This window comes from Pollachius pollachius, assembly GCF_949987615.1.
Source record: "Pollachius pollachius genome assembly, chromosome: 18".
Classification (NCBI taxonomy): domain Eukaryota; kingdom Metazoa; phylum Chordata; class Actinopteri; order Gadiformes; family Gadidae; genus Pollachius; species Pollachius pollachius.
Genome location: NC_136951.1, coordinates 8,074,455 through 8,218,298, shown reverse-complemented (window position 1 = coordinate 8,218,298; position 143,844 = coordinate 8,074,455). Strand labels below are relative to the sequence as shown.

General features: G+C 44.4%; 7 protein-coding genes across 16 annotated transcripts in view; 2 read left to right on the top strand and 5 right to left on the bottom strand.

Annotated features, from left to right (window-relative positions):
• dnajc21 (DnaJ heat shock protein family (Hsp40) member C21) overlaps positions 1-5,849 on the top strand; it is a 7,265-nt gene extending 1,416 nt beyond the window's left edge. The window contains exons 4-12 of one of the 3 annotated variants that reach the window (XM_079756266.1): positions 338-469; positions 957-1,261; positions 1,746-1,909; positions 2,673-2,763; positions 2,903-3,070; positions 3,213-3,261; positions 3,617-3,819; positions 3,980-4,067; positions 4,843-5,849. In XM_079756266.1, the coding sequence (XP_079612392.1) occupies positions 338-469; positions 957-1,261; positions 1,746-1,909; positions 2,673-2,763; positions 2,903-3,070; positions 3,213-3,261; positions 3,617-3,819; positions 3,980-4,067; positions 4,843-4,995 (1,353 nt within the window). In that variant the 3' untranslated portion in view covers positions 4,996-5,849. Of the gene's footprint in view, positions 1-337; positions 470-956; positions 1,262-1,745; positions 1,910-2,672; positions 2,764-2,902; positions 3,071-3,212; positions 3,262-3,613; positions 3,820-3,979; positions 4,068-4,842 lie in introns of all 3 variants that reach the window. The other 2 variants (XM_079756265.1, XM_079756267.1) reach the window with 2 other exon arrangements.
• A 46-nt stretch (positions 5,850-5,895) lies between these two features.
• LOC307089832 (alanine--glyoxylate aminotransferase 2, mitochondrial-like) lies at positions 5,896-14,204 on the bottom strand. Its single transcript, XM_079756268.1, has 14 exons — positions 14,050-14,204; positions 13,708-13,790; positions 13,157-13,347; positions 12,519-12,642; positions 12,204-12,298; positions 11,491-11,581; positions 11,033-11,126; positions 9,941-10,041; positions 9,709-9,801; positions 8,784-8,916; positions 8,138-8,226; positions 7,899-8,048; positions 6,447-6,545; positions 5,896-6,010 (listed from the first exon to the last, which is right to left on the bottom strand). Exons 1-14 carry the CDS (start codon positions 14,150-14,152, stop codon positions 5,909-5,911), a joined length of 1,548 nt encoding a protein of 515 aa, XP_079612394.1. The 5' UTR covers positions 14,153-14,204; the 3' UTR covers positions 5,896-5,908.
• A 789-nt stretch (positions 14,205-14,993) lies between these two features.
• Positions 14,994-22,384, bottom strand: LOC307089801 (alanine--glyoxylate aminotransferase 2, mitochondrial-like). The gene is made up of 12 exons (XM_079756231.1): positions 22,251-22,384; positions 22,020-22,143; positions 21,624-21,718; positions 21,261-21,351; positions 20,904-20,997; positions 20,367-20,467; positions 20,140-20,232; positions 19,156-19,288; positions 18,058-18,146; positions 16,711-16,860; positions 16,179-16,277; positions 14,994-15,769 (listed from the first exon to the last, which is right to left on the bottom strand). The coding sequence occupies exons 2-12, from the start codon at positions 22,113-22,115 to the stop codon at positions 15,668-15,670; spliced, it is 1,143 nt and encodes a 380-aa protein (XP_079612357.1). The 5' UTR covers positions 22,116-22,143; positions 22,251-22,384; the 3' UTR covers positions 14,994-15,667.
• A 6,255-nt stretch (positions 22,385-28,639) lies between these two features.
• On the bottom strand, positions 28,640-44,522 carry prlra (prolactin receptor a). The gene is made up of 9 exons (XM_079756162.1): positions 44,217-44,522; positions 37,078-37,161; positions 36,400-36,535; positions 34,363-34,532; positions 32,209-32,372; positions 31,119-31,260; positions 30,584-30,680; positions 30,367-30,436; positions 28,640-30,174 (listed from the first exon to the last, which is right to left on the bottom strand). Exons 2-9 carry the CDS (start codon positions 37,142-37,144, stop codon positions 29,026-29,028), a joined length of 1,995 nt encoding a protein of 664 aa, XP_079612288.1. The 5' UTR covers positions 37,145-37,161; positions 44,217-44,522; the 3' UTR covers positions 28,640-29,025.
• A 4,003-nt stretch (positions 44,523-48,525) lies between these two features.
• On the top strand, positions 48,526-94,652 carry nedd4l (NEDD4 like E3 ubiquitin protein ligase). 7 transcript variants are annotated; one of them, XM_079755428.1, is made up of 32 exons: positions 48,526-48,879; positions 50,634-50,707; positions 55,157-55,238; positions 58,130-58,168; positions 58,495-58,548; positions 65,684-65,719; positions 66,753-66,803; positions 69,031-69,092; positions 69,459-69,561; positions 70,779-70,933; positions 71,647-71,785; positions 72,102-72,287; positions 72,415-72,492; positions 76,019-76,081; positions 77,068-77,208; positions 78,551-78,736; positions 80,928-81,125; positions 81,956-82,033; positions 84,896-84,950; positions 85,537-85,595; positions 86,345-86,410; positions 86,882-87,111; positions 87,651-87,772; positions 88,658-88,728; positions 89,114-89,209; positions 89,343-89,416; positions 89,780-89,840; positions 89,932-89,991; positions 90,116-90,223; positions 91,182-91,278; positions 91,907-91,979; positions 92,169-94,652. In XM_079755428.1, exons 1-32 carry the CDS (start codon positions 48,835-48,837, stop codon positions 92,269-92,271), a joined length of 3,045 nt encoding a protein of 1,014 aa, XP_079611554.1. In that variant the 5' UTR covers positions 48,526-48,834; the 3' UTR covers positions 92,272-94,652. The 7 variants fall into 7 exon arrangements, with proteins under 7 accessions (XP_079611554.1, XP_079611553.1, XP_079611556.1 ...); XM_079755427.1 differs by having other exon boundaries at positions 69,031-69,094; positions 69,452-69,561; XM_079755430.1 differs by lacking the exon at positions 65,684-65,719.
• Positions 94,653-115,279: 20,627 nt separating this feature from the next.
• Positions 115,280-123,639, bottom strand: oacyl (O-acyltransferase like; the record flags this gene model as incomplete). The annotated part of the gene is made up of 15 exons (XM_079756168.1): positions 115,280-115,384; positions 116,280-116,422; positions 117,047-117,233; positions 117,505-117,628; positions 117,902-118,012; positions 118,591-118,670; positions 119,307-119,472; positions 119,644-119,745; positions 119,833-119,935; positions 120,401-120,592; positions 121,035-121,288; positions 121,595-121,730; positions 122,249-122,327; positions 122,590-122,723; positions 123,477-123,639. The coding sequence occupies 15 exons, from the start codon at positions 123,637-123,639 to the stop codon at positions 115,280-115,282; spliced, it is 2,079 nt and encodes a 692-aa protein (XP_079612294.1).
• Positions 123,640-124,768: 1,129 nt separating this feature from the next.
• On the bottom strand, positions 124,769-135,271 carry znf532 (zinc finger protein 532). Of its 2 annotated transcripts, XM_079755524.1 has the most exons (9): positions 135,234-135,271; positions 131,369-133,828; positions 130,825-131,006; positions 129,930-130,106; positions 128,144-128,306; positions 127,608-127,904; positions 127,273-127,385; positions 127,057-127,189; positions 124,769-126,641 (listed from the first exon to the last, which is right to left on the bottom strand). In XM_079755524.1, exons 1-9 carry the CDS (start codon positions 135,234-135,236, stop codon positions 126,081-126,083), a joined length of 4,089 nt encoding a protein of 1,362 aa, XP_079611650.1. In that variant the 5' UTR covers positions 135,237-135,271; the 3' UTR covers positions 124,769-126,080. The 2 variants fall into 2 exon arrangements, with proteins under 2 accessions (XP_079611650.1, XP_079611651.1); XM_079755525.1 differs by lacking the exon at positions 135,234-135,271 and having other exon boundaries at positions 127,596-127,904; positions 131,369-133,310.
• Between the last annotated feature and the right edge of the window lie 8,573 nt (positions 135,272-143,844).

Genomic DNA, 143,844 nt, shown 5'->3' with positions numbered 1-143,844 from the left:
CTTCCAGTTTATTACCAACAGGGTGCAGTATAAGTCTATTGTTTTCCAGGTATGGGGCTGTTTTGGGATATTGAATGTATCTATATTTAAAGATCTATATTGTTAAGCCCTTTGAGAGAGACTAAAGAAAAACACTTATTTCCAAATAAGTTTTTCTTTAGTAGCAGCATTACTAAAATTATTGTGCAAAGTTATTGCACACAACAAGATTATGTGCAATAAGTAACTTTTGAAAATATTTCTGAAATCAAGTTCAATATACTGTCAAATGATGCAGATCACCTCGCTGTTGTTCGTTGTCCCTCTCCCATTTCTTTATCTTCTTCATTTTCCCCAGGGTTTCTACGCTGTGTACCGCGGTGTTTTCGAGTCCATTGTCAATGAGGAGATGGAGCATAGCAAGGAGGAAGACGAGGATGACGAGGAAAGCTTCCCCTTCTTCGGAGACTCCCTGAGTGACTACGATACGGTGAGTCATCGGCGCAGAGCCCGCCCTCAGGCGTCCAAATGCTCCGAGATGTAACTAAATCTGAGCCTTTAAATAGCATACATTTGTGAAATAATAAAAATAGGCAACTCTTAAAACAACCAAGAATTATAAAGTTTATGCGCACAAAGACCAAATTCATTACAGCTGAGATATTCGATGTTCTCATATTCAATCGTTTGGTAACATTTCTGTACGTGGATCTCATAGCATGAACGTAAGCATATCAAAACTAACACCATCATGAGTAGTTTGCAAGGAAAGACCGTATTCACAGTTCAACCTCTTCTTACTCCACATCTAGCATTTCATTAGCCAACAATTTGATACCGTAATCCTTAAACAATAAACAAGCCTACTACAACGATCAATACGCAACGTCGAAACCAGAATCGTGTGTGTATTTAACACAACCAAAGACCTGAGCGTTAACATATTTCCCAAAATCGTTCCCCCCTCCGTCCACCAGGTGGTGCACCTGTTCTACGGCTACTGGCAGAGCTTCTGCACGCGCAAGAACTTTGCCTGGAAGGAGGACTACGACACGCGGCAGGCGTCCAACCGCTGGGAGAAGCGCGCCATGGAGAAGGAGAACAAGAAGGTGCGCGAGAAGAACCGCAAGGAGCGCAACGAGCTGGTGCGCCAGCTGGTGGCCTACGTGCGCAAGCGGGACCGCCGCGTGCAGGCCCACAAGGTGCTGGTGGAGGAGCAGAACGCTGAGAAGGCCAAGAAGGCGGAGGAGCTGCGGCGGCAGCAGAAGCTGAACCATGCCAAGTGGGTGTTGCATAGTGGGGTTGGGTGGAGGGGTGGATGGGTGGGTGGTTGGGTGGTTGGGTGGCTGGAGGGACTGAAAGGCCAGACAAGATGAATAAATGGACTGGGTGAATGGATGCAAGGATTGGGTAGATGTACAGGATGTACTGGAGGGATGGATCAATGTAATTTTAATGGAAGGATGGATGGAAGATGAATTGGAACGGATGGACTGGACGTATGGATTGTCTGTCGACCCTGTATGGAGGGTCGACGGATGAACGAAAGCCTGAAGGAATGGACCGATGGATGGATGAGATGGACTGATTGGTCGAAGCAGTTGTATAGCAGAGCATACTTGAAACATGCATGTACCATAAACGGTTCTTTCCTTGGTGGGAGGAGCACGACGAGGCCTTCTCCGCCTGGTCGATTTGCTCCCAGGTTGTGTGTCGGGTGTTCCTGTGTGTGCGTGACCTTGTGGCCTCGCGCCGTGTTCCCCCAGGCTCGCGGGGGAGTACAAGGAGCAGAGCTGGGCGGCCATGTCGGAGCTGGAGAAGGAGCTGCAGCAGATGGAGGCGCAGTACGGGAAGGAGTTCGGGGACGCGTCGGAGAGCGAGGAGGAGGAGAGCGTGGACGGGCAGGAGAAAACCAACGGAGGAGGACAAGGTCGGGCCACCTGGCATTTTGTTTGGGCCTCCTTGGTTCTTATTTGGTGCACATTTATTAATGCGTAACTGCAGAAAACAAACATTTCAGTATAATTCTATTCGTTTCGGAATTAGTCAGTTAGGGAGTAGATTTTCATTATGAATGTAAAGGGCCATGGAAGTTAGCATTCACGATGAAAACTATTATTTCCTGTAGGGATTAATCCATGTCTTGTCTTATGCTGTAATCCATTTGGATGGTACGTTGGTACGTGCAAGTCGTAAGTTGCAAATCTCCCAGCTTTCTTGCGGAATTTGCAGAGGCATGTCCCCTTTTGGTCGTGGTATATTTCCCGTTTCTCATTGGCAAGTCATTGTTATTGTTAGCTGCATTAGTCTCTTTAGCAAACCAGCTCGAAAACAAACAACACAACTTTGCATTGTATTGCACGCACAGCAAGACCGTGCAATGCATAAATTGACGACCGGCATAAAGTAGCAAGGTAATTAAATCTGTTAAAGCACAAAGTAAATAAATCTCTTAACGGGCACAGCCATTTTTGTTGACGAGTAGTACGTTCGGCCGAACTGAACTCGCTCTACTTTCAAAGCGACGGGATACTACGACCAAAAGTGGGCGTGCCTCAGTGAAATGCCGCAAGAAAGCTGGGAGATTTGCAACTTACAACTTGCACGTACCGGCGCACCATCCAAATGGATTACTGTGCATTATTGTGAGTGTGTCTTTCTTTCTCTCTTGTGGTGGTATTTTACGACTGCAGGCGGACCTGATGATGATGATGAGTTGGCGGTTGAATACTACGATGACCTTTACTGTCCTGCGTGCGATAAATCCTTCAAGTCGGACAAAGCGTGAGTAGCTCACGTCATCATTCACTGCACTAGACCTTGAGAAGCTCTTGCCTTTTATTACTCATTTGTGATTATTATTAAAACCTTGATCTGAGAGCTATTTATTTCTCTTCTGCCGTGCGCCATGCATCATCAACAGAATGCTGAACCACGAGAAATCCAAAAAGCACAAGGAGTTGGCGGCATTACTACGGCAACAGCTCGAGGAGGAAGATGACATGCTTGGCCTGAACTCTGAACGGAAAAGCAAGGGAGAGGAGGAGGAGGAAGAGGAGGAAGAGGCTGAAGAGCAGGGGCCAAGGACGAAGTATGTCTCTCGTCCATCCATACTGTGTTTTTAACATTACAACATTCTTGCAGTTTGGTATTCAGGGTTAAGGACGACGATTCCTCGACCGCACGGAGGCGATGATATGATAATGAGTTGTTGTGTGTCTCCCCCAACTCAGGCTGTCCAAAAAGCAGAAGAAGAAGAAGAAACAGAAGAAGGCGGAGCAAGTGAGTACACAGGCCGGGGCTCATTGGCTGGATGTGTGTAGTGACCTCGCTCGATTGGTTAAAATACTGACTGCACGATACTTATACTGACTGAGTAACTAATACTTTCATCACCACAATAAATATAGGTATTTTACAGATACCGATATTCTTAAGCTGCCAAATGTGGAGGCGGATATTGCTAAATTGGTAATCTTTGCATAGAAACACAGCCGCATGGCTTTTAAAAAAATAAAAACGAATTAAACGCTGTAGTTGTTATTTTCCATTGTCACTCCATTTTCGGGGGGGGGGGTAATGACAGCTGAACAACGTTTAGAACGCTGTGTATGACGACACCATTCTGCCTCAGCAGAAAACTGCAGAAGGGGGAGAGGTGGTGGAGGAGAAGAGGGAAGAGAAGGAGGAGGAGAAGGAAGAGGGGGAGAAGAAGGCAGAAGAGTCGGCTGAATCGTCTGAATCGGCCCAGTCCCAGTGTAAAGATGAGTCCGAACCAACGAACGCGCCCACACCGGGGTCCCATGGCCAGGCTAGCCCTCCCCCCACAGAGGCCAAAAGGTGAGCAACGCAATTATTAATCAAATAATGTACAAGCACAATGTCCTGGGCCCAGAATGGAATTCCCTGCCTGAGCGGTAATAACGTCCACTAATCCTGCCTTCCATTTAAATGAACACCCCCCCCCCCCCTCTCTCTGGCTGTCCACACGATGACCCAGCAGCTCTCCAGCTGTGACCAAGGGAAAGAAGGCAGGAGGGAAGGAGAAGAAGATTGTCCCGATGAGCTCCACGGAGAATAACCATGAGGTAGGTATTGTAGTCTGCAATGATTTATTACTTTATTATAATTACAGTGTATTGTCAACTGTCTGAGATCCATCTGGCTGGGTTGGTTAATCAGAGAGTAACCATGAGGAAGGCATTGTATTCTGTATGATTGGATTATAATTTAAGTGTATTGTTAACTCATGGCCTGACGTCTATCTCTCTGCATTATTCACTAAAATTTTAAAATTTATTAAAAAAAATGGGATGGTAATTTAAAGTAGATCACTTATTATTTGATTTTGATTGACTCAAATGGTCAATCTAAATCTCAAAGCAGTTAAGTGGGCTAGCATACTTCCAGAGAAGTAGATTCTATTGCGGAGACCAAAGAAATCCTTCACAGACTAACTTGTTTTATCCTCAATGCGGTTCCGGTTTTGTCACCAGATGTCCATTTAGGTAGGACCAGTGAGGTCTCCATGGAGACGGGAGTTAAGAACCAAATGAAATCACCTCGCCCCCACTCTATGTGACATTGCGGTTACCTGTGGAGATTTCAGCAAGTTACAAAATCTTGGCGCTGTAAGAAGTGCTGAATTTTTGTAATATATATATATTTATTTTTTTTCCACATGGAATTTAAAACATCAGTTGACATCTTCAAAACCCCATATCATTCATTATGGTCATTATCTTCTAAACACATATTTCAAAATATACTGCTCATTGCTATATTGGTGTGTTTTCACCTCACACACTGGATAAGGAGAAATGTATTTCCCACATCGTACCCCTTCTGCAATGTCCTCCACAGAAGGACGGCATCATGCACTGCGTCACCTGCCACTACGAGTTCTCCACCAGGAACAAGCTGTTTGACCACCTCAAGACCACCGGCCATGCCACGCCCCTCTCCTCCTCTGGCTCCGCCCCCAAGAGCAAGAAGGAAAAGAAGAAAGCCAGATAACAGATCGTGTGCAGGACCCCATAAGGGGTTTGACTTTTGCATGGATCCGAAGATGGAAATTTCCCTTACCTCAGAGGGGAAGGGAAAATGGACACACAAAGACATCTAAACAAGTGCTTTGAGATGCTTTTAGTTTTCCGTGTGGCGGTGTGTGTTGTGCAATGTATATTTAAGAGATTGGTTTTTCTGTACATCGACGTGTCCTTTATTAGAAATAATGCATTTCATGCTACGTCAGAAAGTAAGAGTCCTTAATTAAGGTTAACCTTCAAGAAAGGTAACGTATCCGGCTGTTGGAGGCCCATTTCAGGGAGGGATTTACATATATTGGGAGTCTATTGCGTTGATACTGGTGGCATTCAGAAATTCGGAGAAAAATATTTTGTTCCAATAGATTCCGCTTCATATTTTCCTTTTCCGGTCGACAATAGCAGGCTTTTTTCTTTTTCATCATTCACAAGCATGTGAAATGCCATAATCATATTGGACTGAAATTTGCCCAAATCAAACCTCATTGTAATAAAATCTGGGCTGTACATGATTAAAAATGGGTGGTCAGTCCAAAGAACAATTTGTTATATCAAATCCAAACATATACATGCCAGACACCTATATTAAAATCCAAAGATGTACAATGAAAGTATAGAAGTATAATTTGTGAATCATAAAATGTGTCTGTAGTTGTAGGTGACAGGTTGCAGCTCTGGTGTTAAAGTCCAATGCCTCTCACATGACCAGGTGGCAGGTGGACAACAGCCTTCATCCGAGCAGCCACGACAGAGGCTAGACCCTGAAAACATGTATTTGACCTTTGACCGCCAACAGTGTGGGCTAAATGAGCCGATTGGTCGGTGTTGAGTTGGGTTTCATTCTTGCAGGCGTATGTTTGGAGACGGGCCATAGGTGGTTGTTGCTATCGTCTGTCCATGTAGTTCTGGATGGATCTGTCGAAGACCGCCAGGAAGTAATCCGCGTCGTCCTTAGTGACGCACATCGGAGGCTGGACCCTGAAGTTCTTTAGTCATAACCAAAACAACGATGATGAGGAGCAGCATTAAAAAGGTTAAAATGTACTGTCCCCCAATGCATGCAGCCTACCAGTAGGCCTACTTTAAGATGCCCCTACCCCTCAGCTGCTTATTAACACATCTAAAATGCTATTTTAATCAACAAGTGCTAAATGACATGATTTTAAATATGATATTAATAGAGCAAGGGTCTGCTGAATTACTTAGTTGTTTTAGAGTAAGGGCTAAATTTCTATATAGCGATAGCGTAGCCGTCTCCTATTCAGCAGGTCTCCTGCTGAATGGCTAAAAAGTAATACAGTGAGCAGATTTATGACTTGATAATAATGTTCTGCTAAATGACTACATAATAATAATAAGTAGGGTAGGGTCTGCTAAAGGACAAAACATTAACAGATAGTGGTGGTTCAAGATGTCTCTCACCTGTCCATACACGCCTCCCTTCCCTATGAGCACCCCCATATCCTTGGTGTCCTCAAAGATGTCGCTCATGGCCGCGGGAGACAGAGGAGTTCTGCTCACCTAATGGGTCATCAAGTGTTCCCATTAACCGTTCAGAAGAACACTCAATAAAACAAAAAGAAAACCACCACCACTGTTTTTTTTACTAACCATAATGCCAAAAATATAAGCACAAGGACGCACACACTCAAACACTCATGCACACTCCAACAAGGCTCCCCAAAGCTAATCTTAATGTTAGTAGTGGAAGTGGAAGAACCAGAGACGTCGGAGAACCCGACGCAGTCGTTTGAGATTCATAATATTATATTCATAATATCGTGTGGGGGCGCACACAGCTTTTGGCCGTGATAATATCTATTATATGATATAGATAATATATCATGATCTAATATATAATATGATCTTATTTAGATATAGAGTTCCAGGACTCCCGCCGGAGCACCCGGAGGGCTGTTAATATTAACAGAACACGGCCAAAAGCTGTGTGCGCCTCGCCATTGCGATACACCCACTGTAAACACGAGTGCATGGTACAGTGGCAAGCTGCTCAGGGCCAGACCCTCACCCTCTACCTTGACCCGCCACGTTTGTGGAAAGCTCATTGTGGGACTGGCTCGTAGTGGCTGTAATTCTTAAACTTCTTCAAGTAGGCCTATTGTAGAAGGGGCCCACTAACAGCTATATAAAAGCATTTATAAAGTAGCATGCCATGGGACCTTTAACAACGAAGAATTAGGTTGAGTGCAAAACAACATATTATATGACTTTTCTTGTTTAAAATAAGCTTATTTGAGGATAACCATTTTTGAACCAGGTTGAAGTCAGATTGTAAAGAGTGTTGAATTTGTGATATTTCATATCTGGAGGAGTATATTACGGTGTCAACTGCATATAAATTAATTTGGCACTCTCCTGAACCATGCAACCGGGTGACCCCAGGGGGCGCTGTTGCACATTTTCTGCAAAATGTGCATTATAACAAAAACATAAATATAACATAAGATCTCCCCCCACCGGTGGGTCTTTCTTTTCTTGATACTAACATTAATTCTAAACAGCATTTTACACAGTAGCCTGTAATAGGAAATGCTCAAAGGTAAATCAGCGTAATTTAACACTGACTGTAGCTTTTTATAGGTAAAGAAGCAACGGTGAAGGACCATACTAAACGCCCTATCCATTGTATGGGTCTGTAAAATGCTAATCAAATAAAAAAAAATGTATTTATTAAGCACCTTTAATAAAAAAGGTAAGGGGTTGGGGGAGATCTTACGTTTTATTTCTGTTTTTGTCATGCCTGTCTACGCTTCAAACTCGTGCATATTGCAGAAAATATGCAACAGCGCCCCCTGCGGTCACACTTTTCGGCGGGTCGCAGCATTCGGTGTAACACCGGCCCCCGGCCCTCACCTTGTCCTCCACCATCTCAACCCCGATCTGCAGGCCCTTGCCGCGGACGTCGCCGATGATCTCGTGCTTGTCGCGGAGCTTGGCTAGCTCTGTCAGGAGATAGGTGCCCACGACGAGGCTGTTCTGCTGCGTGCCGTCCTCTTTCATAACCTGTCGAGGGGAATGGGAAAACAACCTAGATTTCAATGTCCAACTTTTGCAGTTAATGTACTAAATGAAACCACACAATGAATACCCACGTCCAAGACGGAGGAGGCGATGGAGCAGGCCATGGGGTTTCCTCCGTACGTGTTGAAATGAGCTCCCTTGCTGAAGGCAGCAGCGATTTCTTAGAAGAAAATGAGCAAAGACAATCAGTACTCGAGAGTCAGGATCTCTCACACCGTACATTTAACTCAACAGTGCTCATGGTAGTCAAGGTCGGGGTCAACACTCTATTGCATTAACCCGGTATAAGATTCAGATACAACCAGCCCATTCCTGCCACAACTGAAGTGCATTTCACAAGTCAAGAGTAGCAGTTTTACTTATTATAATTATTTACCTGTGTGTACTAATTGCTGCTACAAACCATAGGGACCCAAATCACCATGGACACAGGATTGTATTTTGTAATAGTTATAATATAATATTATTATTATAATATTATAATATATTTACCCTTATTTGAGACTCAGGAAAATAGGAAAACATCCAAACACAGAATTTAGACTGGGAACTAAACTTGCTCTGCATTGCAGCACATGCCTCCTTGGCTCTTTCACAAGAACCATTTATTTAATCCATTAAGGATTACGTTTATTATCTAGCCAATAATTACCAACAAAGGGCTTGTTTCATCTCAATTTTTCTGAAGGCTTGGTAGTTGTTGTGGTGCGGTCTCACCCGGTGTCGTTACAAGCGCCCCCATAGGGAAGCCGTCAGCGATGCCCTTTGCCATGGTCACTATATCAGGCATCACCTCGTGGCCCTGGAAACCCCAGAAGTGGCTCCCAGTTCGTCCAAATCCAGTCTGGACCTGGTGGATATAAAAACATGTCAAGTGCGCTTTAGTTGCTTTATGATTGCTTAATTTGTGTGGTGAAAGGTGCCGTAGGTTGTAGTGTCAATGGCTTTTATTTGAGTGTTATCTGTTAGAAATGGCTTTTGAGTTGACTGTGCAGGCTTCTGAATGAGACAATCTGAATTATAAACTGCTCCCGGCTCATTTCTGACCAATCAGGGTATCGCTTCCCTGGTTCTGGGAGTCCATCTTGCATGGTAATCACAGGTGGATGATTGCACGCTCGGTTAAAACATCTTGCTCTTTTCTGCGCTTTTTTGCCCTCTCTCTTCACATCCCTCAAATCTGGCCTACACCACCTTCTACAACACATCTAATGTGTTTTAACAACTAACCCTAACATCTATTCAGCGGGCGTAAGATTGATAATGGGATCACAAAGTAAATGACAAAATTAGTGGACGCTATAAAATTGTGCTAAAATATTCAGCGATCTGAAAAGGGGCGATATTACATTGACCGTTTTTAAGATTCAGCTACAACCAGCACACTCCTTCCACACATGAAGTGCATTGTACAGTCTCCACATTCCCCAGCCCGGATGATAAAAAGTGAAGAGCAGTAGTTTTACTTATTTACTTGTGTGTACTAATTGCTGCGGCAAAAGAAAACACCATAGCTTCCACCTTAGACACAGGATAAAACATGAAATAGATGCAATTGAAATAATGCTCAAATATTCAGCAATCGGAAAAAGTGGTGAGATGAAATAAAGCATAGAGTCAAAGTAAGGGGTGTTTATTTCACCTCATCAGCGATGCAGACGCCTCCTCTCTCCCGCACCCGTTTGTAGGCCTGCTTCAGGTAGTCTTTGGGGTATTGCACCGCTCCACCTACGCCCTGCACAGCCAAGTCCAAAACAACACAAATATGTAAAGATTATGCAGAGAGAACATTATTTAAAAGGAAGTTTAACGATATGAATCATGGATTTGTACTGCAACATTGAGACATATTCACAAACACGCATGGCGGGTACCTGAATAGGCTCTGCAAAGAACGCAGCCACACGAGAAGGAAGGCTGGTGGCAAACGTCTCGTCAAGTTGCCCGATATACTTATCGTTGGCCATGCATTGACCTAGACCACACAAAGAGATAATGGAGAGATGTGATTCATTTTAAAACAAAATGTAGTTAATTCAAAGAAAGAAGAAAGACAAATTGAGTGGGAGTTGGTTCAGCCATACATTCCACCCCTGTCCACTACTCTCTGTGACTGCCTAATGATATCTCTTCTCTGATTGGTTCTGATGGCTTGCTACTACGTCACTACGAGACGCCCATACTCCCGCTCAACCAAACACCAAACCTTTCTGTCTACCATGAGGCATTTGAAGCAGTTTGCTTATTTGATTAGTTCTTTCAATTTCTGGGTTGTCTTTATGGGTGAATGCCATTACTGCAAGTTACTTTGGATAAAAGCGTCAGCTAAATAAATGCAATGTAAAAGAACCAATAGGTCAATCTGGGATATCCTCTTGTTGTTTCTTAACAATGCAGGTTCCTTCCATTGTTTTCAAATGAATGCATTGAACTCTTTTTGGATGCATTAGTTGTTAGCAGTGTACACAGCACTTCCAAGAACCGTCCGTCAGTGACTGAGGGACCATTCCAAACATGACACTCCATTTGAAGTCAATCATCTACACCGGGAGACTTTGACTTCCAACCAAACCGCCATGACCCAACGCCTCGGCCAAAAGCTCTGCCTTTAGAGCTTCTGTTCAGGCCACAGTCCCTTACAATTATACCCAAGATAAGGGGAATGGATTTCCACACAGTGCCACGTGACCCTGTTCAACCAACCCACAAACCAGTGTAACACTCAAACCAGCACAGGTGGACCGCAGACCTCACCGTACTACAGTACAGTTCTGTTAAATATAGACGGAGGGTCAAAGATCACCCGGCTCTAGCCCTAGATGTGGGTTCACTCTCCGCTGGGGCACAGGGATGTAGGTTGGAGGAAACGAGAGGTTGGATGATGTTGATGTACATTCAGTCTGGTCAATATCTTACAACATGAAATAGACATGAAATAGATAGGTTTTTTGTCGGCTGTGTGCTACCTTGAGGGCAATCGCAGGTCCGGATGGTCTGTACTGGGGAGTCCCGGCAGTGACTCCCTCCCCAGGGCCCTCTGAACACATCAGGACACATGGTCTATTCAGTGGACAAAGGCCGTGTCAGCTGGAACCGCATACACATCACACCCGGGCAGCAATGTGTAGGCCTGGGATATGAATATCCCAGGGATTTATTAAAAACTCTGTCCATTGTTTAGTATTTGGCTGATGTTTTTCCCCCTAAAGAGACAGTTGATGTGCAAGGGGGGGGGGGGGGGGACTGGGTATCCTGCTCATTGATGGCGACAGTTAGAATGTGGATGTTGGGGTTTGAACCCAAAACCTTTTAGCTGGGAGTCAAAACCACCCTATCCACTTGTTCTATTTCCCCTCAGGATGAAATAGTGACACTGTGTTGATGATCATGGGGTTTGCTCATAGCTGTGCGAGCGCATACGTACTGTGGTGCAGCCTCCGTTGGCGACGGGGTACTTGTATGCCGAGTTGGAGGTCAGCGCCATGGTTTGTGGGCTACCACCGTGGTATGACCCTCTGGAAGAGACAGGTGTGTCATTGGTTAATTCCTTTTTTGATTGCTATTTATTCTCAAAATGTAACCAGCTGGCAGGATGAAATACAAGCGTTGCCAGGTGATGTCACTTCTTACCATACTAGTGGTATGAAGTGACCGCCCCTTGAACTACTTCAGCCAATCACAAACACTTATTGCAGTAACCAGTGGAGCTACCCATAGACGTAGGACAAACACAGGTTTCGCTCATAATTATGGGTCTGCTATCTTTGTATACCAGGGCACTGGTTGTAGGCTTATCTCCACTAGTCTGGTCTGCTACACGTGCCCTGGTACACAAAGTAGCAGACCCATCATGAATGTAATGAAAGACCCCCGTGTGTATCTGAAAAGGGTCTACTGTGTTTAACTTATTGAAAATAATTGTTTACTTCTATGTCAACATTGTCTTTATGTTCTGCCTAATCATAAATACATTTAACATGCATTTATTTTTCTCCTTTTAATTATCTAGCATCTATGACGATGTGAAGCACTTTGAGTCTGCCTCGTGTATGAAAAGTGCTATATAAAGTTGCCTTGCCTATATGATCTCATATTATGAAAAAGTGCATGGCCATGAAAGTAGTTAAATGAAACCACCTGAGGGAGATGATGTCATGGTTGCCCGTGTGAAGCCTGGCCATTAGCATAGCTAGGTCGTTAGCCTCGGAGCCGCTGTTGGTCAGGTAGACCACCTAAAGGAGGAAGAAGACCAATTATTATTTATCGCATGCTGTAGATCGTTAAGTTTGGCGAAGAGATTGAGGGTGAAAATAATGCATTTTCAATGTGTAAATAAAATATGTTCAAATTATTATTATTATTAAATATTTTCTTCCATAAACTGAGATCTAGTAATTGGAAGAAATGGACTTTGATTCCCAAAACTTTAAAAGGGCAGCAGGCGCCTCTGACCTTGAGGGGGTCTGGGAGGAGGGAGGCCAGTTTCTCAGAGTACTCCTGCAGAGGGGGGGTGACGTAGATGCAGGTCGTGTGCCATAACCTCTTCATCTGGGCCACCGCGACAGCCGTCACCTTCCTGTTAGAAAAGAAATACATGGAAGAATTTATTAGCGGCGCATTTACATTAAGGGTATTTAGCTTTTTTTGACGCTTTTATCCAAAGCGACCTATAACCACCATACACACGTTCCCACACCGACGGCGGAGTCGACCATGCCAGGCGACAGCCAGCTTGTTGGGAGCGGTTAGGGTCAGGTGTCCTGCTCAGGGACACATGACACTCTAGCTAGGAGGAGCCTGGGATTGAACTAGCAACCTTCTGTTTACAAGTCACTCCGCTCTACCTCCTAAGCTCACACTGCTTGTTCTGCTATTCATGCCATCTTTCTTCAACCTGCTTTCCTGTCTCTTCAGTGTCCATGACGCAATATATATATATATATATATACACACACTAATGTACACGATAAATATAATCATGGAAGAGAACAAAACTAGCCACGGATCAAAAAGTCTACTCGTCCTAAACGGGTCAACAGCGTAACGTTGAGACGAGTGAGGAGAACAGTGTGGTGCCGGTGGGGTCTCACGGATGGCAGTGTCCTACGCTGACGGTGGCCACTCCCGCAAAGAAGTCCAGGTAGCGCCTGCCGTCCACGTCCCACAGCCACTGCATGTGGCCCTGGTGGATGAACACCGGGCTCTTGTAGGACGTCACCTTCATGGTCATGGGGTGGCAGTTGAGCTTTCGGATCTCCATCATGCGCTGCTTGGACATGCCCTGCAGAGAGAACAAGAGAGAGAGAGAGAGAGAGAGAGAGAGAGAGAGAGCAGAGAGAGAGAGAGCAGAGAGAGAGAGAGCAGAGAGAGAGCAGAGAGACAGAGAGCAGAGAGAGTAGAGAGAGAGAGACAGAGACAGAGAGAGAGAGAGAGAGAGCAGAGAGAGAGTAGCGAGAGAGAGACAGAGACAGAGAGAGGCAGAGACAGAGAGACAGAGAGAGAGAGAGAGAGAGAGAGAGAGAGACCCCGTGAATCATTTTTGTTATTTTTTTGTTGTTTGCCTTTCCACACATTTAATTGTACTCTCAACACTTCACAAGTCCACACAAATCATTGGTTCACTAGTTAACCAGGTTCTCACTTGATGTTCCAGAGGTTTGAAGTCACAGGGAGGCATTGGAGGAAGGTCATGTGACTTGTGTGCTGCTTTCTGACAGGCTGCCCCTGCGGAAAGTAATTGCGGAAAGAGATTTTCTATTTGTTGCTTTTAATGCATTAATTTAACATCCCTTTCCTCGCACAGTTCACCTTTTGTTACATGTCATTCACTGTGTTTGCCATAGTATATTATCAGATGTGCAGTATAACGTGATCATTATGCACAGTGACTTCTATGCAAGGGTCATATATGTAGTACAAAAAAACACAGTAGTTATATTGTTGTTTTAGCAAGTCTGAGACCACAAACATGGCGTAAACTTACCACTGGCACGGTGGAATTTGGCCAAAGCGACCAAACTACAAGTTTTCGACATTCTGCTACCAACATGTGGTACGCTTGTCAAGCGAGGGACAGCCTTGAGCATGCTGGCGGTAGGTTCTTCTGCTTCTGTCCAGACACTGCAGGTTCGTCCTCAACAGATATGGTGATGATGGGCGTGAGGAATCCAGCCAATCACACCGCGACAACCATTATTTACGTTCACCTAAGTGTAAATCATAAACCCACTTTTTTCGAGACATTGATATAGTTCCTTTACCCATTTTCAAAATCACAATAAAGCAAAGCTTTCCCCTAATTACAAAAATACATTAAGCTATAAGCGAGTTTTGTTTTACGGGTAGGCACATTGCATTCCAATTAGGTCAGGGAGCGACATGGGGCCCCTTGTTTCTATCCACCGAATTCCGTCGCCCTGGGATCTTTTTGTAACGGGGCTCTCCTCCTCTGGCTCCGCCCCCAAGAGCAAGAAGGAAACGAAGAAACCCAGATAACAGATCGTGTGCAGGACCCCATAAGGGGTTTGACTTTTGCATGGATCCGAAGATGGAAATTACCCTTACCTCAGAGGGTTCTTTAATAGGTCCATGAGAGGGAAGGGGAAATGGACACACAGACATCTCAACAAGGGCTCTGAGATGCTTTTAGTTTTCCGTGTGGCGGTGAGTGTTGTGCATTGTAGCCTATATTTAAGAGATTGTTTTTTCTGTACATCTACGTGTTCTTCATTAGAAATAATGAACTTTGTTCTACGTCCGAAAGTAAGAGTCTTTAACGCAGGTGAACCTTTCAGAAGGAACAAACGATTCGGTCCGATAGATTCCGCTTCCTATTTTCCTTTTCCCATCAACAATAGCAGCCTTTTTTAAAATTATTTAATCATTCACAGCATGTGACATGCGAGCCATATACATATTGGACTGAAATTTGCCCAAATCAAACCTCATTCTAATACAATCTGGGCTGTACATGATTAAAAATGGGTGGTCGGTCCAAAGACTAATTTGTTATATCAAATCTAAACATAACCGTGCCAGATGACTATATTAAAATCCAAAGATATACAATGAAAGTATTGAAGTACAATTTGTGAATCATAAAATGTGTTCCTACAGCCAGATTCCAATATTCATTTTAAAAACCAGCTAATTTACATGATTCTTTCTTCATACAGCGTAATAATTGCTATCAAGATAAGTGATCACTTTTCCACACACTTCATCTGTCTGTCTCTCATCTCTATCTCGCGTAGTCTATAAATCTATCCATCTTTCTTCCTCTAAATGTCTCATTCTCCATCTCTCTCTTTCTATCTCTCAATAGCGTTATTTGTTGGCGCTAAGCTGATTGACAGGTGGCTTCTCTCTGGTGTTAAAATCCAATGCTTCTCACATGACCTGGTGGCAGGTTGACCACAGCCTTCATCCGAGCAGCCACGACAGAGGCTGGACTAAAAAATAAAAAAAAACATTCAGACACTGACAACATGTATTTGACCTTTGACCCACAACGCTGGGGCTATAAAAAACGATTGGTCGGTGTTGAGTTGGGTTTCCTTCTTGCAGTCGTATGTTTGGAGACGGGCCACAGGTGGTTGTTGCTATCGTCTGTCCATGTAGTTCTGGATGGATCTGTCGAAGACCGCCAGGAAGTAATCCGCGTCGTCCTTAGTGACGCACATCGGAGGCTGGACCCTGAAGCTCTTTAGTCATAACCAAAGCAACGGTGATGATGAGGTGCAGCATTAAAAAGGTTAAAAGTAAATTCCCCAATGCATGCAGCCTACCAGTAGGCCTCCTTTAGGATGCCCCTACCCCTCAGCTGCTTATTAACATGCATCTAAGATTCATTTTTAATCAAAGAGACTTAAAGCAGTGCTAAATTAAATATAATATTACAAATATAATATTGATAGAGCAAGGGTCTGCTGAATGACTTCGTTGTTGTAGAGTAAGGGTCGGCTAAATGACTATATAGTAACAGTAAGGGTCTCCTAAATGGCTAAATAGTAATAAAGTAAGCAGATTTATGAGTAGATAGTAACAGTAAGGGTCTGATGAATGACTAAACAGTAACAGAAAGAGGTATTATACAGTAAAGGTGTCTCTCACCTGTCCATACACGCCTCCCTTCCCTATGAGCACCCCCATATCCTTGGTGTCCTCAAAGATGTCGCTCATGGCCGCGGGAGACAGAGGAGTTCTGCTCACCTAATGGGTCATCAAGTGATCCTATTAACCGTTCAGAAGAACACCCAATACAACAAAGAGAAAACCACCACGACTATTATCGCCCCCCCCCCCCCCCACACACACACACACGCTGTTACCAGGGTTACAGCATAACTCGTTTGCGGTTCAGAAGAAGAGTAGCAAAACATTTCGGTTCCCTCAATCACTAATGGCAGCAAACTACACGACTGCCACTCCAGGATAATGGTTCACCTCGCCGCGGCTCTCTCCAGAACCATGCACCCAGGGGACACCGGGCTGAGAGGCTCTTTGAAGGGATTTGTCAAAGACCGACATTTTCTCCTCCTCTGCACGTTGAACAAGCCCGTGTGCGAGCAAGAGAGAGAGAAAGGTGCGTCTTACGTCAACCCTTCCCAGGTACAAAGTCCAGCTCTGGGCCCTTGGCCCTCACCTTGTCCTCCACCATCTCAACCCCGATCTGCAGGCCCTTGCCGCGGACGTCGCCGATGATCTCGTGCTTGTCGCGGAGCTTGGCTAGCTCTGTCAGGAGATAGGTGCCCACGACGAGGCTGTTCTGCTGCGTGCCGTCCTCTTTTATAGCCTGTCGAGAGGAATGGAGGGGGGGGAGTATTTTAGAAAATAATTGTTTTACAACAGTTGGTGGTGGTTCACTGTTACCTAGATCAGGGGTCTTCAACGTTTTCCAGGCCAAGGACCCCCAAACTGATGGAGAGATGGAGCGGAGACCCCCTACTTATATATTAAATTGTGTTTTATATTAAACTGGTCCTATAGTGCCATGTATAAATGTACCTTGTTATTTTGCATTCAATACTAAGATATTCAAAGTAGTACACAGGTTCATATATTTATGTCTTCATTTTAAACATGTGCAAGGTACAGTGAGTAGGATGGCCATGCCACTGCCATTCATAAACATAACATAACATGAACTGATACCTGCCAAGATCAACAAAGTCTGTCAATTGCATGTAATCATGCATAAAAGCAATTCAAATGGACATTTTTAAAACGTGATGTGGAAACGAAAATTAGTGATGTTTGTTAGTGTCTTTCTTAGCACTCCGCGAGTAGTCCGGTAACTTATCAACCCCAGCGTGTCCGGTTGCTAAGCAACGTCAATGACGTCTTTGACGTCTTTGGCGGACTATTTCTCTGCTGATCGCTTAATGACCGCGATCTGTACATTATCCCTTACATAACAGCACTCCCTCTCTCCCAATAGTCTTCGCTGCGCACTTTCCTCCAAATACGTATTGTTTGTGGCGGAGGAGGGGGTAGATATAAAGACCGGACGAGAAACTGAGGTCGCTGTGCTGTCCTTCTTAATTGAAGGAGCAGGCAGAGAAAAGCTCTCCTGCTGGGCTTTCACTAAAATCAAATAAATAACAATGTCGCAGCCAATCCAGGTGTGTCAGGTGTGTGCGAGAGACCGTACGTACGAACGTACGCTTACCACTTTTGTAAATGCCATATATATAGTACATTCGGATCGCATGATAGGAATAGATCTATTCTGATTAGAAGTGTCCATGTAAACGCGGCTAGTGTGTTGGATTCATGTTAATGTCTATTTAAAGACATTTCAATTTGTGGAAAAAATTGCGGGGGGAATATAAAAAAAATGTCTAATCAACCAAAACCTTCGCGCCCCCCCTGCAGTACCTCCCAGACCCCCTAGGGGTCGCGGACCCCCTGTTGAAGACCTCTGACCTAGATTTCAATGTCCAACTTTTGTAGTTAATGTACTAAATGAAACAACACAATGAATACCCACGTCCAAGACGGATGAGGCGATGGAGCAGGCCATGGGGTTTCCTCCGTACGTGTTGAAATGAGCTCCCTTGCTGAAGGCAGCAGCGATTTCTTAGAAGAAAATGAGCAAAGACAATCAGTACTCGAGAGTCAGGATCTCTCACACCGTACAATTAACTCAACAGTGCTCATGGTAGTCAAGGTCGGGGTCAACACTCTATTGCATTAACCCGGTATAAGATTCAGATACAACCAGCCCATTCCTGCCACAACTGAAGTGGATTGCACAGTCGCCATCGTTACACATTCACCTGCCCAGAAGATCAAAAGTCAAGAGTAGCAGTTTTACTTATTATAATTATTTACCTGTGTGTACTAATTGCTGCTACAAACCATAGGGACCCGAATCACCATGGACACTGGATTGTATTTTGTAATAGTTATTTAACAATTATTCGCCGAAGGCGAAGTAAATAGTGTTCATACGCTATTCACGGAGTCTGAGGTGAATAATTGTTTTAGTATCGCGAACGCTCCAAAAATAAACAAGATAACACTTTTTGCTGGGATTTATTTGTTTTCATTAGTGGTTTATTGTTTTTTATTAGCGTGATCACACGACCTTCACGCGATGAAATCAATATCCCGAGTTCGAGATCTCAATCATAGGATATTGCCCAATATCCCGAGATAGCGAACCAATCAAATTGCGCCATCTTAGGAGGTTCACGTGTAGCATATACTAAAATATAATATTATTATTATAATATAATTATATATTTACAGTTACCTGACATCCAGGGCCATGTCTTTATCGAAGAATCAGTAAGAAAACAGGAAAACATCCAAACACAGACTTTTGTAACTGGGAACTAAACCTGCTCTTATTTTGAAACTCAAAAGAGCACATGGAGTTCAAGCCAACGAACTCCATGTGCACCAACAATCAGAAGGAGGACATTGAGTTCATTGCAGTACATGCCTCATTGGCTCTTTCACAAGAAACACTTATGTAATTCATTAAGGATTACGTTTATTAACTATTCAATAATTACCAACAAAGGGCTTGTTTCATCTCAATTTTTCTGAAGGCTTGGTAGTTGTTGTGGTGCGGTCTCACCCGGTGTCGTTACAAGCGCCCCCATAGGGAAGCCACCAGCGATGCCCTTTGCCATGGTCACTATATCAGGCATCAACTCGTGGCCTTGGAAACCCCAGAAATGGCTCCCGGTTCGTCCAAATCCAGTCTGGACCTGGTGGATTTAAAAATATGTCAAGTGCGCTTTAGCTGCTTTATGATTGTTCAATTTGTTTGGTTAAAGGTGCTGTAGGTTGTAGTGTCAAGGACTTTTATTTGAGTGTAATCTGTTTTAAATGGCAAAACCATGAAATGGCTTGTGAGTTGAACGTGCAGGCTTCTGTATGAGACAATCTGAATTATAAACTGCTCCCGGCTCATTTCTGACCAATCAGGGTATCGCTACCCTGGCTCTGGGAGTCCATCTTGCATGGTAATCACAGGTGGATGATTGCACGCTCGGTTAAAACATCTTGCTCTCTTCTGCTCTTATTTGCCTTCTCTCTTCACATCCCTCAAATCTGGCCTACACCACCTTCTACAATCTATTGTGTTGTAACAACTAACCCTAACATCTATTCGTCGGGAGTATGAATGATAATGGGATCACAAAGTAAATGACAAAGTAAACGAAATAAAAGTAAAATGGATGCAATAAAATTGTGCTAAAATATTCAGCGATCTGAACAGGGGCGATATTACATTGACCGTTTTTAAGATTCAGATACAACCAGCACACTCCTTCCACACATGAAGTGCATTGTACAGTCTCCACATTCACCAGGCCGGATGATCACAAGTCAAGAGTAGCAGTTTTACTTATTTACTTTTGTGCACTAATTGCTGGGGCAAATAAACAACCATTGAGACACCGATTTACCATTGACTTGCGCTAAAACATGAAATAGATTAAATTAAATTATGCAATTAAAATTATGCTCAAATATTCTGCAATCTGAAAAAGGAGTGATATGAAATCCCACACAAAGTGACGTAAACGGGGGGGGGGGGGGGTGTTTATTTCACCTCATCAGCGATGCAGACGCCTCCTCTCTCCCGCACCCGTTTGTAGGCCTGCTTCAGGTAGTCTTTGGGGTATTGCACCGCCGCACCCATGCCCTGCACAGCCAAGTCCAAAACAACACAAATATAGATTACATATTTCAGAGAATATTATTTAAAAGTTCAACGGTATGAATTCTGTATTTGCACTGCAGCATTGAGACATATTCACAAACACGTGTGGCGGGTACCTGAATAGGCTCCGCAAAGAACCCAGCCACACGAGAAGGAAGGCTGGTGGCAAACGTCTCGTCAAGTTGCCCGATATACTTATCGTTGGCCATGCATTGACCTAGATGACGCAGAGAGAGGAGAGATGTGATTCAGTTTAAAACGAAATGTATTTTTTTTGTGTGTAGGTCTTAGTACACCCCAGCCCTTCCGCTATGCTCTGTAACTGCCTAATGGCATCTCTTCTCTGATTGGTTCTGATGGCTTGCTACTACCTCACTACGAGACGCCCCTGCTCACAATCAACCAATCACTGAGTGTTTCTTGTCCTGGCTGCACAATGGTTGAACGAGCTAACCGGACCATACTACACTGCAGTCCCATGTTAAATATAGACGGAGGGTCAAAGATCACCCGGCTCTACCCCTAGGTGTGGGTTCACTCTCAGCTGGGGCACAGGGATGTAGTTTGGAGGTTGGATGTTGTTGATGTACATTCAGTCTGGTCAATATCTTACAACATGAAATAGACAGTTTTTTTTGTCGGCTGTGCGCTACCTTGAGGGCAATCGCAGGTCCGGATGGTCTGTACCGGGGAGTCCCGGCAATGACTCCCTCCCCAGGGCCCTCTGAACACATCAGGACACATGGTCTATTCGGTGGACAAAGGCCGTGTCAGCTGGAATCGCATACTCTATTATGTATATCATTATTTTGTATTTGGCAGATGTTTCCCCCCCTAAAGAGAGTTAGTTAATGCACGGGTTGGGTATCTTCTTCATGGATGCCGACGCAACCTTTTAGCTGGCAATCAAAACCACCCTAACCACTTATTCTATTTCCCCTTAGGATGAAATAGTGACACTGTGTTGATGATTATGGGGTTTGCTCATAGCTGTGCGAGCGCATACGTACTGTGGTGCAGCCTCCGTTGGCGACGGGGTACTTGTATGCCGAGTTGGAGGTCAGTGCCATGGTTTGTTGGCTACCACCGTGGTATGACCCTCTGGAAGAGACAGGTGTGTCATTCGTTTATTTATTTTTTATTTTTAGATTGCTATTTATTCTCAAAATGTAACCAGCTGGCTGGATGAAATACAAGCGTTGCCAGGTGATGTCACTTCTTACCATACTAGTGGTATGAAGTGACCGCCCCTTGAACTACTTCAGCCAATCAAAAACACTTATTGCGGTAAGTGTTTCTGCCTTGACTTGCCTTTACAAATATATTCTCATATTATGAAATGTATATCCATGAAAGTAGTTAAATTAATCTACCTGAGGGAGATGATGTCATGGTTGCCCGTGTAAAGTCTAGCCATTAGCATAGCTAGGTCGTTAGCCTCGGAGCCGCTGTTGGTCAGGTAGACCACCTAAAGGAGGAAGAAGACCATCCCTTCACCGCTCGTACTAACCGATATTTGGTTAGTAAGTTTGTTAAAGCTGGTCTCATTTAAAACTATCCACTATTCATTGCATATTCTTAGTTTGGTTGTTAGCATTTTATGTTCCATTTCTTTATGTTGATAGTTATGGTTGGCGAAGAGATTGAGGGTGTCAATAATGCATTTTCAATGTCTAATAATGACAATAAAGTAGTATTTACAGTCAAATTATTATTACAATATATTTTCTGATTACAAAAACGACAAAGGGGCTGCAGGCGCCTCTGACCTTGAGGGGGTCTGGGAGGAGGGAGGCCAGTTTCTCAGAGTACTCCTGCAGAGGGGGGGTGACGTAGATGCAGGTCGTGTGCCATAACCTCTTCATCTGGGCCACCGCGACAGCCGTCACCTTCCTGTTACAAAAGAAATACATGGAAGAATTGCTTAGCGGCGCATTTACATTAAGGGTATTGTCGTGTTCTTGAAGAAAGTAGTTCAATCCGGGTCGCTTTTAACTCACTTTATTTGTTAAAGTATTTCGGTATGGTAACTATGAAGCAAAAGGGGAATTGTATTTAACACCCGTGGAGAGAGATACCACAGAGCTATCTTACAGCCCCGGGGGACTTTCCCGGGGCTGTCAACGGGTCTGCCTTATGTCTCTGACCGCATCTGACTCCCGCTCTCCGTTTGTATCAAGTAGGCGTGGCCTATGTGAAGTAGGCGTGGCCTATATAACGTATTGGCTCCGGCTTCCTCACCTGTCTAAAGGTGCTGGCATCTGTGGCTGGAGTAGTTATTGCAGCTTATATGTTGTTCCTGCTTCCTTGTGGCTATGTGAAGGTAATTACAGCTTATATGTTTGATCCTGTTTCCTTGTGGCTATGTGGAGGTAATGCAGCTTGTGTGTTCGATTCTGCTTCCTTGTGGCTATGTGGTGGCAGCTTATGTGCTTAAAATACGTAACAGTATTTAGCTTTTTCGGACACTTTTATCCAAAGTGACCTATAATCATGCATACACATGTTCACACACCGACGGCGGAGTCGACCATGCCAGGCGACAGCCAGCTTGTTGGGAGCAGTTAGGGTCAGGTGTCCTGCTCAGGGACACATGACACTCAGCTAGGAGGAGCCCGGGATTGAACTAGCAACCTTCTGTTTACAAGTCAACCCGCTCTACCTCCTTGGGCTAAGCTCACTCTGCCCGGCTCGATGGCTCAACTTGCTAGTGCTGTTACCATGAAGGCAGTATGCCCCTGTAATGACCCAGGTTTAATTCCAACCTGTGACGCTATGCTGCTAGTCATTCCATCTTTTTTCCAACCTGCTTTCCTGTCTCTTCACTTTCCTGAACGCAATATTTATATATGTATAAATGTTATATTTTATTTATACACAGTAATGTACAGATTTAATCTAAACATGGGGCGGTGTGGGTCTCACGGATGGCAGTGTCCTACGCTGACGGTGGCCACTCCCGCAAAGAAGTCCAGGTAGCGCTTGCCGTCCACGTCCCACAGCCACTGCATGTGGCCCTGGTGGATGAACACCGGGCTCTTGTAGTAGGTCACCTTCATGGTGATGGGCTGGCAGTTGAGCTTTCGGATCTCCATCATGCGCTGCTTGGACATTCCCTGCAGAGAGAACGAGAGAGAGAGAGAGAGAGAGAGAGGGACAGAGAGAGAGGGACAGAGGGAGAGAGGGAGAGAGAGAGAGAGAGAGAGAGGGAGAGAGGAGCGAGAGAGAGAGAGCGATAGATCATGTAAATCATTTTTGTTGTTTGCCTATCCACACATTTAATTGTACTCTCCACACTTCACAAGTCCACACAAATCATTGGTTCACTAGTTAACCAGGTTCTCACTTGATGTTCCAGAGGTTTGAAGTCACAGGGAGGCATTGGAGGAAGGTCATGCGACTTGTGTGCTGCTTTCTGACAGGCTGCCCCTGGAAAGGTATTGCGGAAAGAGATGATCTATTTTAAATCATTCATTTAAAATCCCTTTTCACGCACAGCTCACATTTTGGAACATATCACTCAATGTGTTTGCTATAGTATATCATCAGATGTGCAGTATAACGTGGTCATTATGCACAGTGATTTCTTTATGACAAGGCAAGGGTCATCTATGTAGTACAAAAAGACACAGTAGTTATAATAAGTAAATACAATTAAAAAGCAAGTGTAAAACACCTACATGATGCATTTGTATTTTACATTTAAAGAAGTTTGCAGACTAGTAGCAGCTGGCACTTTTCCAATAGTTTTAAGTTGTTGTTTTAGCAAGCCTGAAACAACAAACATGGCGTAAACTTACCACTGGCACGGTGGAATTTGGCCAAAGCGACCAAATTACAAGTTTTCGACATTCTGCTACCAACATGTGGTACGCTTGTCAAGCGAGGGACAGCCTTGAGCATGCTGGCGGTAGGTTCTTCTGCTTCTGTCCAGACACTGCAGGTTCGTCCTCAACAGATATGGTGATGATGGGCGTGAGGAATCCAGCCAATCACACCGCGACAACCATTAATAACGTTCATTTAAGTGTCAATCATAAACCCACATTTTGGAGACATTCATATAGTTCCTTTACCCATTTTCAAAATCAGTAACTGGCTTCATCAGTAGCTGAAGCTAGCAGAATAAAATAAGTTATCAGTACGTGATGAGCCACAAAGTATGCCAGCCACAACGTTTGTGACCCAAATTGTGTTTTCATATTCCCAACAGAAAGATAAATGTGTTGCAAGAGGAGGGGAGCCATATCTTACCTGTCTGTGTAACACACGCTACAGGCCTAATGTGGCCAACCAAACCAAATGTTACGCTGACGAAAATGGGATTCATTTCACTATTAGTAAGGTTAACAACAAATTCTGCAAGACAGGTTCACTTTCCTCAGTCAGACATCCCTATGGATCAGAAATACACTTTAATATATTCATGTTATCAGAAGCCTATTACCGAGGGGGCAGGATAGTTTGACTCCTAAACGAAAGGTACTGGGTTCGTTATCAGAGGTCTACAGTCTCGTAAACTGCTCTGGATTAAAGTGTCTACATCACTAAATAGCAAATAGTCGAAGTGAGCATCCTGATTAGAGCAGGGTTTAGAGGTTTCATCGAAACACAACTAGCATAAAGGCTCCTTTCATGAAGCAACTACTTGAGTGAAGCATGTGTGTATTTTTGCCCCCAAGAAAAAAATGTTCTTTATTATCAAGGAAGAAATCTGGAGAAGGGACACAGATTTGGGAGGTCCTTCCTTCAAGGGACGGTTAGGCATACAATGGGTGCCATAAATACACAAGGTTCCTACAGGTGGTACCTGAGATTTTATTCAAGAACCTTCTTTGTTCAGCCACTGCATGTGTATGGTGGTCCAGGAAAAGACTGGATCACAAGCAAAACAGTTTTATCAAGTAACATGAGGTTGTTAGAAAACAGAAAAAATAAAAACGATGGCATTGTGGAGAAGAGAAGCCTCTGTTATAGGTCTGGACGGATTTCTGTTGGGTGAGGTTAAAGACTCCTACCAGTTTAACAAGTTCACAGAGATATTAGTAATTACAATTGTCCAACAATAATTACCCGGTATAGTTACAGGAGGGCACGATTAAAAATTTGTGTCTGCAAAACATCTGGAATATCAGAGGAATCCAGTTAGCGGTTTGTCGATAACACAAACTCAAGGATTCCACCCATATACCTCATTGGACAACGATAAAACTTTTATATAAATATGTTATTGGTATAGTTATACATATGTTATAACTGCAGAAGGGATGCCTGCCCCTATCTGCCCATGTGGTAGACCTACCTACGCACTGTTTTTCTGTAATAAGTATAGAAAAACTGAATAAATCATTCAGTGAGCACCTGTCCTCTCTTGACTCTCGCTTCCTACGCTGCGGGTAGGTTGTGATGACCCTTTGGTCATATTAGTGAGTTGTTTGTGTTATGTTAGTTCATCTTGCTTTTGTGCCATTGTTTTTTTAGTTTAAAATCGCAATGTGTAACATTTGAACCATCTTATTTTTATTGGTTGCAACAGCTTTCTATGTGTGACACTAGGTGTTTGAAAAGACAAAGAAATATTAGCCCCCTCCTATTCTTTATTCAGTTAATCCAAAGGTCTCAAAAACAACATGCAATTTAATAGGGCATCAGTAGCTGACAGCAGAGTACAATAAGTTGTCAGTACGTGATTAGTAAATTATTCAAGCAAAAGACAACGTTTGTGACCCAAATTGTGTTTTGTATAATAATAATAATATGATAGATCATTTACCTGGTACAAACTGCTAGGTTAGTTCATCATTTCCCAATGGTTGTTTCCTTTTTAAGTGTGAAAATCGGCTTTAATCTGCTGGGTCATCATCAAATGGGACTGATGAACTATCTACTTGTGTCAGCAATCTCCTGTGACCCCATATGCCTCAGGGGGACCCGACCCCCAGATTGGGAACCACTGGGGTAAGGGTAACAACAATTTCTGCAAGACAGGTTCACTGTCGTCAGTCAGACATCCCTACGGATCAGAAATACACTTTAATATATTCATGTTATCAGAAGCCTATTACCAAGGTGGCAGGAAAGTTTGACTCCTAAACGAAATGTACTGGGTTCGTTACCAGAGGTCTACAGTCTCGTAAACTGCTCTGGATTAAAGTGTCTACATCACTAAATAGAAAATAGTCGAAGTGAGCATCCTGATTAGAGCAGGGTGTAAAGGTTTCATTGAAACACAACTAGCATAAAGGCTCCTTTCATGAAGCTACTACTTGAGTGAAGCATGTGTGTATTTTTGCCCCCAAGAAAAAACTTTCTTTATTATCAAGGAAGAAATCTGGAGAAGGGACACAGATTTGGGAGGTCCTTCCTTCAAGGGACGGTTAGGCATACAATGGGTGCCAAATACACAAGGTTACTGCAGGTGGTACCTGAGATTTTATTCAAGAACCTTCTTTGCTCAGCCACTCTATGTGTATGATGGTCCAGGAAAAGACTGGATCACAAGCTAAATTGTTTTATCAAGAAACATGAGGTAAAGTAAACAGAGAGAAGAGGAGCATCTGTTATATGTATGGACAGATTTCTGTTGGGTGAGGCTAAAAGACTCCTACCAGTTTGACAAGTTTGCAGAGGGAAGCGAGATATTATTTATTACAATTGTCCAACAATAATTAACCTGTATAGTTACAGGAGGGCATGGTTAAAAATTGATGTTGGAAAAACATCTGGAAATTGAGATTAGTTCAGTTAGCGTTTTGTCGATAACACAATATCAAGGATTCCACACATATACCTCATTGGACGACATTAAAACTTTAATATAACTATTGGTATAGTTATACATATGTTATAACTGCAGAAGGGATGCCTGCCCCTATCTGCCCATGTGGTAGACCTACCTACGCACTGTTTTTCTGTAATAAGTATAGAAAAACTGAATAAATCATTCAGTGAGCACCTGTCCTCTCTTGACTCTCGCTTCCTACGCTGCGGGTACGTTGTGATGACCCTTTGGTCATATTTGTGAGTTGTTTGTGTTATGTTAGTTTATCTTGCTTTGTGTGCCACTGTTTTCTTTGAGTTTAAAGTCGCAAAGATTTAAATAATCGTATAAATAAAATAACATTCTATAACTGATATTCCACAAATATAAACTTCTGCCCAGCCTGGACCTCTCTCTTTGTTTACAAGAATCTTACCATCAAGACTCCCACTCCTTGCACCAAGCCAGCCGTCAGTTTAAGTGGAAGGTCAGTTATTGAGTTTTTTGCTTTACTTAATTGGTATGTTTGATTAATTGGATGTGTAGGTGTGTTCCCTGCTGATTGGTTTAAAGATCGGACCACTTCTTTCAAGGTGAATGCATTGCTATAGTAGTGAGTAACTCGGGATAGCCGCTTCAGCATTAAGAGCAAGATCCTACACTTTCTTTATTTTAGTCAATAATTCAACTGTGCAACACTCTGAAGCTAATACCACATTTATTTATAATGTACATTCTAACTGATATTACTATATGCCTATATATGTATACATAAAATATTTAATTTATAAATATTTATATTCAAGTATGCATGGTAGAACTGATTCTTGTTATCATACTATGGTGTTTGTAGGCTACATGCCATAGCAGTAGCGATAAGTATTTTTACATGGAAGGGCTAACTGACACGTAACGAGTTAAAAAGGCCTTTCACACCCATAAATTCACGTTGCTAGTATACATGATTATTGAACAAGGTATGGAAAGGGAAGTAACAAAAAAAATTGATTCATGATTTGATAGTCAGTACCTGAAACGCCTACTGCAAACACAGGTCTACTTGGTTCAGTTCAAGTTGAAAAGCAGAGAGCAAAGGGCGTTTCTTTATTACAGCATAATAATTCTGTTGGGGTGAGATGTTCCTATATAACCAGTGTATCTTCCCCTTGTGTCTCGTAACTCTTCTCGTGATCATACTTATTACACATTAACTAAACTCCTCTAACATAGTTAGCAGCTTTAAGATGAACAGGATAAAAATCATTCAAAAGTTCAATACCATGCATCTCTATTTTATATTTTGGCAGCTTGATTGACACACCTTATTGAATTAGAGTTACCCATAGTACACCAACTGTATGAAAAGATTCAGTCGGAGCCTCTGGATAGGCAGTTAGCTGATGCTTACCAAAGCATGATCATTCAAAGAGTGAAAAGATGTTTATAATAAGATGTACCCCATAAGTCCTCAAAGCACAAAAAGAAGATACAGGGCTGCATAGCATCAGGGGGAAGGTAAACTTGGTCTTCTCTAGATAATTTGGACCCTGGTATGATGGATGATCTAGGGAAATGCAGGAGGAACCACACCTTTGAGTCACATCTTTGGACTTTTTATTAGTGATTACAAATGCCAATGAATTCTATAATTTCTTCCTTACTGAAGTATAGAAAAACTTGAAAGCAAGCTTGTCTTCAGCAGAATAATTATATTATATACAGTGTACAATCAGTAGTCACATTACATTCAAAACCACATTTTGATGAACTTCTGTCTTTTTTAAAATTAAAGTTCATTGGTCCAGAATAAATTAAATAAATGAATACAAAGGGGAGATAAAATAAATGAAAACCGATAAAAATATAAGAAAGAATATACACAATGACGGTACCGCGATCACGTTGTGTGTCGACCTACTGGGAGCAGATACATTCGTAGTCCTTATGTGGGAATCCCACTGTGGCTTTTGCCAGCGAGGGGGTGCTCAGGCCAGCTAGTGGGGCTCCACACGTACCTAGCGTGTGGGCATCATGGCCACTGCTGTGTCAACATACCCGTTCGCTGCGAGGATCGCGTCCCCCTGCAGGGACACAGCAGCGGGCAGACCCATAGATAGCTTCCCGGCACCCGTCGTCTGGCCTGAAACAGCAGAAGGCGCTGTGTAGCACTCATCCCCCAACAACGACTTCTTCTCTTGTACGTCGCATGGGTACTCCTCCTCCTGGCCTTCCTCCACCTCCTCCTCTGTCTCTGCGTCCACGGCTCTCTGCAGCAGGAGCCCGTCGCCAGAGTTCAGCCCTTTCACCCTGCTGTAGTCCTCCTCCCCCTGGGGTGCCGCCTCCCACTGGCCCTGGGCTGAAGACAGGGGCCGGAGCACCATCATGTTCTCCTGATTCACCCTCTGCACCTCCACGTACTCCGTGGCCCGGAAGGGCGAGCGGGGCTGGGCCGGCCAGGCGATGTCCGTCGTCGTCGTCGTCGTCATCATGGTCATCGTCGTTGTCTTCCCCCCCCCCTGCTGACGCCGTTGCTTGGGCTCCAGGCTCTCGCTGTGGGAGTACGGCTGCCAGTGAAGCCGCTCCTGGGCATGGAGGCCCGAGAGCGAGGTCACGGACGTCGGTAAAAGCAGAGCGATGGAGTGGACGGAGGAGCAGAGCAGCCTGGCCACCCCCAGCGTGCTGCCGTGGTCCAGCGCCTTGGAGCCGGCGTATTCTTCCAGCGGAGCAAAGACGGATGGCCACGTCTTCACCCGTCCCTCCATCATTTCCTGGTCGTCGTCGTCGTCCTTCTTATTCCTCTCCCAGCTCCCCCTCCTCTCCCACCGTTGCTTCCCCCCGCAACTCCTCCCCGCCGCCACCCCGTCTCCCTGCTCCTCCTCCTCCTGCTCCTCTTTTACCTCCTCCCCTTCCCCACACTTCTCCATCAGGAGCGTGTGGCTATCGCAGCTGCCGTGGCCAGAGTCGCTGTCGGACGGGGAGTTGGGGGACTTCCCGCCCTTGGTGGTCGCGGCGATGGTGGGGTCGTTGGTGTCGGCCAGCAGCAGCTCCGGCTCGTTGTGCCCGCCGACCTCCAGGTACACCAGAAGGTCTTCGTAGTTCGGGTGGGTCATGGGGGGGAGGCCCGGGACCCCCAGGGCATTGAACCACTCCTCCGATCTGCCATTCTGGAGGGGGTGTGGGGGTGAAGGAATGGCCGGAAGACAGAAAGAAAGACAGAGGGGGAGTCAGTGCCATTAGCAAAAACGACAAAATTAAGTTAAAAAAACCCTTCGGATTTAATTCTCATGCTTAGTTTTTTCGTGAGTCATAAAAAACAGATCTTCATGTTAGATAATTACAATTATCCACCAATTTACCTTTAAGAGCTGTTTATCAAAGCCTCTTATCTTTGGGCCTGGAACCGGAGGGAAAAGGCAATGCTTCACACTTGAAGTTGGGAGAAAAGACAAAAACACATACGCATGAGTGAATACAATTTCCTCCTTATAATCCATTCGCTGAGCAGCATGACTGTTTGTGAACTGCAAGATGCGTAGGATTTTTTACTGATAAATAAAAATGAAACATGGTTACCTGCTGCTTTTTACGTTCAGGATCCAGGTAAGGAGGAGGAAGATGAGTGCCGAGAAGAATGCAATGATGATCCCCATGGAGCTCCCTTGAGGAAGGGCTGAAACACACCCGCACATGCACACACACACGGCACACGCACAGTTGATGGTACAGGATTTCCCATCGTCTTTCGCAATTTCTTCTTAGGTTTCCGGGCATTGTTTCATTATATTTACTATACTATTCAGCATATGCTTTAATGCAAAGCTTCTCACAGTGAATCTTTTTTGTAGATATGTTTAGATGGCGGTCAGGATCAGGTCTCCTGCTCAAAGATGCCGACATTGGGATTTGAACCCAGAACCATTTCTGCTGGGAGTGAAACACTCAAGACTAAAGCTAGACTGTCGACTGCTATCCCCATTACTTGCAGCCTACCTGCAGGTAACCCCCAGCACGGTGCCTGACCGCCGATCTGCCTCTCAACAATGTGTATCTGAACTCACTGTCAGTCGCTTTGGATAAAAGCGCCTGCTAGCGGGCTGCTGTTTCTCACCATGCGGGGCGGTGACGTTAACAGTGGGGCTCCACTCGCTCCAGAAGCCGTGGATAGGCTTACAGCGCACCTGGATCAGGTAGGTCCCACCTGAACGCAGGCTGAAGATGTTGAACATCTTCTGCTGCCCGGCAAAGTGCTCCTATGGGAGTAAAGTGACCGCAGAATACATCCAGTTAAATAGCAAATACTGCATCTATGTTTTATTGCATGATAAAAATATATATTATAGAGCATATATACTAAATATATATTGTTATATATAGTTTAAAGCAGGGGTTCCCAAACTTTTTATAATGCATACCACCTCGGAAAATATTTGCCTCTCCAAGTACCACCATTATGAGCGATTTTATAAAATATAACAATAAAGTAGCGGAGGCAGGCACTATTCAGCTATGCATAGTTCACGCAGGAGGCACATCTATTCCTTTAAATAATATTATGTATTGTTAACTGTTGCTTTTCCTGCTTTACAAACTCTTTTTTACAAACACAACTCTGATACAGGGCAAGGGGGCGCCAAACACACGCACACCGCACGTGACAACTTTTTATTTCATTCAAACACACACAGAAAGTAGAAAGCGCACAGCCTTCTCCGATATTGCAGGGAAATCGCTTCGAACACACAAATACACTTGTTATGTCCAAAAGACCAACAACGGTCTTCTGGAAGCAGGCTTCAACGTTTAGTCGCATTATAATTCTGTTAAAGTCTCCTGTTCACCAACGATGAAGTCAGTCCTTGGGCATCGAGATTCAGAGGTTTTGATGCTCAACAGGTTTCTCATCCAGTTGTTCGCTTCAGCCGTCACTGGGAAACATTCGTGGAACTGTTGTCCGAGCGAGACCAGGCGCGCAATGATGTTATTATGGACTTGAACCTCAGCTTCCTCTTAAACACCCAGACCACTAGATTATCAATAATGATCCGTAGTATAACGTGAGTTTAACGGAAAGCATTTATGGTTGGGTGTTAGGGTACTAGGGCCGTGCTGAACCGGGGTTTGGGGAAAAGGTTGGGAGACCTGCGGTAGCCAAAGCTTTAGGACAACAGACATATCAAACACCACGGATCATAGATCACCTCCCAATCCGCCCCGTCCAGCTTGGCCCTCAGCTCGTAGATGAGCGTGATCCAGCCGGAGCGGGTGTCAGCTTTGCGGGGGGGCTCCCATGACACCCGGAAGAAGGTGCCGTCCTTGTCCTCCAGCACAACCACCATCAGGTTCTCAGGGGTGTGGGGCTGGACTGGGGGGGGGGGGACAGAGTAGGGGACACAGTGGGAGAAAGAGAAGGAGATGGGGCAGAGCGTCATGCATAAACACAAAAGCAAAAGCAACGTCAACACCTGAGTTGGTTCGCAAAGAACTCCCGTTCGGGAATCAGGATCAGGATCTGGATCTGGATCAGGCCTCATGTTTCCAAAATGTATGGATCCTTCCTACATGCACTGACCAATCACAAACAGCATATGCGTCGGGGCCTAGAAATGAGGTACCTCCCCTGTGTTACCTACCCCAGTTCCCAATTAACTGAACACACTCTCCTTCTCAGTCAATTGACATCTTAAACATTAGAGTTATATCAGATGAAGAGCATTGAGACACTGGGATTGAAATCTACTCGTCGCCTTATTAATTCAACTAATATAAAACAGACATAAAAAAACAACATGTGCTTATGAGATGTATTTGTCTGTCAACCATCACTGTATCGAAGTAGTTCACCTGTGTGTAAAACACAATCTTGAGTAAAGTAGCCACGTATAATCAAAGAAAAGTCCCTATACAACATATATGGGTTAACATCAAGATGCATGAGCACAATGACCCTACGCAGATAATAAGGATACATTAAGACAATGGACAACAATACCACTGTATGTGATTGTGGAATACCTTCATACACAGGCAGTGTTTAACTTTGAATGTAGAATTACTTAGATACAAGTCATTCTAAGTAAAGTGAGAGGAAGATTGCAAGGGGGTCTCTCAGGATGCGTTGAGCCAGGTATAAAGGGGTTTACAGCTTTAAGGAGTCAACCTGGAGTCAGCTAAGTAACCAAGGTTCCTCTATGGGGCTGGCAGGAGGTTTAATGAGTAACACACGGAATGTAGGGCTTCGTTGACTCTGCTTTTTCCACACTAATATAGTGTGGGCCGATTTCTCCCATAAGATCAGGGGACAGAATAGGGAGAAACAGTAGAGGGACAGAGTGTAAGCCAGTGTGAGATTGAGTAGGGGGACAGAGTGTGAGACAGGGAGACAGAAAAGGCGGACAGTGTGTGAGATAAAGGCAATGTGTTGCATGGGGGATTTCTTACAAAAGGGGAATCACGAAAGAAAGAATTTGTGAATATTGTGTCAATATTTGTCACAGTGTGATGTTTTGTATACTTCACAATATTAACATAACAATGTGAATATTGTTATGAATGTTACTGTAACCAACAACAGAAAATGTAATCAAATGTCATTCCAAGCAGGGTCACGGCAGCAGTTTAACTCACAAGAGCAAATTTGAAGAGCGAACCAATCGGCAGAGCAGGTTTTACTGCGCTCCATTAAGCGATAAAGCTACCGAACCCTGGCTCACACGGGAGCAGGCTTAATGCATTTCTACTTAGACATGGCATACAAAGAGAGAGGTGTTTTGGCTGTTTTGTTTCAAGTTAGAAACAATACAAGGCTACAGAGAATTATTTTTATGCGTCCAGCTCTTCAAACAACACCATTTCGTTGGTTATGGCAACAAGCGCATGGCAATTCAAACCAAAGCAAGTCTCAACGTTTAAGTTGACATCTACTGATCCTTGAGACTATTTGCACACTGAGCCGGATATAAAGAAGAGGATGCCGGCCTACCGTCGCTGCCTGGAGGAGGCAAAACGTAAACGTGGAGCGTGTTGTTGACGGCTGCTTTAAGCAGCTTCATCCAAGCCTAGTCAAGCTTATTTGACCCTGAGTGGGGCTCCTTGAATCAGCCATCAACCACACACATGCCACAGTAAATATAATATTTCTATATAAGAAGCATTGCGTATAATTGTGGGGCAGACATCTACGGCCAGCTAAAGTGGACCGGTCATGGGATGTGTGTCCCATGAACTCGTGGCTGGACATGATTGGCTGGACAGAGTGTCGCCAAACTGTGTGACATGAAAACCACATCCGGAAGGAACCCCTGATCTAGGAAACAAGAGATGTGTGTGTGTGTGTGTGTTATGAGATCGCTCACCGATATAGGCCACATCTACGACTACAGGCTCCGAGAAGTTGCTGCCGTGGGCGTTGGTGGCTGCCACGGTGATGTTGTAGTTCACCCAGATAGACGTGTTGTTCTTGTTGAAGTAACATGAGTTGGCCCCCGCGGTGCGGTAGTCAGGGCACGTGTACACCACGTCTGAACTGTGGGGAGAAAAAACGGAAATGGAATGATGTGAATTTCAATTTCCGGTTTAAGTCAATAATAATAATGCATTTAATTATTTCTCTGGAATCAAGGACACCGTACAAAGGTACAAAAAAGTAATTAAAAGAAACAACAATAAGATAAAGAGAAAAAATAAATAATAATAACAATAGTAGGAGACATAGTATTTGGCATCAGCTGGAATATGCAGTTTTGAACAGAATTTCTTGAGTTATGATTTGATATGTGGGAACAGTGGCGTCACTAGGCTGTTTCATTCGTGGCTAAAGCACCAGATATAATTTAATTAGCCCCGAATCTTATTTTAAAAAAATAATAATAATCAACTTGCTTTTTTTTTCTTTGCTTTTTTTGCTTGCTTTACACTAGAAACAAACATCAACAGATTCCAGGGGCATCTCAAAATAAACACTTTAAAAACATAACCAGACTGTTTACCACCTCAAGTGAATTAAGCCATCCTATCTCCAGTCATATATATATATATATATATATATATATATATATATATATATATATATATATATATGTACGTCTGTCTCACTTGTATTCATTTTACTCTGAAATAACTTGAATGGAACTTTAGATGTCTGGGGATAAGCAGCACAGCAGTCAGGAAGCTATTTAAAGCTATAATAAACTGCGTATTTTGTATATTTATGTAAAGCATTATGAAAAAATTTGCATGCGCAATAAAGCATACAAAAAGATTTGCTTGCACATTTTCCCTTTCCCTCTGGGCTAAGCCCCGGATATTTCACAGACCTAGAAACGCCCCTGTGTGGGAATGAATCGATGTTTCTGAGTTGGGGTGGTCGCTGTTGAGTTGTTTGTTTGTGGTAAGAGAACAATTTCTCCACGTGGATTAATTTTTGGGAGAATTAGTAAGGAACTAGGTTTTATCGGATAATGGCACGCCAAGGATAAATAATGAGGGGCATTTAATTACGACCGCTTGTTGGTGAGGGAATTTCACGTGATGAAGTCGAGCTGTCGCCTGAATCTCACAAGAATCTCACATTTGTAAATTGGGAATATAGTTAATTATTTACTTTAATTATCTTTATTTCTCTATGTTTACATTTAGGAGGACACCCTCACAAATTCTCCAGAACTATTCTTCACAACAATATGGGTTCAGAACAGTCTCATTAATAATGAATGCAAAGAGAAGGATTCACAAATGTATTTTGTGATTTATATATAAATTACTCTCTTCTCACAAATACATTTCGATGCACACACAAATGAATATCGGTATGTCAAAATTTAAAATAAATCCATAAACAAAAATAAGTTTCACAAACACATTTCTGATCTATATATATATGCAGTAAAAGAGAAAAAAAAAGAGTTCCTTGTTGAAATAAATGCGTTTGTGAATCCAGCCACGTCAGGAGAGTCTCAAAAATCCACATAAAAATACAGAACAGTTCACACACAAATGCAACCAAGTTCACAAATGAAATGCGGCTTGTGAATTCAAGATCAACAGTTTGTATATAAATGTAACAACATCCAAATACATTTTTGATGAAGATTGCAACAAAACATTTATTTAAAACAAGACACATTTGTGTGTTGATCGGAAATGTGTTTCGAAAACGTATTTTTGTTTATCGATTTATTTTACATTTATACATACCGATATCCATTTTTGAGTGCATTGAAATGTTTTTTGAGAAGAGAGTCATTTATATACCATCAAAAAAATACATTTTTGATTCCTTTTCTGGGCATTCATTATTAATGAGACTGTTCTGACCCCATACGACAACAACAAAAACCTAAATCTACGACAACATAGAGAGGACCTGTGTGACCAGTGTGTGAGTCACTGACCTCTCCTTGAGGTAGTAGAGAGCATAGGTGGTCCGCAGAGCATCATCCCTGTCGCTGGGGGCCCACCAGCAGGTGAAGGTCTCCTTGTCCCGGGACAGGCAGCTGGTCAGCTTGGGTCTCCCCGGTGGGCTGTAGTCTTTGATATTGACCACAAGGTGGAAGGCAAGAGAGGAGAATTAAAATTGATACGCCGCTGAAGTATTTCACAAGTCATGGGGAGGGGGGGGGGGGACTGTCAATAAATTAAAAGTTAAAAATTAGTCAGGACCATTTAAGATTGAAAGAATGTAAGTTTCCATGATGTCATGTTATCTACTTAGGTTTTAGAATACCGTAATATGGTGGTATATATATATATATATATATACATTATTTTAGGTCAAATACAACAATATATATATATATATATATATATTGTTGTATTTGACCTAAAATAATATCCCATCTTTAAAACATGGTTAAATATAAATTGCACTATAGAAACGCTGGGATGACAGCTGTAACTAACATTACGTTTAACCTACAATGTATTTTTAGATTGTATATTAGAGCGTATTTTATGCTTTCTGATAGCCCTATACAATCAACAAAAGGGCCAAGTATGGCTTTTTGTACATGATCATAGGTTCCTGACCTTGGGTCTATGGTTAGGGTATTAGACCCCCAGTGTTCTGTTACCGGTTTCGCTGGTGGCCGTATTTAACAGCGTCAGGAAAAACAGCGCAGCCCCCACCGCTCTCCCCATCGTGGTGTTATTTCACACTTTGAAAAAAGAGAAGAAAGGTGTTGGGTTTAGGAACAGGAGAGTTCCTGAAATGGTAACAGATCTTGCTGATGGCAAAACAATGATGGTGGTGGTTGTTACTCAACCCATGGTTGTTCAACAGTTATACGTGTGGTCACATAAGTAAGGGAACAAACTCAAATAAAGAGGAAATTGGGACATTAACACAATCGATTTGTTACAGCTGATGATAACGTTTATATTTTGTTTATATATATGTTTATATTTATATATGTTTTGTATAACAGTGTCAGTGCTCTGTCCTGCTATAGCTATCAATATATTTAAGTTACTTATACATGCCCTACTTTTCTACTTTTCACGTAATCATCGTAATAGACAGGCAAAAATAAATTGTAATGCGATACTGGTCCAACTGTGTGAAATTGGCCTTAGGAATTTGAATACAGCAAGATCACTTCCCCTTGTATACACTACTAAGGATTAATCAAAACCTCAATCTCTCTATCCCCATTCTTTCACGCCCCCACCCTCCCTCTCTCTCTCCCTCTCTCTCTCTCTCTCTCTCTCTCTCCCTCTCTCTCTCTCTCCCTCTATCTATCCCTCTCTCACGCTCTCTCTCTCTCTCTCACGCTCTCTCTCTGTCCCTCTCTCTGTCCCTCTCCTTCCCTCACTTCCTCTCTCGCCCCACCAGCTGGACTGCCCACTAAGCCCTGGATCAGGGCTTAGTGGGCGACAGAAGGCCCTACAGTAGGAGGAGGAGGATCCTGGCTGGCCTAACCCCCTGCTAGCTGTGTCGCGTGGCTGTAAGTTCTGACCTCAGATCTGTGGTCTGTTCACGTGGTGATGCACCACGTGAACAGACCACAGACTGCTATATTTTCCAGAGCCCATGCCACGCATGTTCAGACGTCTGGGTAAGGAAAGGACATCTGATCCCCAGAGTGAGTGAGAGTTAATTGGGGAGAATGAGGAAGTGGTGAGGAAGATAGGTAGATAGCCTTGTTGAGTAAGGGAAGGTGAAAGGAAGGGGGAGCGGAAGACGGGGATAGAGACGTCACAAGTTGACTGGCCGGCCCCTCTGCTTGTCTCACTTGTCTTACTTAATGGGGATTTCAGATCATTGTTATGAGTGTCCGTTGTAACGGATTTAACCCCGGGGACTCCATGACCCGCTCTAATCCCAATCAAGCTTGCCTTCAGTGCTCAGGGGTGCAGAATACCTTATAAACATGATGATGAACACCCTCAGCCCACACACAATCACAAGGTCATTAGAGTTATTATGAAATGTGTGATTTCTGGGCATATGCTTTGATAACATTTGAGAACTGTTACATTTCCCTCCATGACTTTCTGCATTCATTCCATTATTTTGTAATAATCTCAAAACAAATACTTATGCAAAATAAAATGAGCAAAGCAACATGTTTGTTGCAATATAGTAACAAGAGATGAAGGCATTTTATTCAACCAATAAAATAAGATGCAGTAATGTGCAAAATAATGTGCAATAACACATGCAGGCAGACCAGCCAGAAGGGAGTCTAGAGCAAAGACGACAAGGGCTTGGACAAAACCCTGCAAGGCCTTCTGGGTAAGGAACGGACGCATCCTCCTGATGTCCCAGTGTCACACCCAGGTTCCTTGCCGTCTGAGGCCTACGCACCGCAGAGTTGTCACTATTGAGTGTGATAGGGTGAAGGATGGACTGGTGACGGTATGCAGAGAGTTTGGAAAGGACTTCACACCCAAATGTTTTGAATGAAAATCTCAACAACATTTGAGATTTTGACTGATTTTGACTCTGTGTTGATGTTGAAATCACAGAAGTACCAGCTGCTTTACAGATGTTCAAAATGAGGACACCTTATTCCTCCAAGAATTCCCTGAGAGCTCAGCACTGTTTAATTTCACTGGGTAAGTTACAGAAATGTAGGGGAAGAAGGAGTGAAGTGATGCAGGGGGAAGAGAGAACATTTCCATTTTGGGGGGATTAGCAAATCCAAGCCAAGAGATTGGCAAAACCACCAAAACTGGATCCTAAACTGTATAAATAATAAGTATGCTTAAACTTACCCTAGTTTTTTTCAAGATTAATTCGACCCATGTGCAGATAACCTTAGCTTGCACAACCCTAGGCCACAACCGATTATGATGGAACACAACAACTGACTGTACCTGACACTGGGCAATTTACTGGATTTAAAAATGTTTTAATCCAGGAAACCAAAGTAGAGCAAGACACAATACTATATTGTAGTCTAGTAACAACACAAGAACAAACTTGAATTATATGAAGTCTACTAAAGTCAACCACTAAAGCAGCACGCAGATAATGTTTAAAAGAACTGTGACCCATCTGAAGGATGTTGAAAAAGACCTGATGATAATCTTTGAATTTAAACAGAAACCATATGAAGCTATGGGCTATGTGTTTCATTTGTGCTCATACACGACTCAACGGTTGATGGGTTATCAACTTATCTTATCAGCACTAAATTTCAAATAGATCCCCCTATAATTTCACTATTCATATAAGATCAACAGGTCAAATCACAGATACAATAGCCTATAATACAACTTTGTCAACGCAGCACAACACATGGACATTGTTCCTCAATCTTGGCAGATTTACAGAACACAATTCACAAGTTCACATACTCTGGGTTATATTGCTTAGTTTAAACAAATATGACTATAAACATTTATTGGAGTGCAGAGCATAGCGTTAGCGTAGAATTAGCAATAGGATATGATCCACTGACAATTCTACTTATTGGGTAATTAAAGCAGATGCCCCTAAGGATAGATAATTGAACTTGCATCCCAATGCTGGCCGTACAGCAAGAGAACCTCGGATTTCATTTGGGGTTGATTTATTTGTTGTGTCATGATATCTCATTACTTGTCTTTGTTTTTGTCTAAATCCCCATGCTGACTAAATCAGTGGTTCCCAACCTTTGACTTTAGGGTTACTACCACATTCAGGACAAACTTGTCAAAAAATGTATGCAGAGGATGGGCAAAGAGTGACATAATTATTACTGGAAAAAGGCCATGGCCAGTGGGAAACAGTGGAGGGAAAATATGCTTATGCAACGCTGCTTATGCTCTCAGTGTGCTTATTTAGTAAACACAAATCAATGGAATTCATTGCAATGGAAAACCCATGATGGAGTGCACAAACCGCCGCCATTTTATCAATAAGCCATATTGTTTTTTATACAAAATTATATCTTGATTTTCTTGATTTTATCTTTTATTCTTGAGTCTCTTTCAAGAATAAAATTGGATGTCCCCCCCTGCAGTACCCTGGTGTACCACCAGTGATACACGTACCACAGGTTGAAAGAGGAAGCACAACTCTAGAGAAGGCAGCAGTCTAGAGGGAGCACCATTCTAGAAGGGGCACCATTCTAGAGGAAGACACTAGCCTTCATTTCAACATCAGGATGATCTGATAATTGGCCTTAGGGTTGAAGCGCAGGATTAGCTCTCTCTGAATATAGCCATCTTACATAACCAATGGCCCCTGGGAATAAGCTGCTAAGCTGAGAAAGTGCGGGCACAGAGAGAGGCAAACGTTTATTAAAAAAGGCTTGTAAACAACAGTATATGCGTGGTAAAAAAAAACATTGCTTTTTTATAGGACAAGAAAAAAACAGAACATAAGTAGATGAAAGACAATGTTTGCATTCTTGAATATATTGTATAATATGTAAAATATATATACAATATGTCTAATATAAATTTCCCGCAAAAGTTGTATTAAAGTTCTTCGACATTTCCAATTTTTTTCAATCCCTGCACCTTTGCCAACCCTACATGGTATCTTGAAAGATTGTCTGATTATACACAAATCATATATCTATGTATTAACCTTAGAAGCTAACCATAACGATTTCCTGCCTAAAATGCAGTAGACAGAAATCAGAGATCTGTCAAGGAAGCAAGCAATGTTGAAGTGGCAGAGGGTGAGGACCAACACCGGGAAGGGCAAAGAGCACAGGCTGCACCTGTGCTCTGGTTAATGACCAGCTAGGTAAGGCCCTCCAATGTTTAAGAAAAAACAACCTTGAATCTTACAGTATTACAAATTAATCGGAAATCAAAATGTATGACTGATTGTTGCTTGAGAATAGCAGGAGAAATACCCCCCAAAAATGAAAAGGTCAACATTTTTAATTTTCCATTCACTACAGTGATGTCAATTGGACTTAAATGAGCAGTGTAAAAATCAATATAATTAGATTGAACATAAACTGCTCAGGCTCTTCAAGCTTTATGTCATTGACACTGCGGTTGGCATGAACATATCTATTTTTTTCAGAATTTTAAATCAAATCAAACTCACACTAATCAACTTGTTTCCACATTTCCTATACATTTCCATAAATTGTTCTATGCAAAATCAGGGCCTTGACAATAACAATCAAGTAGGATTACAAACATGAGACTGAATAAGAAGGCTTATCTGTGCTCTGATCTAACTACTTTCAAACAATTCTCTGTATCCAGCAAACTGGTTTGATCGCCAGCATAGCAGTCCCCTGTTGCCACAACTGCAATTCCCAAGGTCAGCGTGATAATAAAACTACACAAAACAACTGTAAAGTTGTTTTGTGAAGAAAATGAAGATATATGGCTTGTACATTGCAACATCACAACGCAATGACGTGTGATGTTTTTGTCATATTTTGGTAATCAAATCAAGAAACATTTGTAACTATGGGAAGAAATTGTGTTATAAACTGCCACAGTGTTTCTCATGCAAGCGCGGCAAAACAAGGTTTTTATTAGTCTAGATTATGGTATATTTATGCTTATTTAGGATTTGACAGTAATGTACTACAACTCTTTTTATCTGCAATAAAAAAACATGATTAATTGATATGTTCAAGCCCATAGCTATCTTGATTGGCCAACAGGATAACAAGCACCTATAGATCAGTTACAAATATTTTTGTCTTAGGATTCCTAGAAGGTTCTTTCAGGAATTGTTTCTCTTTGTTCTCCTGTGTATACCACGTACCAAGGGACGACCATCCAGACAAATGGCACAACAGCACAACACCAATAGACCCAGTCAGCTAACTGCTGTTCCTCTGGCTTTAGTGGGTTGAATATTACCTACTAAGACTAGGTGGTGGTTAAAAAATGTGTATGATAAAGAACCCAAAAGGAGCAAGCACTCCTTGAGCTCTCAATGACTCAATGCACTTGTCTGTCAACACAAACTCTATACTCAATCACCATGTTATGTGCTTCGTAAAATGTTCACTTTAAACCTTACTGTATTCAATTAATAATTCAATTTTATGATAGATGAATCTAAAAGAACACCATATGCATTACTTTGACATGTTTCTTTGCAACTATATTCAGTCACTTGATACATCTTTACAGTGCTTTGTACTGGCTGTGGATGGTTCATTCAATCGGAAAATACAATAAACTTGGAACAAACGTATAAATGTACCACCTTGGAACATTTCAGAGCAGCACATTAGGCACGGACACATGAAAAAATGCAAAAACTAAACAATAAAGCAGAGATAAGCAACAGCGGCCGTCATATCCATGTCCTTTGGTCTTTGTGTAGATTAATAATTATATACTTGAATATACTTGTATACTTTTATGTGTGGATTGTATTTATCTTGGTCCTGAGCATGTTGTTGTCAAAATCCAAGAAAATACTTGTCAAGATGGCTGTATTCATGTTTACTCTGGGACATAGCTCTGATGTGTTTATATAATGAATTAAAATTAATTTCATGATCATCCTATTGTTAAGAAAGGGCAGTGAAATCTATTGGTATGTTTGAGAAATAAAGAATTTAGCTCCAACTACAACAATTAGCTAGTGTTTTTTGTTGTTCACCTGGGCACTATAAAAATAATGTATGGCATTGAACTTTTTCTGAAACATAAACAATTTATGAAAAAATGATTGGAGTCCAATGAGAAAGGACATATTTAGCCTAGTTTAGATAGAAGGGAACATGTGTTTTTCCAAAATGTTATTAATTTGACCACAATTTATCTTCCTTTACTTTTTCAAAGGCGCAAATGGTCTCAAAGTAACATAGTACACTGCCAAAACATGGATATGATGAGTTTATTATTATATAGTACTGTACAGTCAACCACTGGCATATATAAGGCCTCAGGTAGCAAAGTGAGATAGGCAGTATAGAGTACATCCAGGAGCCCTATTGAACTAACAAGCTTAACCACAGGCCTAAGACAACGACCTCTCTTATAAGACTCACTGCCATCAGGGAGGCAGAGATACGTTTAAACCCATGCAGTGACCCCATCACCCACGTAATGCAATCTAATGGACAAATATACATGGCACCACCTGTTTCAACCGGGTTCATGTATAAATGTGCTCCACTTTGGGTGCAAATGTAAACGTGGTGACAAAGTAGCCCTCTATTATAATCCTTAAAAACGAGGGCCAAGTGAATGAGACACTTTCTCAGGTGGGAAGACACAAGTGAAAACCATAACATTAATATGGTTCCATTCAATAGGTCTGGCAATGTGAAAACAACTTCGTGAAGTAAATATACATGGACCAAGCTTGTGCGGGGAAAGACATAAATACAAACCTAATCTAATGCTAAAATAACAAACAGGAGGTGACACTACCATACATTTGATGGTAGTGATACATACATTACCATACTCTATGAAAGCAGTCCATTATCCCTAAAGCATCCTAATGCAGGACACCCGAGATTTGAGCTATTGACAGGTGCAATGAAGTGAGGACATTTGGCAACAACACTAAACGGATTGGCCGTCTCCCTCACCATTCATTTACTGTACATTTAGGGCATTTAGCAGTCGCTTTTATCCAAAGCGACCTTCAATAAGTAAATGTGTCAGAAGAAAGGAAAGCAACAATATGTCGGTACAGTCAGGATGTTCAAAGGATCAAGTGCCAAGCTATTACAATTTCCAGGTTAATCCATTCCCCGTATACAACAACATGTTGAATACGTACATATCTGTATCAAGTTGTGTCCATATCCATAGAATCAATTTTTCTACTCACCTTTGTTCATTAGCTGAGCAGACCTTGTTTGGTGTATGGGAATGTCAGGCTTGCGAAACGCACTGCTGCAAAGTTACTTTTCCGACCTGAAGGAGCGGTTCGTTGGGCGCGAGGGGACCGGAGGGACGGCGGCTGCGTCTCGCGTGCTCATTCTTCGAAAGATCACAGCCGCTTCTGCTCGCTGTCGTTAGTTGCCTGGACCGGGTGTCGGGAAGGACCTGGACTTCCAGGTTCACCGTCAGAGTTCAGGGAACGATAGAATTTTCAATTTCGGATGCCGAGCTTTTCCTGCTCTCAGTTAGGTCAGTTACCATGGCGACTCATTCTGTGTGAACCTGGCTGGAGCAAAACTGCTGGTACTTAGCAGGTTGGGCTCCGATAACCCCGCCCACGATGTCTTTCAATCCTCTCATTGGTTTGAATATTAGCAACAAACAACTTCATATGGTCATGTCAGATGCTAACCCAAGGCATTACATTTGTATTCCTTGTTAGTTTTTTACATTTTAGTCATCTGGAGATTTCGGTAACCTACTTAATCACTCTGTCAAATTATGTTGAAATACGCCCGCAGTAGGTTTATTAAGCAGTTGTATATGCGACACATCTGACCTATAACGTGTGTCTCGTGTCCTGGGGACATCAAAGCACGGGTAGGCAGTTGCGTGTGCGTTTGGTGCTTCTACGGAGATTAAACAAAAAGTTGAATAAACGTGAACCATATTTTGTGCTGGCAATTTATGCATGTTAAAAGTATAGGCCTATAGCTACAGTAAGCTGTATAGTAAAGTAGCTTCCCCTTTCTTCAAACATTAACAGATTAACAGACCTACTATAAATACTTACTCCTATATTTGTCACAAAGTAGTCCTAAAATAACTTCTGGGGAACGCTAGGGCAGCTTTTCCATGGCGACCTAGTGTGCAAACGCGCGGTTTCAACCAATAGAAGCACTGAAAAAGTCATGACGGCATGGGGATTCCCTGATCGATCACTATAAGGGTGCGATATATTAAGGGTTTTGGCGCATTTTCAAGGTTCCAGAACTCGCAAATCGTATGTTCTGAAACCGAAAGTCATTTCCATAGCATATCGTAACCTGCTAGTTGAAACAAGGCCCTGGTCCTGATGAGGGCGTATTTTAGCTTAGGTTGTGCTAAAGGTGGAGAGACCTTCTATCTAGGTCCATGGGAGAGACACGCGTAACCCCATGCTCCGGCCATTTATTTTATATTCTCATCTGCTTCATGTGGATATGCATGTACAAATTGTTGTTGCAATGTGGCAATAACATATAGAAATTAACTGGGATAACTACAGTTGATATGAATACGGATCTTCATTAAAACAAAGAAAATAAAGGACCAAACTAATGTAACATGAAGAGGATGTTTCCAATTGCATGGACAAGAAAGCGCCTCACGTCAAAGGCAAATCCTGAATTGGTTGATTATTCATTGATAGTTATATTGACATTGGTTAATTTAACCAAGTACAAGGTTTGCTTAGGTCCTACCTATACAAAAACAGGAAGTCTCTTTCCACAATGCAACCTTGGTGTACATGTTCGCTCATACCTGAGGGACTTTTACTCAATGTCATTGCGAACAAATATCGATGAAAGCATTCTGTTTATTCTGTCTCAAGGGCCTCTTATTGGGAGCCTAAACATACTGTGGTTTCCACGTATCTGCCGTACCTCCCCCCCCCCCCTCATTACATTTAAAACCAAATATTGGCCTATTATGTCTTTGGCTGGAGTAAATAATCATAATGATCTTTTGGTTCTTTAATGTTGGACATTTTTGACACTTTAAATGTCATGCAGAACACTAGAAGTAGCAAAATTCATGTATGGAACTTTGTAGAATGAAAGTGAGAATTCTGTTCACTTCTTTATTTTCTGATTTAGCTTCAGAAAATTTCACCTTGTTCGGGCCAAGCTTCAGAACTACACCACAAACAATGGGTTGTTCAGTTGCAGATTTGCAGGTTGAGATGTTGTATCCTTGTAGAACCTTTAAATCCCTGTGGAGGGAAACAACTTATGTAGAGAGAGAGAGAGAGAGAGGGAGAGAGAGAGAGAGAGAGAGAGAAAGACAGATAGAGAGACGGCTGCTGGAGTAAATAATCATAATAATCTTTTAGTTCTTTAATGTTGGATATTTTTGACAGTGTAAATGTCATGCAGAACACTATAGAAGTAACAAACCTTAGGTATGGAACTTTACAGAATGAAAGGGAGAATTCTGTTCACTTCATTATTTTCTTATTTAGCTTCAGACAATTTCCCCTAGTTCGGGCCAAGCTTCAGAAGTTCACCACAAACAATGGGTCGTTCAGTTGCAGATTTGCAGGAGGGAGGGAAACAACTTATCTAGAGGGGGGGGGGGGGGGGGAGAGAGATGGAGAGATGGGTACAGAGAAAGTGAAAGAAGGAGAGAGGGGGAGAGAGAGAGGGACAGAAAAACAGATGGAGAAATGGCTACAGAGAAAGTGAAACAGGGAGATAGAGAAAGAGGGTGGTAAGAGAGAAAGAGGGACAGAGAGAGAGACAGAGAGAGGGAAGAGAGAGGGAGAGATAAGAGAGCGATAGAAAGAGAGAGTGAGAGAGAGGGGGGCGAGAGAGAGCGGGAAGTGGCAGCGTTCAACAGCAGAATCAGTCAGGCGAACTGGAACAGCTGGAACTAGAACAGCTGGAGGACATCATTCTCTGGATTAGTAGATGAGGAGAGGCACGGTGCATCCATTCATCCACATGCATAAACATCCACGTACATCAAGTGTGTACGTATTGATTCAGTAAATTATAGGGAAGAAGCAGGCTTGTCGTCACAATGGCAATCAAACTCTAAGGATATCATGGCCATATAATATAATTACTTTTAAAAATCTGGACTGGGGCTTGCTACAGTATTTAGGTTGCCACCATTCAACCACAACCCTTAGTTCAGCAAATAATGTAAAATGATGTCATAACTTGACTGAAGAAACAATAGTGATCAAAACCAAACAATTTAGGTCAAATTTGTCTTATGGGCAATGTTCATTCACAATTGGTCGTAAAGTGTGGCAGCTGCATTTATTACATATTAAATCCCACCATTTTTTTTTTTTATAAATAGTTGTCAAGCCTATAAAATACACTGTACAAAACTACTTTTTGAAAGTGCTCTCGAGATTAATGTAATTTTCTAAATTATCAACGTGAAACAATTAATCTGATGAGGTTTTTCCATGTAAATAGCTGTACCTTCAGTTGAATAAATATAACCACATGTATCATGTATACGAATCGTCATAGACATGCATATGACGCAACACAAAAAGTTGTGCGCTACATTTTAAGTATAACACTATAGCGCCCTTTAAGATAGTAACTGTATACCATATAACTTTGTATTGTTATTTATTTACATTGAGTCAAATTTGACTAGAAGGCTTATCATGCATAATCCATAGAGAAGCTATGCCTCTATTTGTATTTATTTAAATATGTCAATGATTAAGCCTAAAACTCACGATGACAAGCTGCACCCGTGCCAAAATATTCCCTTCGATTGCACCTCTGCATGTTTAAATGTAGGCCTACGCCTCATGTGATTAATATTTCGAGATAATATTTCCCTTATTGTATGCTGCATGACCTCCATCATGTCCACAGTTAAGTAACACAGGCGTTTACGATAAGTATGCCAAGATGGTACCAAAGGGTCATATTACATGTTTTTATTCTAAAAGAGCGCTCTGTAAACGAATCAATGGTCGGAAAAAAATAAACAACGCTTATGACAGGTTCTTGAGCCAACAACAGTGATCTAGTGACACCTAGTGTTAAGTACTGGACGGAATGTGTACGTAACTAATGTGGATCCTTGCCAATTACTATTTTTTGGGCTATTCTATTTTAATTGATGCATATTGCATGCACACTTTTATAGGTGTATGCAATTAAATTAAATACAATTATTGAATTTGAAACTTTATAATGTTATTGTCAGAACGCATTAAAAGAGATATAATGCAAAATAAAGACAGAAAGAAAAAAGGAAGATAGAAAATATAAGATAATATAGATTAACAATACGTGTCATATGCATGAAATTATGTTTTTAAAATACATCTGTAGGCGGCGTTACTAGTCCAGCAAAGCGCTTGTTGATCAATGTGTTCATATCAACCCGCACACCCAAAATCAGAGCTCGTCTCGGCGTATTTGATTGGTCCGTTGGAATGCCGAAGAACGTAACGAGCCACGTGGTTGGCTAGTGATGTCATCAATCATACCGCACTGTAAACGCTTGGCTGGGCGAGCGAAAGGAAGTGAACTGTCACAGCGTTTCGGGACAAGCTTGGAGTTGACCAAATCCAACAGTCAGAATATACGTAAAGAGTGTGTGTATTGTATAGTTTTACACCTTACCGATCTGGCACTGGCGAGGATTACAGCGCTCAGCTTGCTGCAACAAACCACCGTGTGTCGTTGGCAGGATTCGCTGTGTCTGGATCCACCATCACCACACGGCAGCAGAGAAACACACACTTTATTGTTCAGGGCTAGCTAGCTAGCTTTGAAAAGCCGCTTGTTTTCGTGTCTTCGGAGCGGACCTGAGGCTCAATGGCTACGAATTCAGATCAGATACATGGCGTTTCCGAAGACGAGGTAAGGCGACGTCAAAGCACGGGGTTTGTTAAGCCGGGATGTGGAGATGATACTAGGTTCCACTTGCACTTCATGGGTTTAACACAGCCAGTCAGCCACCTACAGCTAGCTTTACTAGCCGGATAGTCCCCCAGATCACCTTAAGACAATCCAGTAAGACATGGAGAGTTGTCATTACCTGATCAATGTTACGATTATATTCCCATCGATCATTCAATATGTGGTCTCCTCCCCGTGCCTTCAAATAACGTGATTAAAGGAGCGGTGCTCGATCGACCGTGCTTAATTTGTAGTGTTGCAACCACAGACGTGTTAAAACATTGTCCTACTTGGGCACAAGTTGGTCCAACACTTAATATGTACAGAAGTGGGTTTCAGTATTACCAGCTGGTGAATGTTTCACTGAAGTTATGGTGCACCCCGCCCCTTGTTCATGTTCAGGGTATGTCATCGTACGGGGTCCATGAAATTGAGGAGTAGGAGGTGGTCCAAGTTTGATCAGATGATCTTGCCATTACCTCGTACGACTTGGCACGGAACGCTTAACTACATCATTATGATGACCTTGTTTATTTCTTGTTATTGCGTAAGGAGGATTAAGTGCCATTAAATCTATATGGTCAAATGTTGGCCAATGTAGTTATATCCTTGTAATTCTGATGCATCATAGTAACATGTTTGCTAAACGGTGGTGCTTTCAATAGAAGCAGAATAAATCCACTTCTTTGAGAATAACCCAATAGATCAACATCCCCTCAAAAGGCAGCCCATAATGCAGGTAAAGTTAAATGCAGTTAATGGTGGAATTAAATGTATCATACTCATCAAATAGGAATGGATGGATATCTTCTTTACCGACAGCGTTATACGATTATATACAAGTGGTTTTATGAATACTGTTTTATGCAGTGATATGCCGCATCCACATTGCTAATACTGATGCAGATACATCTACCATATTGATGAAAAATAAATACTTTTACTGACCAACACAAGGGCTTTAAAACAGACAGCAGCTGTTTTCTTTTGTGAGCCCAAAGCTTTGACAATCACACTTACCCAGTCGAAGACCCACGTCCATGTTTTTATTCAAGGCAAGACAACTGGCTCACTGGTATAACATAGTACAGATTAGGATTAAATGTGAAAACTGACATTTGGTGTGTGGCTCATCGGACAAAAACACATCTCTCCAGGTGAGATTGTTGTTACAGAATAAAACTGATGTTTCCGTTACGTGGGTAACTGTAGTCCATAACAAAACCTAACCCTACATCATTGCTCATCGGGCATCAATTCTGAAACCTACCTTCTAGAAATGAAAAAGCGTGTTTAGAAACCGACATGGATAGACTAATGAATGGGTATAAAGTCATTCATGAAGTTAAAACGTATCCAAACCAGTTATACAGCCAAAGCAAAAAAGAGTAATGCTTACTTATTAATGAAGAACTTGTCTATCAGAATGCATCATGGTCCTCCATATTGAGATGACTCAAGATAATTCTATTACTGTAATATTCTGATCAACGTAAGTAAAAAAATAGCAATTCATCCCCATAATGCAAAATTATTTATTGATTAATTACCAAAAAATTACCAAAAAACATTATAACCAACATATTAACTAATTACATTCTAATGCTTCTATGCTTTGGGATCAAGACCAACAATGGTAGCAAACCCGGTATAGATTATCCTAAGAATAAGTGCTGGTCCAGAGTGATTCATATTGCCTTTCTTCTGCTTCCCAGTATGAAAGCAGGGTGCTGCGCGTTAAAGTCATTGCAGGAATCGACTTGGCTAAGAAGGACATCATCGGAGCAAGGTGAGCCTCAGTCGATTTGTTATCATTATTTGTTCTACAAACCAACATAACATACTACAGCAGATCAAGACGAGAATACACAATGCAGGGCTTTGCTGTATTTGTCCCCTTGATCGGAATAAACAAACAGGTTTGGTTTTTTTTTGAAAATATTCGCGCTGGTACTCCTTTGACTTTCACTGTAGCTAGCTACGCCCAATTTGTATCATATGATATGATTGTTCTCAACCTCACTTGTTTTTTGCTTTCGATTATCTCATAGTCTGCTAAATGTAATGTTACAAAAGATTCCCACAGGTTAACAACTTCCTGCTAATATGTGAACAATGAGGGTGACCATTCTATGTTGGCTAATTGGACGTCTGTGATTTACACATGGTATTAACACAGCAGTAGTCTAATTTCTATCCCAGCCTATGTTCCTTTCTGAAACAATGGGTTTATGGCACAGAGAGCGAGCGATATATCCCTATTCGCTAGAAAAACAATACTTTTGGCGATAATAAACCTTGTCACTTTTTAGTATGTCACCTTTTTAAAGGGCTAGCAGTTGAAGTCTTTGTAGTCCTATCTTGGATTTGAAAGATTGAAACAGGGTAATTAAGTAATGCTGTCCTTACTTCACCAGGGGCTTGTTGTTAAATGCTGTTCAGACACAATGTAAACATTTCATAATAATATATTTTTTAGTAGAGATGCAACGATACCGATACCAGTACTCTGTATCAGTCCGATACTATGCTCTTGTCCATATACTAGTAAAACTACTCTGATACAACCACACCTGATTCCATTTACGGCCACAGGACGTAAAAGCTTGTTGGGAGGTCGTACCAGTTTCTTTAACAATCCAGACACGCAACAAAATCAGTTAAAACATTAATTCTATATGCTGACATGCAATACAATTAATGCCCATGGAACTGTTACTCATTATTTGTTCTCGAAAGCTTGGTTACCACAGCGGCAGCTTCCCACTTGAGGACCCTGAGAACAGCCTAGCTGTCCTATTCTCTGCCTGCGCATATGTTAAGAGTGTATCACAGGCAGTATTACTACATGTGATTATATGATGGGGTAAATCGGGGATGGGTATGTATTATCCATATGGTCTATGTTATTATATGTTACTCCTTTCCTTAGTGCGCAACTGAATGTTGGCCTGACCCATTCCGGTAAACAGAAATCCCACTGATTCCTTCTCCTTTGTTGAAGTGATGTTTCATTTGTTTCACTTTCCTTAACGTCTAAACGTATTGACACAGTCAGGAAATCGTGTGGCTCCACTCTGAAGTAATCCACGCTATGCTCCATAGTGCCCTGTGTTTAGAGGGCTTTGTGCCTTTTTTTAATGGCAAACAATGGCTCAACAAAATAACAATAACTTGCATAACTTAGGGCTATATATCTTGCAAACCATTATACAATCGGCACACATTGCTTATCAAAATAAACTCAACATTTATATAGGGAACAAACAACTCATACCAGCAACAGCATCATGTTGTGTATCACATTTTTTACTGCCCGAAAGAGGGGCACATTTGCTTATCAAGATACGTCGCATTTGTATAGGGAATAAACAACTCATGCCAGCAACAGCATCATGTTGTATACCACATTTTCTACTGTCAGAAAGAGAGGCACAATGCGTGGATAAAAATATATTTATGTTAAGTCAAAGTCATGGATAGCTCTGTAATGGTATAAGTAATCATATCAGAACTTGGGACCAGTAAGTTCCCAAATGTAAATACTTGCTCTTGGTCTGAAAAAAAAGATATTGCTGCATCCCTATTTTTTAGTGTAGCGTTGTTTCTTTGGAGCTATTTACTTTGTGTGCCTGACTTATGTCTTTCCATTCACGATAACCTACCTTTGTGACCTTGTGTGGCTAGAATAACAAGGCCAATCATGAGTAACGTAGTTCATGGGACCGCTGCATTAATTTGAGTTTTAGTAAACATACCACATTTGTTATCAAAGGGACCACTAGGTTACGTTTTATGCCAAAATATTATTTTGGATGATAATACAGAGCTTGTAAACGCTGATTTTCATTCTATCTTCATGTGGAAGTGCAACTCTAAGTTTATGATTACCTAACATTTGAAAAATACAGAAAGGGTTGGACTACGTAGGGAGAACTTCAAAAGTAGGAAATAATATTCCAACTTCCTAATAAAAAAATCTTTGTCTTTTACATGGTTATCGGGTTTTCAATAACACAGTTGTAGCCATTTCTATATATAGAAATATATTCACAGGGATCGTAATTGGCTTCACTTAAATTGGTACGCTTGACAAAAATGATCACTTCACATCCACTAGGCTGAATATTAAAGGTAGGGCATTAACATGATTCTGAATATGGTTTTAAACTGCTTCTCTGCTTTCATCATTCCTAATCCCTTTCCTAAATGTCGTTTTAATTTCCCAGTGTCCTTCCTGCCTAAATGGGTTGCTCCGGAACTGCCGAGGCGAGGCTATCACTAAGATTGTGCTCTACCAACATCATTCTCTAATTGCTTCCTTCCCCACACCCCAATATATTCTGTTTGCTAAATAAGCTCTTTGATGGGCTCTTGTGTACTGAAGGAAACCAGAGTTATTTAACTCCAGGGGAGGTGGGAAACAAGATATGTATTATTTATTAAGGTTGGATTTGGTGCACCCACGTCATTAAAACTACCTATTGGTGCTTTCCTTTAGGCCACTATGGGATATTTGCTGCGATCCTTTGGGTGTCTTGCACCGAGGGTGGCGGTCAATCTTACGGGAATCAGCCTACGTGACAGATTGAGTCACTGTGTGAATGCAACCCACTGCCGATGTAAATGTGCTGGCATACTGAAGTCCTAGCTCCATCGTGCCAGCTCTTCTTCAGCAGGAAGCAAATGTAATGCAGCTTATTGGAGAAACATCAAATTTGCCCTCAGTGTGTAGCCAGCTACAATGGCGTGTGCTGATTCTGCAGGCTGTCACTTTGTAAGATACAATAACTTTTACCGTCGCTAATTCTATGGGTACTAATCCAGTCTGAGCCCCAAGGTCTTCTTTAGTGATTTTTGTATTTATTACATTTCTTTCCAAGTTGTCGTGGAAATGTTCTTCTATTATCTCTCAAAACAATTATCATTTATTGTTACAGCAGATCATTGTAGTTTATTTCAGTTGAATAATAGAGCACACAACATTCTTTTTAAAGACTACATTTACCTTCAAGCTGACTGAGTTAACATTCTGTGTCTAGCACAATGACAACTCTAAAAACACAGCTTCCAAATACTACAAAGTCAGAAAGTGTTTGGCTTGATTAGAATTGCAACAAACTGATCATTTACCCTGAAGCTATTATTAAAATCGATTGCATGCTTTTTTTGATTCCGATTGGAATTGGGTAATGGAGCCAGGCTTTGATTCCTTGGCATCACTTCGGGGGGAAATACAATAACAGTTTTTTCCTTGTTCAATGGGCATTCACTTTGTGCTCTTTAAAGGCGGCTGTGTTCTTGTCAGAAATCTCTGATGCAATTGAACAAAGCAGCTGAAAGATGAGTGCTGCTGACATTGATTTATTTTTAATCCTTCACCTATATCAAATGCTCTTCTCATGAAATCGTGGACAGATGTCTTCTAAGAGCAGCAGGATGTTGAAAGTTGATTGAAAAAATGCAGCAGCTGAAATTGATTGTCAACTGGACTACATTTGTTATGAAACAACCCATATTATCCTGTTGGTTCATCTTTATTTTTCCCGATGTTCTTAATCACTTGTTGAAAGCCTGGATTTGGAGGCTGTAATCGCGTGTCAGTTACCTCCTATTTGACCTTCTGAGATTGGAGTCGCAGTGGATACCGTTCCCGCTCATAAAGGACCTACCAGGATCGCTCAGATCATCCAAAAACAAGAGCAGGGTTAATTTCTACCTACTCAGCACTCTTCTGAACGGCAGCTTCCCAGCCTCTTCAATAACACTGCTTACTACCACCCGTGTGCCTCGCCTCACCTCAAAAAAGTTAGCGGTGGCTATTTTTAGCCAAGGAGCTCTGACAGTTATAGCCTTATCTCACGATAACCTAATATAAGCAGTTTCTGATTGTGGGGGTCCGTTAGAGACTCAGATTTCACACCTGGGAATCGTCAGGATGATGAGCAGGGCCTGGATCTTCCGGAGGTTCCGGGCCTGATTCCCTCTGCTTAATGTCAATGCAGTACACATCCTGTCACTCAGGATTTTAATTAAAATACTGTCAATTATGTTTGTATTGGGCAGAATTGGCCCTCTGTGTGTTCTTAGAACTTTGTGATAAAATCGGAATAACCTAATATCAACTCTCATGATATAGAATATGGTTTGAAGTAGTCACATATATGTCTGTTACACTGAATACATATAGGCTCATTTTAAATATTTAAATAATCAGTTTTTTTCTCTGTTCCCTCAGCGATCCATATGTCAAACTCTCCCTCTACTCTGCGGATCAGGACCAGGAGATCGCCTTAGTTCAGACAAAAACAATTAAAAAGGTGAGTACAAAGGCAAAAAAACAGCTCTTCTGCTAGCCATTTGTGTTTCTTCTCCCAAACACTGCTACCAGCCCTTCCGTTGTAAGGTACCCTTACTGTGAAAATTGTTTTCCTTTCCCTTCCTGCACGAGGATCAGTCTGGACCTGTAAAGTTTTCTTTTTGATGGCTCATCAGAGGTAGAACTAGGTCAGTTATTCTGCCCAGACCAAATTCCTTCCTGCATCAGATATCAAGCCAGCGCTCATTGCTGTGATAGTCCAGGCTGGGGAGGAAACCTTTCTGTGTTTCTATTGTGCGTGTGCATGTGCATGTGCCATGGGCGATGAAGCAGACTGGATGTGTCCTGTACCGCTTCGTCCTCACAGGGTTCGGGTCACTATCTTTCACTCTAGAGGAGGGAAAAACAGAAAAAGAGGCGTGTCTCTTTTTTGACCCAGTGGAAGAAAACATGGAAACAGGCTCACAGCAGGGGGAGCTGTTAACATGCTAATTCACATCCACAAATAACACTTTGCACCGGCTGTACGTGATGGAATTTCCTTGGACATAATATGCGCACAATGAAACATCATACCACATTACAAACATCAACTCCACCATTGTGTGTATGAGAACGGGGTAAACACATTTGAGCATACTTACTGTCCTAAGCGGGTGTTATGAAGGCTAATACCTGTTTGTCCTTCCCAAGTTTACATCGCTGCGGCCATGCGCGGGCCCAGGCCTCTTATCTCATTGTTATTGTCCTCCTTGTTTTCTCCCGCCCTCTCTTCTATTATTTTTTTATTATTTTTATTGGCGGCTCCGGCCAATCGGCGGCGGGCGGTTTATCTTGCCGCTGTGTGGCAACCCTAGCGTCCACGGAGACGGACATATGCTGGCGTTGGCCGCGCCGTAGTTTGTACGATGTGTATATAAATAGCTGACCATGCAGTGTTATGTAGAGCAGAAGATAAAGCACCCAGGCTCAACTGTATGGGCTTTGTATGTGTGTCTTTTTTTAAAAGTGGGCCATCACCAGCAGCTTTTCTTGGCAGTTGAAACTAAGATTCTGCTGGCCAGTGGGCGAAACACTAAGAGAGATGTTCACCGCTATATCTGGAGCAGGTCACATGTCAGCATCCTATCACTGGATAAAACCTACAATCCATTCGGTACCTTATCAGCCGTATTAGGTAATACTGTACCTATCACATTTCTTGCTTCATAAAACACACGTTTGCCTAGTTTTCTGATACATTTATCTTTTGGCAAGGCATTGGGTTCAATGGGAATATTGATCCCCCTTGAAATCTATTTTAACTGAGATGTGAGTCTTAGGTAGCCTGGAGCAGCGTCTGGACCCAATCAATTGACTAACGTTAACTCACTTGAAGGCGGGTGTCTGTTGAAGTTTAAAACTATTGGATCCGCCCAGTGCCACTCTGGATCTGCCATAACCAATCGCTAACGTTTGGTCGTGAAGTATGTTATGCGCCGGGACCGGCCGGGAATCACGTTGCGCGCAGGCTGTAAACAAACCAAACACCGTGCGTGAAGATGTCCGTCAATGGGAGCTGACTTTAACGTCATTGTTCTCAGCCACTCCCTCTGTTCGCTGATTGACGCACAAAATTTGGACGGAGAAAACCCGAAAATATACTGCAAACCCAGACGTTGTACTGAAGAAAAATTTAAATTGAGTGGAAGTACTTAGGCGGGCGGAGCCAGGCTAAGTCTAAGGTGTAAAATCAGCCACACTTGTGAAATTAGGGTTTCGTTGGCAATGTGGTGTTCGTCTTATTTCAATATCCATAGGAATTCTAATGGGGATTGTCACCTAGGTTCTAGACTTATAAAATGTAAAAATGGGCGCAGTGAGTGAGGTGCAGAGGTAGTGACCTGGTGGATTTACGAGAGACATCCCTGTCTCAATCCAGCTATCTGATCTGTCTGTTGTGAAGCCTGTAATGCCAGCAGTATAGCTGACATAGGAAATTTGAACCTAGCCAGAAATGTAAACAAAGCAAGAAACCAACCCAACATTTTACCCAAACAGCATGATCGACAAGTATACTCAAAATCTACTCATTTGCACCAACCCATGAAAAAAACCCATCACACAACGTGATGTCATTTATGCTGAGGCAGAGCAAAGCAGATACCGAATAATGAGTGACAAGGGTGCAATTTTTTCCTAGTTCAGCAAATGAGTCTTAAAGACACCAGTGACCCATGCAAGTAATGGGGCTTGTTAGCCCTGCCAAGCACAACCGGGGTATTCATCACCAGGGCACAAAACAACCCATTTAGAATTGTGTGCAAGCGAAAATGCGATTTTGCACAGGGACACACAGCCAACTGCCATTTTGTTAGCCTCGTTGTGGCAGACAAGCGGGTACGTGCGAACACTAACCAGAGATACTACAGCAAGAGTCAGCGGCCAATGAGGTAGACCAGCCAAGCTGTTGCAAAGATGTACCCTAGACATCTCAAATAAATTTGCTTAGTCTTTTTGTTGATCTTCTCAACATCATTGGAGAAAGTTTTTTTTGCGTGTGTGAATTAGTGTTTAGGTAACATGATTTAATTTATAAGCAAACGATTTGTGTGTCTAGTCTGTTTGACTCGCTTGACTAACGCCTGCTATAACACATTCATTTCACACTGTGTAGAAAGTTAGAAACTCGCAAGGTTCAACTAATTGTTCAAGTGGTTCTCGCTCTCGCTTTGCCCTCTTTTTTTTCTCTCTCTCTCTCTCTCTCTCTCTCTCTCTTTCACTCTCTCTCTTCCTCCAAACAAGGACAAAGGTTATTGGGTAATTATTCTGTATGTACCAGCGATGACCCGCTCAGTGTGTGGTTGTTAACTATAAATCCAACCTTCCACTGTGTCTGCTCTTCCCTTCCAGACCCTGAATCCCAAATGGAACGAAGAGTTCTACTTTCGAGTGAGTTCTGTTCAGTTTATCTGAAACAATTCAGATGCACTAGTTGTTAGTCTTTCTTTTTAATCAATAATATACTCATTCACAGACTTATTTAGTTTTAAACTTTAACCAAACACACAGAAATTATTACCCTGGAAAAATGATTGATTATTGTATTGTCTAGTCAAAGTATTTTGCATCATCATTCAGATCTTAACCTACAGACAGAAGCAAAATCAGTTTGCTTTTGTCTGTAGGTTTTTGTAAGGAAAATATTCAAGGCATTCCAATTAACACCGGATGACTGTTCTAACATCACGACTCTTGTCATTTCCTCGCAAACGCAGGTGTGTCCCCTGAATCACAGACTGCTCTTTGAGGTGTTTGATGAAAATAGACTGGTAAGATCACACTTTGTTTCTCCTCACTTATTTTTTCTTCCTCGTTGAGATGCATCTCGAAGGCATCTTCTACCCTGCATATACAATTTTTCTTGTTTGAGCTGGATTACGAACACGTACGCACAACCGTAACATAATTGTGATAACCAACGTTCGATCATCATGGCGTGATAAACTCTATAGGGTATACCAGCCCAACTACAGGTGTGGCCATCGCGGCCTTCTGCTGCATGGGAATCAAAGTTCACTCCGTTTAAGGTCAAAGCAAGATGCTGAGGTTGTAACAAAACAATGGTACCTCCCTTCCTTGACTAATCGTTTGTAGTTTCAACAGAAAGGGGCAGTAATGTGGTTACCCACTTCGCCAGACGAACTCTGTTCCCCCCAGGCAAAGTAACATTTTTCCTGGAGTCGGTTATGGATAATGGCTAAGAGCTGTGACAACACAAAATTGTATTTGATTTTTTTTTTTTTTCACCTAATGTCTTTTTAATACCAACTGGGGTCTGAATATCCAGTTTAATGCCACAGCGAATGACTGTACAGGACAGGCCAGTCTGAGACAGGGTGTTCCTGGCCCAATCTGGTACACATTCTGTTTTGGGTACTCGATGCACGCACACACACACACACACACGCACACACACACACACACACACACACACACACGCGCAGGTTCCCGCTGTGTTGTTGCTGTGGGTTAGACAGATCAGTACACACATAGAGAGAGAGACAGAACACAGGGATTGTATTGCCTCCCTCCTCCGGTGTAAAGCGATACGACCAGATTTTCTCGCACATTTGCACCTCCCGCTTCTCGTAAGGGATTTGGTGACGGGTGATTTATGCGCCATCGAGATGCCAGCGTGCGGAGAGGGCTGATTAGTGTTCAGGCGCTGTCGCAAAATGTTTTGCTTTGGTTTTTTTTCCAAATGTGGTGGGAGGCGTCTTGGCAACGGGCCTCGGCTGCCTCGCAGTACAGACGTCGACGACAAAGCACAGCCCGGTCGTCTCCTTATATGTCTGAGGAGGAGGAGGAGGAGGAGGAGGTTGTGATGTGTGTTTTGTTGCATGCCAAGGCACCTCCTCCCCCTTACCTCCAACGCTTTCCACTGTTTCCTTTTGGTGGTCCTCTGGTGCTGTAGCAATATGTTGTGGTCTATTTGACAGGAGAGATGTTTGAGGAGTAAGGTGGTCCGTCTTTGTTCTGTGTGGCTGGCTCAGCGATGTAGGCTGATCGTTATGTGTTTAAATGAAGCGGCCCTACCTAACTATTATTCTATTATAACTACAATAATAACGGTGTTAAAGACTAGTTTGGGCTTTGTACCAGTGGCAGTGGTACTTACTTTGACCTTTCATTCCTACACAGAACATTTCTCCTTAAAAATGACCCAATGCATTACACTTGGATATTCAGGGAATTCTCCACAAGTAGACCTATCGTCTGGCTTTGGTAGCAATGGATAATCGTAGTGTCTGTCCGCTCACTTGTGCACAGAGACGTTGACTCGATGCACTCTCAGGACTCCAATTGAGCACCAAGCTGCATCAGCAGTAAAGTCAGAACAAGACGTCAACTATTTCAACTGCATGCCTCTCAAAGGCCACATTATCATCTGCACTCTGTTCCATCTCTGCATGAAGACAAATCACATCAGCCCCCCCTCCACAGAATTGAGCCTGGGGCCAGCCCTGTTGTATGCCGGATAGTTCACTCCTCTCTGGCCTCCATTCACTCACTCTGTGGGTTTTGATTTGATTGACTGAATGGTACTGTGTTGACTGAATTGTGAGACACACTTAGAAGTTTGTCTCATGGAAGCTACACCCATTCTCTGCTTTTTAAATTTTCTTCAATGTCATATATTTGTTTCTGTGTAAATTCTGGCAGCAGCTGGTCACAACAGTATCACACAGCTGCATTCTTCCTAACCTGGTCCTGCATTTCAATGACTTCAGTTATATCCCACAAAGCGTGTCTTTAAGGGGTAATGACCAGGTATGGTGGTCTACCCAGAACATCTGCTGCTCATCCCCCCTGGCTCCTAGTCTACTGTTTACAGACGGAGGTGTTGGCATGGGCGGAGATGTCTTTCATGTTCCAAGGTTCAAATGCACATAACCTTAAGTGGAACGCTTTTCTTAGTATCGATTTTTTAAGATGCGTAGAGAGCGTTCGGCGGTAATGAAAAAGTCTCCGGCTCCGAGTTGGTCTCCTGAAAGAAGGGGTGGGGGGAACAGTTGGCAACATACGTTTGTAACTGGATGCAGGGCAGCCATTGGTGATCACGTGACTGACAAGCAGCCTACTGTCACCTCGGAAACCAGGAGTGCCAGCCACTCTTAACCAATCATCCCTGGAATGCTGGCTGTCACTGGGCTGAGGCTATTTCTGCTGCCGGTCACTATTGCTCGCTAGTGCATGGAGCTTGGCTTACAGGGATCCTTCTATTTAGTTTCTCCCTCTCTCTCTCCCCCCCCCCCCCCCCCATTCCCCCACTTCCCCCAAAACTAAAGTGTGTACCAATAAGTGGTCGGTTTTTGTCTCAGTGCGCCTTTTCCGCTTAAACTTTTTATGTGTGTGGGGTGAGTGTGCTGCTGGTCCACATTTCATACAGCTGACTGTCAGAGGGAAGGTTCCTGAAAGACTCTGAAGAGGAGGGGACAGAGGAAGAGCGAGCTAGAGGGAGAGAGAGAGGGGAAGGGAGGTGGGGTGAGAGTGAGAAGGAGAGGAGTAAAAGGGGATCAGCCAGCCCGCTGGCCGTAGAAGTGGGAGAAGTGAGCGACACGCCGAGACAGAAGCCAGAGGAGCGGCAAGCAGCCAGGCAGCGCGAGCTCTCCGTCCCCAGGACAAAATGGCCCACCGCCTGCGACTTTTTTTCGGCTCGGGCCGCAGCAACACGGCTCCGGAGCTGGAGGTGGTCGAAGGAGACTCCGGCGAGAGGAGGCAGCGGCAGCAGCAGCAGCAGGAGGACGGCGGCAACCATGCCATGAGGTTCTGCATGCGGACACCCCCAGTGTCCGGGTCACCACAGGAGCAGTCGCCTCTGTCCTTCTCCAGCCCGTCCGGCGCTGCACCATGGGGGTCGGAACCGGCGCTCAAACGGAGCTCGTCCATGTTCATCCCCCAGCTCGCCCCCTCGGCCGAGCCGCGGACCACCAAGAGCTCCACCATGCAGATCTCCCTCCAGCGCTCCGGCAGCAGGCCCGGCTGTAAGGAGTTCAACGGATGTGCGGAGGACGACCCGCCACCCTGCTACACCCCTCCAGGGCCGGCTCCCGCCTACACGGAGCCAGGCGAGCTAAGTGATTATCCATATCCACCGCCACCCCCGTACTCCAGCCCGGACACACCGGGGAGTCATCCCACGGAGCCTGATCGGCCCGGTCGCAGGGTCTTCAGCATCGGGTCCAACGGACACGGCGGGCCCAACCAGGGTCAAGCCGGCATCAGCATCGGCGGCATCCGTATCCAGAGGAACTCCCCCGACGGTTCGGAGGTCCAGCATCTCCGGATCCTGCCCTACGGCGGGACCGGCGGGCCGCTGGGATGGTACGTCCAGCAGCAGGGCGCGGACCGGCCCGGGACGGGGAACGGGGGAGCACAGAGACTTGTGTTTCAACTGCAACAGAATCAGAGCCAGGATCAGAACCAGGCCGGGCAACAGTCCCCTTCACCCCAGGACGAGTGCACTAATCTGGGATTCGCCAACCCCGGGGACGGACAAGTGTTTGGTTACCCCAGAATTAGACTGGAGAGGACGGCCTCAAAGCAGAGGCCGCCCGTGGAAAACCTACAGCAGGGTTCTGGGGGTCAAGCTAATGAGGAGGACTGCGGCCTGCCAGAGACACGGCAGAGGATGGAAACAGAAGACCGAGCTAAAGGTTGCACCTTCAAAATCCGAAGGGAAACTCCGAGGAGACAGCCTCATTTCAGGATATGCTTCAGCCCAAATGGTAGTCGAGGTCAGAACGTGAACGTTGACTCTGACTTCACACAAAATAACCCAAAGGTAAACCGTGTGTATGAGGAACAAAAAAACTAAAACTTTGTGCTTCTTAAATGCGCTGTGTCCATGGCTTTGGATTTGCAGTCAGGTAGTGATAAGAGGTCAAACCCATCCAAATTAGTTTGGGAACAACTGTAAACATCCTGTTTTGCAAGTTCATGTAGTGCAGTAGAGTTTTCCTCAAATATGACAAATAAGGGTCATCATTCTTGACTTTTCCATGACTCAGATGGGGGTCTGTTGTTGTTTTTGTAGTAGTAGTCGTACCAGTAGTAGTAATAGTAGTAGTAGAAGAGGCATTTTACTAACAGTGAAGCTGTGAGTATTTCAAGCCATACAGCCGCCGTACCAGGGCGATATGCAGGGTCTGATTGGGAAGAGGGAGGTAGACTTCTGGGAAGAGCAGCAGAGAGCTCTGCGTAGCCGGGGCTAAACCACACACCCCGGGTTCTCTTTCACCCGCAGGCATTTGAAGTTTTGCATACATCAGCTAATATACTTTTAATGAAAGGAACAGAAGGGGGAGAACGGAGGGAAACACTGCATAACCTTTTGACACACTTGTCTCCTTCTGATGTGCTTATAATTGAATTATTCCAACGGTGAGTGTGACCACTTATTTTCATAATGCAGTCAGCTGGAGGTTACACTCATCTCTGCCACGGGCTGATTCTCAACAAGTGTTGTTGAATTTCAAAGCAGGCCGACAGGCTTTTCTTCTGAGTCTTGAGTCTGGGCTGATACGGGTTTCTCTTGCTCACAGCTGCTCCTCCGGTCATTAGGGGCCGAGGCGTCAGGACAATCCTGAGGACAATCAAGAAGTCTAACAAGATATCAGTGTCAACATTGCCTGAAGGCCTCGAGTCATGCGAGGTAGCGATGATCTTTGCCTTTTTAAACGATCCTCGGCCTGTTTACTATTTCACACCTTCTTGATGTAAACAGTTGAGTGATTTATACATTTTTCCACACTCCACACTCATAGGTAACCACACTTCATTGTTCAGTAACTTCAGGCGCCTGTACTGAATATCCAGAGGGATTTTCAGATCATATGCTGCAGTAAACGACATTAGGGCCTGTATTGATGCGTCTACTGTGGTTATTTGGAAAAGGATTTGACAGCGAGTTTCTTCAAGCAAGTCTATCCCTGGCTTAGCAAGTCGTGATGGTCAATTGAAAAGTGCAAGTTATATAATTCTTGCATATATTTTATCCTGGCTTCACCATTTAGAAAAGAAAGAAAATATTTTCCACCCGCTATTGGTTTATTCATGGTTTCTTCGAGTGTCTTGTTTTGGTTTCTTGGAAGAGTCCCGTTCATATGCCAGAGTGACAGCACTTTTGGTTTTGGTTTCCACAGCTTGGCAGTCGTGCTGGGGCCATTGGTCATGCCGCTGTATATCTATTACAGCGCCTTCACCTTCAGCAACAATGCGCCTGCTATGGTGAATTGCTCTTGTCCTTTTCGGTCTTCCTCACACATTTCGCAACACATTGTGTTTCATTTTCGCACTACTCCCCCTCCTGGCATACCAGAGTCCCATGCCAGAGAGGGAATCCTCATATAGACCCTACAAACCCCCCCCGACCCCCTATGACACAACTCCCCCACCCCTCCCCAACACCTTTCAAAAGCCCTGCATGTCATGGCACACGTGCATGCATGCGAGTGTGTCTGTGTTTGTGCCAACCAGATTGGCTGCAGACAGTTATGCAGCCATGCCATGCCCTGGTCAAAGCTCTGTTAAGACCTCCACCGCCCCGCCACTAAAGCCCCCTCCTCCAGCCTGCCTGCATTGTCATTCACAAAGAGCTCTGGCAGACTGTCGGGCACACTAAATCTACCTGAGAAGGCATGGAGGCGCAGCACACATCTAACGACTTAGATGGGTGCTTGGGATGGTTCCTGTTATTGCCCCTCTCTCCTCAGATGTTTTGCTGACCTTTTGGAAGGCAATGTTTCTAGTGTAAATAGTGCTTTATTCACACTGTGCGGTCCCACCACTTTGACTGGAGAGACGCTTTTCAAAGGTGCGCTCTGAGTGGTTTACGAACACCCATTTTCCGTTAATAAAGTCTGCGGCTGCCCAACACATTTCTGGTTTCCCGATGTGGTCGGGCAGTTGTTTGGCGGACAGACGGACAGTTATTTGTCCAAACTAACACAACATACCCACGTAGGCCGACTTGTTTATAGAATCAAAAAAGTGTTCTAGCCTATTAACGCCCGCTTCCAAGCCCAGACATCTGTGGGCGAGCTCTCTGTATCCTTTCTGTTCCGTCCCTGTGAGCATATTTTCCTGTGACATTCCTGCGTCTATTATCTTAATCGACTATGGAATGATTGATCGTAATCTGGTCCTGAGAGAGAGAGAGAGAGAGAGATAAGAGTGGGAGAGCGAGCTGTGGTCTCACTCTGTGACCCTGTGATGACTCTGCAAATTATCCCTGTCAGCATGGGCCACAGGTCTTTTAAAGTGCCAGTGGAGGGAATGTTGTGGAAAAATACCCTCCACGTACCAGACCAGCACTTCTCAAACTTGTTTTATGACTTTAGGTCCAAAGGCTGTAATTACCTGCAACATTAGAGTCACAGCTGTGGGCTTTTTCCAAATAACGCTTTTATTTTCGTATCAGTAGCCCAATCTTGCCAGAGTGCATGATGTGTGTGTCTGTGTACATTTCTGTGCTCATTCAAGTGTGCACTCGTGGGTGTTTACCCGTATGTGTGTTTAACTAATTACACAAGTATGTCTGGAGCTTGTTTTAACTGCTTGTTGATCTGTTTGTCAGTGGCGGCTGACCCATTGTATTCCAGAAATGTAAACAAACTAAAGCTGGGAGTTGGGGTCCTGCGCCGGCCCCACCACCCTGCAGAACGCAGCCACAGCGTTGCTCTCTGTCGGCCCACTCCTCTTTCTCTTGACTACTGTGTATCTTTATGATGATCTGGCTTCCTATTTGCTTTTTTATTGTACCTTGATTGCAGTTCAACAGAACGTCCTGTTTTTATTCATGGATCGATACAAGCAGCAGAACTCCATACGATGACCGTTTCCATCGCTGTCTACAGAACTTCTTGTTGTCTAAATGAATTGTTTCCCCCCCCACTCACGCAGGGCTCTACCAAGAATGGACTGTTCCACATTGGGCAGGTAATCGTTGTGTCCATTCAAGAAGGGGCTCACTGCTATGTGGCTAAATCACTCGTGCCGACTTTCCTGCAATTGCTATCAATAGGTGTATGAGGGAGAATTTGTATTGATTGCACTGCACGCGCGCACACACACATATACACACAATCGTACAAACACATTCGTACACACACACACACACACACACAATCGTACAAACACATTCGCGCACACACACACACACACACACACACACATTTGTACACATGCATTCGTACACACGCACACAGACTCATGAACATGCACTCACACACTCATACTGAAACGCACACACATACACACACACACACACACAATCACACACCACCTTTCCATCAGCTTGCTGTCCGTTGCCACCTCCTCTCCCTGGCTGTGTGGCCCCTGACCTGTACTGTATATTGGGTGATGGTGGGTGTTGTCCTTTTATCCTGCTGGGTGAACTGATTTCTGGTCCCGTCTCAAGTGATTCCTGTCTCAATGACCTCCATATAAAGAATCCCCAGTCTAAAGCCTGTTGCTTGAACACTTGTACAATCCTTGCCCTTTTAATGAATAGGGATGGGTACCCGGGAGCAGCACAGCTGCCACCATAAATTCAAATGGGAATAAAGAAGACATTGAATTGTAGTATTTGGGTTAAAGATCCATGTGGTACATGTATTCCTTAAACCCAGTTGAATTGCTGAAGTGATGCTTGTCTCCAGATTTGTACAGTTATTCAAGGATAGGGCTTAAGGCTGCTGGGGATATTTAATATGAATCTCGCTCTCACTCTCTCCCTCTCCGTCGCTCTGTCTATGTGTAATATACACTGTGTTCCTGGATTTTTCTTTTGCTGGACTTCATAAACCCCATTCAATTTTGTGGTTTTTCCCTCTATTTTCCTGTCTAAATCCTGCTCAACATTTAGCTCATGCTTTTGGTATTCCCCAGACGGAATTGTATTTACTTCTAAATGCAGGTGTTTAAAAGTTGTATGTACATGTTTTGGTTTTGTTGTTTCTTTTCCCCCCAGACAAGAGATGATTTCCTTGGACAAGTCGATGTGCCTCTCAGTCACTTGGCGGTGAGTAGGGTCTCGCTCTCACTCTCTTGCTTTCTCCCCACCTCCCTACCTCCCTGACACTGCCATAGTCAAAGGGATTTGGATTGTCAAAGCACAGGACGTACAATAAGATGCAACATAGGATTCAAAATAAAGTTAGAACAAATGTGTGTATCTTTTACAATGTTTTTTTTCTTTAACAATGCAAATAGAATAAAATTAGGTAATGTTCAGGATAGGGTTGAGGTAATCAAACTAGGTCATAAAGGGGTCATTTTTGGCAGTGTACGACCCTATAGATAGATGGGTGATCTCTCTTTATCTCCCTCATCGACTTTCCCTCTTTCTAACAGTTGTGTAGGACAATTCTCTTTCTAACTGTTGTGTACGACAATGTTGGAGCTCAGCTGTCGCTAGGGAGAGTTCACAATGCTCTGTTTTCTATCTCTGTGGGCCAACCGGGTTGACTTCTACAGAGGTCAGGCCTAGTTTGGGGCGTATCGTAGTGTAGAAGAACCGAATGGACCAGGGTGCCACACTAGGCGGCCATTCGCTGTAATCAAGGGACCAAGGGAGTCCTGTCTTTTAAAAATAGAATGATTGCTAAATTATGCGTAAACAAAGGAAGCGGGGTGGAGGGGAGAGCTAGTCAAGGTTTCCTGATAGGAGGAGCTTTGATTGGTTGATTGTTGGTAAGCTATTGATTTATTAACTTTTTGATGTTCTTGACAACAAGAACTGCTTTAGAAGTTTAGATCCATGTTTGTTTAGTGGTAGTGTTGCCACGATAATGTCAATAATAACGCTAATAATAATAATTCTACAATAACAACAAAATAGCAAAAATCGCAATGCTCATATTTAGTATAACTCCAAGATTATTATTTATTCTAAAAGCATGTGAACGACTCCTCGAGCGAAGCAATAAACCAGTCACAGAGACACACACTGCAGAACAAACACCAGCAATGAAAGAATCCGCAACCAAAGCCACGGCGTGTCTCGGCCAAGAAGTTAATTTAATGCTTTATAAGGCTGACTCGTGTTATGCCCCCATAGGAAACGTGGACCGACGGCTCGCTCTCCCCCCCCCCCCCCCCCCCCCCCCCCCCCCCCCAAGGGAGCGAAGGCCCTCTCTGATGTCCTTTTAGAAGTTCTAAAACTTCCAGGAATCTCCCGGTGCCGGGCTACAGGGTTAATTATTAAACGTTGCACTCGCCTCCTCGCACGTGATTAAGGATTTACAGGAGCCGCGGTCCGCTGCCAGCTGCTGACTCACTTTGGTTTGGCCGAGGTAGACCAGACAAACGCTTTTCAGGCCTTTTCTTTTTTAAAGTGGCCCAAGAGTATTTTGGGTCTATTTCTGTGATCTGGTGTAATATATCAATTTTGTCTTGAGCGGGAATGTGTGTCTTTTTGTGTGTGTGTGTGTATTTATTTCTTTACAACATCTCAGCGAGTCATTTCCTCTTGTGTCTCTCTGGCTGGCGAAGTCGACATGACTCAGAATTCGAGTTTTGCTACGCTGGCTTGGTTAAAAGTGGCCTGGCTAGCATGGGCTCTCTCTCTCTCTCTCTCTCTCTCTCTCTCTCTCTCTCTCTCTCTCTCTCTCTCTCTCTCTCTCTCTCTCTCTCTCTCTCTCTCTCTCTCTCTCTCTCTCTCTCTCTCTCTCTCTCTCTCTCTCTCTCTCTCTCTCTCTCTGTGTATATGGATGGATGGATAGGGATGACTTCTTTATCATATTCCTCAATGGGCCTGTCAACTTGAGGTTTCCTGGGGCTGGTTATTTATTATAAGTGTTGGCTAAACTCCCAAAGCATCAGAACAAGTACCGCCATTGATCCAGAGGCATAACTTAATACCGTTATGACTGAGCTAAAGCTGACTTGATGGATGTTGCCTGCTTCTAATGCGTTTTTAGTTGTTTTTTTCCGCCGTCTTATGAAATAACCTGGCTGTATCAAGAAGCCAGTACCGATAAAATAATCCCTCACTTTTAAGTATGATTTACAGTTAGAAGTTAACACAGCAAGTGTTGGAACAACTATTCTGCTATTCAAAATGTAACTTAAGTCACCATGGGCTTGCATCACCGCTCCTGGGGTGATCTGAATTGCACATGGTCCACACTGACTGATCTGAGCAGTGATATCCCTCCACAGTAACTCCGTCCTGTTTCCTCTAGGATTGTGTTCTTCTATTGTATTATATTGTGTCGTTAACAAAAGCACACCATGTCGTTTTGCAGACGGAAGACCCCGCCATGGAGCGACCGTACACATTTAAAGACTTCCTCCTACGGCCTAGAAGGTGAGTTTTGGAAGGACGGTACTCATTAACTCAACCGTGGGAAGAAATGGAGAAACGAAAAAGAACAAAATGGCCGGTGAAAAATTGTTAAGCGAGTGACGATCTTGCGGTGTTACAGCGGTCATTTTTATTTTTTCTTGGTACACCAAATACGACAATGCGAAGGTCCTTCAAGGGCTACCAGTGGCAGTTAGCACCGACTGCCAAAAGGCTAGTTCTGGGGAAAGTCCCCTTCGCTTCTAACCGACGACCGAACTAAGGAGCTTAAACAGAGCTCCCACCAAATAGGCCATTGTTTTGGTCCATAGTTTTATTAGTTTGTTTATTATAAATTGGCGTGTGTTGCTATCTGTGTTGGTCGTCCAGTCACAAGTCCCGGGTGAAGGGGTACCTGCGGTTGAAGATGGCGTACCTGCCCAACCAGGATGGACAGGAAGAGGAAGTGGGCGACGTCAGGGAGGAAGCAGAGGTGAGCTAAACCTCAACTTCATAATTTTTAGGTTGGTGTAGTTTCACCGTTTGAACACGCAATGTTGGTCATGTGTCGCAAAGAAGTGCTGAATCTGAGAAAATGAATATTTTTGTTGTTTTGTTTTTTTCATGCCCCTATATATGACTTATTCAAGAAAGGTTGTTTCCTCCAACTTTTGATTATATTCACCTTCATTCATCTTTAGCTGGTCAGCTGAATTTGAGGTAGTGACAGATGTAAAAATGATATCCATATTTTTTCCAAAATATTTTTCCAACTACATTTGGATGCATGTCAATGGTGTCATATGCCCTTTACCCCCTAACCTCCAGAGAAAACGACCAAAATGTTAATCCAGTAGAGTCCTAATTTATTAATATGATATTTCAATACGGATCTAGCTGACTATGACCTCTTTGTCAAGAGGCTCATGCTAGCCATCAAGTTACTCCAGCATTTCCCTAACATAGACTCAACATGGGCTGGTCATTTATTATAATATCTTTTTATATTTCATATTGAATTGTAGCGCTGCCAGCAACACACTCCCTCTCTCTCTCACCAACACACTAGCAACAGACCGTCTTAAAATAGCCCCTCCTCTCCTTGCACACCACCCTGAATCAAAACATGATCATGTGCGGGATGAAGGAGTGTTGTTGGCTTTCCCCAGCAGAGAAGACCGCTGGCCGAACTCATTAATAGAGTCAACTGGAGTTCAAGGATCAGTTTGAGGGATGCCATGAAGACCAACAAAGCGTTTTTTGGGGGTGTGACAGAAGTCTGTGATGGTTTCCACCAATAAACATATGGAAATTCAGTTTAACTGTATTATATACATCCTATGTGCGTCCCGTCTTTCCGTCCCCCCAAAACTAACGCTTGAACACTACACAACAATATGTGAAATTCAACACACCGACAACCACTCCCATGTTCCCACGCTACTTCATACGTCATCAAAATAGGTCCTTTGATATTGTTTTGATTGAGTGACCCCTAGCGGAAGAAATGACCTACAATACCATTAATTGTTTTAAACAGAACAGTTTATTTTTATTTATATTTAGGGCATTTAGGTGACACTTTTATCCATAGCATCTTACAAGTACAAAAATATAATGATAAGACTATAACCACAAATTGTATTACAGATGATTTCATACATTTCTTTTGTTAATAATTGTTCCATGTGTGCCCCTTGGTTCCATTAGGGCTGGGAGGAGACCAGCGAGCAGGGGAACCAGAGACCCCAGCAGCTGGTGCCCCCCCTGCCCCCCGGCTGGGAGGAGAAGGTGGACAACCTGGGCCGCACCTACTTCGTCAACCACAACAACCGCTCCACGCAGTGGAAGCGCCCCACCAACATGTAGGCCCCCTCGCTCTCGGCTCTCCTGTTTGACGTTTACCACCCGTTACTGTTCTGCCTGGGTTCTTGGAGTGCTATCCACATTCAGGTTTTGAAGAAAATGGGAACAAACACGTCGTCAGCCCTTGGATAGAACTGCTACTTACGATTACTGTTTAGTCATGGAGCAGGTGCTTTTATCTATATGGTGCAGATACGTGTAATTAAGGGGCAGATAGGGTTAGGACATCTGAGGCATTAGGGCATCTGGCACGAGGGTGGCCTAGGGGTAGACTTTGGACATGGGAAGCAAACACCCAAACCTACCACCCTAAAAACCACTCTAATTAATACCATTAATATATGCTTTATAAGTATATTCATGAATGTAGGTTCTTGGCATTGGTTGGTCCTAAGGCAAAGGGAACCCCTTACTCCTGGCTGGGTGGATGTGTGTATTCCTAACCCCTTACTCCTGGCTGGGTGGATGTGTGTATTCCTAACCCCTTACTCCTGGCTGGGTGTGAATGTGTGTATTCCTAACCCCTTACTCCTGGCTGGGTGGATGTGTGTATTCCTAACCCCTTACTCCTGGCTAGGTGGATGTGTGTATTCCTAACCCCTTACTCCTGGCTAGGTGGATGTGTGTATTCCTAACCCCTTACTCCTGGCTGGGTGTGGATGTGTGTATTCCTAACCCCTAACTTTATATTGATGTCTGTATGCCCATGCAGGGATGTGATTTCGGAGAGTGAGAACGACAGCCAGCAGCGGCAGATCCACCAGGAGGCGCACCGCGTGTTCCGCTCCCGGAGACACATCAGCGAGGACCTGGAGAACGAGCACATGGAACCCAGCAGGGACCTGGACAACGTGAGGCGGAGGGACAAACACACGCAGGCACACACGCACGCACGCACACACACACGCATGTATACATGCATACATGCAGGAATACAGACGGGAATGCAGCCATACATACAGGCGTGCAGGCAGACATACATACACGCATACATACATACATACAGGCACACATTCAGGTATGCAGGCATACATACATGTATGCATACAGGCACACAGGCACGCAGGCATGCATTCAATAAGGCATGCAGGCAAACATAAATACAGGCACACACATACTATAGGTAACTACTCTATTGATCTTGACTACATATCGCCCTTCCTCTAGCTATGGGAGCTGATCTCAGAAGAGGATCCCAATGAGCACCCCGGCCCTCCTTCCACCTCCTCTTCCATCATCATGCCCTCCCAGCCCCCCCAGTCCCCGGGTCCCCCCCAGGAGTACTCTGAGGAGCTCAGACTCTCTTTCCAGCCCGAGACCAATGGAGAAGACCCAGGACCAGCTTCTGTCCAGGTAGGGCTGAAAAAGACAAAGACACGCCGATGCTTTGAAGTCGTGGCATGAAAATGAAGGAGCGTATTGATTTCCCATGAATAAAAAGAAGAGGATGAGCAGTCCATAATTCCTGGTGTCTGCACAGGGCCAGCTGTCCGATAGACTTCGCTCCTCCAGCATGACGGATGGAGTCAGCGATCAGGCTCAGCCTCCACCACTGACGGTACCAATCTCATCCTCTGTTCTCCACCTATTCCCCTCACCACTTCTTACCTTCTCCCTTTCCTCCGTTCCACAACTCTTCTCTCCCTCTCCTCCTTCTCCTCTCCCCTTCCTTTCTTTCTTCTCTCCTCCTTCTCAGCTCACTTCTCTCCCCTCCTCTCTCTCCTTTCTCCTCCCCTCTTCCTACCCCTCATTTCTCCCCTTCTCCTCACCACTTCCTTCCTACTCTTCTCTCTGTTTCCTGTCGTTCTCAGTGCTAAACATTTCCAGTGCTATGCATATAGTCAAAGGGATTGCATTTGGTACGTTAAATGGTGGGCACACATGGTTGTTCACCTGTTGAGTTTTGTGTTTTCTATGTTGTTGTGCTTGTTGTCATACATCTGTGTTATTATGTGTCATATACCCATGTCCTCATTTTACTCTACACTTGATACTGTGTAGTCATCGCTGCCTCTTCCTCCTCCTCCTCCTCCTCCTCCTCCTCCTCCTCCTCCTCTTCCTCCTCCTCCTCCCACGGAATTTCTTTATCCGGTCGCAGCTTTTCACACACTTGATTGTCACAATTCCCTTTCACTCTTTTATTCACTCCCTGTGGACTATGGACTACTAGCGCACAGCGTCCTCCCATTCCTCTCTCCCACAGCTTGTCTCTCTTCTCTCCTTTCCACTCCCCTCTCCTGATGATTCACTATTAAAGCCCATCTACTTCTGAAGAACTCTAATCTGTATGAAGAGTGTAAAGGTCCCAATGCTTATTAAGAACTCAGCTCTACTTATGAGTCACTGTTAATATTTATAAAGCTCTCTACTTATTAAGAACTCAAGTCTTATTAAGATCAGACACTGTTAAGATCACTGTTTATATAAATAGAGAACTCTACGGTACTGATGAGTCACTGTTAGGACAATTTATTAGGAACTCTACTGTACTGATGAGTCACTGTTAAGGTCCCTATACTAATTAAGAACTCTACTGTCCAGATGAGTCACTGTTAGGGTCCCTCTACTTATTAAGAACTCTACTGTACTGATTAGTCTCTGTTAGGTCTACTTATTAAGAACTCTACTGTTCTTCTGAGTCACTGTGATGATCCCTATGTTTAATTAAGAACTCTACTGTACTGATGAGTCACTGTTAAGGTCCCGCTACTTATTAAGAACTCTACTGTTCTGCTGAGTCACTGTTAAGGTCCCTCTACTTAATTAAGAACTCTACTGTACTGATGAGTCACTGTTAAGGTCCCGCTACTTATTAAGAACTCTACTGTTGTGCTGAGTCACTGTTAAGGTCCCGCTACTTATTAAGAACTCTACTATTCTGCTGAGTCACTGTTTGGTGTGCTTATTAAGAACTCTACTGTTCTGCTGAGTCACTGTTAAGATTCCTAAGTTTAATTAAGAACTATTCTGTACTGACGAGTCACTGTTAAGATCCCTCTACTTATGAAGAACTCCACTGTACTGCTGGTTCACTGTTAAGATCTCTCTACTTATGAAGAACTCTTTCTTCCATACTTCCAAAGTTCTCGGCCCCTGGCAGTGGTCCAGCTGTACACGTTACACCACAGTCCAGTCGGTCCATCAGGGAGCCACAGCAGCACACTATTTGCAATCACTCGAGTCAAGTGCTGTGAAGTGAGGGGGGGCGGGGGGGCTTGATGAAAGTTGGGAGACAAGCCGCCCATTCAAGGGTGCCAGGATTCTGAGTCATCGAGATCTGGAGTCGATATTATGTCTTTTTTGTTTTGTCTTTGAGACATCTGCAGCTCTGAGCTGGCAGAATACAAACTCCCACTTCTTGCCGCTTACACCTAGATTGACCCCTTTTTTGGGGCAATCAATTGACAGAGAAAACAGCCACCCCGCAGAATGGTTTGATTGTAACAGTCACTTAGCCATGAGCTAAAGGCTAGTCATGGGACCATCTGAGTAATGCGTTGTTCCTCTCTGGGATGCCTAACAGTGGCCAGCCTGGCGTTGTCAAACCAACCCAGAGGCAGCAGATTGCAAAGTACAGCTGGCGATGTTGGACTTAGCCTCAAATGACTACTTTATGGACAACAGTTGGCGCTCGGGATGAAAAGCCATCAGAATAAATGCATAATCTTCACATTTTGTGCTCAGGTTTTGCTTTTTCCTGAAGCGGGGGGAAATGGGTGAGTGAGAGAATGAGTGAGTAATGGAAGATGTGAGAGGGCATTGGTTACTTCTGAGTTGGAACAAACGCGGCCCTCTCCTAATGCCGATGTGCTTCTGAATGTCTATATACATGAGATTTATGATCTAATGGACCCGAGGGGTCACGCCAGTAGAAGCTTACTGGGTCTGTTTAATGTGGTTAAAAGCTGAGAGGATGAGGCAGAATCACATAGTCAGGTCCAGTGGTTTTCAACGCTCATTTTGGTCTCTGAGGCAACCAGTGGCTCATATTTGATACATGGTTGTGTTTGGTGGTTAGGGTGTTGGATTCCCATCGGAAAGGTTCTGTGTTCGTATCCTAGTTTTTGTTCCCCCGACAGTCTGCCTGAAGGCATCCCTGAGCAAGATGCCATAACCCCTACCCTCCCATTAATGACCTGTATCTAAAATAACACGATTAATCACTTTACGTCCCTGTAGATGAAAGCGTCTGCTAAATGAACTGATGGTATTCATAATAATCCAAACATCAAATGTAATGTAGTCTTAAGGAGCACACAAGGGGAGGGGGGTGTTATTGCATAACTCCAAAATGAATGGGTGAGGGTCTCGGTACGGATCAACATACTGACACTGAGTCCCCAGTAGAATATAGAATGAAAAGCATTTTTGTTTTTTTGTTAGTAGCATTAAGCCAGCTGCCAGGTGAATAGAATCAAACTCTTGGTAACAAGCAATTATGGTTAGAAGCAAGCATACTTATGGAAAAAAAGGTTGATTCCTTTCTTCTGAGTAAGTTTTGTCCACCAGTCATCCTCTGAGGTCTTATGGTAAATAACATTTTCAAGAAAACAGCTTGTATTTCATGGAAATCAGCAGGACACATTGGCATGTGTTTGCATTGTTTTTAGTAAGAAAACAGATGTGTCTTTAGCTCAAAGTAATCAGTGTTAACAGTATGTTTGAATAAATCAGAACAATATCCCGCAAAAACTAATCTTGATTAATTTCTTCAAAAATAGAATCAACGATTTAAAGCACTTTATTTCCTCACTCTCTACTCTTTACTTCTGTACTTTCCACAGCCCTCCCAATTACCCACCATTACCCCTCCCCAGCCATGATTATGGGATGCTTTTCCTCCTTCATCAAATCAAAAAGCCTGACGCTAACTCCTTTAAGATCTGACCCTGCTTGCTTCCTCTCCTACCTTGACCATATATGGCCACGACCCACCTCCCTGATCACAAAGCACATCTCTCAATTCACAGTTCACTCATTTTCCCTCTCACTGGCTCCCTTCCTGCTCTCCCCCCCCACTCATGACCGATACCCCCTCCCTCCACCTAACACTAAAGACCCCGTTCTCCCCTGTTGTCTGCCAGACGCCCAGCTCCCAGAGCAGAAGAACCAGAGCTCAGACAGTAACAGGCGTTGAGGAGCCCATGGTAATGTCTCCGTTTACATTCCACACAAACTCGTTGTTTCTTTTCCCCCGGGACCCTCCCCTCTGGACTGTCATTCAGTGTGGCGCTGAGTGAAAGATATGCCCGGGATCCCAGTCATCCCTTTGGTGGGTCTGGGAGCCCCCCCGCCTTTTTAAGAAGGCGCCGGAATGAAAGACTGAACACAAGTTTATATTGAAGTTTACCCTGTTTCAATGATGTCCTATAAAACACTTAAATCAAGACATAATAAATACACAAAAATAAATCTAAGTAAATAAGTAATAAGTAAATCAGTTAATATACAATTTTGACCATAATCTACCATAATCCAATATAATATTATTAAATAAATAAATAAGGTAACTTTTTGTTCGGCTAAAGCTTTGGAGAACCGTTACAAAGGTAACTGGGCCGCCATGAAGGGTTTTCTGTCCAGGGAAACCTAAATGCGTACCATCTGTTCCACGTGGTCATGGGTGTTGTTGTGCTCCTTGTCTTGTGGTTGTTTTTGTGGACTCGGTGTGTGTGTGTGTGTGTGTGTGTGTGTGTGTGTGTTGCATCAGCCACCAACTCCAGCTTGTGTCTTCATGCTTAATACCAGCCCGGTATGCTAACCACGGTTGTCTGGTACACGGTTTGTTTCTGGAAAAAACACCACCATAAACAAACTCCAAAAATGTTGCCCTGAATGAATAACGTTTTTTTTTCCTGTCCTCAAAAAGTGGGAAGTGGCAGAGCAGCTGTGAAACATAAATCAAACAGGAATCCTCACCACTAAGCACCACTGACGGACGACCGTTTAAAAATAATAAAGAGAAAACTCGTCCTGAGACATAACCCCCCCCCACCGTGTGTGTGTGTGTGTGTGTGTGTGTGTGTGTGTGTGTGTGTGTGTGTGTGTGTGTGTGTGTGTGTGTGTGTGTGTGTGTGTGTGTGTGTGTGTGTGTGTGTGTGTGTGTGTGTGTGTGTGTGTGTGTGACCCCCAGTCTCCCTCGGCGGCGGCAGCCTTCAGTCTGACCCCGCCGATCCTGCCCACCGGGTGGGAAGAGAGGAAGGACGGCAAGGGGCGCACCTACTTCGTCAACCACAACAGTCGCTCCACCACCTGGACCCGACCCGTCATACAGGTACACACACGGACACACACACACACACACACTAATGACTACTGGTGCACACCAGAGTTTGTTTGGCTTTTTCTTTCCTTCTTTCCTTTCCTTTGTTCTGTTTTTAATGGCGTCTCATCGTGTGACGATGAGACGCCATTAAAAACAGAACAAACGAAAGGAAAGGAAGAGGAATGCTTCAAACAAATTGGTTGGCCTCACACCAACCTGAGGCCTACTTCTACCTCTTCATCTCTCTACCGCTCACAATCTCTATTGTGCATCTCCTCCTGTCTGTCTGTGTCTGTCTCTGTCTGTCTATCTGCCGGTCGTTCTTGTCTGTCAGGGTCTCTCTGCCTCATATTCAGGGAGAGTGTGGCCCCCAAGAGACAGAACCAGGCTCTCTAGGTCTCATGCTGTGATGTTTAAATACCTCTTTCTTTCTTGTGTGTGTGTGTGTGTGTGCGTGTGCGTTCAAGTTCAATCTTCTTTAGTTTGAAATCGAAATGACTGTCTGTGTGACTTGGGTTGCCATGGTAACTAAATGGAAATCCCCTTCTCATTTGCCTCAGGTCCGATGTGTTGACATTCTACCAGTAGATTTTCTTGCCTCATGACAGTAGTAGAATACAGCCTTCAATGTTTCCTCGATGACCTCGTATGGCACCCAACTCGTATTGTTATTACTTTGTATGAACTGGAATGAATATGTAAGGAGTACACTAACCTGGGCTGTTCGGTTATTAGACAATAAGGTACGACAGGGTTGGGGATGACTGCCTGAAGCGAAGTCGTAGTACATTATTTTCCAATAACGGCTCATGCAAGACCAGTTTTATTCTGCCTTTACCACAGTTACCAACACTGATTAGAATTGTGTTACTTCCATCTATATCTATTGGGTTTTTATTGACTAAATCAGCAAAAATAGGGTTAGGGTTAGGGTTGAGCATGTTGTTCTTGAGTTGTCAAGCGACATATGGGTGATAGCTGACCTTTGGTGGACCCCTGGATTTGTAACGTTATTATTCAGAACCTTTTGAAAGGCAGCGGTGTCCCGTTAGAAAAGAATGCACACCCTTGGAATGTCACTGACCAATCACGATCATGATCACCAACCACGCTGTGGTATAAGAATTATATCAACATACATCAAGAAAGTCTGTCAACTATTATTACTTGGGATCGAAAATGATCTTTTTTGCGGTTTGTTTGACAAGCAAACCACTCTGAATCAATAGCCTATGATGGGGGGGGGGGGGGGCGATTAGCTCTTCCCTTTAACTCTCTCCTACTCACCACCCACCTGGCCTGCTTTCTCCCTAACCCCCACCCTAACCTCCACCCTCCTCCCTACCGCTAGCTGACAGAAGACGGCGCCAGCACATCAACGGCAGGCGCGTCCGCCTCCACCTCCGGAGCCGGGGGTCCCTCGGGGGCCTCCACCTCCTCCGCCTCCGGCTCCACGAGCCACCTCCACGAGCGCCCCCAGGTCCGACGAGCCCGTAGCCTCAGCTCCCCCACCGTCACCCTGTCCACCCCCATAGAGGTGAGATGTAGCGCCTCGCCCGCCCTCCCCCCTCCCCTTCCTCACCACCTCCCTCCCTCTCTACCCCTGCTCCCTCACTCCCTCCCTCCCACCTCCCTCTCTTCCCCCCCCCCCTCAGTCCGACCCTACCACCTCCATCTCATCTCGCCCCCTCTAATCTTCTCCTCCCTCTCATCTCCCTCCCCCCTCCATCCCTCCCATCCTCCCTCCCCCTAATCTGTGCTCCTGATAAGAGGATCTCTCTTTGCTCTCCTCTCTGTTATTGTTATGGATCATGCTGCTCTTCATACCTTGTTTTTGTTCAATTGTGATTTGATTTGATTATGTTAGTTTTTTATGACCACGTTCCATGTTCCACGTTTTCTCTCCATCGCTCAATAAGTGATGGATTTTTCCATTCTTTTCTCTCACTTTAACCTGCTTTTTGTTGGACCATTTTACATTGCCCGCTTCCTTTAGTCTCTTCCTAATAGGTCCAGCCTCTGTAGGAACATAAAAATCAATAATCCTCCAGCCTTTTCTTCTTTTTTTTCAATCGTACTCTCACTCAAAAGTGAATCATTTCTCACTAAAAGCAAAATGCAAAAGGCCTGAAGACATTTTTTCATCAGAAAATGTGATCCACACCACGTGCATGTACAGGGCTAGTAATCATTTCAAAGCGCCCTCAAGTTTGTTATGTAAGCACTGTTTCTAATTTTAAATCTGTTCCTTGTAATCAGTAACTTACACCAGGGATAGTGTTGGGTTCTGATGACCCAACGAGCATAAACACAGCTCACAGGGCCAATGTTTCAGAGTTCATCAAACTAATATGACAAGGCACAGATTGTATGATTTGTAGTTTAGTTAATTCATAGAAAATTTATGTCAGGAAAGGGTTACAAGCGTTACATTTTTTCAGATCATATGAGAATATGAACATTGGAGATTCTCCCTATCAGCCTTAAATCGTACCCAGGCTGTGTTACTAAGAAGGCTGTGTTACAAAGCTTATGAATAATGATACAGGATCCAAGCCCATATAAGGTCTTGCATACCCGTTTGAAGACCTTTCTATTACCTGTTTAGATATTAAAAAGATGGCTGGATCAATATGAATTTTTCCTTACTTAGAGAAGGTAAGTATTAGGAAGAAACAACAATTAGCAGAAGATGTCAAATCTAGCATAAAACAAAACAAGGAAAATGTGAAATCAATTCAAACTCTTGACCTGATTGTTTGGGGCTCACTTAGACAGTTCTGCGCGCTGTTGCACGTTTCACGTTATGTGCGCTCAGCATCTGACACAGGTTTCCCAGTAGGAAAGTGGTTGGTTCCAGTATGTTGAGTCACGGTAGTGTTATTCCTTGTGTGCTTGGCACCTTGGCCTGCAGTGGCTGATGGTCACGAGTCACCGCCAGTTCAGCTGGTTTCCTCTAATTCATCGTTCCCCACGGAGGTGTACAGAAGAGCAGCGTGGTTAATAAATGAAATATATTTTTCATAGCAGAGGCCGGCACAGATCAACTCAACAGGGTTGTTTTTGTCACAATCAATTAAATATATGTCTTATTTATTTTTTACATAATATTCCCATCAATCGGTGGATTTGTTCTAATCGTTTTATTTATTTATTTCTCAATGTGTTCTTGTCTTGTCTGTGTGTTGTGTTCGTGCGAGCAGAGAAAAATGAGAGGGAGGTGCTGACATTTCGAGGAAAACACTCTTTATAGCCAGAGCGTTGAAAGGTTGAATTGTGTGTATGTGTGTGTGTATTGTAATGAACGCAGTCTTTCATTAGGAATTAGACGTTGGCACTGAGAGGATAATAATAAGCCAGCAGCGGTTCACTCTGAGTCATTAGAATTGCTCGCGTGTGTCATTTCCTGGGAATAAATGATGATTTATTTAATGTAGGCTGGTATTCAGGTGAGGCGAGGTTAATCTTGAAAATGATAGTCAGACCTGTCTTTCATTTATTAATTTACTCTGATCTTGAATGCTGGGTAGATGCAGCATTTGTAAAAAGCAGACTTAACAACCATATCTTTATCCAGGCCTGCTTGCCATCATTTTGACAGCAGTGTTTTTTTTTTTATCTCTATAATTTCATTACATTTCTTGATGTAAAGCAGTTTGGTTTTCTGAAAGGCGCTCCAAACTAGCCACCCCTACCTGAATATATTTGACTTTCTTTATCCTTTTCAGGGCGCCAACAACATCCAGGTGCGGCGGGTGGTCAAAGACACGGTGTCCAACCCCCACACCCCCCAGCCTTCGCCCTACAGCTCCCCTAAGTCCCAGCACAAGCCCCAGCAGAGCTTCCTCCCCCCAGGCTGGGAGATGAGGATAGCGCCCAACGGAAGGCCCTTCTTCATCGACCACAACAGCCGCAACACCACCTGGGTGAGCACACAGGGGCCCCGTTGTAGTGGTGTTGAGGGGCCCGGAGTCTGGTCATGGTGCTGCATGGGAGATGACTTCACAGGCAGGGGGAAACCAGGGCTTTGGGTGGTTCGACTCCCGGCCCGATAGGTTCTGGGTTTGAGGCCCGATTCCCATGGTCTACCTTTAGGGAATCCCCGACCCCATCACAGATCATTAATGTATGTTAAGAGACTTTGACTCTTGGGATAAACCTGTTCATCCATCTGATAAAAGACAGAACGGTTAATGGATGTGACACATTTCCGGGGGCGCAGATGGCATTTATTTAATACTATTTATTTAAATATTTGTGATTCATTGTGTGGTTTCAAGAGGTAACGCTCAATATCTGGTGTTGTCAAACTGAATGTAGATCTGGTTGTTGTTGTGGCTGCACAGGACCGAATGAGATGTCATACTAGATAAGATATTCTTTGGGGGCCACACAGATGGGAATATGTTTAATAGATCATGGGGTGTTTCTTTATTGTGTGATCGGTTTAGAGGGGTAACAGTGACACCTGGTGGTGTGGACCTGAACACAGACTTAAGGACGGTTTAGATTTGAGTTTGTATATTATGCGATGCTGTTATCGTCATTTAGTTTTCAGTTAAAAAAGCTCCTAAAAAAGCTTTTTTGCTTTCTCACTTTAGTCAGTTATTTCAAACAGTAATGTTTAGAATACGGCTTGACGAGGAAACAACCGTTTCTTCGTCAAGCCGTATTTTAATCATTACTGGCAGTCCCTCCTAGCATGACCTGCGTCTGTGGGTCCTGTCTTTCAACCTCCGTGTGTTTTGGTGTGCAGGAGGATCCCAGGTTGAAGTACCCGGTCCACATGAGGACCAAGACCTCCATGGAGCCTGGGGAGCTGGGGCCTCTTCCGGTGAGTACAGCCTGACATCCGTCCCCTCAGCAGGGCCACCGAGCTGTTGACATGGGGCGCCGGCCACTGGTCCACCCACCATAGGTTCTCCCAGACGGTCTCCCAGACTGTGCTGCCTGGCCAGTGATAGATCCTCTGGGTGAGAAAGGATTCGATTTGATTGGTACCTTATATTTTCATCCATAAGGGCAAATTCTGTTGTAACGGCAGAGCGCAAAAATACTAAACATCAGGGTTAAAAAGAGGGCCAATGATAAAAAATAGGAATTAAATCACAATGGAATAACATTTTCAAGTAAAAAAGATATAGTCCAGTATCTGTATTACTAATATTCTAAGTACAATAATAATGTATATTAAACTCCAGGAAAGAAGGATGTTCACATTAGTGAACCCATGTAGCCCGGTGAATACAGTGGTGTGGATGCTTCTGCATGAGAGGCCTCAGCAGAGTTAAGGCTAAGTGCTAAACGGGGTGTGAAGGCATGGGGAGCCTCTCTAACTGGCAAAGCGCTTATTCCAAGGCACTCTGACCTTGAGGCCTTGTTGTTTTAAAGGCGTTTTCCCTGCACACATAAGGTGAACAGCCAATGAAACTGCTCAGACATCGGACTACACATCCAAGAGGATTTTTAAATGTAATTGTGTGCTCAAATGTCCTCTTAAAGAGCCAGTGAGCCCACTGTTTCAGATGTAGTTCGACCCTTAAGGGTTTGAAGAAAGAGGGGGGCTTATTATCCCCATGGTTACGACCCACGCCAACTTTATGATACTTTTTAAGTACCGCAGTTTAGCTGTTATGAGAGTTATAATAGGCAATGTTGCATGTAAGTGTTATACTTTATGTGTCCGGGAAGCCTAACCCTCACTCGGACGCACACATTAAATACATCGCTGCTCAGACGGAGCTTCACCATACACACACATATCGTAGCGTTACACTATAAGTGTCAGAAAAGCTGAACTTTCTCGCGGATATCGCAGGCAACCAGAGTACCTCGGAAAAGGCACTCAGACATCAGAAACAATACGCCACCTGCAATCGCAGCAGAGACGAACGTTCACATATTGTTTCGGGAGAATGGCAAAAAACATAGGATTTTACCCCTTTTTTTCTCTAAATTTGAGAGTAATTTCATTTACAGTGATAAAATGGCATAGAATAAAATGTTGATGATCATATAAGACAAAGTACCATGGTAAAACAAAGCATTTGGTTTTTGGTTCACTGGCACTCTAATGCATCTGGAGAGAAAATCTAATATTACATTTGAATCAAATTACATTTGATTTAGTCTCTAAACCTCTACTGTGGGAATACTCCTCAAGTGTGTGTGTGTGTTAACCCTTAACATGTAGGGCAGAACAATGGCTAACCTAGCTTTTGGCTGACCATAATGAACACACCTTCCTGTGCTTCGGGGTCGGCCAAGGCTTGCGTGGTGTGTGCATATCTCTCTCACTCTTTCTTTTACTCTCTCTCCCTTCTGAACCTGGGGATTTAATCAAATATACCCTATTTCTTATTTCTATTTCTTCTTCTTCTCCTCCTTATTTTTCTCCACCTGGCCATCTCTGTCCGCCAGAACATACCACCAGTGGAGGTTGGTTGGTTGTTTACCTCTGCCTGACCCCTCCCACTTCTGTCTGGCCTGGTACAATGCCTGTCTCTCTGCCTCTCTGTCTCTATCTCTGTCTGCCTCTCTGTCCAGCTGTCTCTCTTTCGGTCGCACTGTTTCTTTCTTTCTGGCGTACTCTCTGTCTCTCATTCTCTCTCTGGTGGGGTCTACCTCTCTGTCTCTGTCTGTATCTCTGTCTCTCTTTCTTTCTGTCTCTGTATCTATCTCTCTTGTCTTTCTCTAAGTCTCACGTCGGCCTCTCGAACTCTCTGTCACTGTCATTCTGTCTCTCTCTCTGGCGCGGTCTCTCTCTGTCCCTCTGTCCCTGTTTCTTTCTCTCTGTCCCTCGGTCTACCTCTCTGTCTCTGTCCCTCTGCCTCTCTGTCTATGGTCTGCCTCTGTCTCTGCTTATCTATCACTATGCTCTCTTTCTCTACCGGTCTCTCTTTGTCTGTCTCTCTCTCTACTGCTCCCTCTCTTTGTCTTTCTCTGGAGCAGCATGAATGGACTGTACTTCTCCATTCCCTCTCTGCCCCTGCCCTCCCCTCCATGCTCCTCTCTCCACTGTGTGTCAGCGTGTCTGTGTGTCCCTGTCTGAACGACATCAAGCTAGCTTCAGCTAGTCTAGTGGGTGGAGGTCCGTGGAGAGACCCTCCACCAAGAGCAGACTGTAATGGGCTCAAGGGCCGGGTTGAGCTGGGGAACTGATGGAGCGTGGTAGAGAGGAGGGGTCAAAGGTGTCTGTGGAGTCCGTCAATCAATGTCTCATTTATTTTTCGCTGTGGTCTCTCTGCCAGTGTAGCATGCAACATAAAGACACACGCACACACAGACACACAAACACACAGGCACATGCACACACACTCCTTGTGATCAGTTTGTCAGACTCCCTCGATCCCCCTTCCCCCTACCCTGTTTCTATTGCTTCCTGGCTGACTACCTGTGTGTGTGTGCAGGTGTATGTATGTGTGTGAGAGACACTGTTGATTACAGATGATCACTGTGTTTCTATCCATGTGCTGATGTGGACTCGCTTTGGATGGCGTTGGATCCTTTTCGTTTGTATCGTTGGTTCAGTTTCATTTGCACAACCTGCCTGATGTGTACCGGGCATGGACTGTAAGATGTCCATGCTCAGTACATAAGGAAGACAAAGCAGTCATTTGACTATTTTTAGCATGGTCCCATAGTGCAGCTAGCAGAGAGTTTGGGACTGAATGGTTGTTTTTGTTCTTCTCTGTAGCCTGGCTGGGAGGAGAGGATCCACACCGATGGACGCACCTTTTACATTGACCATAGTAAGATTCTGTTCTCTCTCTGCCTCTTTCTCTCACTCACTGCCTTTCTCCTGCTCTCTCTCGCTCATGCTCTCTCGCGTTACGTTAACTTAGTTCACATATAGACAGAGATGTAAATTACACCACCACTAGAGAGCGCCAAATCTGTAAGCAGGACAGAGTAAACACACACACACACACACACACACACACACACACACACACACACACACACACACACACACACACACACACACACACACACACACAGAGCATACTCTGTTTAGATTGATAGAATCATTTTCTAGTTTGGACCTGACTTCACAGCGTCTAGTGAGTTGCGCCACTGGATGGATTTTGGTTTCCTGCCGCGTCGTTGCTCACACATCTGCTGTAAATATGGCCAGAAACACTAGGCTGCACAGTGCTGCATAGTAGGCCCTAGGGTGGCGGAGCTAGACGAGACATGCATGGTGTTTTTATTACAAAGGAACAAGAGAAACATTGAGCAGTGACATTAAATGTGTAACTGCTGATGGTAATTTTTGTAATTAATTCAAAATGTAATAAATTGATCATTCATTTCTGTCAATATCTTCCTTTTTAGACACAAAGAACACTCAATGGGAGGACCCTCGCCTGCAGAGCCCAGCCATCACGGGACCTGTAAGTTCATCTGCTACTGACAATTAGCTAACATACTGCTACTACCATGTAGCTACTAACATACTACTACTACTACAATACTACCATCTAGCTAACATACTGCTACTAATAGACTACTACCATCTAGCTACTAACATACTACTACTACTACTACTACAATACTACCATTTAGCTAACATACTACTACTACTACAATACTACCATATAGCTAACATACTGCTACTACTACACTACTACCATGTACCAACCATAATGTTACTACCATGTAGCTAACATACTGCTACTAATACACTACTACCATGTACCAGCCATAATGTTACTACCATGTAGCTAACATACTGCTACTAATACACTACTACCATGTAGCTACTAACCTACTACTACTACTACTAATACACTTCTACCATATAGCTAACATACAGCTACCATACTGCCATTACCATGGAGCTACCATACTGCTGCTACCATCTATCTACTCTGTGTGTGTGTGTGTGTGTGTGTGTGTGTGTGTGTGTGTGTGTGTGTGTGTGTGTGTGTGTGTGTGTGTGTGTGTGTGTGTGTCACTTTGTTGCCCCAGGTTATTCTTTAGCATACAGACACTGTTGTGTTGTTCTGTAGTTACCGGGTAGTGACCATTGAATGATTCATGAGACATTTGATTGGATTTTATCTACTTTTTTTTGTAAACGTTTCTTTGACATGGTCAGCGACTGACGTGTGTGCGTGTGTATGTTTGTGTTTGTTTGTAGGCAGTTCCTTACTCCAGAGAATTCAAGCAGAAATACGACTACTTCAGGAAGAAATTGAAGAAGCCGGTGAGATATTGTTTTTCATATTTATACTTTATATATTTCATTCTGGAGATGTTGTCATTAAGACCATATAACAATGGTTTTCTCTTGCAAATGTTTCAGGTAAGGAAGCATATATATTTAGTTAAAATATATTTTGCTACATAAATTTCTTAGTAGCTGAGAATTTGTCAATGTAATTTTTCTTATGACGTATCATGCACACTAATTAAGTCATCCATAAGTCATTCAGAGTATAATCTATTATAATATGAATTATTGCACATCATTCAACATTTATCAACCCATTGTCACTAAATATGGCAATGGTATTTTGTCAGTTAAGTATTTTTTTATAAACATACTTTTCAAATTTGAAGTGTAAATAAACCACATGTTTAAATAACGTGTTGTCAAACCGACGTCAAGTTTTACAAAAAAAAAGAAGGACGAAAAAACAAACGTTTGGCCTCCCTCCTCATCTCCTCCTTCCAGGCGGACATTCCCAACCGCTTCGAGATGAAACTGCACCGGAACAACATCTTCGAGGAGTCGTACCGCCGCATCATGTCCCTGAAGCGGCCCGACATCCTGAAGGCGCGCCTCTGGATCGAGTTCGAGCTGGAGAAGGGGCTGGACTACGGGGGCGTGGCCCGCGAGTGGTTCTTCCTGCTGTCCAAGGAGATGTTCAACCCGTACTACGGCCTCTTCGAGTACTCCGCCACGTGAGTGTTTGTGGGGCGTCGTGGAGATGTGTGTGCTTGAATGTGCTTTATTTCGCTAGCGGGAGGCTGATTTATTTTGGAGGCATTGCATTTTATATTTGTTGAAGTTCTGTTTACATTGCGACAGGAATTCCTAAATCAAATGCTCTCTCAAAAAGTTGAAAACTATCCTGTGTCTGTGGTTTGAATCGTAAATGATTGGACGGCCTACTTGTCTGTCTACCTACCTACCTACTGGCTACCTGCGCTCACTCTGACCATGCAGTTGTGTTCCACAAGGCTAGGCCTAAAGACCTAAAGCTAGCGAGCTAGTCATGTGCGCTGGTTATTTGGGGTTGGTTACTTCCAAATTCTGCTGGTTTCTCTAAATTGCCTACCTTAGATTAAATGGCCTAGCTTGTAAATCACAAATTGATCATACAAATTTGAGTCATAATATAGCAAAAGTAAACCTACATATATGATGGGACAACAAACCCATTAGAAAAATGATTGTAAATGTTCACACCACAACAATAATTCTCCCTGTGTTATTCCAGAGACAACTACACACTCCAGATCAACCCCAACTCTGGCCTGTGCAACGAGGACCACCTGTCCTACTTCAAGTTCATTGGTCGCGTGGCAGGAATGGCCGTGTTCCATGGGAAGCTGTTAGACGGTAGGAAGCAGCTGATTGGTCGACGGACACACACATGAGCTAGAGCTTCTCCCTGCTTCCTTTGACATGTTGGGTGCATTCCAAAACTTTTCCCTCTGTCCTCTGTCTATGGCTCGTTCTCTAAACTCTCAAGTTGACGAGCATCAGTTAGTGGTAGGGCAGGAGGAATGGAGCATTGTGGAGAGGCGATGGCTAAGCTGCTTCTGTGTCTTGATAAACTTGTTGACAATCTTGGCCAATCACAACCTTCTGACTATATATGGCGAAAATGAATTTCCTCTACAGGATACACTTATGTATCCTTACATAATACACTTATGTATCCTTAGTCCGAAAGCTGTTTTGATGGACACTTTATGCTGCCCTCTTATTGTTGAAATTGCAACATTGAGGAAAACATCTGGGGATTCGGTAAAAAATATTGGGACGCACCCATTATGAGTGCTCTCTACATGCTCTACATCGCAGAGGGACAGAGGGTGGGCAGTGTGTCAGGGCTAGAAGATCCACCCATCCACACATATCACAGCCTAATCATAGCAGCACATTGACACTACAGCACCTGGTCTATTTTTAAATAGATAGTGTTCCCTTGGCTGCCAGGAGAAAATATATATATTCTTAACATCTGAAGGATCTGGAAACTGTTTTGAAGGTAAAAATTGACAAAACCCTAGCTCAGTACAAGCCAATAAAAGTACAAAGGAACCAGTTACATCAAACTGGAATATATCACATAACCACACAACCATGTGACATTGAAGGACCAATACCATGCCATGCACTACTTACTACTAGTACTACTACTTCTACTACTACTACTACTACTACCACTACCACTATCACTAGTACTAATTCCAGCTGTGTATTTGTATCTCCGCCCAGGTTTCTTCATCCGACCGTTTTACAAGATGATGCTGGGCAAACAGATCTCTCTCAAGGATATGGAGTCGGTGGTAAGCTTTGACTTCTGTGATCAAGTTCTGAATATACGTGTTGTGACACCTCTTTGGCACAGGGCAGGGCTTTGTATCACACTGAATCGTACGTTTTATCAAACTTTATCGTACATTTGATCCCACTTCATCGTACATTTGAGCACACATTGTCAAGCTCTGAATTTTACGATTCATCCCACTTCTATCTTACTTGTTATCGTACCATGTCATCACATTTCTATTATTGACTGAATCTTAGTTTGCATCACACAGTATCACACTAGTATGTTACTTTGTCTGCTTAAAATATGCCTTCACTCAATACATTTGAGTGATGCCTGTGTCAATACATATGACCTGAGCCACTGGTTTCCCCACTGACCCCATGGTATCGGCGCTGCAGGACAGTGAGTACTACAACTCCCTGAAGTGGATCCTGGAGAACGACCCCACAGAGCTAGACCTGCGGTTCTGCATCGACGAGGACAACTTCGGACAGGTACCGCAGCGACCCTCATCAGTCGAGAGCTGCTTCACTCTCTGATCTCTGATCAGCTGAGGGCGCTGCCTCTCTGGGGATTTTAACAATTGCATCTTTTCAATTTGGTGTTTCTTTATTTCCTTTTGTTCAGACATACCAGGTGGACCTAAAACCCAGTGGGTCGGACATGGTGGTCACCAACGACAACAAAAAGGAATACATTGAGTAAGGACCGCTTTTAGTTTTGAGATATGTTTTAGTGTTTATTTTAACTACTACTTAAATGGCAATGTGTATTCCCCAGAATTCTCTAGAAAACACACAATCTTAAATACCACTGTAAAGTCGTTCTGCAGGGGTTTACTTTCAGGCTTGAAAAGGATGGATGACATTAAACCTTTCAATAAATCATTCGTAAACGCCAATCTATAAACATATCTATCACATGACGTTTGATTTGGAGGTCTACGTTGCCATTGGTCATTCGCTCTCTCTCCCATACTTCCTGTCTCCTAACTCTCGCTGTATCTGTCACGAATAAAGCGTATAAATGCAGAACAAAACCTGGCTTCATCTCTCTCCCCTCAGCCTTGTGATCCAGTGGAGGTTTGTGAACCGGGTCCAGAAGCAGATGAACGCCTTCCTAGAGGTGAGAGCATGCAGAGGCTGTTGGTCGCCGAGGGGTAATAAATAAAACCACCCAGGTCGATAGTTGTGATTAACGTTCTTCTGTGTTGCAGGGCTTCACTGAGCTCATCGTCGTGGATCTGATCAAGATCTTTGATGAAAATGAACTGGAGGTATTAGATCCTGTTTAAACCGATCTGCTTTTCATTCTTCGATTGTCATCTTCTTGTTTTGTTTTATAATCTGTTTTTCTGACTATTTTCTGTGTCTTTGCTGTGTGTGTTTGTGTGTGTATAGCTGTTGATGTGTGGTCTGGGGGATGTGGATGTCAACGACTGGAGGCAACACACGGTGTATAAGAACGGCTACTGTCCTAATCACCCTGTCATACAGTGGTTCTGGAAGGTAGGTCGCACGCACGCACGCACACACACACACACACGCAGAGAGAGGCTTTGTTGTCAAGTTGGCAACTGCCCAGTGAGATCTATGGGTGTTCATGCGTAGTACAATGCTACCTTTTAAGTCATGAATCGAAATCATGAACATTTCTATTTTAGCATTCGGGGAAAGACGGATACATTTATATTTTATATGTATTTATTTTAAGTAAGTAGTACTACAAAGGTTGTTAGCGAAAAGCCCTGGTGGACAGTGAGCGTGCGGCGGGCCCCTGAGGAGCAGAGCTATCAGGCCCTATCAGCCCAGGTTAGAGGGCCCTGCTGCAGGAGATCAAAGTCTGTTTGGAGAGCCAGCCTGTTTGCTTTGATGAAAGAGACCCCAACTCACCCAGGTTATTACTTATTAGCTGTGCCAGGGTGACACGCACACACAGGCACGCATACACAAAACACACATCAAGTCACACACACGTTAAACGCAGTCACACACATAAACACACAAAATCCCACAAACGAATGTAAAACACGTGTACGCATACTTAAAAAAAAAAAGCATAAAACACAGACACACACACTCGCATAAAAACACGCACGCACGCACACACACATAAAAATACAAACACACACACACATAAAAATACAAACACACACATAAATACACACCACACACACATAAAAATACACACACATAAAAATACAAACACACACACATATAAATACACACACGCACACATACAGATAAATACACACACATGAATACACACAGTCAATCCCACACAAACAAACACACATGCACACACATACCAAACACAGGCAAACAGTTGAATACACACGCCCATTAATAGCGTGTGTCATTTCCAGTGTGATCCAGTTCTCAGACTCCTTCCCCTGTTCACCCCCCGCCGGCCCGTACGGCCTGGTGCTGTAGAGCGAGTGTGTGTTAACGGTCCTCCTTCCTCCAGGTGGTCCTCCTGATGGACGCCGAGAAGCGGATCCGTCTGCTGCAGTTTGTGACCGGGACGTCCCGGGTTCCCATGAACGGCTTCGCAGAGCTCTACGGTACGTAGACTCATCCAAAGACAGAGACTACGGTCTACTAGCTGTGTCCCCCCAACCCCCCCGATGAAAAGTTACATGGTTCGATCCCCCCCCCCCCCCCCCCAATACCTGTTTGTGTAGCTAGATGTCCCGGGTGTCCCGGTGGTTCTTAGTGACCTGTCTGGAGCTGCTGTAGGTTACTCATTTAATATATGGATGGAGAATTAGATATTGGTTTCTTCTAGGGATGCTCACGATAAGTTGAGTCGGCACCAGAAAACCGAGTGGTTTATTTTGGATAGTGTTTGTGCCGAAATATGAATGACGGAAATGGCCATTTATTTAATTACACCGGGCTTTTAATAACAGAACGATCTAATGGTAGACAGTGTGCGGTTTCCCCAAATACATCTAGTCATTTATCTAAGCAGGCTATTTCAGTGAATCTGGTTCAAAATACTCCAAAGAACTCTTCACCCTACTTCAGTCTTTCGTCGACTTCCTTTAAATACCTTGTTTTATTTGATGGGGCCCACAGAATATTGACCTATAGACCCCCAATTTGGTCTTCACTAGTGGCCTAATGAGAAACAGTGCACTGGCCCTACCCTGGAGTCCTCATGTGTCGCTGGTGTTTCTACCGTCTAAGGTTCCAACGGACCTCAGCTGTTCACCATCGAGCAGTGGGGCACGCCGGAGAAGCTACCCAGGGCCCATACGTGGTATGACACACACACACACACACACACACACACACACACACACACACACACACACACACACACACACACACACACACACACATATATATACACATACACATATATATATATATGTGTGTGTATATGTGTACAAATAGCCTCATAGACCCTCCACAAATAACCAAGAGTTTATATCCCCCCCCCCTTCAGCTTCAACCGCCTGGACCTGCCCACGTACGAGTCGTTTGAGGACCTGAGGGAGAAACTGCTCATGGCGGTGGAGAACGCCCAAGGGTTTGAGGGCGTCGACTAGAACTGACTTAAAAAAGAGACATCAAGACGAATAAAAAAACTATGACCGTGTAACAAACAACCAACAAACTGCCATTTCTGTTTTAAAGTGGTGGTGGTGGTGGAGGTAGCGGTTGTGTTGCTAGCATGTTGTGCTGTATGCATGACGGTGTAAGCGGCTGCCATGGCAACAGCATGGAGGCTATTGAGACTGTACAGCGACTTGTTGAGCCAATTTGCCTCTCTCTCTCTCTCTCTCTCTCTCTCTCTCTCTCTCTCTCTCTCTCTCTCTCTCTCTCTCTCTCTCTCTCTCTCTCTCTCTCTCTCTCTCTCTCTCTCTCTCTCTCTCTCTCTCTCTCTCTCGGTCTTATGTCTCTCTCTCAGTCTTATGTCTCTCTCTCTCTCTCTCTCTCTCTCTCTCTCTCTCGGTCTTCTGTCTCGGTCTTCTGTCTCTGTGGGTGCGTCCCCCTTTTATTCAAGGTGCTGGGGCCCAAAGGAACGGCCTTATATTTATGTGCACCTTAAAGATGCTGACTTCTATCACTACACTGGCATGGTTATCCCATAATAACAAAGCGATGCTCTCGTTCTCATTGTAACCCTGGATGTCCCTTTAACTCTCCCTCGGCCTCTCTTCCTCTCTCTCTTTACTTCTTTGATAAATCGGTAGGGCTGGAAACAACCTCGAATGCATTTCAACTGCTCCTTTAATCTATATTATAGCACATTGTGTTTGTACCCTTCTCCTGCTGGGGGTCCTTACAGGCCCTGAGCCTGGCCTGACTCACTACATGCACTATTTCTCTCTCTCTCTGTCTCTCCCTCTGTCTCTCCCTGTCTCTCTTTCTCTCTCTTTTTCTGTCTGTCTCTCTCTTGCTCTCTGTCTCTCTCTGTATATCTCTCTCGTTCTCTCTCTGTATCTCCCTCTGTCCAACTGTAAAAAAAAAAACAACAACAACTGATAGAACGGCGCAACGATCACCTGTCTCTGGGATCCTTACAGCGACACCAGATTACCTTAGGAATGCTAGCCAATCCAAGACAAGGAGATCTCCTGCTCCCTTGTCTCTCTCTAATCCGTGTGTTGCTGGATGGCTGAGTGATGTTTGCAGCCTGTTCGGGGGGGGCAGGACAGAGGGCAGAGAAATGTCCTCTCAAATGATGGTTTTATAGCCTTTTCTTAGGTGGAGAAAAAAAAAGATTTTGTAAAATCGATTTTTATCACGTTATCATTCTTACGAGAAATACAAAAAACTAAACTGTCTTTGTACTGATGAATAATGTTTACTATTTTGAGAAAATCTTTAAAAACGTGTGTGAAGTCTAAAATCTGGCTTATTAGGAGGGTAGAAGGGAACGACTTACTCCTATGATTTGTTATGGTGATAGCAAACGTGTTCTATTGTAATTCTATGAAATTGGCATGAAAAATGTATTGTGTCTTTGCTTGAATAACAATAGTAAATGGAAGTGTATTTCTCGCTGTCGGTGTTGAGCTCTGGGGAAGAAGCTATTGGGGTTTATTTTGGGGACTTTGGGACAACATGGTTCTGTTTGTAATGGTATGCTTATCCCTTTTCATAATGCTGTCAAATTCTTCCTGGAACCCCCCCTCCCCCAAACCCCACTGTTGAAATACTTTCTATATATCTATATAAAAAAAAATATATGTATGTATTACAATTAACAAAAGTATTATTGATCAACAACACTAAAATGAAGCGTTTTTTTTGGGTTTGTGTGTGTGTGTGTGTGTGTGTGTGTGTGTGTGTGTGCGCGTGTGTGCGTGCGAGAATGCGTGCGTATGTGTGTGCGTGCGTTTCTCGAGAAAAGCTGTGATTGCCATTGAATAGAAAGCAGCGTTTCCTATGTTTTTCCTCCTGTCTCTCCTTTTTCTAACACCATTGAACCTAAAAGGGCACTTTATAGATCCTCATACGATCCTGTCGCCTGTCGTCTGTCATACCATGTAGACCTGAATGTGATTCTCTGATTTCAATGTGTACATTTCTTCCACTATGAGCACTTACCTGGTGCAATATGAATAGTTTGTAAATCTGGCCTGCTGCTAAAAAACACCCACAGATCATGTCAACCGAGGTGAAAGTGTGACCACCACTTTATTTTGGTATATTCTTGACACTTTCATTATTCCTGGTATCGTTTTAGCGTACTCCTGTCTGTTTTTTCTTCTTTCCGAATTTGCCCAGGTTTGCGTTTTGTCTTATTTTCTTTTGTTCCCGGGGTGATAGGTTGTTTTGTTTTTTCCTTTTTATTTTTTTTGGATGTCTTTTCTTAGTTTTTTTATTTTTATCTATGACAGGAAATATCACTTTTGTTAAAGATTGTGCCACTTGCTCAAGGTTTGTGGTTCATATATCTTCAGTCAAATAAAATGGACCGTCTCCGTATAAATATGGTTGTTTGTAATGTCTTCCTTTTCTTCACGCAAGATTTAGAGCGAAGAAACAAGTAAGATGCAAGTTATCGGCCTCATGGTGACCATCTTCAGTAGCTGGCATTTAGAACCAAGATGGCCTCTCGGTGAATAGGGCCCACGACATGTTTATCATATAAACATAATAGATGTTTATAATTTAATTTATTTTTTTTTACAACATATTTTTTTACTTCTAGAATTGTTCATATGCGTCAGAGTGAAACACTGTTTAGCTTTGTATTTTATGTATAATTCTATTGATCCAAAAAGTTGAACAACCAAAATACCAAAACAACCTAAGTAGCTGAAAAAGAAAGAGCCTTAACCTTGTGGTTAAAACGCCAGGCGCTCCTACCTTGGCCTCCAGCAGGCCATGCAGTGCGTTGAACGCTCCTACCATGGCCTCCAGCGAGCCATGGCCTCCAGCGAGCCATGCGGTGCGGTGAACGCTCCTACCATGGCCTCCAGCGAGCCATGGCCTCCAGCGAGCCATGCGGTGCGGTGAACGCTCCTACCATGGCCTCCAGCGAGCCATGGCCTCCAGCGAGCCATGCGGTGCGGTGAACGCTCCTACCATGGCCTCCAGCGAGCCATGGCCTCCAGCGAGCCATGCGGTGTGGTGAACGCTCCTACCTTGGCCTCCAGCGAGCCATGCGGTGCGGTGAGCGCTCCCCAGGTCATTCACTCAAACTATCTGGCAGTTATCAGCTCCAAGGACGAGCAAATAGAAGGCGGCTGGGGACATTTTATCAAACCTCCTCCCCCACACAATGTGGTCACAAACACAACCCCCAGCCAAGCTCCATGGCGTTCCTCTTCATTGAGATCCAACCTTTCTGACAAAGTCTATAAAGTTAATTTAAGTAGCGTACTGGTGTCCTTGTTTTGATAACTTTTCTCTAGTTTACATGAAGGTATCTGGTAGAAACAATAAATGAATGCTGCTTTGCCCGTTGTAGCAGAAAAAAGCTCCTAGCTACTATAACCACGTGGGCCTATACCCTATAGACCGTTGATAAGCAAGAGAATCCTATTTACTATATATTGATTTGTTCCTTTATCAAAAGCACTGACCCAACCAGACCTTGTGAGGACATAGGAGCAAGGTCATACCGTAATGGATGGGGAAATCTAAATCCCCTGTATTGGTATAGGCTGTAGAACAAATAACAAAGTAAGTGAGTGCTTTATTTATCAATTAATCTTCATTAATTTATTATAACATATTCCCTCTGTAGAAGGCTCTCTTGATGACAGTACTTTTAAATAAGTTCTCCATATTTCATTTTGATTGAATAATTCAACATAACCTCTTTAGATACAATTATTATCTATATTAAACATATTAGAAGGCCTTCACTCAACCTCATCCAAATCATCACCTGAATTCAATCGTTCTTCTACCAATTCTTTCCTTTAACTTTGAAAGCCACATTAAACATAGAACAATCCAGAGTTCATTTCTTCGCGGTAGCGCAACCTGTGTTGCCCCACGGGTTTGTGGAGCCCCCCGCCCCTCTTCTCCACCTTCCACCCTGTTTACCTTTTCCCTGTGCGGCTCAATCAATACTTCCCATGTAGCTTATCACCGATGGGGGAGCCAGTGCTATTTGACTTAACCTCCCCCTCGCCCTCCCCCTGTCCTGCCATACATAAAGGGCCCCGGTCCGCACACCGCCCAGTTACAGTCCCCCTGCTCGGATCAGCCGGCTGCCAGACCCCCACCCACCTCCGACCCCCGGACCGCTCAGGTTCTGCTGGACTACTGGAAGGAACCCTTGGGACTTTTATTGCCTCCTTTAAGGACGGGCCTGAGAACCTGGGGTGTAGATGTGGCTTTAGGAGAGGGGAAGGGATGGGGCCGGCGAGAAGACTGAGGAAGAGGAAGGATGAATAGAGCGATCAACATAGAGGATCCCGCTGTGTGAAATAATGCCGTGAGTTGTCATCTTCTGTTTAGAAGGATCCAAATCCATTCTTTTTCAACGCCTTTTTTTTTCCTTCCACAATGTAGTGTCACAGTTTGGGATGTGTTAAGATGGATGCTTTGGGATGGGAATGGGTTCGTTGGGACATGAAGGTCTGGGTTCAAACGGTCTTCATCATGTCGTCATCACGGTCTTCTGGTACTATTCTCACTGCACCTTTATCAAAAGAATACAGATTAGGGAACATATTCCAATCTCTCTTTTATCTCTCCTACACACACACACACACACACACACTCAGACACACACACACGCACACACGCACACACACACACACACACACGCACACACACACACACACACACACACACACACACACACACACACACACACGCACACACATCACAGGTGCTCTTCAACATCCCCAGAGTTAAGTTTTCTCAGCCGGTGTTGACAGCTTGTCTATTTACTCACTCAGCCAATCTCCCTTGGGCCTTGTAATGCCTAACCTGTAGCTCAGTATCAGTGGGACTGAAGAATGCCTCTAAAATGACCCTTGGGAATCAGGGAAAGTAGAAAAAAAAAGCCAAAGAGTAAAGTGTGTTTGGATATTGGGAACTGGCGAAGGCCAACAGACACAAACGTGTGTTGGCCTGAATGTCATAGATTGTGGTAGTAAACAAAATGCTCTGAAAGCCAGCGTAGTTACTCTTGTGGTCTAATATTGAGCGTCGGTTCAGACCAGGTCCCTCTTTGATGATGTATTCAGTATTACATGTATTAATGTATCACTCTTTTGAGGCGTATTTGTGAAAATGTCATGTTTCCATAAACTCACCTCTTCTTTTTTTTTTTTTGCCAGGTCATCCGTACGTCCCGTCTTCTGCCTGTCCATCTATCATCCCTCCGTCCGTCTGTCCGTCCATCAAACACCGTCTTCTAGAGCTGTGGAGTGTGACAATGGTGTTTGTTGTCTGAGCTTTCAAACGCCATTATCACACTAAATAGCTACAGCGAGAACTGACCCCACAAACGACCCCCTAAATGCTATAAATGCTATGAATGTGTATCTTCCTGGTCGATTGTACACTTCTGTACATTGTGAGGCTATTTTGTAAATAGCCTCACAATTGTATGTAAAGTAAGGAGGAAAAATACAATATGAATAAAATGAATTCTTATTTAACTTGGTATGAAGGAAACAGCGATTCCAGAATATATGATGTTATTATTCATATAACCTATCTTATTGAGTGTAGGCTAGGTATAATCCCAATGCTATGATATCAGCGTGGAGGTATTGTACTCATGCATGGTCCCTTGTGAGCGCATACAGAAATAAAGAGAGCGGTAAGTATTATGTATTTCCTGGCCAGGTCCCACACGGTGACCTACTAACCTCTATATATAGGGTGCTAAGATAGGGCTCATCACACTACAGGGTGATCTTTAGAGACCTATCCTAATCCTTCTATTGTTGTTTTTATGAGTTGAACTGGGGTGAGCTTGCTATGTATAGGCTGGATGTAGAGTTTGTAAATCCTAATGAAAATTGTCTTCATTGATGTGGTTCAGTATTGTAATAAATAAAGATCAGGTGTCTTGTTGGATTACCTGGATGGGAATTAAACTGAAGTACATTGTTTTGGAGCAATCACCTTCATGGAAATATCACTCGTAATAACATGCAATCTTTATAAGTGGTCCTCCCACCACCCTTTAACCTCCAATAACCTCTCTCTCTCTCTCATACACATTCTCTTGCGCTCTCTCTCCCATTCCCTTTCTTTCTCTCTTACTCTCTCACACTCTCTGTTGTTCTCTCTATCAAACTATTTGTTGCTCTCTAGAAAGCACTCTGTCACTCTCTGTTCTCTCTCATAATCTGTCTTTCCGTCTCTCTCTCTGTGTTCTTGTTCTCTCACACTATCTCAATCACCCTTGTGCATACACAAACAAACACAAACACACACACACAAACACACACACACACTCAAACACTGACTAGACTACGCACATGAAATTATGCATCTGAAGAGATTCAAAGACAATCCCTTTTGACAGAAAGACTTACAAACAGCAATATATCTTGAAAGAGTGTGTGAGATAGCAAAACAGACAGACAGAAAATTAAATGATAAATAAAAACCGGATGGATGAAACAAAACATGGGACAAACGGGTTCATCAAAAATCGGTATATTTACTCAGTGAACAGTAAAAGTAGAAGATATCGATTGACCTCGGACTTGGTTGATACAAGTCCTCTTCATCAAATTCTCAAAGTCCTTATGAGTGAGGCTCGCAATCAGTTGCCAATAATATTGCACACATTACTTCATTGAAACAAGGCTTGTTATTTATCAAGTGCCAATGTTTTGTGTTTGTATTAACTTGAGCCAGAAACACTTAAAAGGCGCCAGAGGTACAAAATCAAGAAAGAAAAAAACCAGCTTCCCCAATCTGTTAAGAAAATAATATAATATTGCTACATTTCAGTCTAAGACATTGGGCTTTATTTATCATTCTGTTGACAAACAAGCTACATTCATTTCCGAGTTTATTCACTGTCAGGTTCTCTCAAAAATCATTTTATCTCACCATCCAATAACACCTCAATGATTCTTATAAAGATATTTATGTTTCAAAACACGAAACAAATTAATCCTTAACCGTCATCTAAAGTCATAGATCAGCCTCAGAATCCAAAGCTGAAACAAGAAAGAAAATGATTGGATAAAACAACCCTCCTCCAATAACATTGTCTTCTCTAGGCCTTCTTAACCTGTACGTCCTCTTCTCCAAGTTCCATTCGGTTCGAATCCCCATTCAGAGTTCGAGTCCCTGTTCGGAAGTCCAGTTTCATCAAGAAACCTCAGAGGCGGTGGAAGCGACCTTCTCAAAGACCTGACACTTATACCATTAATGTCCCAGACATCTCGTCTGTTATTCTCCATCATCATGACTTTCCCTTCACAGTGGGACCGAATGTCTTTTTCTTGGGGATGGCTGAGGAGGGCTGAGGCTTGGGTTTGGGGGCTGAGAAGGTCTTCTTGGGTTTCGGCTGGAGGGAGGCCAGGCCCAGGATCTCACAGTACTTGTTGCACATGTGTAAGGCTTTGAACTGGTCGATGAACGACGTGGCACAGTTCCCTCTGAAGCCCTTGTAGCTGTGAAAGAAGCGGAACACAGATGTAAGACACGATATAGGATGGATTGTTGATAGAAAAGTGAATACGTTGAGGATACTCACCCTTTTTTACAGGTTGCGATTCCAACGTCGGTAAGTCGCATACCCACTCCTGCAAAACGTAAAGCAAAACGTAAAGTTAAGTGTGATTGATTAGTTCATCAATTGATAGGATGATTTGGCGACCCTGTCAAAGCCCCAGCATGCTTCAGCGTTCCCCTGACCTTGCATGTCGGTGACCAGCAGGTTCCCGTCCGTGTTGTCATACACCCAATGCTGGAAGGCGCAGCATTTCTGGCCCGCCTCCGAGTCGCTCCTCTTCAGGTTGATCTCCTTGCCGTCGCGGACCGAGTACTTCACAAAGTCCCCGATGAGCTCCTCCTCCAGGGTGGCGTAAGGGACGGCGTTGGATGGACGGTGGACCAGGTAGATTGGAATTATCCTAGTGGGAAAGAAAAGAGGAAAGTCGTGGTTACGGTGGGGATGACAATTCATGTCATTTTAGTGGCAACTTTAAACCAAAGTAGGTTTGAGGATGGTTATTTTGCCTAAGGATGCCTATAGGTACATTTTTAGCTGTGGGGGGCTGAACCTACAACCAAGAAAAAAGTGGAGCAAATATCTTTATTGCACTCATTATTTTTTTAATGGGGTCCCTCTTCTGGCTTGGGGGCCCATGGCTGTCGTTTTTACGACTTATATGTTGAAACGGTCCTGACCCTAACCACTAGAGTCGACAATTCCTATATTAAACATAACAAAATTTTGACAAAATCTCGATGTATCGGTGGAAGTAGACCTTGCATTTGCACAGGTTACAAACACAGCTGATGGGACTCCACCCTAACCCCCTAGCCGTTAGACACCAGTGACAATCCTTAGACATAACATGTACACCCAGAGGATGATACTCACTCTGGGACTTCTCCGAAGGCCTCGGCAGACTGAGCCACGGTGGTGTAGGCCTTGATGTACTCCCGGGCCGTGTTCTGGACCTGGCACTCCTGCAGCGCAACAACGTCAGCGTCAATGTTTGTGTGTCAGCCATATAAAGAGTTGGTCTAATTCTCTAAATGCTAAGGAAAGGTGCTTCAGTGTTTCTTTTCCTGCCTCCTTTAGCCTATGTAAAATTTTAAGCGTAGCACCATTCAGCCATTCATGAAAAATATAATCAACATGACAACATCCGCCGTTGCATAAGTAAAAGCGTAAGAAAAAGTGTTTGGATTCTCTATCGCATCGCGGTTGTCTTTTCCTAAGTCCTTACTAATTGTCCATCACATCTTTCCTTCCTTTGTTTAGGCAAAAGCTGATTGCCGATTCAACCAGAGCTATAGTGCCTTGGCGATACAGCAATAGACACAGAGACAAAACAGACATTCTTCACACCTCCACGGCCAGACTGAAGTTCTTCTGCACCAGCTCGTCGTTGTCCTTGGTCCCGTAGGTGATGGAGGTGTGGACTTTCAGCACGCAGATGTTCCCTGGCTCCAGCTGGGACACCAGGCCGGCCTGCAGCTTGGTCCGGAAGGCCCGCCGGTGCATCCCCTCCCCGAAGTGGACCGGCTCCGTGACGATGCTGGCCGCCTGGTTCTCCCCAAAGTACTGCTGGGACAGGAAGTCCTCCCTGAACAGCAGCCGGGAGCAGCGGACGTTCTCCTCGTTGCCCACGATGTCGACGGGAGAAGCTGTGGGAAAAGACCGGTCAACTGGGATGGACACATTGAACTGTATATGGAGGTAATTGATTGATCTTTATTGTCAACTGTTGTGGAAATTCGAAGGGCGATTTTTGTTCCGATTTTTGACTCGTTATATGATGACTCACATGGGATGGTTTGAGGAGTTGCAAGGACGACGATCTGACTCAGCACTGCAGGGTTTCATGTTGAATAAAAGGAAAACATGAAATCGTTGCTTATTTTGCTGTTGAAATGCTTTTAGCGAACACTTAATCCAAAGCTCCTTACAGTGATGTTACTAAGGACATGTTTCTTATTGAGCAGGTAGGTGTTGGTTGCTCGTCCTCCTCAGGGTGGCCTACAGGTTTGCTTAGCAAGTCTTATTTTATTACCAAGGAGGTAGAGCATGTTGACCTGTAACCAGAAGGTTGCTAGTTCGATCCCTGGCTCCTACTAGCTGAGTGTCGAGTTGGCCCTGCTAATCTGCTCACGATTAGCTGCATGGTTGACACCGCCATCGGTTTGTGTATAAAAATGGTTGTAAGTTGCTTTGGATAAAGCGTCTGCTAAATGCCCGTAAATGTAAAAATCTTTCCACTCGTTTTAATGCTTTTGCATCGCCTCGATAGAAACGTACCTTCATAGGTGAGCAGGTAGTCTAGGCCCAGTGATCCCTGCAGGCTGGTGAGGACACACTGGTATTTGCCCAAGTCTTGATGAGAAGCCTTAGAAATGGTGAGCGAGACTCTGCTCTCATCCCCTCCACTGAGAACCGAAGGAACAGCAAGAGCAAGACATTTATGTTTCATATGAATATTACTTGGATATTGTGTACTTTATTAACCAAAATGATCACCAGCATGGGTAAAACATCCGTTGATTGTTATATAAGAGAAGTTCTATACATATTCAAATATATATATAGATGCTCTGTGGTACTGTTGCGTAACTGATACATACATATATTTATATATATAATGTTACACAACAGTATAACACAGCCTCTTGTTTGGCTGAGGTCCAAACAAACCACTCGTTTACCATTCACTAACAGCAGAGATGCTCTCCACCTACTGAATCTCAATGTTGAAGGCATGGCACGGTCAAGCTAAACTCTGCTCATAGATCATGCATGCATCAGTGTTGTAATTTATATTAATGTCAGTATTGTTGTTATTACAATTATTGCGTTACAATTATGACGATTATTATTATGATGATTATTATTATGATGATGGCTATGATGATGATGGGGGTTATTTTCATTGTTGTTAGGGTAAGGGTTAGTTTATTGTTTGTGTTTATTTTATTTGTTTCATTTTCATTTTCAGTTTCATTTTGGTGGGACAGTACCTCCTCTTGAGCTCGCTCAGGGTGCGGCCCTCTTGGCTCCAGGTGACAGTGTGGTCGCTGACCACGCCGCTGAACTGACACCACAGACACAAGCTCAGAGGGTCTCCGCTCACCGGCTCCACCTGGATCGCCACCACCACCTTAGGCTCTGGGGAATTATTACAGATGAGTGGGCCTGCTGTATTTTACGTAGTGCACTACAAGCTAAATTATAGATGACATACGCTAGTAATATCGGTAATATCGGTAAGCCTATGTTAGCCAAACTAGTTCAGAATCCATTTGTGACAAGTGGGATTGTCCACTCAGATGATGTATAATGGATGGATCAACTTCCGCCGACCGGTTGTTATAACTAACTCCACTATTCAATATATTGAGTGTAGATGTGTGTACAGAGTTAGCCAATACCTTCTCTAGGGGGTTTCTGTTTGACCACATCACTGTAGGCCTTCCTGCGTGTCATATCAACGCCAGCCTTGGCTTCCTCTCTCTTCGGCGCTGTAGCAACCTCTGTCTTGTTGATCTTACACTCCAGAGCACTCACCATCTTCCCAAACTTCTTTTCCGAGAGGCGCCTCCTTTTAACTGCGTCTTCGTTGATCTGATTCGTCTGAGGGGTTTCCTGCAGTTTTATGTGGGTTCCCCTGTTTGGAGGCTCTTTCCCTGGTAAAGCTTTAGCCTCAGGGTGCTGTGACTTCTGCTGAAGACCATCTGCTTGCGCACTTTCCAGCTTACCGGAAATAACCGCTACTTTATCTTTCGTTTTACTGATCTTAGGACCGAACTTTGCTTCAAACGCACTTATCTTTCCATCCATTGCCTTCTGTTTGGCGCCTTTCTCCTCTTTCACCAACGGTGGTTCCAGCTCGCTCTTCACCACTGTTGCATTCTGGGTGGTGTGTTTCTTCTTCTTCTTGCATAATGACTTGGCGACGGGCACGTCGCTCACCGCAGGGCCATTGACCGCGGTAACGGCGCCATCCTCCCTACCCTCCTGTCCATTCAGTGGGTCAACCTTGGTGTGGTTGTCATGCCCCTTGGGGGGCTGCTGCACCGGGGCATTAGCAGAGAGGTTCTCCTGCCTCTTGCAGGTGGGCGTGGCAGGATGCAGCCCAGTCGTGGGCCCGACCTTTTTTGGTCGTGCCTTAAAGTCCAAGTTGCTCCTGTGCAGTTTGTGAGGCATCGTGAGATCTTCCTGGCCAACAGCTCCGGGCCTGTCCCCGTTCTGCAGTCCCTGGGGTGCCGTGTCCTTTGTGGCCCTCGGGAAGAACGGATCCACCAAGTCTAGCGTGAAGCACGCCAGCCGTCTCTTCTCCGAGTGCAGGAAATGATCCCCGGGAACAGAGACCAGGTTGGCCAGCTTTCTGCTCAAGGCCTCGATATCTTGGTTGATATCAAGTATGTTGCAGTCTGTCGTGAAGCGGCCTCCTAAATGACACAAGCCTCGCTGAAGAACATCATCGTCCAAGCTAACCGGCGACTCTCCCTTTATTTCCTCCTCAGAGTTTGAATGTTCAGTCCCATCGGTGGACTGTGTTTTATTCTGGTGGCAGTGCCCCAAAGGTGACCTACCATGGGCTTCAAGGGCTGGCAAAGGTACACAGGTCTTTGTGTGAGGACAGCTGGGCTCCTTGTTGTCATCGAAAACCTCAACTCGGGCGAAGTCTTGATCTCCTTCCAAACCGTTAATGGTCACACAGAGATGCTGGCTACCAATAGCGAGGGGCGCTGCTGGAATAGCAGAAGCAGGACCCTCACTGGAACACAGGACATTCTGTTGCAGAGGAGTTTCATGTGACGCTTGGTTTATTGCGTCCCCCAGGGGCACGTGAGTGTTCCTCAGGGTATGTGTGGCGTCGCTGAGGCAGTAGAGTTCCTCTCCGGCAGCTTCTGACTCAAGCGTCTCTGACTCAACACCAGTTGGAGGGGAGTCAGTCAGCTCTGACGCACCGTGCCGTAAATCTCTGTCTGCTACCGATGAGTCCTGCTGGGGGGCGAGGTCCTCCGCTGTCACTTTATACACGGCACCTCCGTGAGGCTGTGAACGGAAGAGAGATATTCAATTAAAAAGAAAATGGGAAGGATCCATTCATGAATGTACCCACAGTTACATGTAAATACAGCAGGGATTGAATCAGACTTAATGCAGCTACGACAATAGTGACAAGTTTGGTTATTTTGAGTCATTAGGTCTACAATACTTTGCATAATCTTTTACATATAAAATCACATATATATATTTATATATACATTACAATGTATACAAATATTTGATGTTTCTTACACGTACCTTTCTATAGAACTACTAAACTGAAGCTCCGATAATTGCATGCTTCCAGTTACCAGCCTGTGGTCCATATGTCCCACATGCAAGTGAATCCCCTTGACGTACTGACTGTTATAGGCGCTCAGACTACGCCTCTATGCCCATGAGCAAATTAGTGAGTGTCCTCTCGTGTCCCACGGACTGCAGCGTTTTTAAAAGAGGTGCTTAGGGTTGGGTAGAGTGTATAAGAATGTGGGCATTGGAGCGAGCGAAAGAGAGGGTCATGGGGAGAGAGAGAGAGCAAGAGGAAGAGAGAGAGAGAGAGAGAGACCGAGAGACAGAGAGAGTAAGAGGGGAAGGGAGAGGGGGTCAGGTTTCAGAACTCAGCTGTGGTCTTCTCTCACTCGTACCCCCACCCTCCTCAGCCGTGACACCCAAGGGAGCCGTGCTATTATCATCATACCCCCCTCCCATCCCGCTATTATTAGACACCATTTCTGTCTATCTAAAGTTTTCTCCCAGGCCCCCCCACCCATGCTTCAGCTGTTTCAGATCCACACAAAATAGAGACATTTTGTCATCGTCTGCTTCAGTCTCCAGAGCTTTGATTCCTGGCGCGCTCAGCTAATGAGTTGGAAACTCGGCCTGGCTGACAAATCCTAATGAGTCACAAGTGTTGTGACACGTGTTAAGGGACGCGCACTATGATTTTCAGATAAGCATCTCTTTGCACGTGCTTCGCATCTGAGAAGGAGAATGCCCGTCGTGACTTGGCTTGCCTGGCCAGCTGGATGTTTCCTATAATAAAACATTTATAGCATCGGCTAAGACGTATTGATATTTATCGTGTGCGTACGTGGGTATATTGGTTTCATTTATACGTGGGGTCGATTTATGTTTTTGGCTACAGTCGTGGGTAAGAGTTAAAGGTATGTGTAGCTCTATCTCGCTGAGTCTCTCATTTCTCTCTCTCTCTCTCTCTCTCTCTCTCTCTCTCTCTCTCTCTCTCTCTCTCTCTCTCTAGCTCTTGTTTATATGAAACACTGTTGCAGAGGTTTTCTGTGTATGTGCACATCTATCTGCCTCCACCAATCACACAAACACAACATTATCTTTTAGAGAACTTGGAAACCCCAAAGTAAACAAGCAGTCCTACCCCTTCAAACTCGAGCTCAGTCTGAGTGCTCTCTCTCTCTAAGTCCTCGTCCACATCCTCTTCAATGTGAAGCCAAACGTTGTCTTCCTCGTTGCTTGTGTCACCACCTCTGTCCGTTGGACCGACATATCCCCGGAACTGGACCACATCCGGATCAGACTCCTCCAGGACCACAGGGATCCCGGGATGTCCGGAGATCAGGGCAGCTGTCCTTATGTCAATAGAACATTCTCCCAGAGAGGTCAACATAACAGAGGATACACTCGATGATGAATGTGTGTCTACAGGGGGAATCGAGTCCTGGTCCGGGGCGCTCTTGATCTCTCCTGTATGCCTGTTCTCCTCTCTTGAAGTTGCAGTTGAACTTTCTGGCTTAACCTCAAGGTGGTCCTCAACGACAGCGGGATCTGTTGGTGTGTTAGGGGAGGTGGCGGTGATGGTGGAATTGCTTCCGACTGGACTTATGCAGAGGTCAGAACTGGGTTGTGACTCCAGAGACTGATCCGGGATGGCCAGCAGCATCTGTGGGTGAACTTCAGACAACCCCGTATCTTCCGTGCCCCTCTGGAGTGTATCTTCCCACGTGCTCACATGGCCGGTTGTCTTCACCAGCAACGCCATCGCGTTACGCGCTTCTGAATCCCGTGCGAGCGCCTGTGTCAGGGCGTCTATCTCTGCACCAATCTCCGTGAAGGCGGCCGTGATCTCCTCCGGGGGAGATGCGATGATGGCAGCCCAGTCTGAGAGCGCCGTCTCCCAGCTGTCAACCGATGACCACCTCTCGACGAGAGGAGGCCCCCAAACTCCGATGTCACCACTGGACGCACGCCGCATCGCATCACCCTGCTCCACGGAGGGGTGACCAGACATCTCTCTGTCAGCAGAAGGACAAGGCCAGGCCCAGGCGGTGATATCAACCCCTTCACTCAATGCTGAATCCCCCGACTGGTCCACAATGATCCCCTCGCTGTCTGGCTTGCCGGCTCCTTTGTCCTCGCTGGACATATACTGACAGGCGTCCATCCATAGATCAATGGGGTTGTCGCTTTGCACCACTTGGGAATTGACATGACTGGTTGACCCTGTTTCATCCACTGGCGTAACATGCTTCCAGGCATTGTCTGTTCCAGTTGGCGGTTCCAGCCCAATTTGTTGGGTACGCGGTTCTGAGTCTGAATCCAAGTCCAAATTTTTGAATAAATGGTTATGGGATTCAGTCATAGCTCCTTGCAAAATGTCTTCACTGGGGATAAGTGTGTTACCAAAGAGGCTCTGGGGAAACACTGAGGGTCTGTCAGAAGATATCTGGTGGTCCAAGACTGGATTGGATTGGCTGCTGAGGTTGAGGAAGTCCTGTGTCTCACTCTCGAAGATAAACAGATGCTCCTCAGCACAGTCGCTCTCTGTCAAACCACTCGAAAGATCTGATAAGAGTGTGGAAGGATCAATGTTGTTACTGTCGTGTTCCAGGCAGCAGGCGTTCCATTCAGTCTCAGGGTCCGATTGATCAGATTGAGGTCGATCCATCAAACTGATTAAAGTAGGTGAAACCATCCTATGAGCTTTACTAGTGCTGGGATCTTGCTTCAGACTGTAATGTACAGCTGGTTCTTTATGGTAGAGGTCTGGGAGGGTTTTTGAGGGCACTGTGTGACAACTGGGGGCTGATGGAAGGCAACGTGTAATTTGAGGTGAGTTGCTCGTGGAAGGTGTACTATATTTGTGGACGCTCAAATCACTCTTTTTCCGATGACAGTTAACTGCACTTGACATTGGTTGAAGGTTTGTGTGGTCGTCTACGAAACGCCATTCTGGCGAGCCACCGTTTGGCGACAAAGATCTCAAACAATCGTGGTCGGACATGGTTTCAATTTCAGGTCTTTTGGAAACGCTTTTGTTCATGCAGCAAAGGGGCTTTGGTGGATCCGCAACAGGTTCTGCATGTCTCTTGTAAACAAGTGATTCCACATATGTGGTTTTATTGGGAAGTGAAGACTCCATTTCCTCAGTATGTGTGTCAGGGAGAGTCTTCAGTGACTCAGACCGACTGTCTGAAAGATTAGCTGAGGGATCCATAGGGATATCCACAAATGTGTCTCTGGAAGTTGTCAGTAGGGGGGCTGGGACCTGAGCCCCAGTATAGAAGCTCCAGACTAATTTACAACCAAGGGCTTAGCAGTAGACGACTGTGGGGGGTTTGTTGATCTGGGGTTACATGATGCCATTTCTCCCTCAGAGAGCAATAGCTATGTCTTTATTCAGTGCCTGCAAAACAAAGTATGAACTTTGCATGACATCCATTTCGTTAAGCAAAACACAAAAGACAGTTATGAAAGCTGCATGACAAGAGGGGTGTTATCTAAAGGTGTCTCTACTCTCTGGTAAGATTATCCAAGACCAATATCACCCCCTAGCTGTCACTTTAGGTGATTTGTTTATCTTTCACTCCAGAAATACCCCCTTGCCACTACTTGGTGAGTGTATTTAAAGCTGCTTTTTGACACACACCTTATCAACAGGAAACCATGCTTTTTCCACCTACTGAGATTAAGGCTTTTAGATAATACATGCTTCCATCTTGAAAGCCTTAATTGCTTATAAACTCTTTAATTAGACTCAAAGTTACCATTGGCATAATATTTAATGATCACTGACAACCAAAACAATTGGTAATTAATGGGGTTTATATTATTATTTTGATTTTTGTTGCTGACATACATCTTCATATCATAAACAATCATGTTGAACCATATGCATTGCACGGTAGACCTGTCATACTGTAGGCTACTATTATTATATTTAAATCAATCTTTTACTATTCTGTCTTATTGGTATTATGTCATCATATATATATATCCTGTATATTGTAGCGGAATGTTGAATGTTTTTTTTTATCATTTGTGTCTAGTGAACTGCAAATACACTTTTACACTAGACTACTATATCAATCTCTATAGGCCAGTACGAGAAAAAAGTGACCTTGCAAAACAAATCTAACTCTTGTGATATGTTGTTGCGAGACCAAGCCTGTGGCACAGACAGTGGAAAAATACCAGCACATCTTCACCCATGACCTGCATAAGTAACATTCCTGTTGGAGAGTGAAGGGCAACCCAGATGGAACCTCTAGCCAGGACTGTTTACTATTGGTTAACTGCACTTGTTTATTTAACAAACACCGCCACAGTCAGCTCAAAAAACGCGATAAGTGAAAAAATGCTAATCACCAAAAAGAGTGATCTTTGTGCAGGTGACCACGGGGATGACAGGAGAGTTATGAGTGGACCTAAAGGGGATCATTCGCTGATTTGTAAGACGCCACAAACATCTCCCAGGCCTTCCAAGCGTTTCCACTGCCATCCAAGATGTACCCACACATCTTAAAATAATCCAGCCTGCTTTGACAGCTAGGAGTCGTCCACGTGACCAACGAGAGGTTGCGTGCTAAAACTTAGCATGCAAGATTTGACAGGATCACTACTTCTAATTTGTTTTGATCTGGCCTTTTTCAGTTGGTTTATTTATAGCATTGGTCAATATTTTTTCCACCACAGCATTTAATAAGCGTAAAGGTGTTATAATTTGAGTGAGTTGTATTGCAGTGCTTCTTAGTGCATCAGACGCACTCCAAATCATATAAAGTTAGGAAGATATAAAAGCTACATTTTGATTACAACTGACTCAAAGCAATGCCACATCAAATACGATAGACAATCATAATGACATAAATATCAGATAAATTTTTACAAACAAAAACACAGTAATGTAGGGGTAATAAATGCTTTAGTCACCATGTCAAGTTTTAATCTACATCACCATAACCATTAGAAAATGTATGATGTGAATAAAATGTGTTATAATTCTTTATCCAAATCTCAGCCGAAGAATCACAAAACAAATCAATAACTCATATAAATTGCACATATCATCAATAGGCCTACTGTAATAATATCCATGCTTATTCTCAAACTGGTGATTATTAAGTCATAAAAAAAAAGGAAAAGAAGAATGGTTGAATGGTTGGTTTACCTTCCATCTGTTGCTACGTCATAAATCAAATAGTCCCGCAGGTGTAATTATATCACCGGAGGCATTAAAACAGTTGTCTAGCCGGCGGTGGGGCTTTCCAAGCCATGCACATTACGTACCCTTGTCCGAGCGCTAGTCCAACAGACCTGTGATGCACCACTTGGGTATGAGCTCGCAAGTAAGAGCAGATCTCAGTCTTGGGGTGTGTGTTTATTTTTAAACTTTTGCCCCCCGCAAGTACAAAGTCAGTTACCTGATAGCGGGGCCATGTGCCGATCTGAGACACTTATCACCCTATATCTATATTTATTTACAGGCCACTTCCGAAGATCTTAAGCGTATTGAGAGTCGACCGATGCAACGTAAGGCTACACCATGAGAATGACGCCTTGTTTTTAAATCCTCCGTTTGCTGGAACACAGGAGCAAGAGGGATTAGACACCTTCTAGGCTCTGGAAGGTGTCTAATCCCTCACCATATAAAACCAAGAACCTCAAGATATTTAACCAACCATCTGTGATTCAACACGACCCCCCTAGAGGGTCATGTTATATCACATTTAACATGTTAAATCACATTTAACATGACCCTCTAGATTCTAAAGGGTCATGTTAAATCACAGATGGATGGTTTTATATCTTGGCCCGTTTGAGGATCGGATGAATTGGATCCAATCAAGTGATTCAGATTCATTGAGACATGGATTAAGATGATTGAATATCTCAAATACTACACTAATCCAGAAGGGAAATTCAGGAATGACACCAGCCAAAACGTTAATAGAACACGGCAAAACCAACCAGGTGCACTTTGCTTGGTCCTTGTTTTGGATAAGCATTGATTGGTTAATTTAGAGTCTAAAGCTGCAGTTGTGGTGGACTGGCTGTACCTCAGACCATTAGAACCATGGATCCAAAGGAATGACATTCAGGTTAAGGATGCGTCATTCTTAATAAACCCTTCTGTCCCATCTCAAATTATTTCCTTTCCTCCGACCCTCTCTCAATCTGCTACACCTCTATGCCATCCGAAGCAATAGTTTATGCTCTTTTTTGTTGTTGCTGTTGATGTTGTAAGTCAGTCAGTCAGTCAGTCAGTCAGTCAGTCAGTCAGTCAGTCAGTCACTCACTTATTTGTCAATTAATTCCATGAGTCAGTCAGTCAGTCAGTCAGTCAGTCAGTCAGTCAGTCAGTCAGTCAGTCAGTCAGTCTATTGTTCTTTGTATTTGACCATTAGAGCAACAGCTTGTGGCATCTGGTGGCATGCCCCTATAGGTGCCTTTAAGGGCAGCCATCCTTGACCTAAAGCTAACTATGTGGAAGGAGAAAACCTTTATAGCATGTCTTCTGGGAGGGAATCAGGTCACTTTGAAAACACCAATGTCAACACAGAAATAACAACATGATTATTAATTACTGTACTCTGATCAAATCCCTTCTCAGCTTGCTTAGTGCTAAACTCTGTGTCAAAACACACATTTGTGGTGTTGTATTAGCTGCAGAAGTGTAGACGTCTGCACTGTAACAACCAGTGAACAGATTGAAAGAAGCCGTTCAACGGCAGTGAAAGCACATTAATATCCTATTGCATCCTATAACCTTTATTTTATAGTTTTCCTGTCACTATTTCTCACGATCTTGCTATATTGTTACATTTTATAATGCATGTAGCCTAACAGACTTCCTTTATCTCTCTGAAACAATGGAACTATGTTGGATAATAGTCATAGTTATCCAACATGTTCAAAGTCAGACCAATCAGTATACATAGAGGCCGTATGTTGTTGCAAAATGATTCTCCAGGACAGTTTCATTACCTGGATTTATGAGGTTGCATCAACTTTTCTTGTCAGTGGAATAGACAGGTGTGCCACTGTCTTAAAATCAGCACATTGTAAACTTCTATTTAGGGAGTCCAGAAAATAGTGACTGTGTGTGCGTGTGTGTGAAAGGTTTGTGTTTGTGTGATGGGTGTGTGTGTGTGTGTGAGGTTTTGTGTGTGTTGGGTATGTCTCTGTTGGGCATGTCATGTGTGTGTGTGTACGTGCCTTTGTTTGTGTGTGTTGGCCGTGTGTTTTCGCAGTGTGTGTTTGTGTGTACCTAGGACTTTGTGTATGTGGTTGGGTTTGTGTTGGGTGTGTATGGTGTGGGTGTGTGTGTGGGTGTGGATGTGTGTGTAAGAGGTTGGTCACCATCCTCTTCTCATTTATTTATTTATTTATTTATTTTATGCTTTAGTGAAAGGTTTACGATTTTTTTATTGTTGTTTCTTTCTTATGCATAAACTATGACAGGTGAACTAATGCTCCCATTATTAGGTGTTAAGGGTAGCAACAACGGGCGTTAGGGTTAGGGTTAAGGATCATATTGGAAGTTGGGTAAAAACGGAGTGATCACAGGAGAAACAGGAGAAATTAACGCACGCACTCTAACACACGCAAAATAACACACACAAAGTTAAGAAAAATACAATCACATAAGCTGTACTTGTTTCATTCATCATATATATTTTTTGTGCGAACGTCTGTTATTGTGTTTGTCTGTATGCGTGTAGGCCTATATTGCCGACATTAAACTGAATTTGGGATGATGCGTCATTTTTAGCAAAAATCATCTTAAAACTAGAAAATGCATTGAGCCAATATGTCTCCCAGTTAACTTAACATGTAAGTTTTGGATGCAACTAATTGATAACTGACCCTCTCAATTATCAATGAGTTGCAAGCCTGCTGGAGACTCTTTGATTTGATATCACATGATTGATATGATACTCTTTTAGATAGGGTGACTAACATCACTTGACTAACATGACCTCACTACATCAGCAGCTATAAAGAGAAGACAACAAGCAGTGGAAAATAATTACGGGATTGGGATATGCTGTTGTCGAGTTTGGGCTTTTGGCTTGACCCTGTGAAGTTAAGTGTATGAACGGAGAGCTGTACAAGTAGAGAGTCATCTTACCCAAGCATGATATATTTAAACCATGTTGTCGCACGATCTGCCCACTAGCTGGAGTCTGAAGCTCTCTCTCTCTCTCTCTCTCTCTCTCTCTCTTCCCCTCTCTCTCTCTCTCTCCCCCTCTCTCTCTCACTCTCTCTCTCTCCCCCCCCCCCCCCTCTCTCTCTCTCTCTCGCTCTCTCTCTGGCAGAATGGAGTGGCTCCCAGGAAAAAACCTACATGGAGAAACTGTGCCTTCTGGCGATCGCAAAAATGTAGGTATGTGTTTGTGTGGGAACTTGACTCAGCCGTATCCTCCACCATTACTCAGTATACAGGCTGTAATCTTAAGCCCTGGCAGTTTCTCCCCGGTAACATTAAGTGACATGGTAGTTTCAATATTTATACAAACACAATCTGATAGCCCATACTTTGGAACCTTTATTTGAAGAAACAATATTTTGAACAAAACTTTTTAATAATTTGTGTGTCAAAATACCAAACGAATTGATGAATTGAAAAAAAGAGTTATGTACTTATTGGTCAGTGTGTAAAGAGTGGACTGTAAAATACAAACGTCACTAGGCTAGGCTCCGGTAAAGTTAAACCGCCACTGGTGTTGGGTCAGGAACAAGACATTTGAATAAAAAATATGTTATTTATTCCCAGGCCACCACAAGCCAACACACAGATTCTAGAAAAGAAACATGGACATAAGAACTATGATGTCATTAAAGGTATATTCAATTAAATTCAATTCAATTTTATTTGTATAGCCCTTAATCACCATTAAAGTCTCAAAGGGCTTAACAGGCCACATATTGATGACACATATTCCACATGAACCAGGACAAGATAAATCAGGTTGGAATGTTTCATTAAATTAGCCTTTTCTACACACAGATACATACCCTGTCATCATCTAATAGGTACCCAATAGTTAACAAATAGCAACAGTAAGTTATTTGTCAGATCCAGACTTGTAGACCCCTGATTCCAAAACTTTGGAACTTTATTCCAAGTACTTATGTATGTACTGGGGAAGAACATACCATGCCTTTACACACAAGTATTGGTACATCCTGTAGTCCTATTGGTCCTCTGTTTGTATAAAAGATTACACAGTTTCTCCAGAGTAATGAACCTGTATGTTGGGGGCTGGAATCTAAACACTTGAAATGATTGGTCTTCATTATACTTGATTACACTTGATTCTGCAATTATATATTTGTTATAGTTATAAAATAACAACTTAATTACAATTTGGGCCATGTGGCCTCTCTCTGTTCTTATTCACCACAGAACTGATTGCCATGAAGTGTAGATTCCAGATGATGTCAGAATAGGTGTCATTATCCCAGTATTGTGAAGTTACTTTGATAAATCACAATCAAACCACAGAAGGTTGGATTGGATCAAAAACCGCTGTTTACCCAATCGTCCCCCAGAGGACGCCATTTTAAAGGCATTCTAGCATAGCCCTCCTGCCTTTATCGCTCTGACGTGGGTCACTGCCTGGCGCTCTGAGATTGTAGATCATAATAATCATATTTACACCTTGAAATTCTAACTCGGTTTAATGACGGAAAATTTCCCTTGGTGAAACACTGACAGTTGATTTGTCAAGAGGGCTATTAAACCACTTATCCGACCCTTAATCTAACTAGGCTAAACCACTTTGATGTGGTTTGTTCTGTAAATAGAACTATTCATGAAGGCAAAACAGAGTAAAGGAACATACTTTCCTTTAAATGTGACTTTATTACTATGATACAGTCATATACATTCAATGTTTCAATCAAATATCTTGCATATTTAGATACATATTATGTTTAACCTATTCGATGTGGTCAGGTCTGTGATCAGTGTGTATTTGATGTGCATTTAATGCCGTTGGCAATGGGGATTCCATCAAACGATCGATGTCCTATCAACATTTTAAACTGTGTTCGGGTCAGAGCCTCACAGAACCCAAGAGCTGAGTTAACTCAGACTATAGAGTCCAGTCTTGGTGGAGCTGGATGAATGGGATGATGTCTACCCTCTATCCGCTGGTTCTCCGCAGGAAGAGGTATGGTTTCTCCACCAGCACCGTGAGGACGTAGCCAGCCGCCAGCGTGAGGGTCACATGGCCCAGGAACAGGTACATCTAGAGGGTCAAAACAGACAGGAGACGAGTGAATCACATGTATCACTCATATGACATATATTACGGTAAAAGGACATCAAATATATTAAAAAAACACTCTATCCCTCCTTAACATGGTCACCGGCAAGACCTTATCCCCCCTCCCTCCACCCCAACATAAGAAAATCACGATCTACGGCTCCACATTACTCTATATCCAGCTCCACATTCGATAGAGATGCCTCTGTATTTATTATCAAAAGTATATTTTTCTATAATTTTCATCTGGCTACCTGATTACCTATATTGTGACCTTGACTTGTGTCTGTGAAACTAAATTCAATTGTCTAAATAGTGATAGTTCATCGATGTAATCTTCCTATAGGCCTACACCATAACCTGGATTATTCAGGGCTTGTATTACATCATCATTCCCTCACCGTTCCATTTTAGCAGCAATCAGAATCGGAATGCCTTGTTGCCATGACGCAAAGGCTTCCGCTTACTCACAGCAACAAGGGGACACGTTTTAAAACTCAGACGCATTACTCTTCAAGGCAAAATTAAACTTCTGCGTCAAACAGCCAGCCACTGTCAGATAGACGCATCTTTCCAAAAGGTTTTCCTTGTCATTTATTTATTGACTAGTTGGGAAGATTCCACATATAGATATTCATTAAGTACGACGCATCACTTAATCTCATTAAACAGATGACACAGAGTTATGGCTTTTGGTGGACTATACTCAGGATCTCCAGGACACATTGAACCTTGAGTACAAGCACTGGTGCAGAGAGACCCTTGGCAATGCATCCACAGCCGCCAATCAGAGCACCACCTGCCCTTTAAATGCACAGCGCAAGAGACGGGCGGCTCACAAGGTGGATGTTTGGGGTAGGGTTAGGGCGTCTCTTACAAAGTTGAAGTTGGTGAAGTGCATGGTGGTCTCCTGCTTGCCGTTGTAGAGAATGATGAGGAAGGGGTGGATGAGGTAGCAGGAGAAGCTGATGTGAGACAGAGGAGCCCACACACCCAGAGACAGCAGGCTGTGGACCAGGCCTAGGGGAGGGTGAGGGAGATGGGAAAGAGAGAGCGAGAGAACCGCGACGAGAGAGAGAGAGAGAGCGAGAGAGAGAGAGAGAGAGAGAGAGAGAGAGAGAGAGAGAGAGAGAGGGGGGGGGATGCTGACTGAACATTCATAAAAACAAGCAATATCGTGTACTCAAAGCAGCAAAACTGGAAGCAATTTTATTCATTGATACACAATAAATGAATACTGTAGTGCAGATCAGGATATTGTGTAGTATCAACTTTAGCAGACAACTTTAGATGTTTATCTGGAGTCTGATTTGTTAGACTATGCAACTCCCAGCTAGACTCACAAGTCAATGTCTACATGCTTCGCTCAACCAGAGGCTGAGGACATTGTCCCAGGTTCGTTGCTAAAACAAGAGGGTGGATTGTGTGGATGACGGCTGGTCTAAGCAGCCTCACCCGGCCTGAGTCAGACTGATTGGACTCTGGGGCCGGGTAAGGCTGCACACCTGTTGTGCATTGAGCAATCAATGTGCACATGTTAAAGGATCCATAGTATACCCCCAGCTGTGACTGTGTTAGCCATTACAAGCCTAACCCTAAGAGAGGGTAGAGAGGGTAGGCGGGACTAGCGCCCAACAGACTCACCTCCATAGCCCTCCTCACAGGCTAGTATGATCCAGGCCACGCTCAGAGCCCACAGGGGCCTGTGGACCCCCTGGTACAGGGCGTGGGCGACAGAGGGGTGGGCCGGGACGTCCTTCAGCACATAGGCCAGCACCACCACCGCCGCCATCCCCACCAGACACGAGACCCAGCCCAACACCGCCTGCCACTGGGCACCCAGGGGAAGAACCAGGGGACCAACGAAATACGGATGAGAAGGAGGACTGTGGATGATTATAATAGGAACAGCAACAACCAAAATGGAGGCAGCATAGTGTCGTGGTTAGAATGTTCAACTCCCAGCTGAAAGGTACTCGGTTCGATCCCCGATCCCCACAGTCTCGCCTATATGCGTCCTCGAGCAAGATACCCCTTAACCCACGCGCCTTAATAACATAGTAATAAGACAGTCCATGGTGAAGAGCAACAGATGGGTGTACCTGGTGCTTGAGAAGCTGCTCCCTCTTGGTGGTGATGTATATACCCAGCAGAATGCCTATGAGGTAAGGTCCGTATCTTGTGTACGGCTTGTTGTAGTAATACTGGAAGTAGCTTTCATAGGTTCTGAAAAAAAATTATATATATATATTTTGATTAAATAAAACCATACTAATCTATTAATTAATACATATATGTAAGCCTATGTTGATTAAAGACGACAAAGTGAATATGCCAATAAAAATTATAAAGATATTGATTGTTGATTGAAGGAAGAAATACTAATATGTAAATCCTTTTTTTTTTTAAATGTTTTTATTGTTCTTTTGTTTCCAAACTATGTCAACCAATATGTCTGATAACCTATGTCGTCATGTGTTTGTGATGCCGGGGCCTTACAGGGTGGTGGGCTGGTGGACTGGCAGCCGCAGCAGGGCGGTGACGACGGCACTGGCCAGGCCTGACAGCAGCAGCAGGAGGGCCGAGACCACCAGCAGCGCGTACCTGTTACTGGGGTTCACACACACACCCGCAACCGCACTGTTTACTGGTTGTACGCTTTCAGTAGACTTACAACAAGGGAGCTTGGGAACAATCGATACGGTGCTAATCAATATCAGAGGACAAGTTTGGAAAGGAGGAACACAGGCGGCCAATATCAATGGTAAGTGTTAATAAACCACTATCTTATGTCAGTCCAACAGCCAATACAATGAGTGTGTATTCTGATCAATCGATACATTAGAACGATTCTATCCTGTTCCTGGGTCACAAATAAATAGGGTTTATAGGGTTTGGCTGTTTGTTACAAAATTTGTCATGGTGTCATACTATGATATTAATAATGCAATGTGTAGTAATAACTGTTGTCCTACAGTCTGTAGAGGTAAATGAGCAGAGGACTTGTGTAATACTATAATGATTCAATGTGTAACAAATTACAGTCTGTAGAGGTAAGTGAGCAGAGGAGTGGTCTTATATTATAGTAATTGAATGTGCAGTAATAACTTTTCGTCTGTAGAGATGAATGAGCAGAGGAGCGGTATAATACTATGATTATAATAATGTAATGTGTAGTAATAACTTACAGTCTGTAGAGGTAAATGAGCAGAGGAGTGGTGACATAGAACTGGAAGTCCAGGGACAGATACCAGGTCCAGGGGGCACACTGCAGTGAGACAGGGTACAGACACACAGGTCGCCCAGTCACACGTCAGTCTGACACGGTCGTCACTCAGGATGGTGGTTTTGTGCAACGTGCTAACATAGAACAGATACATAGATATTTATTTAAAAAGGAACTGTTTTACACTAATGCACAGACTACAAAAGACTATTCATGCACACACACACACACACACACACACACACACACACACACACACACACACACACACACACACACACACAGACACACACACACACACACACACACACACACACACACACACACGCAATCACACACACACACACTCACACACACGCACACACACACACACACACACACACACACACACACACGTAGAGTCACAGGTGATCTTCAGCATCACATACAGATAAAATCACACAGTCATCAACACACATACACACACACACACATACATACACACACACACACACACATACAATCACACAGTTAAACACACACACACACACACACATTACAACACACACACCACATTACAACAAGATTGTAGACGATGAAGATGATGACGAAGGAGATGGGATAATCACGTCATGTCACTTTCATCTGACTCTCGGGTCCAAATCCGAAATTGTGTCGGAAGTGTGAGTTTGAACTCACGATGTCCGTGATGGTGAACAGGTTGTTGACCAGCAGTAAGTTGGACCACCAGTACTTCTTACAGTTGATGACCTGGTCCTCGGCTATGAACCAGAAGGCCCCTCTCTGGACCACGGAGTAGAAGCCGATGGACAGACACACGATGAAGAGATGCAGGGGTTGCACCCTAGGGAAACAGGGGGTGAGTCTATACACACAGCAGACAGCCAGACGGCAGGCTACTTAGCGTAGCGTCTCCGCCCAGGTAGCTAAATAGCCAGATACATGGACACACAGTTAAAGTGATACAGATACACTGATGGTCAGTGTCACATTGAGTTGATGGATCCATTGGCACCTTTTGAACCTCTTGAAGATGAAGTGGGCCACCAGACCCTGGCTTAGTTTGTCCTCAGCCCTCTGGATGGATCCCAGCAGAGACCTCGCGCTGAGTAGACCACTGCAACACAGACAGTACCCACATGTCACTGGATAACAATCACAATAGAGTAGGGTTAACATTGGGCAGCAGGGTTCCCAATCTTACCCCAGAAGGAGGAAGGTGTCCACGCCCAGGTAGACCGGCCCGCTGAAGGCAAACACGTACAGGGGGCTGCTTTCTACTGTCTTCTTCCATTCCTTTTCATTATCTAGAACAGATAAGACGCGACCATTCAAGAACGTCCTCACCATTCGATGCTTTCCCAGTTGCTACCCGTTGCTCGCCTAGCCATCTTTGGATAGAGCAGTTCTGTGTTCCTTCTCAAGGTTTCCTCTGTTTGGATCCAGAGAATCTGAGCAATGCATCCACAGTGAAGCCCTTTTAAATCATGGCTCAGTTGTGGCTTTAATATTTTGATAATACTTATGCCAGTCTGCACTGGCTTAGGTGTTCTTTTTTTTACCTCTCTTTTACCTAAGACTCTGAAAGGCTTTTCCCTTTTTAAGGATGTTAAAAACATATGCATACCTTTCACCTCAGAGGGCTTAGGGTTAGGAGTTTGAAGCCCTTTGAGACTCTTAAGGGATCAAAACCCACAACGGACTCTGACGGACTCGACTCGACCCCTGAGAGACTGACCGGCTAGACCACCAGGGAGCCAGGGGTACCTCACCCAGGTTGTTCCAGGCGCTGAGCTGGGTGGTGTGGCCGCAGATGATCCAGAGGAGGCTGAGGATACGGATGCCGTTGACCGAGGCGAAGCTCCCCACTGGGTCTGCGGAGGTGGAGGAGGAAGAGGTGGTGCTGAGCACACCCTGGGTGGTGTTCTGCAGGGAGAACGCCTGGAGGCACCAGTGCACGCAGCCTGGAGGGGAGGAGACAACACGGGCCGGTGAGGATACTACAAGGGTTCTCAATCGGTGGCCCGCGAGCCAGAACTGGGCCTCAGTGCGAGGGTCGTGGGGATGTCAATCACAATATGTTTTCCATGTCAGTAGCTGCAGATCTTCAGATTTTATCTATCAGTTGTACACAAATATTTCTGTGTACAATATGAATATTTTCATAAGAATATAAGAATAGATTCAAAATATTAAAATGGATGGATGCTGTGGTATTTAAATTGATCAAAGTAATCAAGTAATTAGGCACAATAAAGTGTTATTTTTTTCTGACTCAACTCACTTCAAGGGATGTGTGATGTGGTAGCAAACACACAAACATATATACACACACACCACACACGTGCGTGCGCACACACACACACACACACACACACACACACACACACACACACACACACTTACCCGTATCCTCCTCCTCTGATCTGCTGCGGCCCATCTCGCCCAGCTGCTGCACAGTGTGGACATTGTTTTTCGTATCATTCCTGCCACTAGGGGTGCCGTTTGGCGACAGGGTCCCATACAGGTTAGAGGTAGCGGTAAGGGTAGAAGACCCCCGAGGCACCCCAGGGTTCACTACTTTGTGGTGCTGCCACCTGATGAGGGCAGTCAGCAGTGTGGCCACGAGAGGAACTGCGATCATAGCGACACAGACAAACCTGAAGGGGGGGAAAGAAATGCTACCGTTACATCACTTTGAGATGTGCTACCCCTGTGAGGAAGGGTTTGGTTTGAATTGCTCAATGGTATACAATGCGCTAGAAAAAATACAATACAATTCTATTCACTTTGTGTCCTGTTTCCTACAGCTGTTTTTTTTTAAACAAGGTCATGTTTTCTTTCTGTTTGGATCAATTGATTATTTACTTGATTGTTTTAAATCTCTTTGGATTAAACCCTTTTTCAAAATACTGAACATAATCGTAGGACATAATGCTGGGTGAGATGAACCACGGACTGCGTACAGGCAGGTGACAGCCGAGAGGTCAGGGCTGGCTGTGTCGGAGACACACTGGGTCATGAAGATGCCCTGGGCGGACTGGGAGACCAGGATGGAGGGCAGGGCCGGGATGAGGGAGGACTCTCCCACCTGGAACGCCTCTGGGAGGAGGAAAATTCTGAACATTATTACAATATTTGTTATTTTTTCTTCTTTTTTTTTATATTTGTGTATTTTACATGTCGATTTTTTTTTACCTTTATTACATCCATCTATTATATAGATATGGAAATACACATTTTTTATTATAAATCTTCTTATTTATAAGTTAAACAGTGCAAAAGAAAGTTTGTCGATTTTTACATTTGTCTGACGCCCAGGGTTTGTAGGCAGCAGACTCTAGGTGTTATGAGCGACACCCGTGTTTCTCTTTCGATGGCGTACGATAGACTGTAAAAACTGTCACACACGGCGTGTCATTAGCGGTTTTGAAGTGTGACATCGCTGTAGTTTTGTCTGCAGTCTCATTGGTTTCCTTCAAATTTTTTGAGTGTTCTGGGATTGAAATATGCAAATTGAGAAACTCGATGGGATGAATGGTCAAATCGTAGCCAGTTTAAAGTCAGCCTCGGGGCGACACAGATGTTATAAGAGGAATCAAACAGAAAGTGAAACTGACCGCATATCACAAGAGTCTCCACCTCGTCCTCCTCACAGGAATCAGGGACACAGATCCCCACAAAATACTGGATGTTATCCTACAATAGATAATAATATGATAAACGATGGCCGAGATGAAATGATTAATGTCAGTTGCTATCATTACGAAAAGTGTCTTTGAAACTCATTAGCAAGGAGCTTTTAGCTGACTTATAAGGTTTACCTCCTCCTAGAAGCTACAGCATTTTGTCACAGCATTACAGGTTATGGTGTTCAAATTTCATTGAGCGCACTTTGAGTTACACCACCTGCATACTACTTAATAAATACTGAATAAACAGTGAGATCCTGAGTGTTCACCTGCTTGAGGAAAACCTGGCAGTATTGTCCTGAGAAGGCCGGGCCCCTGACTGAGAGACACTCTTGCAGAGACCCTGGCATGTTGACGTTTCCCCCAGCCACGTCGCTGCCCATCTTCCCAAACGCATCGTACACTGAAAGGAGAGCAGTACACACACACACACACACACACACACACACACACACACACACACACACACACACACGCATACGTACATGTACATAAACACACACACACACACATGCATGCACACACACACACACGCATGGCGGACACATGCAGGCACGGATGTACACACACAGAAACGCACACACAAACACTCACACCACACACACACACACACACACACACACACACACACACACACACACACACACACACACACAAAGAAACATACACTGTGATAAATAGAAAACATTAAACTAACAAAAAACGGAACAATATGCGCTGATTTAATGCATAACTTAAAAAGGGGCAAATCATTAGGGGCTAATGAGTAAGGGCTCATGAGCAGCGACTATGCTGGGGGTCATTTTGCAGTAAGGACCCACTCGCAGAAGTTCTTTCTGTGGATTGATCTATGATCAGAACAGTGTCCATGTGTCCGAGTTACTAGCAGCAGCAGTCTGCTACCCAGAAATAACAGAGCCTCAAATGCTGTAATTGAACAATCAGAATCTAGCATTCAACAAAGCTGTGAAATAAACCCCAATATGGCTAAGATATCCAACGATGGCATGCAGAGATATCAAATCAAACTTTTCAGGCACGTGTGATGCATCGCACGATTTAGAACGCCTACTAAACATCTGATTTAATTTCAGAAAATCCTTGAAAAAGCGTCCACTTTCACGTGAGGAAGAAAGAGCATAGAGCCATGACTTACTGAGAGCAGCATAGTGCTGGGCCGGGCCCAGGCTGATGTCCCTGAGGAAGACCTGCACGTCGGACAGACACCTGTCGGATACGTTGAGGGCCCGGGCTCCGTCCGGGGCCCCTTCCGCTCCACCTGCTGCCCACAGCAAGAGGGCCAGCCACACCCGAGACATCGCACGACTGCACCTTCCCGAGTTGGGAGTGGGATCTTTTAAATGACAGAGCCGACGCATGCGTCATGTTTTAAACAAGGCGGAGGCAGTGAAATGCCTGTTTCATGGTGGCATCTAAAAATAAAGGCCTTGCCTAATTTGTGGATTCGCACACCTGCCTTTCCACCTGAGGTGACGGATTTAGTGGCGGGTTTGGTTTCGTGGAGGCTGGCTTCAGCCGATGCCGGAACAATCAGAAGCCCTGCCTGTCCTGGTTGTGTTACTATTGGTGTGAATATTCACAGTGTGAATGATTCATGTAGTCTGCTAGCATCATTATAACCTCCAGCAGTGTGTTTTTTAAATCGGTTTATATTTTTGTAATTTATATACCTTTTATATTTCAGTGTCTTTGTTGTCCGCAAGTTCGTCATTGGCCCAGGATGCCTTACAGGGTGGTCCTTGCGTTATACTGCTCATTTTAATAAAAAAATAATCAAAAATGTGTTGAGTTTTATGTATACATCATCTTTTATAGAGTCTTTAACTCCAAAAGATCTCCAAAGAAAGATTCATAGTTTGCACTTAGCATGATAGCCAAGCTATCACACAGCTATCACTTCTATGCAAGGAGACAATGTCTTCGTGTGAAGTGCACATCCAGTCTTGGTTTGCCAGGTTTTTGGTTTAATTAATGGACATTAACAGCTGCACAAGTATGAGGATTGTGCAGAACAGGGTGTAGCTCATAGAAGTCATTATGGGTCTGTTACTTTTATGTGCCAGGGCAGACGGGCGATGTTACCTCCCCTTGTTCACTGTACCACCCTCTGCCCTGGGACATGACAGCAACACACCCATAATGTAATGAGTGACACTTGTATTGGTCCTACGAGGACCCCTTTGTGAAAAGGGTCTATTCCCAGACCTCTTTTCACACAGTTTCAAATTGCACCACTGCTATGGTTTTAGCAACAGTGTGGAGAATAAACGACGTGCAAAATAATGTCATATTAACAAACAAATGAGAAAATAGGTTTTATTTCGTCTTGTGTGTCCTTCAAACTCTTTGAGCGTTCCTGTATGCTACTTGAGTTACACAGTTTCGATAGTACTGATATAGTATAGCCATGTACTTTTATAGTGTGGATATAATTCTACTTCAGCTACAAAGTCAAGTTTTCTGCTCACACATTCCTTTTTTATTACCTGAAAATATTATGTTCTCTAAACAAGTAGAAAACACATCACAGTTTGTACAAAGTTAAAACACCGAGCTAAGGATGATGATATTGTGTCTGATATAGCTTGATACTCCATGAAGCATGCTGTTAAGAAGTGTGTTGTTTAAAAATGTTGCCGTCCAAAGGCCGAAACGCGATTGTAGCATCCAGATAATATCCTTAAAGGTTGACAGGTTCATATAAAAAGAGCTGCCACACAATTCCTTAAAAATCCAGGAAGTACGTTGTGGAAAATACTCTCAAATGAAACCATGGATAAAATCTGTTGCTCTGATTACATTATATTAAGATATTCAGTACGGCTTTTGGACCAGTTGTCCAAAGAGTAGAATAGGGGAATGAGAAACTTCATTCACTTATTATATTACTTTGTTTTACTTGAGAGCAATTTAAAAACGGACTCTACTAAATTGCTCCATGGTGTTGCTTTAGAAAATAGAACATTTAAATGAAGTATCTCAGTTGGATGTTTACTTAATGAAAATCGAATGGAAAAATAAATCTATTTATAGACAAACTAAGTCAGATGGTAATCCTACTGCCTTCATTTTCCAGGTAGAGATTCAGGGTGTGTGTTTGTTTGTGTGTGTGTGTGTGTGTTTGTGTGTGTGTGTGTGTGTGTGTGTGTGTGTGTGTGTGTGTGTGTGTGTGTGTGTGTGTGTGTGTGTGTGTGTGTGTGTGTGTGTGTGTGTGTGTGTGTGTGTGTGTGTGTGTGTGTGTGTGTGTGGGGGGGACGGGGTGTCGCAGTGTTATTAAACATTCATTGGACTTTAAGAGCATTTGCAATTCCAAGCACTGCAGCACACGGTTCCACCAAAACAACCTCTACATGATATGACACCCGTTCTAGTGGCACGTCCAGAACGGAACTGCTTCAAAATAAAACACTATTTTCTCTCTCTATAAAAAAAGATCTATTCAAAGACTAAAACCTCTCGTGTACAAAAAGTTATTTCAATTGTTCAACTCAATTGCAGACCACACGTAAAGTGACACTGAAATATCTTCCTACAACACATTGCATCTGCCTGTCTTCTGTACACATACATTTAGCGCATAGATCCATTCAGTTCTTTATATATACATACATATACATACATATATATACGTTTGTGCAAAACGTGAAGTCAAATATAAAGACCTTCATCACGCCATCACGGTCATTGTCCCTCTACCTCGAGTCCTCCTCGCCACCTCCAGCGCTCTGACCCCGCCCCTTCACTTCTCGGCAGCGCTCAGCCTCTTGGCCTTGATGAACGCCATCCCGTGAGTCCTCATGTGGCTGTTCAGGTGACCCTCCGTGTCAAACACCTTCCGGCACACCTTGCACCTCGTGCCCGGCAGCCCGTGGTCGTTCTCGTCCCTGACGTCTGATTGGTTCTCCCTCCCGCTCGGACCGTCGCCTTCGCCGTCCTCCTCGTCCGCGGCGGAGGCGGCGTCCGTGCGTCCGCGCCGGGCCAGGTTGTGGTGGTCCTTCAGCCGGTGGACGATGAAGAGGTGGCGCGCTAGCGAGCGGTGGGAAGTGTAGCAGAGGCCGCATTCCTGGCACTGGTGCGACGAGCCGTCCGTCTTGTGCTGCGGGATGTGCAGGCGGAAGGCCGCCGGGTCGGCCGTGCCGCAGAAGCCGCAGACGGCGCACTTGAGCGCCTTGGGGAGCTGGACCTTGGGCTTCTTCACCGGCGGCGGCTGTGGACCGTTGGGGCCCCTGGGGTGCAGGCCGGGAGACCCCTCGCCGCCCCCCTCTTCTTCCTCCTCTGGTTTCCTTTTGGAGCCGGCGGCCTGTGGAAGACATCAAGGGCTTATGGAGGACGTGTTTGAGGCACATTGAGGTGAGGAATTGATGAAGAAATACTGAATCCTGATCAAGTACCACTAGAAGGTTGCCGCTAGTGGTACCACTAGAAGGCTGCACCTTCTAGTGGTACCACTCACGTACTCAAGTGATGTAGGGGGTAGTGGAGGGTGAATTCCATTTACTATTACATATTTTTCATTTTTTTCAGATTATATGAGGGTTGAATTCAGAAAACAATGCTGCAGTGGTGCTTCTCATTTTCTCTCACATTAAAACCGAAGACATTTTCGTTGGGTTCTCGCTTTTAGTTTTTAACCTTGCTTCTCTGTGCTCCTCTGTGGCAGCAGATGTGGGCTTGCCCCCATCTCATAGAGGGCTCTGTGGTGAGTTTAGGTTTACCGTGTTGGGTTGGGATTCCACACCAGCAGGTTCCTGGCTCTTGGACTCTGGTTCCTTGACGTCGTGCATCAGTTGGATGTGTTGATCCAGCAGCACTCTCTTGGTGAACGGCTGACCCAGAGGAGGGCAATGCCTGCAAATTGCATGGAGATGAAATAACCGCAAAGTCGCTTTGTTTAAATGCCGCCAATAAATGACCGAAAACAAAGTACTCACGGACAGGTGTAGATTTTCCGGAGACCCTTGTGTTTCAGTCGGTTGTGTCGACACAGGCTGTGTGAGGAACTAAAGGACTTGTCACACTGCCGACACGGATGCTTCTTAAGGATCTGTAATGAAAAAAACACATGTTTTTTCGATCATGTGCGTGAGTCAATGCAACGCCCTTTCAAAGCGGATCCCTTTGTGACATCACAAGTGGTGGGTCGACCGGTTTATACAGTCCACCAATGATGCACTTCGATCCGGGTCTGGGCCCGCCCACATTGTGATGTCACAGAGGATAGTTAAAAAACAGCAGGTTTTTAATAAACAGTGACCTGATCAATCACCTTGCCGTGGTCTCGCCTCACATGGGACACAAACCCCTCCCTGGTGGTAAAGACACTGTCGCAGTCCCCACACGTGTACACCTGGGGGCCCCGATGGTCCCCTGAGTTACAGTGGCTGTTGGTCGTCTTCAGGGACAAGGGCCCGGTCTTCTTGTCTGGCAGGTTGGCATGGCCGCCATCTTTGTTGCTGCTGTTGTTGTTGTTGTTGCTGTTGGAATGGGTGGGCTTGGTGCTCAGGGGCAGGTTGATGCCCAGGTTGGGAGGACCCTCGATGGTCTTTAGGGTCCCATGTGTGATCTTGGAAGAATCCATAGGAACACTGTTAGAGCCCTGATACTGATTCCAAACGAATGGAATTCTTCCAAACAAATCCCAACTAATTACAATCCCCCAGAAATACCCCCAAAAACTCTACATGCTGTGTATATTAAAGTGATGAAAGTGATGTATAATATAAAGTAATATATGCATACATCATTGATCTACATTATTGTCGATGAGTAGGAAAAGGGAATGTGAGAGTCTACGAGGTGTACCTTGATGTGGTCCAGCAGGAGTTGCTTCTGGGCGTACAGCGAGGAGCAGTCGGGACACTTGAACACAGACACCTTGTGGCTGCCGACGTGCTGATCGAAGTGTGAGTTGAGCAGGGACTGCAGCGTGAACACCGTGTCACACATGGAACATTTATAAATCAACCTGGGGAAGTAACCACACAACACAATCTGTTAGCATGTAGAGTAAAACAATATTAATGTGTTTTAGTATCTACTTAATAAGTAAATAGGTAATCCACAATAGTCTGCCATTAACACACAGAGGCAGGTGAAAATATTGGCTAACTTTTGACAAATGGATGTCTTCTTTTCTTTGGTTGTTGTGATTAATGACCCCCGTCCACTTTGTGGTTTGTCTGTATTTGTTTTCTCTACTTTAAGTCAGAGGGACAGTTAAGTTCTGAACTGAACTAAATAAAGAGGAATGAAGAAAGTTACTACACCTGTGAAAATATCATCCTATTCCTAAAATAAGGAGGTGATCTGTTGTGTATGTCGTTTCACAGTGGTCATTTCAATGTCGTTATCTGCATCAATACATTTTAACTCTATATTTTAACAGCAAGGAATCAGACAGGAAGAGCATCTGCTGCTGATGGCCCTGAATCGATTAGCGTAGACCTGGCATTGGACAGGGGGAAACGCAAACTCAAGTAAGCTGCCGTGCCTTATTCTAACGAGTTTCCATGAAGGGGTTAATCCTGTTTCATGGTTCAAACAAAACGAATCAGACGAGGGTATTGAGTAACACGCCTGTTTATCCAAACCTGTGTTAATGTATGAGTTTTGTGAACAAGCGGCCCGTATCAGATACGTGAAACTAAACATCAATGAAACTTTTTGCTGTAAAACTACTGTTAACCAAACTGAGCCTCCTCAATGTTCCTTCCCTTTTAGAGTTGGAAACTTTCTCTTTCCCTTTCGAGGGCTTCAGGTTAGCCGGTGTCTTGTTACATCCTGGGCCTGTGAAGCCCTTTTGACACTGTTACTGCGTCGACCAACCAGGCTGCACTGTTTTTAATTACACACTTTGCTCCAGGGTCATCGCCTGGTTCGGGCCCTGAACAGTGATTTATGCCACCTACCGCTCACCAGCAAACCCTCACCCACACATCATGTCATCCCCAAGATTTACTTTGTTCATTACGCTGACCAACGGAGCCTAACGCTGTTAATAAAAACACAAGACACACTCAAGACATCTTTACGACCTGATGAGGTTAAGCCTACACCGTTTGGGACAGGGGAATCGCCCAGGCTCCTCTTCCAGGCATTCCTGAGTTGCAAGTAGGCATCTCAGGAATGCACGGAAGAGGGGCCTGGACGATACAATACGATAATCCCACATTCAAGTATACATACAAATACAAAGTCATCCTCACAAGGATGACTAAGAACTTGGGACTGGTAAAAACAAGAAGGAAAAGGACATATGCCGACCATGCATAGAGTGTTTCTTTTGGCTATTAAGCTATTGTGCCTGTATTTAGTTCTTTACATCCCCCTTTGTCTCTTTAACTCTGGGCTTCCCCACCTAGTTATAGTGGGGATATACAACAGATGGAGTATGTTTAGATGCCCCATACTCCCTCCCTCCCTGTCTGTCTGTCTGTCTGTCTGTCTGTCTGTCTGTCTGTCTGTCTGTCTGTCTGTCTGTCTGTCTGTCTGTCTGTCTCTCTCTCTCTCTCTCTCTCTCTCTCTCTCTCTCTCTCTCTCTCTCTCTCTCTCTCTCTCTCTCTCTCTCACTACAGTTGTTTAAACGTACTTGGGTTCTGCCAGCTTGGCTCCTGGGTGCTGGGTGTATCCATGTGAGTGAATGGCTTGTGCAGATTTGAATGCCATGGGGCACATGGGACATTTATAGAACACCTCGCAGTGGGTGTTCTGGATGTGGGACTTGAGGGACGCTGCATCTCCAAAGATCACACTGCAGTGGACGCACCTACAGATAACAAGAGAAAAAAAGAGGGGAGAGTGATGAGGAAAGAATGTAGGGTGAGTTTAAGAGGGTTGGTTTGTTGTAGAACTGGGTCAACGGATCAATGTTGAAATCCTTCAAAAGATTATAATGCATTGAAGGAGATTAAAAGTGGATGTTGATCAGGGAAGGTCTATACTATTCTTGAAGTCGAATCTGGATATTTCTAAGCCACTTACTTCAACGCCCAGTCCTTTAAAGCTAATGTTGCCACTACAAAGCCAACTGTTGTAGATATGTAGGTGTTGAGATAAGCTGCAAAAACAGGCTACATCAGCAGATTTTGGTGTATTGGGTAAACTCCAACTGAGTCAGCTGGATCCAAGAAATCCTGAACAAGCTAGACTCTAAAGCAAGCTAGAAGCTAGAAGCTAACCCTTACCCCAGCCCTAACCCATCTTGCCAGGCTCCAAGTTAGGTGCTTGTGGCAGAACAAAGTGCTCCCGTCTAATCAGCTTTCTATGAGGGACTATGTGATCTACGCTATCTGTCACAGTGGCGATAGAGACGGTTTGACCAAACACCTGCCCAGTATTTTTGTAAAGGTGCCTGCCTCTTTTCCAAACAGTTTCCAAGGGCAACTTCCCATGGCAACACTCCAAAGTTAAGAGTCCAAACCCCAATGGAATCATGTAATGTAGTATTTCTTGTTAAGATGTATCATGTCAAAACTAGTACTGACCGGTAGCCGACCCTGCGGGTGTAATGCAGGCAGTTCTTGGTAACGTGAGACTGGAAGTGGACCGACCGGCAGCTGGTTCCACACTCAGGGCAGATGAAGGGAGACTTGTGCTGGTGGATCCGTTGATGGGAAACAAAGCTGCACTGGTTGGGGAGCAGCATTTGGCAGACACTGCAGGTTTTCTGTAGTCATGTGAAAGAAGAAAAGCTACATGAAATGTTGGGTTATACCTGGACCTCTCATCATTTACCACAAGTGTCATATTAAGGTTCAATAAAGCACCAACTTTTCTGGTCTGATTTCAAGTATACAAACTGAATAGTGAATGCTATATTTAATTATTCAACCTTCTGTAATCGTTTTTACTCTTTATCATTCTACTGGCAAAATGCACACAAACGCACGCACGCATGCACACACGCACACCCATACACACGCACGCACGCACGCACGCATGCACGCATGCACACACACACACACACACACACACACACACACACACACACACACACACACACACACACACACACACGTAGACACATACCTGTGCGTTGATCTCCACTGCATGCTGATAGTGGATCACTAGGGAGCTCTCATCCAGGAACATCTCGTTGCACTCCAGGCACTTGAGACTCTGTCTACACTGCTTGGTCCCGTCATCCTCCAGAGGCATGGCCGCCACTAGGGGAGAACCACTCGGGGCTGTGATGACCGACATCTGCCCCCCCCCGCCAGTCGCCTTTGCTTGGGACGCAGTCGTTGCGAGGTTCACGGCCGGCGCGGTTGAAACAGGGGCCGAAGCAGCACCGCATGGGCCGGTGGGGGGTGACGTGTGTATCATCTGGTTGGTGGGAATGGGTTTCAGAATAAGGTGGGAACACTGCATGACCGCCCCTTTGTCCTTATGCCCCCTGGCGTGGGACAACAGGCTGCATTTGTTGTAGAACACCAGGCTCTTGGCGCAGTGGTTGCAGGTGACCTCTATGCGTACGCTGCGCCGCTCAAAGTGTTGGCTTAGGCTTTTGTCCAGCGCGAAGGAGTCCCCGCATTCAAGGCACTTGTAGCCACGGGAAGGGAGGGAGATACAGGCTGAGGTAGGCGGAGACAGGTTGGGCACATATACAGGCACGGGATTGATGCTACTCAGGACCTTGTTAAAAGCCTCCACCACGGTACTTTGAGTGCTGGAAAACACCTGGACCCTGGACACTTTTTTCGGGAGCTGGCCAGCCTTGGCGGTTTGTGGTTTGACTTGCTGTTGTTTTATTTTCTTGCCTGGTGCAGCCTGTTGGATCTCACAGGTGGTGTTGGATGCAGCTTTTGGGAGAAGGTTAAGGTTGGTCAGATGAACAGTCTTTGGCAAGAGTTTGGCATTGGCCAGACTGGAGTTCGGCACCATGACAGTCTGTTGTTGGGTGGCGTTGGCAGCTCTACGGATAGCACTGCTGGCACTTTGCACAGAGGACGCAGGGATTACCGTTGCTTTGACCGTGGTGTTGTTCGCTAGCTTAAGATTGATGACTTGTGAACCTGCCTTGTTGACTGCTGAGACTGGGAGAAAGGCAGTCGCCACTGGCTTGATGGTCATGTGCCTTGTTACTTCCAACGAGCGACAGCCTGCTAGCACTGTGTTGGGAAGCGAGTCTTTTCTCGGGGAGTGAGAGACTGTGTTGGATGTGGTGGGGGAAAGCGCAGAGGAAACCATTGCAGACAAGTTGTTGGAATTCTCCCCACTCTTGCCTTCGGCTTCAAACTCAGGAAGGACTCTGGTGACGGTGCGTTTAATCTGGCCCGACGAGGTCTTGATGGTCTTGATCCGGACTTTGGGGATAACCGGGGTGGTGCCTGTAGGCGAGGCAGGGGATTCTTTACTGCTACATTCACTAGTGACACTACATGGGCTGTCTGGTTCTCTTGACAACAGTCGTTTGGCAACTTCAAGAGCTGACTCCTGTTTGGATTGCCTCTCTGGAGGGCCTGGGCTCTCCTTGGCTACCTTCGGTGATTCGCCGTGGGGACTGACAGCGAGTGATTCCTTCTGGATTGTAGGGCGATCGGAGACTCTCGGGGGCCTGCTACAGGTTTTCTTTGCACTGAGGGCTGCTATGGCGGCTATACAAGAAGAAAGCTTGGCAGAGGTCTTTGCTTTGGCCTGGGAAACACTTAGATCAGGATCTGAACTGCTTCCTGACAGTTCAACAGCCTCTTTACCTTCCTGTGCCTGGGGGTTGATGCCTTCCTGTTTGGCTTGCACTTCGGGCTTTGCCTTGGACGTGTCCGTGGGTTTGGCGTTATTTAAAGCACCATACTTGTTATTCGCCTCAGCTTTAGTTCGACCTAGATTTCTAGTTGCTCTGAGCTTGGAGTCAAAGTCCACCAACGTAGGCAACCGACGATTCTGCTCTTCTTTCTTGGGACAGGAAGGATGGACAGTGAAGGTGTTGGGAGTGGGTCTAAATAATGGCTGACTGCAGTTCATCACTGTGGGTTCGTCTACCTCAATCCTATCATCGTCATCAAACTCTTCAGCACTGGATATGGGGCTGAACTGATGAAACGTCAGGGTGGTAGCATTGGCTGATGGACTTTCCTCCATGGGAACTCGCCATCCGTTCTTGGAGTCGAGTTTGATAGCGGATGCAGTTGCCTGTAAACCATTATGAACTCCGTTACCATGGGGATCGTGGTTATGCCGGGGGTTATGGCTCTTCCTGACACTCTTCTGCAGGGATCCGTCTTGCTCTCTGGCGTCCGCGCTCCTGACGTTCTTCACGATGACGCTAACGCCAACGTCGTGTGCCGACAGGGGCCCGTCCTCACCGATCGCCGCCCCCCTCCCCCCGTTGGCCTGCTTGAGGGGTCCTTCGTGGTCGTCGTTCTGGCCGGACTCAATCGCAGCCTTGGGGTCCACCATGTCGGGGATGTCGAAGGCCGCCAGCAGGTCGTCGAAGTCCGGAGTCTTCATGTCTCCCATGGTTCCCTGCTCAAGGGCCGATGAGGGTTTCTGTATGATACACAGGATACAGATGTTTTACTATACATAAGTCATATACTAATTTTAGTTTTTAGTTTTAAGAGTAGGGACTGTTTTTCTAAGATTGTAGATTTGAGTAGGTTCGAAATAGTTTAGTTTAAGTAGCCTCATAAACTGTTCCGTGCCTCTTTAAATAGTTGAAAGCCTTAAATTGCTGTTAAACTGGAACCTAATTATCGAAATGAGTAAGTCCTCTAGTCCTGTATAGCTTGGTCTCTGACAACAACCATCAGCTGCATTGAGTATTCTCTGAGGGGCACAGAACCAAGGCTGTTTCCATCATGATAATCCAGACTGCACTAAAATGTACTAGATTTGCACCACCACAAATGTAGTTTTAAGATGGATTTATAATCAATAGCAGAAGCTTGAATAAGGCAACTACTTAAAGATAATAGCATAGTAGAACTAACTACATCTTGCATATTCTGTTGCGTCCATTACAAATACACATTATTAGGGTAAACAAATCCAAAAACCCTTAAAAAGATAAAAATGATTATGGTGATAATGATGCTCATGCAATAATGACATCATCCCATCTCCTGTTGTGTATGAAGACGAGCACAGAGATAGAGGATAATAATGAACCATGTAGGCCTATACCATTATTCCGTCGAGGGCTTCAATGCGACAGGACTGCAGAGCGTGATGGGACTGATAAGAGATGTGGCTGTGTGTCATGTGAGCGGAGTGTGTGTCTGTGTGTGGGGGAGGGGGGAGAGAGGGGGAGGGGGGAGAGAGGGGGAGGGCGCCACAGCCCGGGGCGCCACAGTCTGCGTACGTGCAGTCACAGCAGCAGCAGCAGCAGCAGCATGTGTGTGTGTGTGTGCTCCTGTATGTACGCGGTAAAAAGGACGCTTTCCTTTTCGCCTTCTTGTGGATGTATATAAAAATATACGACTTAAATCTGTACTGCTGACACAGAGGGGTCGTGGTGTAGCCACGGTGACGGCAGCAGCTGATGAACAAAGGGAGAGCAGGGACGAGGGAGAGAGAGAGAGAGAGAGAGAGAGGAACATGAAGAGGGGAGAAAAAAAAGATGGCGGCTGAGCTTTGAGAGCTGCAGCAGAAGGAGGGCCGCTCTGGATGCAGGGAACACAGGGACAGCAGCCATGACACCACCACCACCACCAACACCCATGACGTATGTTTTAATGCACACACAAAGAGGACAAACGCAAACATCCCTTCCTGGACACCAGCTTTAATACACATGCAAGTATTTCACACCTCGTCTGCTATAGAAGCGATTCGCAGGCCATCGGGCCGCTGAGTGGAGTGGAGAATGGCGTGATCATCACAAATGGTGAGAGAGAGAGAGAGAGAGAGAGAGAGACAACGACATGCAATGAAAAAACCAGCCGCTCCTCACCATCTCGCCTGCGTCTCTCTCCAGACACTAACAAAACCTTCGTCCTTTCCTCCTCCTTCCTCCTCCTCCTCCTCCTCTTCCTCCTCCTTCCATCCTGAGACAAACACAGTCACCACCACCACCACTAACACCCCTAGAAAATCAAAATCATCCACCCTCCTCTCCGTCCAGCCCACCCTGCCTTAGGGATGGTGGGGGTGGGGGGGGGCTGAGGTGGGTGTGGGTGGGGGTGTGGGTGGGGGTGTTGGCGTGGAGCAGGAGGGGGGCGAAAGGACGAAGGAAAAACCAAACAAAAACAAGGAGATCCTCTTTCTTCCTCCTTTTCCTTCCCAACCAGCGGGTAGACCAGGGCCCGGAGCCACCCAGGGGTCAGGTTACATCCAGGGCTCTGCTGCTGCACTGTCTGGTGCCTGTGGTGGTGGTCCTCCTCTCTGCAGCCCCAGACCAGTGGCATACGACCCCGCACAGAGGGGGGCGATGGGTGGGCGGGGGGGGGACGATGGGGATACACAAAGAGAAGGAGACAGATAGAGAGAGAGGGAGAGAGCGACAGACTGATAGACCGAGACGGATCCTATGTGGCGGTAGGCTCCAGGCAGATTCACACTTTCTCTCTCTCTCTTTCTCTTTCTCCCTGCAATCTGCCACGTCCATCCAGTCTCTGTGCCCCTCCTGGGTCCCTTCCACACACCACCCCCTCCTCCCTCCTCCCTCCTCCATGCTCTGCGCTGCTCCCCCTCAGGGGAGAGAGAGGCAGAGGGAGAGAGAGAGAGAGAGAGATGAGGGATGAGAGCTATGCTGCATCGGCTAGCCACAGCCAAGCCGAAGCCGTCAGCAGGCAGAATGCTGGCAGGCTGGTCGTGGCGGTCGTGGGCCTTCTATTTGACGTGCTAAAGTTAACCTATAGCGTTCCATCTCTCTGTCTCTATTCCCCACAGTGGAGCACAGACACGCCATTGTTCCTGTTAGCCCCTCCGTCTGCCTCAAACCGGTTTCAGCTGGTTCCGGTCACCCAGCATAGCGCTGTGCCTGCTGCAGTACGGCCTCCGGAACACACAGAGAGAGAGAGAGAGAGAGAGAGAGAGAGAGAGAGAGAGACTGAGACAGAGAGAGAGAGAGACAGAGAGAGACAGAGAGAGAGAGAGATAGAACATGCATGGAGCTCACGTAAGAAGCTATACTGACAAACTGTAGGATGTACCGAGGTAATGGCAAGACAAGATGGTTGCATTGTTTTATAGATGGAAGATTTGTAATCCCAATCAGAGCTTGGAGCCAGATGCCTGCTTCCTTTCTGCTTCTGTCCCAGAACCCGGCCTGGCTAGTGTGACCACAATGGAGGGAAACCCATTCAACGCCACACAGCAAAACAGAAAAATAAGGAGTGCAAGGTCGGATGGGTGGTGGAAATAAAAATGAAAACACATCAATGTAATGCAAGTTCCCCCGCGGTCTGAGCACAGAGACGAAGCGACGGCGATGGTAAGGTTTCCGTTTGTACCTGGGCCTTTCTCCTCCTCCTCTGAAGCTCTGCTGCCGATTCAGCCCAGATGTGTCTGTCTGTCTGTCTGCGGTCTGCACAGAGAGCCGTCTGTCTGCCTGACCCCCAGCGCCGCCGGCGGTGGTCCTTAATTCAAGGCAGTCTGTAAATAATCCATGATGTCGTCGTCGTCGCTCCTGGCAACGACGCCCCCAGCTCTGTGGCACACAGACGAGGGAGGAAGGAGAGAGGAGAGGGAGGACGAAGAAGAAGAGAGGAGAAGAAGAAGAGAGATGAGAAAAAATAAAAATCATGGCCTGCTGCATTATCGTACGCCAATGCTCTTCATGAAGACACACGGACAAGCACAGGATCCAGATAGCATGCACGCACCCCCACCTAACCCAGTAGCTCCTCTGTGTTTACCTCCCCCCCCTGCCCCCCCCCCCCCCCACTGCCACAGCATATGCTCGCATGCATACATGCACGTATGCACAGACAGGCCAGCAGGAAATGATGGCATACCCGCGGTGGAGGTGGTGGAGGTGGTGGAGGTGGTGGTGGTGGTGGTGGTGGTGTGCTTTCTCGCGCTCTCTCTCTCTCTCTCTCTCTCTCTCTCTCTCTCTCTCTCTCTCTCTCTCCCTCTCCCTCTCTCTCTCTCTCTCTCTCTTCACTCCTTCAAGATTCAGTGAGCAGTCTTCCTGTTTAGGCCTCAGTCAACGCCTGCCCTTTTTTTCTCTCTCTGCTTGCCCCCCCATTCTCTTCCTCCTCCTCCTTCTCCTCCTCCTCCCCCTCTCTCTTGCTACTTCATCTGTAGGCCATCAGAGCCAGAATCCATTCCAGTCTGAGGGCCTAGTCTCTCTCCTTCCCTCTGTCTCTCTGTCTCTCTGTCTCTCTCTCTCTCTCTCTCGCTCTCTCTCTCTCTCTCTCTCGCTCTCTCTCTCTCTCTCTCTCTCTATCTCTCTCTCTCTCTGTCTCTCCTCTCTCTCTCTCTCTCTCTATCTCTCTTTCTCCCTCTCTCTGTCTCTCCTTCTCTCTCTCTCTCTCTCTCTCTCTCTCTCTCTCTCTCTCTCTCTCTCTCTCTCTCTCTCTCTCCCTCTCTCTCTGCAGTAGGCTCGGTCGCCCCTTTAGCACGGAGGAACGGCTGGAGGGAAAGAGGTGGGCAGTGTTTGGCTGGCGAATCAGGCCTTTTGTCTGCACGGGCGCGGGTGTGTGTGTGTCTGTGTACGTGAGTGTGTGTGGAGAGGGGGGAGGCGGGGGGAGGGGGGGACTCTGTCTCTCGGAAGCAGCCGCAGCAGCTGGCGCAGAGGAGAGGGCGGGGGAGCAAGGGAGAGAGGAGAGAGAGGGAAGGGGAGGGAGGAGAGAGAGGGAGGGGGAGGGGGAGAGAGGAGAGATAGGGAGGAGGGAGAAGGACAGGGGACAAGGGAAGGCGGACAAAGAGATAATGAGAAGGGAAAAGACTTAACCTAAAACCAAAAAATGCATGCTTATGTCTAGAGGTTGTAGCAGTTGGTATGATCCATAATAAATAAATCGACATATTGAAAAATAAATTAATAAATGACATCCTTTTGATAACATCATACAAATAGTAAATACATATACTGTTTCTGTTGGGTATCTGTAAAATGATTACGGTAAAAATAAGTCACATTTCATAGTATGTATAATTTAAAGTTTTACATATACAACCATAATTCTTAATGTCTCTATGTAGCATCTTTAGACATTAACATGGAGTATTTCAAAATTGATGCATTGATCAAATTTGTTCCATCAGCCAGTAGAGCACATTTTTCTGGGAAATAAATGCAGCCAAACAAAGACATTATTATAATCAATCGTTCTCTATAATTTGGATATGGTAATTTACTGGAAAAGCTGTGATTAACCAATTATTTCTATGCAAAATAAAATAAAAGATTACAATTGATTACATTGCATGAGTCACGTGCATTTCATTGGCTTATCATAACAGCATCACATACAAAACTCAGGAAACCCAAAGATTTGAATAAACATGCTCTTATGGCAAGCGTCCAATCAAAAGCTGGGTTATAGGCTAAAATATCACATGCCACGCCTTTAATTTCTCCACTTTTCTGCAGCCACTAGAGGGCGACCAGGGAACTGCTCAGATTCCCCATGGCTATTATGGCCAGAATGATGAAAGTTTCCTCCAAGAAGACCAAGAAATGCGAAATTGTACTAATTGTACATTGCAATCTAAGATTCACAGCCCTCAGGCATACAGCCATGATGCCGAACAAATACAGCCTAATGGTCTGGAATGGCTCAAACCTCAATGGCATAATGGCTGACTGCCTTCCCTCAGTGGAAACCAGCAGCAGCAGAACTTTGCAGTGCCTTCACATTTCCATAAACCTTGGTTGACCTGCCTATTGAGTTAGATGTTGGATAGATGTGCAGTCACTCTGTATGTTTTCTGGAGCCCTCCGACACCTTCTCTTAAAGACCTATTGTGTTTCCAAAGAGCAATGACCCCAGTGTCCCACCTTCTCCCCTCCACTCCCCATTGTTGTGATGGTAGGCCCTGAAACAAGGTCCGTCTACGTTTATGGGCCTGGAGGCAGTCGCCTCTCAGGGATGCGTCTCTGGGGCCTTCCACCAAGAAGTGGGCAGTGTGGGAAGAATGTATTTTTATGTACTTTTAGAAGTCAAATCAATCATGTAGTAAAAGTAATGCTATGGCAATATCTATGTATGTATGTCATGTCAGTCATAATATTTATTGGTGATTTTTCCTTTTGGTAAATGCTGTAAGGTTAATAAAGATTGATAAGGAGTTCTGAACTCATATAATTGCCAGGCCTTAGGAAGCCCATTTGCTCTAGCTATGTGAGAAAGGGTACCTCAAGACAAAGAGGTTGTGAGACTGAGTGCAGGGACTGCCGCATACAAGGCAGAGTAATAACTTACAAGGCCGACTTTGTGTGAGGGATGGTTCCAGTCACACGCTTGCTAAGGAACCTGCGTCTGAGGCATCGCATGAGCAGAAGGAGAAAGATCAAAGGAGGGGTAACCAAGAGTATAACTCTCGGACAGAGGGACTGTCGGGCCTGAAACGTTTTGTCTCAGTTCTGCAGAATATATTGATGCATATGGAAGCTTTTTAACAGCAAATAATACATTCTCTTAGGCGAAGGAAGGAAAATAAAAACGTTCTAAGTCATTAAGAATTGTCATTAAAGATGGATAACACCTCGATTTTCAGCCAAAGCATCGGGGGATGAGACAGGCAGCGAGGCGAGCGCCCTCTGCCCCGACGTAAGGAGACGTCCGAATAGACCCGGGAGAAAACCGAGCATCCTCTGAAGGACATGCAAGTGGGGGAACTGTCTATCCAGATTTACTAACTCCAAGGGCGCCGCTGGAGAACCTCAGCCTGGGAAGAATACGAGCCCCCTGCCGGCCACTGCGTCCTCTTCAACCCAGCAAACAAAGCGCTAGGGGACCAGCAAGGGGTCGCAGATCAAATAAGGACCCCGGCAGGGCCGGACTTCCAGGCAGATGCAGTAACACGGAGAGGTACCGGACTACAGGAGAATGACCTCATATGGCAACCATCGTTCACCACCTGGCCAAGTCATACAGCAACATCCTCTTGGTAGTGGTTCCGAAAAGGAGAGAAGGCCAGGATGGGGATGAATCCCAACAGCAGGCGTCATTACAGCAACTGGGGGTCACGTACTGGGCTGTATTTAAAGAGATAATACGAATCTCCAGGAGTCAGGGGTCAGCCCCTACCCTAATAACTATGCTGCTTGGAGGTGGGGTATACAGTTACCCTATAAACGCCTCAATAACAGCGCTGATCAGAGCAATACTAACCACAGATATTAGAAACAAAATAGTATTACTGGCTCCAGGAAATGACACACTGGTCAGTCCGATTGTACGCCTCAGCAATGGGGTTCAGACAGCGGAGGACACATCCTCGCAGTACACCGACCCCCCCACTACGCCGTTCTACACCAACCTCTCAGACCCAGGGACCCCACGGGGCATCACCCCAAAAGATCATAAGAAAATGAGGTTGGGGGGAAGAGACCCCCACAAACCGAGGGGGCCGGGCTAAAGAGACTGGATGTGGTTACAGAGGGGCCTCCTACTCTTGAGCAATACAACGTGACCCTTGAGGTGCGGCAGAAAGCCTTGTGAGCGCATGTAACGCCAGCAGCATGCACCAGTGGTGCTCCATGTGGTCTATTTCTGGATGCTAATAAGCAAGTTATTTCAGAGCATCAATTGATCATGGGAGGACCTGGGGCCACCATAGCATTCATTACTCCCCCATCGGAGGAATATTCAAAGAATTCCGTGGTTCGGATGCGACAGACTGGATTACTACTTGCAAATTGAAAGGGGGGTATTCGCAGAAGGTACCGCAAGACCCAACTGGCGGACATTTGGCTACGGCATCAGTTTTACTCTACAGCAGGGAGGGTCCGTGATGCACGATTATCTGCAATCCACCAGGCCAGCAACACGAGGGGAGTTGGTCGCCATCCTGGATATGGTCGGTCAAAGCCACCGCCTACAACCAGACTTATAAACCCTGGCTCTCACTGCCATCGGCCGGTAAAGATCAGCCCAACAAGGCCAGGGCTAACAAAGGCCGTAGGAAGCCGTAACCCTGCTACAGACTGGTCCACCCTGGTGCTCCGAGCCGAGTGGTATCCCGACCAGTCCCATCGTGCGCCCCCAGCAGCGGTTTGACAGGACCACCAGAGGGATGCCATCAGGAGGCCCTGTGTTCGGGGGCCCTGGAGCGACCGGGCCCCCTACGTTCATGGAACCGGAGGCCGTCGCCACTCAGGGAGACGTCTCCAGGGGCCTTCCACCAAGAGGTGCTGATGGGCAGACAACTGGTCTGTCGGGGGGCCCAGAGTGGGCCGCTGCTACGCCAGCAGCGAGAAGCCACATTGGCTGAGCTCCAGCGACAACGTAAAGGAGGTTTCCTGTGTTAGAGCAACAGTTTGATTGTGGCCAAAGTATGCGTTTGAATTTAAAAGTTAATATTAAGGTTTATGTGCTAGCATCTGCAAGAATGTTTTCTGTATCAAGAACTCAGCCGGCCAGATGGTTTCCTTTCAGTGTATCCTTTTGAGTTCCAAAAGTTCATGTTTAACTTTTTCTTTCATTGTATGCTTTTAAGTTCAAACGCTTTATTGTATATGCTACGGGCTGTGGTGAATCTTACAAGGGGGAAAATATGTCTTGCCTTATGAAGACTGAACTTAGTTTCAGAGAATTTGTTCTTTGCCACCTCCCACAATGCATCAAGATGTCCTGCAGAACAGAGACACATCGTTTGAGGCCGGACGGTCCCTCCGTCCGAGAGAGTTGTCTGCCTGACGGTCCTCTGCGTCAGAGAAAATGTATTTTACACTGCTTTCTTAATCTACAATATAATCTCTCGAGTTCTCTTGAATGAAAATTGCTGATTAAAGTTTCATGTTTTTGCCTACCTGTCATTTATTTTATAATTGATATCTTGTGTTTAGAAACACAAATATGAACTGATTAACCCTACATGGAGGTCACGTTAGTTGTTGCTTAAGTAAAGCTTTGAGACCGGGCAAGTGACAAAAGGGGGCAATATAAGTATATATTTTTGAGCTGTCCGAGTGGGGACAAAGATAAGAGCTGGCTGCACTTAGTGAATATCGGTGTCGGTGGGCAGTGAAGATATATTTGGATTACATGTGTTTGATAGATTTAGCTTGTGTTTTATGTTTTTCAGATGATTTGTGTTTTGTACAATATAGCCCATCTAATGGAATCATAATGTGAAAGAATGTAACACAAAATAAATAGTGTAACAAAACAAGGCCTTGAGGTTCAAGAACCCCCCCCCCCAATCCTAGAGAAAAATACACATGTTTTTGAGAAAGGCTTGTAGGTTTATGAGCATTTACCCACGCTCATTTTGTATCAGAGAATGTGCTTATCAAATACGCCTGGGAAAAGTTACTAAAAGTTTCCCTAAAAGATGAAGGTACCGTATAACGCATGCAATGACCCAACGGTGGTGACGGTGTATGCTTTCAGCGGTACCCCCTGCAACGTTTTCCTTTAAAAAACAAGTGGCATGTCAGAGGTCGGCCTACCTTTAATTTTTGTGTTGTGTATTTTGCTTTAAATGACAGTGCCACCTCCTTAAGCACCGGGCATGTGTGCGTGGATGGCTGTGGAAACCCGGGCAGGGGGGTGGGTTGTTTGCCAACATGTGTGTTTGAGCAGAGATGTATTACCAGTCATTACTCTGGAGAAAGGAGACCGACTGACACTAGGGACACTTCCTCCTGGGCCCGTGGAGGAAGACGTGTGGGAGCACATTGTTTACAAAAACACTTGAAGAACAACAGTGAGCTCTCTTTAACCCTAACTCTCTTAACAGCATCCCGGAGGTCAAAGGTTATCCCGGTGAATGCTTTTTCAGCATTAATTAATTGTGTGTGAATGCAATATGGTTTGTGTTGGCTCCGATCTTGATGGATTGTGACTAATTATCAGTGTACTGATTATCAGCAGTATAGTTCCATCATACAATTTATGTAACAGTGTCACAGTGACATAACATAAGACTTTGATTATAATTGCTAATATTAATACAAATAATTATTCTGATGAAAGAATGAACCATCATGTGCAAAAAGAATTACAAGTTCTCGTTATGAAGTTTAATTTCCTCATATTTTCTAATAAATGTTCTGTCTAGACATTGTTTTTTTAAAGAGCCAATAAAGAACAAAGAACAACCACCGTTAACCGGAAAAGGTACTAAATCCACTCGACAGTGCCATCTGGTGTTTCAACATGTGCAACAATTACCATGTATTTTACAAACAACCACCTTCTGCAATTGTATTGTCAAATAGTATAATATGTTCTATCTCATATTGCACAATTCACTCAAAATGTGTGTTCCCAGGGAAATCTTAATTGATGGGAAATGCCTGGATTCTATGTATTGAGCAGGAATCCCCATGTTGTTGTTTTTATCATCCAATAGCTAATATACAATTATTGGTTTCTAGTTTGATGAGAAAACTTTGACACTGTAGAAAAGTGCTTCACAACTTTACTTGGTTTCTAGAGCCCTAG

Coding starts and splice junctions, on each gene's coding strand:
- LOC307089832 (XM_079756268.1), bottom strand. CDS start 14,152: ATGCTCAAGGCTGTCCCTCGCTTGACAAGCGTACCACATGTTGGTAGC. Junction 8,227..8,783: donor GGCGCTTGTAACGACACCGG/GTGAGACCGCAC, acceptor TTTTCTTCTAAG/AAATCGCTGCTGCCTTCAGC. Junction 6,011..6,446: donor AGGGAGGCGTGTATGGACAG/GTGAGAGACATC, acceptor TTATGACTAAAG/AACTTCAGGGTCCAGCCTCC.
- LOC307089801 (XM_079756231.1), bottom strand. CDS start 22,115: ATGAAGAGGTTATGGCACACGACCTGCATCTACGTCACCCCCCCTCTG. Junction 16,278..16,710: donor TTGAGATGGTGGAGGACAAG/GTGAGGGCCAAG, acceptor ATGACCCATTAG/GTGAGCAGAACTCCTCTGTC. Junction 15,770..16,178: donor AGGGAGGCGTGTATGGACAG/GTGAGAGACACC, acceptor TTATGACTAAAG/AGCTTCAGGGTCCAGCCTCC.
- prlra (XM_079756162.1), bottom strand. CDS start 37,144: ATGGGGAGAGCGGTGGGGGCTGCGCTGTTTTTCCTGACGCTGTTAAAT. Junction 32,373..34,362: donor CGTAGATGTGGCCTATATCG/GTGAGCGATCTC, acceptor CCCCCCCCCCAG/TCCAGCCCCACACCCCTGAG. Junction 30,681..31,118: donor TAACGTCACCGCCCCGCATG/GTGAGAAACAGC, acceptor GGTGTGTTTCAG/CCCTTCCTCAAGGGAGCTCC.
- nedd4l (XM_079755424.1), top strand. CDS start 61,407: ATGGCCCACCGCCTGCGACTTTTTTTCGGCTCGGGCCGCAGCAACACG. Junction 71,786..72,101: donor CCAGCAGGGACCTGGACAAC/GTGAGGCGGAGG, acceptor CCCTTCCTCTAG/CTATGGGAGCTGATCTCAGA. Junction 86,411..86,881: donor GGAAGAAATTGAAGAAGCCG/GTGAGATATTGT, acceptor TCCTCCTTCCAG/GCGGACATTCCCAACCGCTT.
- znf532 (XM_079755524.1), bottom strand. Junction 130,107..130,824: donor ACCCGCAGGGTCGGCTACCG/GTCAGTACTAGT, acceptor TGTTATCTGTAG/GTGCGTCCACTGCAGTGTGA. Junction 127,905..128,143: donor TCCTGCTGGACCACATCAAG/GTACACCTCGTA, acceptor GATTCTTCCAAG/ATCACACATGGGACCCTAAA.